The sequence below is a fragment of the Lygodium microphyllum genome, chromosome 11 (genome assembly GCF_053477565.2).
Source record: "Lygodium microphyllum isolate KBCC chromosome 11, Lygodium_microphyllum_v1.1.10, whole genome shotgun sequence".
Classification (NCBI taxonomy): domain Eukaryota; kingdom Viridiplantae; phylum Streptophyta; class Polypodiopsida; order Schizaeales; family Lygodiaceae; genus Lygodium; species Lygodium microphyllum.
The window spans coordinates 67,758,171-67,902,349 of NC_141145.1; positions in this window are offsets into that span (position 1 = coordinate 67,758,171).

The window sequence follows — 144,179 nt, forward strand, 5'->3', positions numbered from 1 at the left end:
TAATGAGGTGACTATATGAAAGATCTTGCAAATGGACCTATGGTGACTACAATGCACGATGATGTGTAGATTGGGTTTAACAATGCCATTCTTGTTAGCAGCTTTGGTAGCCTAACTCTTGGTCGTACGAAGTGTCCCTTCATCTTGTGTTTTCTTTGGATCCCTTTTACAAATGGGGCTTCAAATTTATTGGCCCATTTAAGCCTATTGTAACTTGTACTAGAAATAAGAATATCCTAAAAACAATAGATTATTTCACCAAGAAGGTCGAGCATGGCCTATCAAACAAGGACAATACAACTTAGCATTGTAGTTGTGGTCAAGCTTCTTCTAGAAGAATCCTCTGAAAGACTTCTTACCTTTGTGACTAGAAATCCTATATAGTCTAGTGTTTAGAGGTGATTATGGCATAACTTTATCATTGAATACTTAGGCTCTATAATTAGTGGTATTAATCATGAAACATGAGGCTATCATTAAAGAATCCCATTAGGGACTATCCTAATGCCATTTCTCTAATAGGGAGGCTATATGAAAGATCTTGCAAATGGACCTATGGTGACTACAAGGCATGAAGATCTGTAGATTGGGTTCCGCAATTGTGGTTGCAATTCATTTTACCTAGTGGATATATAAGGGCATCTTTTGCCTCACATAGTCAATGGTTTTCACCTTTGAATCCCATAGGGCTAAGCATGAATATGTTCTTCAATTTCTCATCATGAACTCCCTCTATATCGTCCTTCGATATTTCAACCAAGGTTGTCGCACTTGTGTTCTTGGAGGATAAACCTTGTATGAATTGGACCACCATTGAACTTGGTCGGCCGCGCCTACTTCGATGACTAATGTTGACACCAAGCTTAGCTAGCATTTTTTCTCTTTCAGGTGCCGATGAGCGAGGGCGTGCCTTGCGGCTGGTCGCTCCTGAAGAGTAGGTGATACCTTATGCTATCACTGGGTAGGGTATTGTCCCAGTGCAGGAGCAGCTAGGATAGGTAGGGTAAGCGGTGACTGTAGTGGCAGCAGGTGTAACTATGGCAGCTACCGTAATGGTAAGAGCAACTCCTACGGCAGGAGCAACCACTTCTTCAGAGGGTACGAGCAGTAGCTTTCCTCATGGAATTCTATCCCTTCTGACCTCTTCCCCATATCCAACAGGATCCGTAGGCTTGATCAGCTATAGTGCACCCTAAGCATCAAACACAAGGAACTTTAGACACAAAACTAGATAGTAAAAGGACCCGCTTATAGTAAATGAATAAATTTTTCTAGTTAGCAAGTAGGAATTTTAATATTCAAACTAGGTTTTTAATTTTACTACATAGAAATGAAGCTATAACTAGTAAAATGACTCTTACTTAGTAAATGTATGAATTTTTTCTAGTTACCATGTAGGAAGTTTTGGATATAAAATAATATTTTAATTTTACTAGATAAATATATACAAAGCCAAAAAAACAAAATAAGTATCTCTATAGCAAAGCAAACAAATACTTTTTTAGTCATAGAAAACAATAATGTTTATATAACCAAGCTAACAAATTAACACTTGTTGCAAGCATGTTATGCTAGTGTGTTGTCCCTCAACCTATGTTACCAACAAAGTATAGGAGAATTATTAGTCTAGCGTACGTCTCAGTCTCCTCTTGCATGTTTTTCATCCAGAACACACTAATTCATGTATAGGTAATGATGGAATAAGCTTTCATTGTAGCCATTGTTTGCACCGAACATACTTTTGCAATGCAGAGATGAGGATCGATAGAACTATAGTGTGATGTAGTAGGTAATATGGAGATTTTATTATGGAAACATTAGAAATATGCAAAACTATTGAGACACAAACTTGTCAATTCAATTCCTCATATCCATCTATTCATATTCTCATGTATGGTTTATGTTTGATATCTCAATAATCATACATTAATTGCATGCACTTTCATTTATCAAAATTGTTCATGCACATGGTATGTATTGCAAGAGAGAGATATTTTATACGAATTGACAAATGTATAACTTCAGTGATGAGAAGCTTGATCTTTGCAAGGCATAAAACTTTTAAATATTGCAAGACACACATATGCACATGATTTCAATCCTTCATTTCTTTGCATGTGGATGATTAAATATGCATGTGCATGTATGCTATCCTTCTTTAATGACACTTGAACATTTTCATACTTGTGCAAAACTTAAGATAACCTCATAAATGAGCCTATTCAATGCTATCAAATGTAATAGATTTACTAAATTAACTCACTTTGTCACACACACATAGAGATTTTTTAAGGATATACCATTACATAAGATTTGTGTTTGTGTGTAGCAGTGTGAAGGCAAACAGAAAAGGAAAACTTACTAATTTATGTAATGGTATATCCTTTAAAAATGTTTGTGTGTGTGTGTGGTGTTGTGTTGTGTTAACCAAAAACTTCTAAAGTAACGAGTGTGCATGTGCATGTGCTAGAGCATTGCCCCTTTTTGTGTTTGTTTCGGGTATTTAGAAAAGGTTAATGTCTTGCATATTTCTTCAACTACTATATCATTTAGAGAAGTGGCCCAAAACTATCACAATGGCAGTTAGATTGACCAATAATATTAGCTTTACAAGATAGGAGGTTTGGATTACATCCTTGCAAGATCTATCACAAGAGGTTGAAAACATTTTGGATTACTCACTATTCTAGCAACATAGATGAACCTTCTCTTCTAGGAAACTATCATAAGATGAGATAACACCTCATTATAAGTTGGCCAATCAAATCATGCGTATTGTTTTCACTACCCATACATACATGGAAATATACTTGCCATAGAATCCCATCAATTCATCTAATGTTCTTCCATAAATGTTGAGTTGGCACTTTTAGTTGCTTTATTGATTTTGTGTTGGTACTTAAACCTAGATAATCCTCATGCACTTATCTCTATTCAATCCTAATGTAAAATGGTTGTTTTTTGTTAATAATTGAAGATGTGACTTGATTATTAAAAAGATTAACTTGATTACATTGCTATCACTACAATGACTTTTAGATATAACTAAAAAGCTACATTACTCAAAAACATTATAGAAATTCCCTTTGGATATAAGAGAAAACTTTGTTGAATCAATAAATGTTTGTCATATTTTAGACATTCCAAGCTCCGTTTGCATGGAGCTTATAAATATTTGTTGATTGTGAAGCCTAAAGCATAAGAGCCAGTGTGCTAGCATGCCAAACACTTGTGAGCCTATGCTCCAAGTTGACACCTAGGCCATCTGAAACCTAATTGCCTTTCCACTTGTACCAAGGGGTCGCATGACAATCAAAATCACTATGCGATTGGCCATACCATCAAGAACCCATATGAATATCACTCCCCTCAAAATTATAGGAGGCAATTGCACTCTTCCACTTTAACCAAGAGTAGGTGCTTATCAATTACATCTGGTCCCCCTCCAATCAGTTCACTAACCTATATGCTAATTCACATGAAGGAACACCTACTCACTACAACCTTCCAAACTAAATTGGCAACAATCAAGTGAGTTAGAAACAAGGTAATATTATAAGATGAGACTCAAAATCCTTACCTTGGACTTTGGACCTACACTTCTAATGATCATTGAAGATACAAAGTGCAAGCATGTCAAAGTAAAGGTATAACAGTAAACATAGTCTTAGCACAAGAAAGGAGGGCAAGATGAGCATATAAGGAAGAAGAAAAAAGATGTGAAAAATAAAGAATGTTGATTAAAAGAGAAATCAAAGAAAAGAGCACACTCTCAATGTACATTATGCAAAAGGTCATCCAGGATGAGCTCATCAAGTATCTCCGTACCAAGCTTTCTGTGAGAAAGGAGAAGCTTGAAGAGAGGTGTACAAAGGGAGAAAGCATGCTCGATGAAGTTGTTGCCTTGCACTATGGTTCAATACATTTTTTAGATTTTCATGGTGCAAAGAGATGAGAAGGAGATCCAACTAAGGATCAATATCAATGATTACTATTGAGACATTGTTTATGTACATGTCATATGAGAAACACACCATTGAATAAGATAGTCCTAGTCCCATTTCCTAGTCATCAAGCTTAAGTGGCTCTTACAGTATCTCCATGGCTTGAAATAAGGTAGTTGCAATAGTTGTTGGTGATTCTCTCCATGGCTTGATATAAGCTAGCTACAACAATTGTTGGGTCCTATCTCATAAAGTCATACAATCGCTGTCTCAATGCTCCTTCCAACATGCACACCATTGCTATGAGATTCAGGTAATCCTTGCTTGCCAGGATCATGCCTTCTTCCTTTTAGCAACTTGCTTCCTACTCAAAAGTCTACAACGATAGGCATAATTTCTAGGAGATATTGTTTGTACGCATGATCAATTTTGCAAACAGAAACCGTTTAAAGTTACTAATAGTGTACTTACCACAATAAGAATGATGTACCACACGTCCATCACTTATGTACACTTGCATCTCCCCTGAGAATGCACTAAAAACACCTCAATAAATGTAAGGGAAGGAATAGATGAGTTTTTTCCAATGCATAGTCCTTAACAAGAAGTACCATTGATATGCCAACATGAAGGGTGCCCACACCAAACTCTCATAGATTGGTAGCCTTGAAAGCATTGGTGGCCTTGAAAGCATATTTGCAAACTTATAAAACCATTTTGAAAGAAAGATTTTAAAATTTAGAGATTATGTAAAAATTCAACTCCTTTCATTTTTCCACATTATGATGGCAAGTCCCCTCTTAAGCAACATTTGGATGTTGATGGATCTGTTTGGCCATTGCTAAAAAAGGACAAAAAGTCTGAAATTATGAGGAGTTACTTCTAGTACTGAATATAATATCTTCCACTAGCTTGATTTGCTACTGTTTAGGTTGATAGATAGAAATCGTGATGAAGCTTTGAAATGCTTTGGGAAAATTTTAGAGAAAACCTCTTCCCAAATGTAGTGACATCATTGTCTACAAAAGTCATACCTTTGTGGCTACACATATCTTTGTAATCATTTTTTTGTGGTTGCACATATCAAACCTACAAAAGGTTATTAGGAGGATAAACTCAAAGGGAGTTGAACTCCAAACACAGTGTGTGTGTCTACCGAGGAGTCTACCTGCACACCTCAAAAAAAATATTTGTAAAGAGAGATACATGTTTGCCTGTAAAATGCAATCATGCATCTCTCTCTCTCTCTCTCTCTCTCTCTCTCTCTCTCTCTCTCTCTCTCTCTCTCTCTCTCTCTCTCTCTCTCTCTCTCTCATGTACACTTTGAGTAAGAGCACGTGCCATTAAATTAACATACACATGTGGATAGCTCTCAACAATAAGCAATTATAAAATCATAGAAATGAAGATTTTGTGAAAAAAAGAGAAATCTAATCCTACAATAAAATAAAGATTTAGAAAAAGAAAATTCTCATTCTACCGTTAGACAAAAAACGTTATAGTTTCCCTCCTTTACAAGATAGGAGGTTTGGATAAGAGCCTTACAAGATAGGAGGTTTGGATAACATCCTTACAAGGTCTATCACAAGAGGTTGAAAACATTTTGGATTACTCACTATTCTAGCAACATAGATGAACCTTCTCTTTTAGGAAACTATCATAAGATGAGACAACACCTCATTATAAGTTGGCCAATCAAATCATGCATATTATTTTCACTACCCATACATACATGGAAATATACTTGCCATAGAATCCCATCAATTCATCTAATGTTCCTCCATAAATGATTTGGCACTTTTAGTTGCTTTATTGATTTTGTATTGGCACTTAAACCTAGGAAACCGTCATGCACTTATCTCTATTCTATCCTAATATGAAATGGTTCTTTTTTTGCAATAATTGAAGGTGTGACTTGATTATTAGAAAGATTAACTTGATTACATTGCTATCAGTACAATGACTTTTGGATATAACTAGAAAGCTACATTACTCAAAAACATTATAGAAATTCCCTTTGGATATAAGAGGCAAATTTGTTAAATAGAAACCTACACCATCTGAAACCTACACCATTTAAAACCTAATTGCCCTTCCACTTGCACCAAGGGGTCGCATGACAATCAAAGTCACAATGCAATTGGCCATACCATCAAGCACCCATATGAATGTAACTTTTCTCAAAATTATAAGAGGTAATTGCACTCTTCCACTTTAACCAAGAGCAGGTGCTCATCAATGACATTTAGTCCCCCTCCAATCAGTTCACCAACCTATATGCTAATGCACATGAAGGAACACCTACTCACTACAACCTTCCAAACTAAATTGGCAACAATGAAGTGAGTTAGCAACAATGTAATATTATAAGATGAGGCCCAAACTCCTTACCCTGGACTTTGGACCTACACTTCTAATGATAATTGAAGATACAAAGTGCAAGCATGTCAAAGTAGAGGTACAACACTAAACATAGTCTTAGCACAAGAAAGGTGGGCAAGATGAGCATAAAAGGAAGAAGAAAGGTGCATCTCTCTCTCTCTCTCTCTCTCTCTCATGTACACTTTGAGTAAGAGCATGTGCCTTTAAATATACATACACATGTGGATAGTTCTCAACAATAAGCAATTATAAAATCATAGAATGAAGACTTTGTGAAAAAAAATCCTACCATAAAATGAAGATAAAAATCTAATCCTACCATTAATCCAAATTATAGAAACTCACTTTGAATATAAGAGAAAACTTTGCTAAATCAGTAAATGTTTCTCATATTTTAAAAATTCCAAGCTTTGTTTACATGATGGAGCTTATAATTTTTTGTTGACTGTGAAGCCTGAAGCATAAGAGCTAGTCTGCTAGCATGCCAACCACTTGCGAGCTTATGCTCCAAGACGTCAACCACTTGCGAGCCTATGCAAAAAAACATTATAGTCTGCCTCCTTACTTTAATCGGTCACGTGATTAGGCATAGTGTGATTAGGCACTGGAGCCGACATTAAAAATTTAATCAGTCACCATCACCACTCCTTGATAGCTCGGGTACTATTTTGCAATAAATTTCAAGATTCTTCTTTAACTATATTTAAAATATAGTATGCCATAACAATAAAAATTTATAAAATCATAGAATGAAGATTTTGTGAAAAAAAGAAAAATCTAATCCTACCATAAAATGAAGATTTAGAAAAAGAAATAAGAAAATTCTCATCCTACCGTTGTCGTGTTGCTGCGCATTCGAGTCGTATACACCTCCATTTCTTTTGTTGTGCATTTGTGTTAAATTCTGCGTGTGATTCATTGTTTGTGTGACGCATTTTGATAATCCGCATCCAGTGTACATATTCCCTTAGTGCATGTGTATGATTTTGTTTGGATGCATGATGTGTGTGTATTAGAAAAATATGAAAAACTGATGCCAAAGGATCTTTGTCCTGATGCTATTTGTTCTAGCTCTATGTGCAATGATAGTCTTTAAGATCACCACATGCTATACATCTCGGTATGAAGGTCAAAAACCAGGAACTTCAGGGTTGAGGAAAAAGGTGACTGTTTACAAACAACCCAATGAAGTCACTTTTGTTTCTGCAGTCAAAGTTTGCTCCAACATGACAACCTTGGTGCAAGTGTTTTGAAGATATGCTACAAGAAGGACATTTAAAGGAGGCAGCAGAGTTGCTGCAAGATATGCCTCTTGCAAATAATCTTGTTGCTTGGATGCCAATGTTAAATTAATGCAAAAGGCATGGTGACATATTGCTAGCACAGCAATGCTTTGACAAAAATTATGCTCATGTCAGACCTTTATAAAAGTGCTGGAATGCGGGAAGAAGCTAATGAGATACAGAAGATGCAACAATGTTCCATGAGATCACATAAGAAGATAGGAGAAGCTTTTGTTGAAATTGACCACAGACTCTATGGTTTTGTGGCAGGAGACAAAAGTTGCATGGATTCTCGAGACATATACACAAAAATCAAGAGATTGGAGTCTCAGATAAATGAGGAAGGTCGCTTGCCTAATTTTGACATGTGAACAAGAAAAAGAAAAACTAAAAACAGAGGAGAAAAGGAAGGGGGAAAAAAAGACTAATTCTGGAGAGAATTCGAATAGCGGATGGAGGGAAGAGCAGACCGCCTGTGAGAGCCCATGGTCACGAGGATGAAGTGGAGTTCAACCGATGAAAGAGATAGTGCTGAAAATCGAGGATCATCCTATTAGATGGCACGAGTCGTCGTAGAGCAGCAGAGTTGATGAGATTTGCAGATGATGGGATGACAAGGAAGCTACATTTGATGCTCTGACGGAGAAAGATGCAGGATAGTAGAGAAATCGATGGTGCTATCTCCAATTTAACACACAAAACGGAGTCTTGGGAAGAAGCTTCAGGTCTTGAGGATTCAATCTTTGTATTGCTTTGGAAGTCTATATACAAATCATGTCTGAGGAGAGAGACAGTGAGAGATCATTGAATTCTTCCTCAGTTCTGCGCTTAAAGACGAGATAATGAAAATCATGGCCGCCCTGAAGCAGACCCGAGCCGACAAGCGAACTGCTGCAAGGTCTTTGTTGTTGTAGGAGACAACAATGACCACGTTGATCTGGGTGTAAAGTGCATGTAAGGATTCTGGAGGATGACAGAAAATTTTCCAACGATGAGAATGATGATGATCGTGAAGAAGGTGGGCAAAAGGCAACTGAGGTGACAGCCAGGCTTCACTTCAAAGTGCAGCAAGGAGGATGCGACTGCCATCCGTGGCGCCATCATCCTGGCTTCGAGAAAGAAAAAAATAAGCGTGGAGATTTTTAATAGAAACAGAGTCTATCCGTTCACGAGATCTTAAACAGAAATGAGCACAGAGTTCACCTAAAAATTTCGAGGAAATCTTCGACAGGTAGGGAGTTTATTCTTCCAAAGGATCTGCAATGAGAGGAGCACAGAGTTCACCTCTGCTCAACTCTCCATACGAGACATACAAAGAGCCTCACACAACGCTGAGGTGTAAAGTGAGATAAACCAGTCTATGAACAGTGTTAGACTGATTGTGAAGCATTAAGTTGAAATGTCCCGGTCAAGCAAAGAGAGATCTTACCTGAACCAGACCTGAAAGATGCAATTGCCTGCTGAATCTAAAATTTGCCAGAAGACTTTTGGAATAGCAGCTGCTTTACTAATGCAAGGTTGTGGCCCAAGACAAGGATTCGTCATCCAAACCAATGCCACGCACAACACTTAATCCACATGCGGCAGAGTTTGTTCTTAAGGGATTGAAGCTTTTAGATGGAAAGGCTTCTTCAGTAACCAGTTCATCTTCCTGATGATTTGACACCAGAATTTGAGTATCTATCTGAGACAATAGATGACAGATTAGAGTTTCAGCAGTTAATGCTGGAAGAGAATGCAGAAATAGACTCCATCAACCTACTTGTAAACGAGTTTTCAAGCTTTGGAGCGGAAAGTCTTGCTGATATCTATTTGGCAAATAATGGTGATCTTGCCCTCACCATTGAGATGTTCCTCCCACCACTGTGATGAAGAAAAATCAAGAAAGGGGTCTGTTGCTTTTCATTAAAATCTCTCTCACTTCTGGAACTTCTGAAATCCTCTGCTGGACAGGCAACTACCAAGTTACAGAATGTACATGCTGATGTGAAGAACATTTTTCTTCCTACTGCTAAAAAACTGCTTTGAGATCCCATAAATTACTGGTTTTCCATATTTGATAGAAACCTTTGAGAGCATCTGAAATCAGACGTGTTGTACAACAGATGGTTCTCTGCATTAAGGGACATGCTTGGCTGGAATATTATTCTGTTCAATGTAACTGTCATCATACACCTGAATGTAAACAGTTTATGAGATACTTCAGATTTTTCTGAATATGAACTTCATGTAACTCATTTGACAAGGAATTTAGTGAACTTTGGCATCAAAAATTCGATTTCTTCTTGTTAGTCTCTTCACTTGTTGCAACTTGAACTCCGTGTTCTGCAGCCCTTGCGTGAACTCTACGACACCGTTAGCCAAAAAACGAATTAGCTTCCCTCCTTTACATTTTGGGGTTCCCGCCTGTTTCTCCAACGTACCACTTCTTTTTCTTTTTGTTCTTTTCACAAGACGAGTTTGTACTTTGCGCTTTGAGCTAGCGCAAGGTGCAGGACAAGCAAAAGAAGCAATACTCTAGTTTTGTACTGTCCATCATCTCCACATCTCCATCATCGATCATCACTTGGTAATCTGTAGTCTCCAAGCTTAAGTTTGATCCAAGTTATGAAAGACGTATATCTCTCACTGTAATAATGATACAGCTCATGATAATCTTCTCTATCATGATAGTCATAATAACTAGTTGATCCTAAGAGGTTATACTAATGTTTCTGTTGTGTTGTAATCTCATTGGTGCAGTTGTAATTTCTCACAGTGTGATTAGGCACGGGAGTCAAGACATTATAAATTCAATCCGTCACCATTAGTACGGCCACTCCTTAATAGCTCAGGTACTATTTTACAAGAAACTTCAAGTTTCCTCTTTAACTGTTTTTAAAATATAGTATGGTTGTAAGAATGTCATGTCCTCATAAGCATAGCCGGGCATTGAGAAACTTATAGTCTCAGAAATTGAAGGCTATAACAAAAATATGGTGCATCTACTAACACATAATTAATGTACATTACAGAAAATGTATCAAAAGAAGTATTTATTGTTATCCTTCACAGCACAAGCATCTAATCGTGAGTCTGAACTTGCCCATAGTCATCTAGGATTAAGAGCAAGTTACCTGGACAATGTACCTGAGTCCAACATTTGCACTACATCATTTGATGTAGATTTCTCCAGGTTTGTTCTGAGGGAGCGACATACCAATCTTGGGATTGACTATTTTCACAATTGCATTCCGCACAACTGTTCCAATGGACCCTGCTTTAACAGGAAATGGATGCTTTGCAAATGCAGGTGTGAGATGGCTAGCATAGGCCTTACCTCAATCATCCCATAGCCCTGCACAATGTAATCACCCTCTATTGTTGTGTCATCACCCCTCTAACTTGAGGGTTGTAAACTTTGAGCATACTTGCTATCTCAAGTTGTATCTCTGAGCAGACTTTCTTGGAACAGCTTATCAATGTATGAATGACATATATAGATAAGCTTATCAATGTATAAATGATATATATAGATAAGCTAACTTGAAGGTTGTAAACTCTGAGAAGACTTGCTTGGAACAGCTTATCCATGTATGAATGATATATATAGATAAGCTGTGCAAGGCAAGCTCCAACTATGTCTACCAACAATATCTTCACTTGAATTTTCACATGAATCTAGGCTCTGGAACATTCAAGAGAAAGATCAGCACTGACAAGCAAGGTAGCTGGTAGAGTCTTATATAGATACCCCTCTTTTGCACATCATTATGATTACCTCAGCCCCATTCACACCCTACAAGCTAGGCAAGGCATGTATGAAGGATATGTTTCTTCACAAACAGCAGGGAAAGAGATCAAAATTGTTAATGTTAAGTACAAACCTGCCCAATGATTGCATGGGGGACTCTGGCCTTGAATTCATCTTCAAGATCTTTGCCAAGGGGAGCAAATCCTGACATGAGCATTCTGATGCTACATACTCTGTTCAACACATCCATTCCAGTGATGTGGATGCTACATTGCCACCACAGCAACCAGAGCTTCAGCAGAGTATCTCTATAGAAGACTAATGCCACCTGCAATAATCTGAAAACTGTGAGAGCTGGTTTGTCGATTTCTATTGCTAGCCAAGGGTTGTGTGATTCACCATGAGTCATTGAAAATGTTGGAGATGTGATTGATTGACAAACATTACATACTAGAAAATCGTACCTTTGATATTCTTGACAAACATTACATACTAGTGGAAGTCCTTGATTCTCAAAAATGTGACCTGTAAAGCCAAAAGCCAAGGCAGGAGACGTGCTTGCCATATCAGGCCCTAGTGGAGCTACCAAGTCCAACTTGCTTGAGCTTCTGGCTCGCATGATCAAGCCCGCTAGCCCCCCTGAGAGCATCATGGTGAACCGGCCGCAGCCCATGGTTGAATCCAACTCCTTCCGCTTATTGGATGAATCCAAATCTGGATTAGATAGTGCATTAGCTCTCAATGTGGTGGATATGCTACATTCCATGGATAAGACACAGTTAAGAACAATCATTATAACTATAGGCATAATACCAAGGGGAGAAGATCCTGACACGAGAATTCTGATGCTGTAGACTCTGATCAACACATCCATTGCAATGATGTGAATGCTACATTGCCACCACAGCAACCAGAGCCTCAGTAGATTATCTCTGGTAGAAGATAATGCCACCTGTAGTAATATGAAGATGGTGAGTATCTCTGCAAAAGACTAATGCCACCTGCAGTAATCTGAAAACTGTGAGAGCTGGTTTGTCCATTTCTATTGCTAGCCAAGGGTTGTATGATTCACCACGGGTCATTGAAAATGTTGGAGATGCAATTGATTGACAAACATTACATACTAGAAAATCGTACCTTTGATATTCTTGACAAACATTACATACTAGTGGAAATCCCTAATTCTCAAAAATGTGACCTGCAAAGCCAAAAGCAAAGGTAGTAGACATGCTTGCCATAGCAGGCCCTAGTGGAGCTACCAAGTCCAGCTTGCTTGAGCTTCTGGCTGGCATGATCAAGCCTGCTAGCCCCCCTGAGAGCATCATGGTGAACCGGGGGCAGCCCATGCTTGAATCCAGCTCTTTCCGCTTATTGGATGAACCCAAATCAGGATTAGATAGTGCATTAGCTCTCAATGTGGTGGATATGTTGCATTCCATGGCTAAGACACGGTTAAAAACAATCATTATAACTATAGGTGCAATACCAAGGGGAGCAGATCCTGGCATGAGCATTCTGATGCTGTAGACTCTGATCAACACATCCATTGCAGTGATGTGGATGCTACATTGCCACCACAGCAACCAGAGCCTCGGCAGAGTATCTTTGTAGTAGAAGACTAATGCCACATGTAGTAATCTAAAGACGGTGAGTATCTCTGCAGAAGACTAATGCCACCTGCAGTAATCTGAAAATTGTGAGAGTTGGTTTGTCCATTTCTATTGCTAGCCAAGGGTTATGTGATTCACCACGGGTCATTGAAAATGTTGGAGATGCAATTCATTGACAAACATTACATACTAGAAAATCGTACCTTTGATATTCTTGACAAACATTACATACTAGTGGAAGTCCTTGATTCTCAAAAATGTGACCTGCAAAGCCAAAAGCCAAGGCAAGAGACGTGCTTGCCATAGCAGGCCCTAGTGGAACTGCCAAGTCCAGCTTGCTTGAGCTTTTGGCTAGCATGATCAAGCCCGCTAGCCCCCCTGAGAGCATCATGGTGAATCGGCCGCATCCCATGGTTGAATCCAGCTCCTTTCGCTTATTGGATGAACCCAAATCTGGATTAGATAGTGCATTGGCTCTTAATGTGGTGGATATGCTGCATTCCATGGCTAAGACACAGTTAAGAACAATCATTATAACTATAGGCACAATACCTGCTCACTTGCGATAATTTGAACTTGCACTTCATCAAAGCCACTGGAGTAGAGGCGCTTGTCCATGATGTCCATCAACTTCCGTTGATCCATTTTCTGTGCTGCCCAGCTAGGTAAATGCCATGCCTCTTGCCATGCCATGTCAATGACTTATCAAGATACATAATCATACTGAGGCACACGACTGATGATAGTGTCAAAGACGTATTATGACACTGAAGCACACTACTCAATATGCTGCTTACCTGACAATACAACTCCCGAAGTTGTTCTCTTGCTAGAATCACCTATTCATTGGTTAGATATCCAATTCATTGTCATCCTTCATCCCAATTCGTTGTCAACCTAGAGTCAACTTAGCCACTAGAAGGTTTTGACATTTCCTGACATGGGAAAAAGAACTCTTTTCCCTTCATAATATAAGCATTCACCAATTCCACATAATATAAGCATTCACCAATTCCCAACATTGGCATTTTATTTTGGTTTATCCTTCATCCCAATCCATTCTTCCTCATGTCCTTATTAACCAAGATAATACTGTAGTCTGTCTTTTATTTTGAATTCTTTCTCATAACAAAACCATTTAATACAAATAACTGGCAACTTACAGTAGCTGCAAATGTGGTAATTGATTTCAGTCCAGCTGTATAAGCGTGCACTTCAAATAATGTTGAAAAATCATTGATATTTAGTCGAGCCATTACATCTAAGTAGAGCCATGATAACCAGTCCCCCAAAAAGCGGTATGCATAGGCAATTGCAAGAAGTAGGAATAGCCTGCTCTGCTGTGTCATGTAGTCAATCACTTGTTGAAAGCAACAAAAATCTCTCCCAATTAATTCTGTATGGATCATGTGTTTCGCATGGACTCAATAACATAGAGATTAAGAAAGGACCACTCAAACCATGAGTCTGCATTTAATATTACCTGTACTTCAGGCTGCCCTTTTTGAGATCCAAATTTGTGTCTCACTGCACTATATCTGACTGCTATAGTGACAGCCCTGTGGTACACCAGATGGTACATACTTCCCCTCTTTTGTTACTATTGCCAACATGCAAGATATGAGTAAGTCATGCATGACACAGCATAGTAATTACCTTACCTACATTGTGTATGCCATAGTCATGGCCATCTGTCAGTAGATGTGCATAGACGATTGCATGTGTTGACACCTTTCTCAAGCCTCCTGGCCACCACTGCCCAAAACAATTAAATAAAGAAGACGATATTCTAAGTTGCATATGTAGACGGCCAGTGCCTGCTGATAAAATAAAACAGAAATGCCTGACTCAATGAAAAACCTGATCTTAATTTGGTAGATGCTAGAGTAGGACTATGTATGGCAAACTCATCCATTGAAGGATCGAATGTTGTTGTAGTTTCCAACCCTTGCACGTTTGATCCATAGCCAAGTTTTTTCTGGGCATAGCATCCTAAGATGGATTGTCGGCATGCAAGTGGTAACCACTTCTTTTGCTGCTCATCAGTTGCTTGATGACTCTGTAGAGCCTACATCTGTTCTTGATGTTGGCCATTGCTTTTCTCCACCCTTAGAGTGCATATGTGCTCAACAAACAGAGCCGGGTTCCAACGGTTGGGAATTGAATTCACACCCAGATCCATCATGTCCTCATGCACAGGTAAATGAAAACAACTGCATTCATCCAATTTTCATCTAAATAGAGCAGCTGTTATCACACCATAACATCAGACTTCCTGTCGCATGCCCGGACACTGCACCATCCTCGAGATTGTTTCAAGACCCATATGAACAGCCACACTTCAGTAGGATGCTGAGCTATAGTCAAGGTATAGATCTCTTGCCAAGCAGCAGTAAACGGTCCTGTTAGGTAGCTAGAGATTCGGATAAAGTTCAGGATACGTTTCATTTTGTGTTCTCTCAGGCTGTTAGGCAACAATGCTGCGGGCTCAGGTGATGACGGCTGTCGTTAAATCTGGGCCCGCATGGTTACGCGGCAGCCGGTTCCATCCGTTAAAAATAAAAAGCCTAAGAAATCTCGTAACGCAACCCCACCGGGAATCCACCCTACATCCTGTGCCTGAGATCCTTGCGCTCTACCAACTAGCTTACACATGTGTTGATGAGAACATGCAGTATAATAATAACGATATAAGATAATACATAAAATGACCCCTAACAAGCACTAGGTCATCGGCACGTGGCTTGTCTGCGGGCCATCACCCGTAGAAGGCCGATAACGTGAGCTGGTGATGACGACTCAAGATGGTGGGGAGAATGCTCTTCTTCTCAATCCAGAATAATTGAAGGAGCTGAAGCAATTGCTGCCGCAGTAGATCTGGGATGAGTGGGCAAACATTGTTTGGTGCTTCCATGCTGCTACGCAAGACTCATGTGCTCAATTGCCTTCTTAACCTACTGAGGAACTTTCGATGGGTAGTTTGACAGTTCCTTTGGCAACTACAGGTGGTCCTACTTTGGCTGTGATCTACTTGGGCTTTCTGAGGTTCATTGCTATCGTTCTTTAGGTGGTGTTTGCGGCAATACAGGAGACCACGTTTCATTGGAGATCAGTCCGGAACTGATCTGTCTTGGAAGCCTTCGAATCGATCCAGCCCTATCCTTCCAACCTTGCTCCATTAATCAAAGACCTTTTTTGGACGAGTCTAAAGGGAAAGAATTGGCCAAGGAGGACACTACCCTTAGTGGTTTGGTATATATTGATCAATCAATCCAGATTGATTAAGAGCTAGAACCAGATTAGTCATACGCTATACATGCTTACTTGTAGATCCAAATTATCCAACCTTCATTGTGTGGTAAATACTAGTTTATCCTTGTTGGGTACGCAACATGGGTAACATAGGAGGAAAGGAGGACAAGTCTAAAGGGAAAGAATTGGCGAAGGAGGACACGACCCTTATTGGTTTAGTACATATTGATCAATCATTCTAGATTGGTTAGGAACTAGAACCATATTAGTCATACTCCCTACATGCTTACTTGCAGATAAAAATCTAACCTTTGTTGTGTGGTAAATACTAGTTTGTCGTAATTGAGGGGGTCTTTGACTAGTATTGAGTATGCAATATGGGTAACATAGGAGGAACAAGGACATGCTTGATTGCCATTGGAAAAAGGAATTAATGCTCATTAGAATTATTTGCAAAGAAAAAAATAATAGTACAATTCACTTACCACTTTTTTTACTTGATTAACCTTTTTACCATAAACGTTGAATATAAAAGGTTAGATCTCCTTAATGGTCAGCTTCCTTGTTAGGAGGAGTTGGATATAGAACAAAAGCCTAAAATTATCCCTCTTGCAAAAAAGAATACAAACTTCTGAGCTTGTGGACTCAGGTTCAATGTATGTAGAGTCTTTGAGTTGTCTTTTAGTCAATGGTTTAAGTTTTATTAGTATGTACATTAAGAATGGTTTTATTTATTTACAACATTTATTTACAACATGAGCTTTATGGATCCACCGGTCATTGTAAAAATCTAAGTTATATGTGAGCTCAACGAGTGTATCTAAGTTGGTCGTTTGAATCATAAGGACACATGAATAAGACATAAGATTGCTAAGTGGGGAGGGTATATAAAAAAGATTGGCCATGTGAAGCTCCTCTTCAGTGAGGATCTTATCCAACAATGAGTAATGAAGCAACTCTTTGGGTGTGTCCAATTTGTGGACTTCAAGAATGGGTTGCATAGCTATTGAATCCTGGTATGTTAGATCACTACTTAGCAAATTGATTGCACAATGCTGCTCAACCAAGGTAAAAAGGCAATTGCCTTTAGTGGCCATTTTGAGACGATGTTGATACCAATTCCATGTGAAGTGACTAGAGGAGGTACACAAGAATTTAAGTTCTTCGGCATTGGAGGGATTCTAAAGACTTGCAATTGTTGTGTGGATGGAAATGATGCATCACTTTTATAGCTCATTTTGGATAGTTCACATGAGAGTTTCTCCTAGATAAGAAATGCTCTTTCAGAATAGGTGTTCATGCTCTTCTCACTTGGGGTGCTACTAGGATGTGAGTGTGGTCAAAGGGAGGTTCACTAAGTTTGTGCATGGAGGATAGAGCAGCTCTTTGTAGCTCAACCATTGCAGGTTCTTCATGAGACATGTGATTGTTGGCTAGGCTTATGGTTTCTTGTGTCATGATGGATTGATTGGATGGAGGATTGATTGGCTAGGCTTATGGTTTCTTGTGTCATGATGTGATTGCATGGAGGATTGATGGATCTCTATATTTTGCTTGGCATGACAAACCATGATGAGCCTAGTGTTTTTTTTTGTACCAACGATCTATGCAACATCTAGCGCGATGGGATTTGTAGCTCAATGATGAGCTGGGTTTAGTACAGTTAGCCCGTAACTTTTCCTAATCCATAGCAATGATGTAGGTTTATTGTTATTGTGGTTCTTGAGTATATTGACTATATGTGGGAGTTGACTCAGGATGAGGTAGTGGATCCTAATGGCTCAACCACTTTGCTATTATTTGCTTGTGAAGCCTAAGGTATTTATATCCTTGATAATACCCTTGGTTACATAGGAGGGACTTGGGAACCTATTGGGGTATTTTTTGTGGTCTGTAACAATTAAAATAATGCTTACTATATATTTATCTAGAGTAGGCAATGGTCTTTAAGGTTTTTTCTCATGTGAGAAGTGGGTTGAGACTCTTTTTAGGATCTTGAAGTCTAAGCATTGGTGGTCACAGGCCATTAGTTTTGAGCTTACATGATTAGTAGCTTTGACATGAGAGACATTTTGGTTATGGGACACATTTGGTGAGGCAATTGTTTGGTAGTATTTGGCATGGTCCTTAAAGTAAGTCCCCTATGGCTAAAGATTGAGATGACTCTTGCACCTAGAAACCTTAAGTGTATGGGCTTGTCAGCATAATTGACACGGCACTCTATGATGAATTTAAATGAGCACCTCAATATGATTTTGATTCTTATTCCTTCTCTACTAGTTAGAACATGGAAGAGGATTGGAATGTTCTCTGTTTCCAATATCTATTATACATTACACTGGCCAACAGTGAATAAGATTGGCCTCCAAAAGGTTGTATCTTTGTGTTAGTGGGTTGTACCATTTGTTGGCCTTATTTTAGCCAATTATAGTACAAAAGGGTATTGCAATCAACACCTTCATTAATGAGTGCTTCCATAGTGATATTGTTGGTGATAGTCAACTAGATAAGGAGGTAAGTGTGTGGAACTATAATGTCGTCCTCCATTCCTAGGTTAATGATAGTGTTGTCAAATGTCGAAGTTCCTAGGAAAAAGAATATTTTTGGGTTGATGGGTGAGGTGTGCACATTGCTACATTTTTTCATACATGTTTTCTTAGTCACCACAATGGATAACACAAGAACATCAAGATCCTTCATGGGTGACCCCTACAAATAATGACCTAGAGAGTAGTAGTATCTAATATGCCTTTTATTAAAGTGACAATATCCAAGGTTTCTAACTCCATTGTCCCATTGATGATATGGACATGGTAGGGTCTAAGGGCTCGAAACATCAGCTTCTACTTGTGGACTTTCATTGAGTATAGTAGCATGAGGTCTCCTTTCTCAAATGATTGCTACTTAATGTGTTTATCAAACATGGCTTTTTATCAAGCTTCCTCAGTGAGCAAGGCATGACTTCCAAGTAATCATGTCTCATTCAATTGTTATAGTTCCATGAGGCATGCAATCCGAGCTTTTGAATATTCCTAGCATTTCTAAACTATGATACAAATACCTGGGATGAGGAACTAGACTAGCATAATTGTGTTGGTCTTGTAAATCAACTTGAAGGGTGTTTGGCCTATAATTGTTTTATAGGTTGTGCAATAAGCCCAAAGTGCAATCATGAGCTTATTATCCCAACATAATCTAGAATCTGAGACTTTTGTTTCAATACATTAACCAAGATTTTATTAGTTTCTTCTGCTTGGTTTTTGGCTTGGGGATAGTAGCAACTAGAATTTCAGTGGAAGACCATGATTGTGGACATAAGATGTTCACTAACTTCAATTAAGAAGTGAGTTCCTTGGTCACTAACAATCTTGATGGGAGACAATGACCCTCCATCTCATCTCTTATCACCAAGAAATCTCATCTCCTATTAGTTGACTAAATTAAAAAATTAAAGATCCCATTATATGAGCTTCCACCCCCCCCCCCCCCCTTAGGAGGTACAATTTCAAAATTGATCCTCCATGAGCAATTTTCCTTAGACTCAAATTTTCAAGTGGCCATGTGACACAATGACCCTCTTTCTCTTATACAAGGGAGATACTTCTTCTAACTTAGGGAGGTTTAGTTTTAAAAATTAAGCCTCTCAATATGTGACCATCCATCTCCTCTCCTACCACGAGGCTCAATTTCAAAATTGGACCTCCATGATGAGGCCTTCTTAGACATAATCTTTCATATGAGCATGTGAGACATTGATCCCCACCACCTCACTTATTAATTAGACCTCCCAATATATGACCCTCTAGTCCATCTTTTGTAAGGAGGCTCAATTTAAAAATCTTGAGCTCCATGTGGTGGCCTTCTTAGACTTAATGTTTCAAGTAACCATGTGAGACAATGACTCTTCACCTCATCTCTTATTAATGAGATACATTCTCTCCTATTAAGAGACTCAATACGAAAAGTGAGCCTCCTAGTATAAGAACCTCCACCTTCTCTCTCCTTAGGAGGTTCAATTTCAAAATTAATCCTCCTTAAGTGTTCAAGTGATTAAGTGAGATGATGACCCTCCATCTCATCTCCTATTAGTGAGGAATTACCTCTTCTATTTTAGGAGATTGAATTCAAATATTGAACCACTTATGAATATAGACCTATTTAGACAGGAATTTTTTAGTGATCATGTTAGAGAATGACCCTTTATCTCACTTTCTATGAACGAGACACCTCTTTACTTTAAGGAGACTCAATTTCAGAATTGAGCCTCCCAATATATGACCTCCATTAGGAGGATCAATTTTAAATCTGATCCTCCATCAGGAGGCCTTCTTAGACTCAAAGTTTCATGTGAGCATGTGAGACAATGAACCTCCTCTAACTCTTCTCTTGTTAAATCCTTCTCCCAATATATGACCCTCCAACTCCTCTAAAGAGGCTCAATTTCAAATACTTTGAACCTTCATGAGTAGGTCTCCTTAAATGTAAAGTTTCAAGTGACAATGTAAGACAATGACCCTCCACCTCATCTCCTTAGTGAGATGCCTTCTGTTCTAGCAGGAGACTCCATTTGAAAACTAAACATCCTAGTATATAACCCTTAGGGAGGCCTCCTTAAGTTCAATGTTTTATATGAGCATGTGAGAGGCCTTGCTAATCTAGATTGTCTGCTTAGGATATATGACTCTTTGCCTTTTCTTTTATTTTAGGAAGCTCAATTTTAAGATTGAGCCTCATAATATATGACTCTCCACCTCCTCTCTTATTAGGAGTCTCAATTTCAAAATTAAGCTTGCATGATGAGGCCTCCCTAGATAAAATGTTTGAAATGAGTCACCCACAATAGGGACAAGCTGCAAGAAATAGCTCACAATTGCGGTTCACTTTTAGAGTCTTTCCCTGCACTATTATATCATCCATTGGCTTCTAGTACTTCTCTTGCTCCTTGCCCAACACTTGAGTATTCATTCTAGCTTCTTTGACTTGCCTTCATTCCAAGTTGAAATGATCAACCATTGACTTATTATTGTAGACAAAAACCTATTCTTCACAATTTGGTACCATAGCAAAGTTTTGAGGATTTATGCTTTTTTCATACTTATCCACCACTAAATGTTTAATACTAGGATGATGTATGTATTCTTGGGAAGAATCTATGGATAAGTTAGATCTTGCTATGCTCCGTCATTGGACGATTTATTGCAATCATAAATAGTGAAAAAAAAAGCTTATGTATTGAATATTAAATAAATGTTTTTATGCTACTCAGGATTGCTCTTAGATAAAAATGTGTGCTCACAATTGGTCATGTTGAGTACGCCCTTGCTTAAGCTTTCATCTTTGATCTCAAGCTCCTTTACATTCATACTTGCTAGATGTCGCATTGGTTAGTGTTTTAGGCTTGGATATTTATGTCATGCATATGCTCTCGGACATATTACTTGCCATTATTGGGCTTTCAGAGCTTTTGATGTATATGCATTCATCTTGCCTTGCTCTCCAATATTCTGATCTACTTCTAGTGGGATTAATTTTAATTTTGTATAATAAAGCTTCACCTTTGGGGATTGTGGGATCTCTCTTTATGCTCATTGGTTTATGTACAACTTGTCCTTGTAGTAATTGATCATTGTGGGCCAATCTCTATTTTGCATTTGGGTTTCTAGTACTTCCTCATGTCAACAACATAGAGATTGTGTGTGCATCAATACATACTTCATTATGTACTAAGCTTCATTGTTCATGAGTGGTTAGTTGGTTGCAGTGTGGTATATCTCACAAATGTTTAGAGATCTATTATGTAGAGTTGGCTTATGTACATGGTTAGCTCATGGTTGATATGCATCTATATATGACACTTCTGGATTCTCTAATAGTATTTGGTACTTGGAGTTTTCATGCTCTTTCTTGGACATTGCTAGATGTACTATAAGTCATGTTGCTATCTGGACTTCCCTAGTAGTGGGAGCACTCTATTTTGGACTTTTGCCTTCATTTCTCTCATTATGTGCTACAATTTTTTTGGATTTATTGAGAGCAACTAGTACTTTTACTTTGTGGAAAAAATACATCAAGTTATTCTCTCCATGTTGATCTCATTTTTGGCTCAGCTTTGGAGTTGATTTACTATTATTATGGTAGCCCATTCTCTCTTATTATGGTATCCCATTCTCTCTTTTCTTTCCACTCATAATGGTAAGTGCTTTTAATGCATTTGGGGATAGTGTCATATTTAACATTGATAAGTTAGATGGCATAACTTCAACTATTGGAAGACCCAATTATGGTAGGTTTTGGTGCAAAAGAAGCAAGTTAGACAATGAAATGGAAAGGTGTAAAGCCTAAAAATATAGATGTTGACACTTGAGATGACCTTGATGAGCTATGCAAGTCCAATATCATTTTATCTTTGTCTAAGCATGTACACTTTAATGTCATTGAGACTAAGAGTGGTACATAGCAATTATGGGAGAAAATACACAATCTCTATGATAAGAAAGGCCCAACTACATAGTTACAATGGCTTAAGAAACTTGTTGACATTTGTATGAAGGAAGGCACACCTATGTATACTCATTTGAGTCCATTTCACTATATTTGTAGCCAACTCACTTTGTAGAAGATCATCTTTGATGATAACATAAAATCTATGTTTTTGCATATCACTCTTCAAGAGGGAATGCCTTTCATACTCCTATTAGTACTAAGGCTCGTAAGGATAGTTTTAAATGTTCAAATGTAAATGGAGCCTTTCTTATTGAGGAATTAATAGAAAAAAGGCTAATGCAGCTTGTATCTCTCACATGATCTTAAAGTTAGAGGCACGAATGATACCACAAGTAGTTATGAATGCCGTGGTAGAGACCCACAATAGAATAGGTCTAATTCTAGACCTTGTAGATAGGGTGATAGTGAATCCCACGACTCTAAGTAATCTCTTGCTTGTCATTATTGTGGACAATATAAACATATGCAACCATAGTGCCATAAGATGCACCATAAGATGTGCCAAGATAGGTGTGAGAAACACAAAGGAAAAACACAAGATAATTCTAAGACGTTTGATTATCAACACATTACAAAGTCCACTATCATGATTGAGAATATAAATACATTGGAGTATAGTTCACATTATTATATTTTGGCTACTTCTTCACTTCATGACATGTAGTTGATAGCTAGTTAATCTTCTTTCTCTCAATTCTATTACTTGATTCAGGTGCTTCTTTTCATGTGACTCCATACCGTAGTTGGTTCTACACGCATCGTATTATTTCTAATTTCACCATGTTTGTGATATTTTTGGCACTAATGATATATAGTTATAATTTTTCACAAGTACTTCCTTTGTTCTCCATGATGTATAGTATGTACCCACTTTGACCAAAAGCCTTATCTTTGTAGGATAGTCGAATGATGTTGGATATCATGTCTCTTTTGGTGAATTTGCATGGAGAATCACTCGTGGCAATCTCATTTTTGGTAGAGGTACCAAGATTGGTAGTCTTTATCATTTGCTTATGTCTAGCTCCACTCATCATGCTTTGGCTATTACCAACCTCCCTCATGTGTTTCTATGGAATTGTTGCCCTTGGTCATATGTCACTCAAAGGAATTAAAGTTTTGATTCTTATGATCATTTTTTATATGGCAGGTATGTGGAGAGTCAAGCTCATCTACCATTGTACTAATCTAGATCTTAGATGTTAGTAGCCATGTGTGTGTCACTAATAACTCAAGTAGACTAGACTTAACCATAGTTAGTGAGCTATGGCTAGTAAGTTAGACTTATCTTCATTCACACTAGTGTAGACAATTGAGTGTGTTACATAGATTGAAGAATAATGGAATAAGAAGAAAGTATAGTGCTCTTGGGAGTGTGCTCCATTCCTTGCTCTACATCTTCTCGCCTATGTTTTTATCATGGTATTAGAGCAAGCTTAGTCTGTTAAAACGAGAAAGGCAAGAGGCATGTGTGGTGGCTCTTGTAATCAACCATTAGAGATTTGTGGAAGGAAGATAAAAAGCATTGTTGAGTGGAAACTGAGGCATGTGAGTAGCAAAAACCACATGAAGCTCTGCAATGATTGCACCTTGCAAGGACCTACCAAGATAGTATGAAAACTAGCGTGAACTATTGTAGAAGGCCTATCATTTTTCATCATTATTTGATAGAGATTACTCTTCTCAACTCTAAGCATATTTCCCATGTGTATCAGATTGTATGTAGTCATACAAGCTGAACTCTCATAACTCTTGAACTGAATATTTTCATTGAAGCTCAGGGTACTGGTGGTGGCCAATGATGTTGGTATGGTGATATATGATCAATGTTTTGTCTATGGATGCTCATGAGCATTGAATACTCATGGTTGGCTAGTGTGATGCTTGTTTTGGCTAGCTATGGCCTATTTGAATGTTTTTATTCTTACTAGTACTTGAAGAATGTACGAGCATTCATACTCATATATCCATGCATCAACTCTCAGTGGTTATGGCACTTGCCTAAGATGTCGAGCTAGTTTTGGGCTAATAATGCCTCAATTGTAATGTAGAATGAACTACTACTATCTCATAGACTACTTGTTTGCCTATTGTTAAAAAGATTGTCTACATAAGGGCTATGTAGTAAATGAAGTCTACATGAGGATGTTATCACTCCTTGATATTATGTAGATGTCTAGAGATGTATAGCAGGCTACTTAGCTAAAATTCTACTGGTTACTACACAGACACTAGTATAATCACTCTAAACTAAAACTGCCATAATGGTAAGAAGTATATCTAGGTTATACAACTGAGATATTTGGATACTTTCTAATGTATTGATCGTTGCTCTATGACTGAAATGAGTTGGATTGAACTGAGTATAGAGTGTATAAATATTTCTTGAATGTTATGTAAGCATTGAGTCATTGAAAATACTATCTTTAGTTTGTTGGGAGTTAGGTATTGAGAGGTTGAATACTACAGTGAATACATAGAGCTAGGGCTATGGCAAATGCTGATAGGACTGACAATATCACTTAGATAATAGGTGAAAATTTTGATAACAACATTTATACTTGAAAATTTTGTATGGTGAATTTTTGAATGGAAAAGGCTATTGGGATTTGGTGACAAGTGAAGAAGCTGAACCTAAGATTCCAAAACACAATCCCTTGGTTTTCTAAACAATAGAGAGCACATTGTGCATGGCTTGAACATGATTGCAAAGTCTTGCAACACTAGCTTTCATTATGTATCTTTGATGCAAGGTCATGTAGATTATGAATTGCAAGTCATTAAAAGATGCTTGGGACATTTTGATGTGATACTATGACACTAATACTAGTGTATAAAAAATTGAGTTGAAGCAAAAGTTTAATACCTTGGATAGGAAAGGACAATCCATACATGATTATGCAATAGAGATAAAGACCATTGTTGACTAGCTAGCATTTGTTGGAGCTAAGGTTGATGACCAAGATTTGGTTGAAGTTACATTGAATGATCTCAAACCAAAGTATAAGTCATTTGATATATACTTATCAGTATGATAAAAAATGCCTGAGTTTAATGAGCTAGTTCCTTTAATTGTTCATGAAGATGTTAAATTGGGGCTAGCTACTAACTCGAGTAGCTCAAAAGGTAGAGATGAAATTTTTTATTTGAATCAATGAGGCCATGGAAGAGGGTTCTCTTGTGGTGGACCAGGATCTTAATAGAATGCATTTCAAAATATGAAAAATCAACAATGACAAAATGCTAGATGTTGTGGATACTTCCAAGCAAGGGGGAGATCCAACTCTAGAGGCAAAGGATCATGCCAATCACAGACTACATATGAAAATGCAAACAAGGATAAGGATTGTCACTATTATGGAAAGCATGTCCACATTACCAAGGAATGTTGGAAGAAGAAAGACAATCAAAAAGGCAAGTGGTAGGGTCATCATGCTTTGTCCAATCATAGTGAGGATGCTTCTATTAATAGGTTATTAACTATGACATATGTTCGGAACCATGTTTCTAAAGAGAATAAGTTAGATTATGTATGATATATTGAATTTCAGACATCCAATCATATGACACCTCATGGGGAATGGTTTAGTGACATGATTTTAGATAAGCATGGGTATGTTTGTATAGGAGATGATGTTGGAAACTGCAAGGAAGACGAGAGACGAAAGGAAGAGAGGAGAGAAGAGAGATATGAGACACCAGAAGTGGAACCCCAGAAGTGTGTCAACTGAGCACACATGATAGTAATATATAGAAGGGACCTGGGGTGCTATATATAGATAGACTATATATAGCTAACACTTGGGGCGCTATATATAGACAGACTATATATAGCTAACATCCCCCGCTCAAATAAAGGTCCCTTACTATGGATAAAAAACCCTTGGGGGCTCAAGGGAAAAACCCACAGCTCTATATAGGCCTACCGTTATATTAATATTCAAAATATAAAATCACAAAGTTGAACTTACAAGAGTCTATTCATAGGCATCAAAGGAGCTACATCACTCATTAATTACAACATCAACGGAGAAGGAGCTATATCACTCAGGAGCTACATCACTCTTGAATTACAACAGCCTATTCAGACCTATTCAGAAGCATCAAAAGAGCTTTATCACTCCTAAATATACAACATGTAAAATAAGGATAAGCGACATCATTGCAAAAGATAAAATCTCAAAGAAATTCCTTCAACTGAACTTGGGATGTAAGCAGTATATCTGTCACATCAAAACTTAAAGAAAAATGTTGCAGTGACATTAGAACAACACAAGGTCTATAGAGACAGTTCGCGATGCCGCTCTATAGACAACATAACACATGTAGGGCCCCATGAACAGAATATAAATAAAACAATTTGTCATCAGCTGGAATATAGACGCTCATCAGCTGGAAATAATATAAACAAAATAATGTGTCATCAGCTGCAATATAGACCCTCATCAGCTGGAAAGAATATAAACGAAACAATGTATCATCAACTAGACTATCATCAATGGAATAACGAACGAGGACGATCATCATGAAGCATGGCAATATCAACATCCAAAAGCAATGTTGATTGGTGTATCATTAGCTAGAATATAGATGCTTATCAATGGAATAACGAACGAGGACGATCATCATGAAGCATGGCAATATCAACATCCAAAAGTAATGTTTATTGGTGATCCACTGGACCCCACCCCAATCCCTCAAATTGTACGCATATGAGGGAAATATATTTCCAGAAGGATCAGATGGTTGCTCCTGTAGCATTTTCAGTGTCCTCTCCAAAACAATCAGGCTTGAGAATGTAGAGAAGCTGTTTCCAACAAAAATATTAGCTCGCAAGCAGATTTCATAATCAATGGCTGATTGAGCAATATAACAGTGCTTTTTGTAGACCTCCATAACACCCAATTTTTTCTTATCGAGTAGCATTAGACCACCTACCCAACCATCTAATGGGTTGTGATCTTCTAAGAGCACTTCAGCAACTGCGAGATATACTATGCAGGGTTTTTGCAGGTAAGGAATAGTGTTCACTCTTTCGATAATCTCCTGCTTGCTGCTGCAAATATTCGGTGCCATACCTTTTCGTTTTCTCGCTCTCTCTTCAGTTTTCTTGCAATGTATCATCCAATCCTTCTCTATCCGCATGTGCAGGGCAATATAACCAGAGAGAGCCAAATTTGTCACAAAGTTACCCGAACGGAGCATTGACTTCAAAAGCCCTACTCCTTCAATGGTCTCTCTAGATGCAGAAACGGCAGCTGTCCCCAAGCATCCTTCTAAAAAGTTAAAAGAAAATACGGATAATATTGGGGGCTCAACTTCAATTAATGTGTTATCTTCAAATGAATCATTCGATAACATGTCACTTGAAGAAAGGGCTGAATTTGAAAGGAAAAAAGAAGGACGCTTACTTTTTCAAGAGGATTGGCTAGACCAATTTAAATGGTTTGTTTATGATAGAGATGAAGTAAAAATGTTTTGTAAATTTTGTTTGAAATATCCTCATCCACATAGTGCATATTCAAAAGGGGGATCTATAAATTTTAAAATTAGCAACTTAAAATCCCATGTTCGCACATCATGTCATAAGTTTGCTATGCAAGCTATTTTACTCGAAGGAAAAGACTCAATTGAAAAGAGTGTTAAAAAAATAAGAGAAGTAAAAGATGAGGCATTACTTTCATTATTTAGAACGGCATATTTGATTGCAAAGCAAAATTTGCCATTTTCTGTGTTTCCTGACATGAAAAGCTTATTGCAAGATTGCCATGCACCATACACTACTAGTCTTTATAATGATGATAAGGCATGTGCTGAAATGATTTTTTGCATGGCATCGTCTCTTATGAAAAGTACAATAGAAAAGGTTTCAACTAGTCCACGGTTTGGTGTTTTAATTGATGAGTCAAATGATATCTGGTCACATGGACATATGGTTATTTATTTATCATATCTCGAGGCTGATTGTGTTCCTAAAACAAGCTTTTATGGTATCATATGTGTGCATGATGGCACTGCAAGATCTTTGTTTGAGGCTATTATTAAAGAGCTAAAGAAATGTAAGCTAGATTTATCTAGATTTGTTGCATTTGGGTCTGATGGATGTTCCACAATGGTAGGAAAGGAGATTGGTGTCCAGGCCTTATTGAAAAAACACGTTAATCCATTTTTAACATCAATTCATTGTGTTTCCCATCGTAGTGCCCTTGCAATATCTAGTGTAGCAAAAGAGATGCCTTATTGCAAAAAGCTAGAAAAACTTATTAATGCTATAGCTTTGCATTTTAATGTTAGCACGAAGAGATTAGAAGGGTTGCAAGCTATGCAACAAGATTTGGCATGTCCCATTCTTCGACGTTTAACAACACTAAGCCAAATGTTTCAAAAAGACTTTGTAGATGTCACCACTATAGATAGTCTTGTAAAGAACGAAATTGTATCCATAACACAATATTACATTGATTGTCCTCCTGTTGATGTGAATGCATTAACTATTGGAGTATATGGATATGATATCCTTCCAGACTATGGGCCTGAAAAAGGATATTTATATACATTAAGAGGTGCTTTGCATGGGAAGAAATTTTATGAGCATGATTTAAAACGTAAAATTAATGGAGACGACTTTAACAGGGCCTTAGAATTTCAAGTTGCTTTTGCCAATTTAGTGGTAAGCAACTTGAATTCTCAATTTCAAGAAAATTCTATACTTAATTGTTTAAAAATACTTGTGCCTGCACAACATCCAATACATGAGAAGGCCTTAAAAAACTATGGAACCCAATAGATAGATCAATTAACTTCATATTATGGTTTTCCTAAAAAGCTAAATATAGAAGAATTCCCTGCAATGATAGAAGTTGACGAGTTTAAGAAAGAATTTAGAAATTTTAAGCATCAAGCTTCTAGAGATTGGATACGATTCACATTGTTAGAAATAACTTCAACACTTGCTTGCAATAGTATGTGGAGGGATGCTTATCCGAATATTCTTACTCTTTGTCAAGTAGCTCTTGTCCAATGTTCGAGCATTGCTATTTGTGAGAGAGGTTTTAGTGCTCGAACTGTGATAAAGAGTAAGCTTCGTAATCGTTTGGAGATTAAGAGTTTAGATGCATTAATGAAAATCTTTATTGAAGGGCCTTCTAAGTTCACTGATATAGAGTTCATTGAGAGTATGGACTTATGGGCTGAAAAAACACATAGTCATTTATACACAGCACAAGGAATTTGTTCATTGATTTTGCAATAAATTTGCATATTCATAAGAGCAATTGATTTTTTATGGCCTATGATGATTTTGAAGTCACTATGCATTATTTGCACTTTTGTTGTTTTGATTCTTTTGACTCTTAATCATTTTCCTATGTTAAACTTATTTTTCCCTTGCTTGCTTCTATCTTTTGAATAAAAATCTTTCAATTTGTTTTTAGATCATGCTTGCTTTTATAAAATATACTTGAAATTTTTTGTTTATAATGTTGGTTGTATTTCATTATGTTCTCTTTTATGTTAGTTTTTTTTTTCTTTTTGTATCATGATTGCTTTTAATAAAATGTGTTTTGACTTTTTCTAAACTTTTTTATTTTTTGTTTTACTTAAGTTTTTTTTTATTTTTGTATCATGATTGCTTTTAATAAAATGTGTTTGACTTTTTCTAAACTTTTTTATTTTTTGTTTTGCTTATATTTTTTTATGTTATCTTTTATGCTAGTTTTTTTTTTCTTTTTGTTTATTCTATGCTTTTAATAGTTAACTTCTTTTCTTTTTGGGTTTCTATTTTTTTTTAACGTTCTCTTTATCTTTGTGCCTATAATGTGTATACTTCTCTGAGGCCATATGGCATAGACCCACTAAGAGACATAGAAACAACTTGCATACATTTGTTTTTATCTATTTAAATTTTAGATATGTAATGTAGATCAAGTTACTAATGATAATAAGGGTTTTCATTTCTAAGGTATAAGAGAAGTAATTGAACAAATTCCAAGGAAAACTTTGAGATAAAAACCCTTTCAAATAATAGAAAAAAATGATTATCCTTTCATTAAAGATTTAAAAAGGAATTTGACCGATTCAATTTGTAGAATCAAGGGAATTGGGCCGATTCGATTTAGAATGTAAAGGTTTTGTAAGGTTCAAATTTTATGAAACCGCCTTAGGTTAAGAGAAGAAGGATCTATGTTAGGCTCACAATTTTTTTTTTCCCGAACACTGCCCCGACGGTTGCGGCTGAGCCGCATAAATATCACTATGGCCCCCCCCCCCCCTCTTTGATCGACGTGGAAGAGGAAAGATGAAAATTCCTCTGTGCCCCCACGGCCCCACCCCTTGCATTTCATCTTCCAACACATACATCCAAGCGCCGGCTGAGCAGTTAATACCCACAGGGCCCTCTTCTTCTCCCTCGTACTCCTAAATGAATCTTTTTTTTAGGGTATTATTTCACGATGAGAAAAACTAGCATGTTGTTTTGAGCTATGAATTTGGCACACAATCTAAATATTTCCTACGTTTTCTCTATACTCAAGCCATATTGGCTTTCCTAGTTTTTCTCTATACTAAAGCTATAGCAACAATTATCAAGAGCTACATTTTGAAAATTTGGCAAAGAAGAAACAAGACACAATTGTAACTAACAATATAGCAACAATATTACTAATAATATTTTTGACCAATACTTTGGACAACGTAATAAGATTATAGATAATGCAATAAGACATTGTTTAGTAGAGAAGGATAGCTGTGGCTACCAAGTACAAGTGATAGGCTAATCCCCAAACCCAAAACTAAAACTACGAAGCTCAACCAACTCTAATACATAAACGCAGACAATATTAAGAGTGTGGGACACACATGCCACCAATCTATACTCTCAATAGAATATCTCTATTGTCTTTCAATATCTACACTACCACTCCCACAATCCTCCTCTTTGACCACATTGAATAATATTATGCCTCTTTATGTTGAGAATCAGCAATCACACTCAAACAGCCTCTTTGTATGAAGTCTCAGGGTCAAGGATATGCAAGCTAACTTATCCCATATGCACAATGGTGCCTACTGCAGTTTCCTACTTTCCTATAAAGCATTGTACTTGCTTCCTTTCTTAATGCAATGATAGTACTCTTTTCATTTCAGTAAAGTGTCAATGTCATTGTCCACATACACAAGATTGTGTTTATGAGTCCAAGTCTCAATCTTGGAACCTAATTCACTTGTGTAACAAACAGTGTCCTTTCCATCATGAGTCTACACTTATTTCTTCATCCTCCATAGCTTCCGGTTATTGCCATGCTCTAGATCCCGCATTTCTCACATGGTATCAGAGCACAGCTGAGCATGGCTTAGCATGTTTCAGGTCTTCTCTCTGCTCTCTCAGTCTCTCATAATCTCTATCCAGCTCAGCTCAAGTGTTTGACTTCATCTCCAACTCCATTTTCACTCTCTACCCCTTGGCAGCCATAGCCAACCTGCAACCTACCTCTATTGAAGGAGCTGGATCTCCACTTATAGGGCATATCTTCACTTGCTTCCTTCTGGGAAAGTGTTCCCCTGCTTCCAGAGCTTCTTCTTGTCACATCAATCCAGGACATTGGACCATCTGGAGCTCAGCATTGTGAAAATCCCCAATCTCTGCTCTGTGTCTGCCATAGCCACACAGGACCTACCTTGCTTGGAGCTTCCATAACTCTTCAACCAGGCCATTTCAGCCCATGATTTCTTCTGGAGAGTTGTTCCTCTACTCAAGGCGCTTCATCCTAGCACAACAAACAACCACATTGGCAAGCTACAACTCTGGCATTGCACAAATTCGACCTCGCTGTCCAGATCTGCGCCGATTCTGTTCGCGGCTCCTGCGTGCTGCATACTGACCATGATGTTGATGATCATGATAGGGCTTTTGTAGCCCATGAAATCAGCTTCCTAGGCATATAAAAAGTTTTGAAAATGATCCACTGTAGCTCCTGCAATCAGCAAAAAACCAGGCCCCTGTCTCAGAAACCCTAATTCCACCATAGCCAAAAGCTTCAAAATCTTGACATTTTTCACTGTTTCTCTCACTGAAGTTATCAACAGTGATTTAATCACTGAGCAATACTCTCTGAAGTTCGTTAAAGTACTGTCACTCAGATCTGAAGGCATCAGCATCAAATCAAGAAGGGGAAGATTACTTGGAGTTACTTGGAGTAAAAAGACTTTTGCAGATTTGGTATTCATTGACACTCAGTTAGTGCTTTTTAGCACTTGTGTCTCTCAATCAATTCTTCTGTTGCTCAAATCTAATAAAGTCTGAAGTTGATTTGCTACTGTTCCCGTAAATCTAACATGGGCAAAGACTCTCCAAATGCTCGATTCAAAGGAGTCGGATTCCACACTTGGCAAACCCGCATCAAGCTCATTCTGATGAAGAAGGGTCTCTGGGCCATCACAAATGGAAAAGAGAAGAAACCTCGGGATGCGGACCTTGCAACTACTTGGCAAAAGAATGATGACAGAGCTCAGGCCATTATCAAACTGGAGCTAGACGACAGTTATATCCATCATGTGGATAACTGTGAGACCTCACAGGATACATGGAAAAGACTTGACACCCTGTTCGGTGCACAATCTAAATCATCAAAGTATGGTCTCCTGATTGAATTCTTCAGGCTTGAAATGAAGTCCAGGACATCACTTGCCACACATCTCAATTACATGGAAGGACTCCTAACCCAACTTGCAAGAATAAACATTAAAATGGATGAAGATGTTTGCATCGGTGTTCTACTTAAGAGCTTACCTCCTGAATATAATAACATATCAACAACTTTAATCAACATGCCAAATCCTGAACTTGTTGATATCCAGGCATCACTATTAGAAGAAGAAAAGAAGCTAAAAACTAAATAAGAACCAAGTACCTCTAAAGATGAGCATGCATTATATGTTGGCAACAGGTACAAAGGCAAGAAGGATCAGCTCTTTTGTGACTTTTGCAAAAGGACCGGACACACCGAGAAGTTCTGCCACGCAAGAAAGAGATCTCAAAAGGCCTATCTAGTCGCAGTCAAAGAAGAAGAAGAAAATGGAGCAAAGGAAGATGAAGATGAAGATGAAGATCACCAGGATCGGAAGGACAAGACTCATCAGTCCTTGTACTCTCATAATTCTGATAGACTGTTTTAAAAGCCTTGTATTTTCCTTGCCCTAATGCTTCCTGCCATAAGCTTTGTAAACTCCTTATGTAACTTGGCATTACAGTCCCTGTACACTTTGTGAGGCCCCTGTTACAGCCTCTCGATGTCCACCATGTTTATGGTACCCACACTTAGCTTTTTTCTGCAACAGGCTCTGGTGTTTTGCCATGTCTGTGGTATGCCCACACTTTGCAGGTGGTTCTCATTACAGCCTCTACACACTTTGTGCCTTTCCTAGTTGTGATTGAGGAGGGGTGTTGAGAATCAGCAATCACACTCAAACAGCCTCTTTGTATGAAGTCTCAGGGTCAAGGATATGCAAGCTAACTTATCCCATATGCACAATGGTGCCTACTGTAGTTTCCTACTTTCCTATAAAGCATTGTACTTGCTTCCTTTCTTAATGCAATGATAGTACTCTTTTCATTTCAGTAAAGTGTCAATGTCATTGTCCACATACACAAGATTGTGTTTATGAGTCCAAGTCTCAATCTTGGAACCTAATTCACTTGTGTAACAAACAGTGTCCTTTCCATCATGAGTCTACACTTATTTCTTCATCCTCCATAGCTTCCGGTTATTGCCATGCTCTAGATCCCGCATTTCTCACATTTAGGCTACATAAATCCCAAGAAATCCTTTGGTAGATAGATGCTACATGACATGGAGAATATCTCTTCTTCACAATTTACCTTAAAATAAGGGTAAGCAGTAAGATGGAGTCCAATGTACATCATGGAATTGTTAATATGGGATATCTACATGGAATTGTTAATATGGAATTGTTAATATGTTACTAAGTATATCTACATGGAAATTTTCCACTGGTTAATGAAGTATACATGATAAAATTTGTAGAGTTGAAAAACAAAACTTCCCAAGATTGAGTTATGGAAATGTTTATGGCCAGTTGCACATGCAACCATGTTCTTATGTGGCAACATTCTGTCATCCCTCTTTGTGTTTACACCATTGATGGTAGGTAAAGAATATGTTCACCTTATTGTCTACATTACCTTAACCATGGATGGTAGTTCAATTCTGATCTTGCTTGCCAAGATGTTAATCATATTGTCTTCATTGTCACACATGTTTCTCATTCTTCCTTTTTCCCCATGGAAGGTTGCCTCTTTGGGTTTCATTTGATTAAATGCTACTCCATGTTGGTTGATGTTTGATATTCCACAAAAAATAGATAATTTTTTGTGTATACTTGGAGATTTTATTTCATTTATGATGTCATTCTGCTACAATATACATTATACTTGTTTATTCTACAAGTTAGTCATCACATAACTTGTCAATGACTTTGGAGAAATTTAGCTCAAATATGTGTTCTTTACAGAATATACAAGGATAAGGAAAATAGACACAAATGTATCTCATGCTATCATGGCTCATAAGGCCTACTAAAACTACAACAGTAGTAGTAGAAAGTTGGACATACATTGTCCATACAAAGATTCATGGAGTGAGCTTTCTAGGTACAGAAAGCAGGACATACATTGCCCAATGTTCGGAAGGATGTTGTAGCTGCTAGTTTGGATTAGAATGTGTAGTTGGGGAGATGAGACTTAACTAGTCCCAAAATGATTGGATGCATTAGCACTAAGGCAAGCAATAATCTACTTGTGGTGTGGGTACCCACTTTAAGACAAGTAGGACTTTTCTATCCTAGGATGTGGATGCAAAATGGAGGTTACTTTGCAAAATGTAGTGTGGATGCAAATAACTCTGCAAAATGGAGGCTTGGGGCATTAGACTATGGGCAAGATGCTTTTGCTGTGTTGATTGCATATTTTGAAATACCCTTAATTAGCTATGGGAAACATTGCCCTTCTATCTATATCATAAAGGAACCTAGTTTGACTTTGGCACATGGAAATTAGAGATCTAGGTATAGGAAGGAGAGATAAGGTGCAAACTTGGCAAAAGAAGAGGTATATCCCTACTCTAGAACCACAATGCTATGTGGAAAGTAGAGATCAATTGGCATTATGTGGAAAGTTTTTTGAATAAATGGAAATGGTGTTAGCAACTATTTTATGGTATTATGCCTTTCATTGATTATCCTTTTGATGAGGCATGATGTCCATTTGGAATTGGTATGTTTGAGAGAAAAAAACATACAAGTTAGTCTTTAAGAACTTATTCAATAAATTCACGTTTGATGTGGATGTAGAATGTTATTTGAAAGCCATCTTAGTATATACTCTAACTATAAAGAAAGCTATGTAGGATGTAAAAAGTGGTGAAAAACAATTATCATGCAATCACAATGTTATCTCCCACTCTTTTTGAACAAACCTTCTCTCAATTAATTATGAGCAACAATCAAGCATCTAAGTGTGCGAAATAGTAAAGCGTTAATAATCTTCTTGCCAATGTGGAAAATGGTGTCACATCTTTTGGTTGTGGTTGTTGTGGTTTTATAGAGATTTCTCGCTCAATGAATAGCTTGGCTCATTGGATAGAATTATTGAATTGATCATTGATCCTTTGCAAGGGAGTTGAGGGACATGGTCTTGTCCTTGCAAGCTAGACTTTATGTGGGCATATATCAGTCAACGCAACAAATACCCTATCTAAAAACAAGGAGTTGAAAATGCATTGCCAAGAAGATAGTTTGCAATACTATATCAAATCCTCCATCTCACAAGTGGCCCATCTAAGTATTAAGTCAAAAGTGGCATTTCTAAGTATTTCATATAAGTTACTTTTACAATGAAAACACTATTGAAAAGAAGAATGCACCAACAATCACAAAATGTTGTATCATTTCCAAGAAGATAGTTTGCAGTGTTGTATCAAACCCTCCATCTCACAACTATTGTTCCACGTACTTCATATAATTTGCTATCACAATGAAAAAAAATAGAGAACAACAATCCAAAATCAATCACAAAATGGGTAGTGTTAGTGAGGCTCTTTTCAATTTGTATCAGGTACAACATTTGCCTTAGAAGTTGCGTCTGAATCAAGGCGTGCTTGCATAGATACCCTCTTATGCTTTGGAGGAATTGGAAATGGTGTGACATCTTTGGGTTGTGGTTGTCGTGGTCTTTTGGAGAGCTGTCTCTCAATGAATGGCTTGGCACGTTGGATAGAATTACTAAATCCATCATTGATCCTTTGCAAGGGAGCTGAGGGATAGGGTATTTGTCCTTGCAAGCTAGACTTGATTTGTTTCAAGGAGGCAAGCAAATGACTACTCAAGCACTCAAGATGCATTGCTAATTCAGGATCTTTCTCTATCATAAAGAGAACATCTTTAGTATATGTTTTGATACTTCAAATATAAGAAATCAAGGTGTATTCTATTGTAACTATATTTTACCTGCTAAAGCTATTGCTTCACAAAACTTTTATTTGGCACCTTGCAATGCTTGGCCTGCAAATTGAGATAGATATGATATACATATATATCTAGAAAATAGCAAATACCATACATACGAAAGGTTTGATTGACTTACCATGTTCTTGTATGTCATTATAAGTGCCGGCTAGCGTATCTGCATCATTCTGTATAGGTGTAAGACTACTCTCAATAGTGTTGGTAGGTTGTTCCATATTCATACTTAGAGAAGATCCTATCTGATAAGAATTGATATTAGCATTGAATAAATGTATTCACAAAAGATGGCTCACAAAAATAAGTCCATGTACCTTCAAAATTCTTGTAATATATATCCATGCTCTTCGACACAATGGTGTCAAAATCAAAACCTGACAATATTAAGACCTTAATTTGATGTTTGCATATATTTCCTCGCATGGCCCAATCACAGTTGCAACATGCCCACTCACAATGTGCATTGTGTATTGTATACCAGAGCTTTGCATTGCTCATGCTCTTAACCTTTGCAAGACTATGATCATCTCCAATAAATTTGACAAATTGATTTGGAATGCCTCTTGCACGCATAAGAGATGACAATACAATCTTTTGAACATTGAAGTTTTGTCTAAAGCCTGCCTCTTTCATAGCCTCTAGACACCAATAATATGGATGGCAAAATGTGAGGAGCTTGTGGATTAGCCAATCTGCTCTACGGCCATGAATAGTGCGCCTTCCAATCAAGAATCGAGACTTCAGCAATCCATGGTAAGATTCAATCGATCCATTTGTATCTTGGTTGGCATGTGGAAGTATTCGTGTGGCTCTAACCCACATTCCTATAATATAAAATAACTTACAATATCAACATTCGTGTGAATTCAAGAATAGATGAATTTATAAATTAGAAAGCCTTACCTAGTTTGGGAACCCAATTTTCCTTGAAGTATGTGAGGAAGTTTTTCTCACTAGCATAAGTTTCGAAGAATTGATCAATAAGAGATGTAGCATCCTCCTTTCTTTTGGCCTCGCTACTCAATCCTCTACACTTCATGTTCATAATGTGACCAAGGTCTCTAAACATATTGGCCCGTACTTGATGATCTACAACTTTCTTTATCAAATTCTTCAACCAACATCTTCTAACATGCCATATACAAAGATATATAGGAGATCCAAAAATAGCCCTACAATTTAACCAATGATTCATTGAGTGAGATTCAATTGTACATTGAAAATAAGCATTACAAATATTCCCATGCAATTTTTAGTTAATATAGTGAGAAGCATGCATACTGTATGGCATTAATTTCCGCTTGTGCATCGTCTACCATCCACGCACTTGCCTCCCAAGAAGAATTAAAATCCAATATGTGATTTCGAAATGCTTTTAGCCAAGTGATCAAGCAGGTAGTGTCCATTGAGGAGGCAATGATCCATGCTATTGGCACCCCATTTCTATGTGCATCAAATACAAGTATAGAATATAGAGAGAACTGCATTCAAACATGCACCAAATCAAACATAAAATAGGAGGGTGAAAACAAAGATGCATTAAAAAAACACTCTAAAAATACCTTGTATTTGCAAATATACAAGTGAAAAAGATATAAACTTCTTACCTTGTATTTATTGGTACCGAATGTAGCATCCATAGCAAGTATACCATCCTTTCCATACTTATTAAGCATATGTAGCTGCCACTCTATTTGGATACCCAGGATGAAAGGTTGACCAATAGAAGCATTATACTACTGGTAGATGAAAGTTCTACAATTGTTCTCTAACACCCAATTATGCACACTGCATGCATCATCCTTATTGGACTTGAAGGTAAGGATTGATTCCATCTTTGATGCTATATTCAAAATATCCTGCATTGTCATAAATGCATCCCTTCCTAACTTTATATTCAAGTCTTGCATTGCATGTCTCTCCACCAATGCAATATGCTGTTGGAATACTTGTAGTGGGGTAAACCCACTATGAAGCAAGTTTTTGACCCATGTTCTTTTCTCTTCAGATAACCAAGGTGCAACAAGCAACCTTGAATCAGACAAACCTTCACAATGTATCCCATGGCAAATATGGCCTTCCCAATCCACATGATTATGCTCCACATAATTTATTCGAGCTATATTTGGCCATAAATAGAGTCTATACACATAGAGATGACATCTACAACCCAATAAATGTTTGCCACCTTTAGCATTTGGTCGCTTTTCATGAGCGGTCACTTGTGGTTTGCTACGCAAGTCTTTTGGTCCAAAAGCACACCAGAAACTAGGCATATGAAGCAAATGATATCTATGAGAATCAGTTTGTACATATGAATAATCAAGCCTCTAGAAGTCAACAAGAACATGACATTTGTATACATACCATATTTGCTCTATCCATGAGAATTCAGTGGGTTGTGCTAAGGTTCCTTGTTCCCGCCTCCGAGAAATTTGTCTCTTGAAGTTTGTGGGTGTGCTTTGTGAACTACTCTCCCTAGAAATGAAATCGCTCACCCGATCCCAGTAAATGTGTGCATATGCTTGAACATGGTATTGTCTTGTTTGATCTAATTTGATCATCCATGTTAGAGCCAATGCATTAAAAGGCCCCGAAGTTGGACATTGTATTTTAAAAGGTACATCCATATTTAGAAGTACTTTGAGAGCTGAACTGAAATGGAAGGAAAATGTATTGCAAAACACAATAGAGTCAATATCATTCCTTTTTTAAAAAAATTGTACATAAATTATAAATTCATTTTCAGTAATTGACCTATGTCTGTCCTGGTTTCGAGTCGACGGTTGTCTGTGAAGAGCAGAGCATCCTATTTTTTGAGAGGAGGTCATACGCAGCGAGGGCGCTGAAGGAGCCAGCAGCAACGGACCATCAAGATCCTTCCTCCCAGTGCTCCCCTCATCCACAAGATGAATCGCAACTGCAACAAGAAGCAGCCCAAGTCGAAGTAGTTGCTCACCATCAATAGGAACGTCTACTCCATGAACAAGAAGACGAACACGGTGCAGCAAATGCAGCAGCAACGCCGTGATCTGCGACTGCTTCTGCAAACTAAAGAAGATATCAAAGGCATTAAGCGAAGCTATCGAAGCCATGGAGAACAGCAAGTAGGCGGTTGCAGGACGGATCAACCTTGAGGGCCCTATGGGTGGTTCTGAACCGCTCTCTTCTCTGGCGACGACACTAGAAGAGGGTTTGCAAAAACTCAGTGCACCAGTCGCCAGCTTGTAGGACGGAGGGGAGGCCAGCTGGGGTGAGGGGGGGTCAGCTGGGGTGAGGGAGGTCAGCTAGTATTCTTTATCCTCAGCCGAGGTCGATGGCGTGGGCGCGGGGCTCACCCTCGAGGGACTCGAGGAGGGCGCCGTTGGCGGCGGCGTGGCCGAAGGTGGTCCAGGGGCTGGCATCCTGGAAGCAGAGGAGGATGCGGCGCATGGAGTCGAAGGTGACGTGGCAAGAGGCAGAGGAGGAGAGGGCGGCGAGGGTGCGGGGCCCGAAGGCGGCCACGCGGTAGAAGAGGGCCTGCAGGAAGGCCCAGGCGAGGCGCTGCTCGCAGTCGCCGTAGTGGGAGGCGGTCTCGTTAAGCACCCACAGCAGTTGCTTCACCCTCTCCATGTCCTTGCTCGCGATGGCCTCGTCCTCAGCCGATTTGAAGCAGCTGGAAGATGAAATGCGAGGGGTGGGGCCGTGGGGCCCAGCACAGAGGAAAGATGAAAACATTTTTTCATCTTTCCTCAGCGGGCCCTGAGCGGGCGCTGATCAGCAGGGCCCCCCTTCCACGTTGATCAAAGAGGGGGGCCCATACTGATATTTATCCTCAGCCGACGGCTGCATCAAGCGTGCCACAAGCGGCACAAAATATGCCCCCATGAACCCTATCATGCACATTGAGCTTATGGCCGTGAACAGCACATCCAGCTTTAATATCGGCACCTCCATCAGCGCCGCTATTGTGCAGCACAGCCATACCACGTTCACCGGCTGCTTGCTCCCGCTGCGCAGCCTCCTCCACGTCTTCCCATATGGGACCCCTCCATCAAATAAGTACTTTGGATCCTCAGCCTTTGTGATGTTGTAGAACCTCACTGTGATACCATGTTGGAAATTGCAAGGAAGACGAGAGACGAAAGGAAGAGAGGAGAGAAGAAAGATATGAGACACCAGAAGTGGAACCCCAGAAGTGTGTCAACTGAGCACATATAATAGGAATATATAGAAGGGACCTGGGGCGCTATATATAGACAGAATATATATAGCTAACAGATGACACTCAATATAGTATTGAGGATAAGGGTGTAGTTCGCTTGGTAATTCATGATGGTCAAAACAAAATTTTGCATGATGTATTACATGTGCCCTCTATTATGAAGAATCTATTGTCAGTTGACCAAATATGATAGAGAGAAAAACTTGAAGGTTGACTTTAATAAGCATGGCCATTTTAAAGAGGAATTTGGAAATGACTACAAATTGATTGCTTGAGGCAAAAGACATGGTCGAATGTTTACAGGCAGGATGCTACATTGCCTTAGTAGAAATCAGCCATGTTTGCAGATGGATAGAGCATTGTTAGAGACCCTGAAATCTGGCACAAGAGAATTGATCATGTGAATATTCAAAGGCTACAAATTGTATGCAAAGAAAGCAGCTAACCCAAGTTTGCATACATTGAGTTAGGTCATGTCTGTGATGCATGTCACTTCAACAAGCAAGATTAGTTTCTCTTGATAAAACATGCATAGAATAGCTCTAGGCCATTGTAGTTGATACATTCTAATGTATTGAGACCAGTCCATAATGCATCTCTTGGAGGATCCAAGTATTATGTATATACATTCTAACATATGGAGACCAGTCCATAATGCATCTCTTGGAGGATCCAAGTATTATGTGACATTTATAGATGATTTCAGTAGGTATACATGGGTGTATATCTTGAAGCATAAAGATGAGATGTTTGTGTTTTTAAGGACTTTGAGAAACAAGTTGAAAATGAATTTTATTGCCCTATCTCATTTTTTAGATCTAATAGTGGTGTGAATATGTATCTAATGAGTTTGATAGATACTTAGTAAAGAATGCCATTTGCAAGTATCTCACATGGAAACATGCTCCACAGCAGAATGGAGTGGCTCAAAAAAAGAATATGGTTCTTATGGAAATTTCTCGTTCAATGCTTAATGGGAAAAACATGCCATTGTACTATTGGGCTATGAGAACAATGTATGTGTTGAATTGAACTTTAATTGTAGGCATTTATGACATGACACCATACCCGAAGTTGTATGGGTATAGACCACACATCAACCACTTGAATGTTTTTGGCTGCATTGCATATGTACATATTATAGATGAGAAGAGAAGAAATTTGGATCCTAATGCACAAAAGTATGTGTTCATTGGTTATGATCAGAAGCGCAAGGAATACAAATTCTTTGATCCATCCACATGTGAAACTTTCATTAGCAAAGATATTATATTTGATGAACTAGCTTCATGATATACATCACCTGGTGATGTTCCTACCTATATGCCTTCAAATCATGTATCCACTATAACTCCACAATAGAATACTACTATGTGTGGGCCTGTAAGTGATGTGTCTCCCAATGTATCTCCTTGGACTAGTAGGTTACTACGTAGATATGCATCATCGACTAATAGCACTATGTCCATGAGGGGGAGAAATGATGTAGAAAGTAAGGGCAAAGAAAAATCTTATGATGATGCTCCTAGGATTTTGACATTTGGATATGTTTTTGTTGATAGCCTGGACAGTGAGCTTAGAAACTCGTTTGTGTATAATCCTAGTGTTAGGTAGAGTAGAGATGTACCACTCATGAAAGAGGGGAATCTAGTAGTGCATCACAGTTTGAGACACTCATAGAGAGTGAGATACCTAGTTGATAGACTTATATACAATGGATATTCTCTGAAGCATTATGCATATATGACTAAAGGGCCTGCTATATTCTGTGAAGCATTATGCATATATGACTAAAGTCATGGAACATAAAGAGCCTACTATATTTAGTGTATCTATCTTGGATAAGAGAACTAGTAAAAAGTAATGGATTAGGAAATGAATGCATTGACTAAAAATTAGACTTGGGAATTGGCTCAGGTAAGTTACTCATGAATATATGTGTGCATCACTTGGGTTCAAAATAAGGTCTTTTTAAGATACCATTTTTATATATTTTTTACATACAGAAGGGTGTAATATAAAGGGTTATTTACAAATTGAATAGAAAAGGGTTATGTTTTATTTAGGAAAAATTCATAGATAAGGATATTTAAAAATAGGCCTTGAACACACATGATGTAGATGATATACCTATAGTAACTTCCCTGAGGGAATTGGTTGCATGACTTCTTGCCTGATGGCAAGAAGTTTATTGGCTATAAATGGGTGTAGAAAGTAAAGTGCAAGTCTAATGGTAGCATTGAAAGCTATAAGGCCATGTTAGTGGCGAAAGGGTATGCACAATAGTATGGTCACTTGGAATATCAGGAGACTTTTAGCCTTATTGCTAATATGGCCACTATCAAAATGGTGATTGCTTTGGCTACAAAAAAGGGTTGGAAATTATAGCAAATGGATGTGAATAATGCATTCTTGAATGGTGACTTGGAAGAAGAAGTATTTGTGGATTAGTCTTAAGGGTATGTACACCCTAAGTATTTGCATTCGGTCTACGAGCTCAAAAAGGCTCTTTATGGGTTGAAACAAGCTCTAAAGAGCCTAGCATGCATGCATTAGCACCTACTTTCTTACAAAGTCTTAGATTTGCAATTGGCAAGTTTGATGACAGTCTCTTTACAAAAAATATAGAAGTTGATCTTGTGGTGCTAGTCATCTATGTAGATGACCTCATTATTATAGGTGATGAGAACATTGGAATACAGGATGTCATGTCAATGTTGAAAATTGAGTTTGACATAAACGACTTAGGCGAGTTGAAGGCATTGAAGTGGTAAACTCATCCATAAGACTTTAGTTAATGCAAAGATAGTATATACTGGAAATATTGAAGCAGTATAGCATGACAAATTGTAAACCATTGGATACTTCATTGTTGGGGATCTGAATACCAAGTTGGATGTGCTTGATAATAAAGAGAATATTCCTTGGAATATTTCCTAGCTATTAGGAAATATTCATAATATGGTTAAACACTAGAAACAGACACTATTTAGATGCCATGTGGGCTTGTTGCACTATTTTTTGGGGATTGAAGTCTCTGGAAAAAATTTCATGTCACAAAGGCATTATGCATGGGAGATCTTAAAAGCATTTGGCATGATCGAATGTAAGGAGATAGCTACACCTACGGAGGTCAATGTGAAGTTATCCATTGAGGATACATCAATACTAGAAGACAATAGGGAGGCACACTAGCTTTGTTGTTGTTTTCTAAGTAGGTTCTCAAACAAACCATGAGAAAGTCATTGGGAAGCTAGGATGTGGGTGCTTATATACTTGAAGGGAATTATTGAATATGGTATCACACAAAATTCCAAAAGAGCTCTTATAGGAAATTCTAACTCAAATTGGGTAGGTCACAGTGATTCCAAGAAATTAGTTTGTGGATATTGTTATTTTTTAGGTTCTAGAATCTTCTCTTAGATCAATAAGAAGCAACCAAATATGGCATTGTCTTCTACCAAAGTAGAGTACAAGGAAGCTTGCTTTGCTACGTATGAAGCAATGTGGTTAAGGAGGATCCTATGGCATATGGGAGTACAGGATGGAGATCCAATAGTACTAAGATGTGACAATCAGAGTTGCATCGCCATTGCCAAAAATCTAGTTTTTCATGCATGCATCAAACACATTAATATCTAGTATCACTATGTGTGATACTTGATCAGGGATGAGATAGTAGAGCTAGTTTGGAACACACGAGAATGGAGTATATAGCTTTACCAAAGCTCTTAGGAATGATGCCCTTGGAATTCATCTTCAAAGACTCAACATTGGGCAGAGAATATAGTTCACCATTGAGGGGTTGTCAAATCTGCTCAATGCCCCACCCTTGTAAAGGTGCCACCAATGATCTATGGTTCTTTAAGTTGTAAGGCCCCCATTATGTGAGGAGAAGCCATGTGTGTGAGCAAGAACATTGGGTGGTTCGTGACTTGTATATCAAATCAAGTCTATGTGACTAGATGGAAAAAAGGTGACCTTTGTGGATCTACCCTTTGGATTAGATATAGTAGTTATGCTAATAGTAACTTTAAGCACAATGCATTGAGTTGCAAGGTGTGGGAGTTATCAGGGACCCCTATTTTGGGATCCAAGGGTTGCGAAACTAGGTCTTAGGGGGCTTAGTGACCTCCTCGACAAGGATCCATGGGCAACATCCTTCGCTTCACCACAAATGGAATATTCCCTGGCGGACTAGGAAAGATTCATAAGATGGTCAGAAACTACACCAATTAGACACCATTTGGGCTTGTTGCACTATTATTTGGGGATTGAAGTTTGAGAAAAATCTTGATCTCTCAAAAGAAGTATGCATAGGAGATATTAAAAGCATTTGGCTTAATGGAGTGTAAGTAGAAAACTATACCTATGGAGGTCAATGTGAAGTTATCCATTGAGGATACATTAGTACTAGCAGACAACTGGGAGGCACATGAGATTGGTTGGTATCCTCACATCTGCTCATGTAACATGAGGCTAGATATTAGCTTTGTTGTTGGTTTTTTGAGCAGATTCTCAAACAAACCATGAGAAAGTCATTGGAAAGCTAGGATGTGGGTGCTCATATACTTGAAGGGATCTCTTGACTATGGTATTACAAACAATTCTAGAAGTGCTCTTATGGAGAACTATGACTCAGATTGGGAAGGTGATAGTGATTCCAGGAAATCATTTTTTGGATATTGTTTTTCTTTACGTTCAAGAATATTCTCTTGGATCAATAAGAAGTGACCAACTATGGCATTGTCTTCTACCAAAGCGGAGTACAAGGCAACTTGCTTTGCTACATGTGCAGTAGTTTGGTTAAAAAAGATCATATGATGGCATATGTGAGTACAAGATGAAGATCCAATAGTACTAAGATGTGACAATTAGAGTTGCATTACCATTGCCAAAAATCCAATTTTTCATGCACACATCAAACACGTTGAGATCCAATATCATTATGTGTATGACTTGATCAAGGGTGGGATAGTAGAGATGGTGATCTTTTGTCCAAGAGAAGAGAATGGAGTAGATATCTTCACCAAAGCTCTTAGAAAAGGATGTCTTTCAAATTAATCTTTAGAGATTGGATGTTGGGCCAAGAATGTCGTTCACTTGCAACAGGTGGACATTGAGGGGGGTATAGTGCCCCATCCTCATAAGGTGCCACCAATGATCCATGATTCTCTAGGTTTTAAGGCCCCCATTATAAGGAGATGCCATGTGTGAGAATGACACCATTGGGTTGGGTCCTCACTTGCATGTTAGATGAGGTCTATGTGATCAAATTGCAAACATGTGACCTTTGTGCCTTTACGTTAGATAGAGTAGTTATGATGTTAGCAACTCCAAGCACAATGCATCGAGTTCCAGGGTGTGAGAGCTATCATGGACCCTATTTTGGGGTCCGAGGGCTACAAAAATAGCCCCTTCCTAGGGGGTCTCAAGGGGACCAACGCCCCCCCAATGGGGGTTCAAGGGTAGCAGCCTCGGCCTAACGATAAAGGGATTATTCCCTGGCCGACTAGGAAAGGTTCATAATATGGCGAGACATGCTGACCATGCTACCTTCCTCCTGGGATATTAAAGGAAGACCCCTCTAAATCCATCATCAATCTATCACTTACCTAGTCAGAGTTCTTCTATCTACCCTTAAGCTCTTTGCTGATCATCTATCTAGATCACCATCTAAGCTTCATAGTCGAAGGACACGGGTGGACAGAGCCATCTTTGTATTGGTTTTCTTGAAATTAAAGAAATCTCTATTCTTCTCATAGTTTTCGTGTGTTCTCTACTCCTTCCTCAGATTTTCTATCCACAGTTTTGTACAATTTCCACACGATATGGTCTTCTCAATACCCATTATACATGGATTACACCTTCGAAGCTCACTATATATGGATCACACCTTTGGAGATTCCACTAAAGATGAAATTTTATAGAGATCACTTCCTCAAGCTTAGCTAGGATGGATATCCAACAATTAGGCTACTTGAGTATTCCATGTCTCATGCCATGCAAATTGCAATTTGCCACATATGAGTTTCATAACATTGCCTCTCAGTGGATACAAGGAGAGTGAGAAAATCTTTACATTTGAGGAACTCATGGAGACCAAGAAAGAAGAGTGTCTATATTTTTTTCACATAGAGATCAAGAATGTGAAGCATTACATAAGTCATTGCCCACTATACTATGAGATCCAAAGGAGGTTTCATTCTTTGTTTCATGAAGTACTTGTTGCCCACTTTTTAGATCATTGACTTTCCAAACCAATTGCTCTTCCTAGGCAAGCTCCACAAACAAATGGATACATTCTTGAGAGATGTCTAGCTCCAACCATCGATCTCACCACCTCCCTCACTAGTCAAGTGTCGCTAGCTTCTTCTTGACTTGGAGGGAAGAGGAAATCCCACAAATGGGAATGTAGTTTGCTCCAAATGAGTTTCTCAAACTAAGCATGTGCATTCCAATATGATTTTCATCCCTTGCCCCTTGATGGTGATCCTCTCATTGACTGTAGATCTAGGACATATATCAACTACCGTTCCACATTGTAACACAAAGAGGTCTCCATATTCCTCCTTGTATTCCATGAAATTATATTCTATGGGAAATTTTGTATCTCTCTTGCAAGAAATTTTGATTATTTATATTTTAAATTGTTTCATTTTATATGGTAGGATGAGATTTTATTGTATCACTTTGGTAGTACCATTAGGTCTTTAGTAGATACTTCATGTAAAACACACACACACACACACACACACACATACTCTCTCTCTCTCTCTCTCTCTCTCTCTCTCTCTCTCTCTCTCTCTCTCTCTCTCTCTCATGCCTTTAGTCTCTTGGTGCCTTTATTTTGAAATCTATATCTAATTAGAGACCACATCACTTGAGCCTCTTAGTGCCTTTATTTTGAAATCTATATCTAATTAGAGACCACATATAGATAAGGTTCAATATCTAAACTATGACATGAAATTCCATATCTTTAAAAACTTACTTTTTAGATTATTGAATATTGTAATTTCTTGTATATATCTCATTTCTCCAAACAAAGAATGTGAAAACTCACTAAGACTTGACTTTGGGAGCAAGAAAATGGATTTTAATGTTGCATTTTCAAAGTAATTAATGAAAATTCTTTCATAGAGTGCATCAAAATATAAGGAGATAGCTCTTAAATGTGTGAATCCACTCACTATCACTAAGTTTATTAAAAGGTACTCCTTTTCAACCGGCCCAATGAAATATTTCACTTTCTCAAAAATTTGTTTTGATTTCTATCCAAGTCCAATTCCCAAGTCATCTCAGTAAAGCTTTCCTATGGTATACCAAAAACTTCATGAATTCAAATTAAATAGTTGAGAGAGTTAATAAATACTAAATAGTTGTATGCTATAAGAATGTGTGGAATCCTAGATAGTCCATAAGTGAGCCAAAAGTTTTTGAGCAAAGAAAAGATTGGCCCTAAAAAAGTTATTGATATTGAATATATGCAACCCTCTCCTATCCTAGAATAAGGTTTAAGGAGATGCCATAATTTATCGTGATTTTTTTCTCTTGCTTTTGTGCACATTACTCTTGAATTCAATTTATCTTGTGGAGTAAGAGGAGGGTTGACATTGAAACTTACAAAATCATGGGCTATAGTGATTTCCAAGAGTTAATATGGCTATTGTTGCATACCTCTCAAATTTGAGGATGGAGGTTAATGTTAAGTAATGTGTATTTTAGTAATAAACATCCTTCTTTTTATTTGTGTTGCAAGAGTTGGTACATGGAAATTGCATGCCATTAGGGTCCACTACCACCACTTTGGGAGGAAGATATTATTTTGTAAAAATGAGGGGCATTGCATTGTTTCTTATGCCACTTCACATCACATTTGCATTATTGAGGAGATTTTCTAGTGTGTGTCAATGGGAATAATATTTTTTTGTTCCTAAAATTTTTATGTTCCACTTCATAAGTGGGTGTTGAAATAAAATTCTATCACTTTCCACCATAAGAGTGGATAGATTTGAACCAACCACCTTCATGTTGGAAGGTGTAGGCTAGCAATAATCACTAGAATATAATCCATTAACATCAACAATCAGAGGATGAATCTCATTGTGGAAGTAGCTATGGTCAACACAAATCATACAACTATCAAGTGAGACTCAATAGATAAGTTTGAAAAAGAGTGAGAGGGGTATATACTCAAATGTTTGAATCTAAAGGCATATTACTCAAACATTTGGTGATAGATACTCACTCAAATCTTTGAAGGTGGAGGCATATTACTGAAATATTAGTGCTACAAGAAGAGACCATCTCAAATCCATCCATTTACAAATGATGATCCAACTTTCACATTTAACAAAAATAGCTATCAAACCTAGTACATTATTGATCGTACCTTCTTTTTATCATTTTTATGACATTTTTTCTATTTGTTTGGACATTAAAGTCACCATTTCTACTTCCACTCTTCAATAGATGCCATTTTATGATTGCTTCCATTCTCCCATTTTTATGACATTATGTTTCACCACTTTTTGTGACAATTTTTTTGTCATTTTATATGCCCTCATTGCTACCATTCTTTATATTAAAGTTCCACTTATTATGATGTCTATTCTTTTTGAAAAAATGTGGTGAAAATGGAATCCTAAAAGTACCATTAAATAGTTACAAAATTAGACTTTTATCATGTTATTTTCACCTCTGACACTCTTTGGACAAGCTATACAATAATCACATAGAAATTCATTTTGTTACATGTGAAATAGTAAAAAAAACACTATGAGAAATAGTAATATATACTAAAGGAGAGTTAAGTATGGAAGTGAGATATGATTTATAATGGACAATCAATGCTTCATGCCAAATCAACAAATTAAAACAAATGTGATGATAATAAATTTCAAAATAGCCCAATGTATATTGTAAAAGAAATTGGTATACAAGATGAACAAGATGGTGCTTGATTTTAAGCTTGTTGTCCAATGTCATTACCTTATAGATGGTGCTAAATTTCAAGATATCTATTTGATATTGACACATGTAATGGTCAAGTCACTAATATGTACAAAGGGAAAGGGATGAAAAATACACACACACACACACACACACACACACCAACCAGCACAAAAACAAACCCATGATAAGATAGCATTAGCACAAAAAAAGAAAATAAAATAATAAATGTATCAAAGTTAACTAATATATCATAACCCCAATACTCAAATCTTTAATCCCAAACCCTAAATGCTATACTAGAAGCCCTAAAAAACCTAGACTACAAAACCTAAAAGTCCAAACCCTAGATCCTAAACCCCTAGAACCCAATCTCTAAATTACAAAAACTAACACACACAACCCAAATGTTCAATCCTACATCCTAAACACTAAAAACCGATTTCTAAATCACAAAGTAAAAACCCTCAACACCAAATCTCAAATCCAAAACCCAAAACCCTAAACCTTAGACTACAAATATAAATCCTACACCATCTAAATCGTAGACTCCAAGCCCTAAACTCTAAAACCTAGACCATAGACTCCAAACCCTAGAACCTAAACTCTAAATTCCAATTTGTCAACCATAGATTCTAAAACTTAAACCCAAATACTCAAATATTCAAATCCAAGTCCCAAACCCTAGACTACAAACCCTAATTAATCCTAAATCCCTAAACTCTAGACTATAGTACAGACCTGAAAGTCCAAACCTTAGTCCCAAGTCCATCAAAACCACATTGTAAAGCACAAATTCTTTACCCTAAATGGTTCGCATGTGCACTCTACCACAAGGTGCAACAAACTCTGTAGCCCATACGATGAATGCCATGCACAAAGTCTTAAGGGACTTTATTCCACAACTTACTCTTCCATTTCTTAATGATATACCTATCAAGGGATGTGAAGTCAATGAAAAGAATGAGGAGCTTGATGAAGATGGTTGCAGGACATTTGTATTTAACCATATTCATGATTGTGATAGGATTTTGACAAGGCTAGAAGAGGTACATCTCACCCTTTCTAGAGCTACGTGGATTTTTGGAGTAGAAGAAGTCCTAGTGGTTGGTCATCTATGTGGCCCCTATGGATGCAAACCTTCTCCAATCAAGGTAGATGCTATCAGCAGAATGCAAGAAAAATGCACAAATGTTTCAGAGGTGAGAAGATTTCTTGGCGCATGTGTATTCTATCTCATATGGATACCACATTTTGCTCATGTAGCCGAAAATCTTTTTTAACTACTAAGAAAATGCCAAAGATTCTCTTGGAATAAAGAGCATACTCTCCTGGGGGGGGAGGGGTGTCACTCATAAATATATGTATATATAACGTGAGTTCAAAATAAGGGGTTTTTAAAACACCATTTTGATACATTTTTTACATACAGAAGGGTGTCATATAAAGGGGTTACTTACAAATTTAATAGAAAGGGGTTGTGTTTATTCAATAAAAATTCAATGATTAGGATATTTATAAATAGGCCATGAACGCACGTTATATAGAGGATATATATATAGTGAACCCCCCGAGATACTCTCACTATGCGTAAATTAAAGAAGCTATTAATTTCAGTCTCCACTCTCAAAAGGGCTGACTAATCAAATTGTCAACCCATCATCCTTACTGTGGATACAAGTCCCATTGGGATAGGATGGGTTGTGTAATAACTCCGATTCCTAAATAAACGCATTCTTCATATGAATCTCCTCTTAAGAGGCCAAAAGGATAAAATAATGGCAAATTTTTTTATTATTCCCCTTTTCCCCCAACCGACTATCGTGTTGGAGGAGAGGGGAATAGCAAGGTTGAATAAGCTCCTTGCTGGAGCTTGTAGGGAGGTGAACCCATGCAGGATGCCGCGTGGGGGAGGGAGGTACCTCTCCCTCTCCTTATATAAACCTTGTAAGGGAGAGAGCTAGGAAGATTGGCACAAAGGAGGGCTAGAACGAGATGCTGCTATGGAGAGGGAGATTAAGGCCGCCAGCTCTACTGCTTCCGTGCCACTGCTTGAGGCAGCCGTCGCCTGAGGTAGAGGTCGCTCCAGCGCCGTCCACATTGCTGCCACCTGCAAGCCCTTAGTCAATTCCTCTCCCACCATGTCGGATCTCCAGGAAGTTCTCAGAAGCTTTAGAAGCTTCTTAGGAAGCGTCTAAAGCCCCTTAAGGAAGTCCCCCTTCTTGTGGGCTTCCTTAAAGGGCCTTCATGTGGTTTTAATAAAACCCCCCGGAATCCAAAGCCCTATTGTGGTTCTTACACCCCCCTGCCCCGGAATTTTTCCACCCATTCCCTTGCAAATTCCACCTAACCCCCTTTCAGTGAGGTTTCCACACAAGTCCTCAAATCCCTTCTCGTGGATTTTTCTTCCCCTAGTCTGTTTTAAGGCCTTTCATAGCATTCCCCTAAGGCTATTTAACCCAGGTTCCTTTTAAATCCTCCCCACACAATAGCCATTTTAGAAATTCTCGTGGATTTTTCCCCCTCACACGTCATCTTAAAGGCCCTTCCTACGGACTTTTATAAACCCTTTCCAAAGGGGTCTTTATAACCCGGATTTCTAAGCTACCTTTTCCTCCTTTTTGCATACCACAAAGCTATTTTCTTTTCCCCCTTTCCGTGTAGACAATTTGCACCCCTGAAGCTTCTACGTAAGGAAGGAAAAATTCATAAATTCAATTTCTAAGGTTTGATTCTGAAGGACGGTGGAATCACAAAGGGAGTTTCGCATGCAAAGGAGACGGCCAACATCATAAATCTGCGTCCAAGGTGGAAAGGCCGAATTCGCGATGGCTCCTAAGAAAGCACAAGGTGCAACCGCAGGAGGATGGTATCCTAACATCCATGTGGACATTTCACCACAAGTCCAGGTTCTTCTTTCTAAATTTGATTAACGTCGTAACATTTCAATTATGCATGGATCATTTGAGGAATTAGGATGCATGTTTTTTCGATTGAAAATACTTTGGCTAATAGCTCATAATTGAGGGATTCGGTCATTAGTATTTTTCAATAAAACGAACAAAATAAAGTGAGCATAAGATTTCTATGCATTTCTAGCAAGTGGTTTTTTATGCATTGCAAAGTAATGAAATTATATTAATTAATGTCCATTTTTACAAAACGGAATTATGATAGTACACTTCGATTAAGCATGGAAGGAATAAACCGCTTATCGCATTATTGAACATCTTTTTTCGAAATGATTCTTAAAGAAAGTTACTAGCAACTGTAGGAAATTACTAGGGCTGCATGAAGAAGATTTAACTCTAGGCAACTGGCCTAAAAACTTAAATCAATGAAAGGGTGTGTAAGTTCAACATACGACAAATTCATTCGGAAAAGAAAGTAGAAAAATGATGCTTGTTTAAACATAAAATCCTAAAGCTTAGTAGCATGAATCTTGTTGCATGTTATAGGATGATAAATTGGAATTATGCTATAACTTAACCTATGCTTTGACCTTAACCCGAAAAGGTAGGGTTTGTAGAATAACTTATACGTAGGTAATGAATCATGTGGTTACGAAAATGGTAGCGTAATTATCTTCAAGAATAGACAAGTTAAATTAGTTTAAACATAAACACCTAAAAGCGCGAGGTACTCGTTTAGGAAGGGTTAATTCAATGCAACATATCCCAAAGAGCTAACTAGGATTTAACACGTTGTGGACGTGAACTAGTCACTCGTATTGCCAAAGCTGAAACTCCTATACCCTAAAGACTTGCCCACATTCACAGAATGTAGGGACAGTAGGACATACTTGTGAGAAATGATATAGGGATTTTTGTCAAGATTGTGGGAGAGAAGGAAGGAGTCTCACTTGTAGCTTTCTTGCTTGCACAATGGGGAATACACACAAAGGTGGAGGCTGAAAACAGTTTTCCTCTTCTTAGTTTGTGTAAGCCAAAAGAACTCTCTTACAAAGAAATAGAAGAACCCTATATATGGGTCTCAAACCAAACTCAACTAACTAAGGTGGCATACTAACTGAGCCACGAACTAGAGTAGATAAGGATAGCTGTCATGTAGCTATTATTCATGGGCGGTGTACCAACCGCATCTGACTGACATGTCGGTGACATAAATGCACAACGGTCACCCTGGCATATCACGAGTGGAGCTCGATATCTCAACACTCCCCCTCGAGCTCAATCCCAATTCCTGCACACCAAGCAGGTCTCTGAACTTGTGCAGCTTCTCTGCGCCCAATGCCTTCGTGAATATGTCAGCTACCTGATCCTCTGTGCTGACATAAACTAGATCCATAAGACCTAGTAAAACCCTCTCTCGCACATAGTGATAATGCACTTCAATGTGCTTTGTTCTAGCATGATAGACTGGGTTATTTGCCAAGTGTATACTGCTCATGTTGTCACAATAAATGACAACTGGCCCATCTGTAGACTGATGCATATCATAAAGTAGCTTATGCAACCAAGCTACCTCACATGCAGCCATTGCTGCACCCCTGTACTCAGCCTCTGTGCTCGACAAGGCAACTGTAGGTTGTTTCTTGCTGCTCCAAGTGACTGCAGCACTCCCAAAAGAGAACACATATCCACTGGTAGATCGTCTATCAGAAATACTACCAACCCAATCAGTATCAGTGTATCCATGTAGCTGTATCTGAATCTCAGTCTCATAAAATAGTCCATACTGCAATGTGGACTTCACATACCTGAGTATGCGTCTAGCCGCATCCAAATGTGGTTTCCTTGGAGCCAGCATAAACTGACTTACCATTCCAACAGCATAGCTCAAATCTGGCCTGGTAATAGTCATATAAATCAAACTTCCTACTATGCGTCTGTACATAGTAGGGTCTTCTAGAAGCTCACCTGCATCTGTGCTCAGCTTCACATTCTGCTCCAAAGGAACTGAAATAGGCTTACAGCCTGTCATCCCATATTTGGATAGCATGTCCAATCCATACTGCCTCTGCAAGAGCTGTATCCCACTTGGTGATCTAATCACCTCAATGCCCAAGAAATAACGCAGCTCTCCCAAATCCTGCATCTCCAACTTCTGCTTCAATAGCATTTTCACATGAAGGATATCTTCATCACTCTCACCTTTCATAATCAAATCATCAACATAAATGACAAGTAGCATAATACCTTTCTTTGTTTTTCTCACATAAAGTGAGAAATCTGCCTTGGAAATCTGAAAGCCAATAGTGACAAGATACTGTCCTATCTTGCTCTAGGTGCTTGCTTCAAGCCATACAAGGCTTTCTTCAACCTGCAAACAAACTCAGGATGAACAGCATGCACATAACCTGGTGGCTGCTCCATATAGACCTCTTCTTGCAAATCACCATGCAAGAAGGCATTCTTTACATCCATCTGATGTAAAGACCATCCCTTTGATGTAGCCATAGCAATGACCACTCTTACAGTTACCATCCTTGCAACCGGACTGAATGTTTCTTCATAGTCAATACCATATATTTGTGCATACCCCTTGACTACTACACTTGCCTTGTATCTGTTCACAGAACCATCTGCATTGTGCTTCACCTTATAAACCCACTTACAACCAATTGCATTTTTACCTTTAGGCAAAGGTACCAATTCCCATGTAGCATTTGCTTCCAAGGCATCCATTTCTTCATCCATGGCTTTCTCCCATTTTTCTTTTCCCATGGCTTCCTCAAAAGAAGTGGGTTCTGGTTCCTGTATCACTTTAACCATATATGCATAGTAAATGGCTGTAAATCCATCATATTTCAGCCTATCCACAGGATACCTAGCTCTCGTAGACCTGCGCAAAGTAGGTTCACTCCCAGGTGCTCTCAAAACATCCCTGGTCTTCCTTACTCTAGGTGTAACAATAGAAGGAATACCCAACTCTTCATCAATGCCCTGTTCTGAGCCACTGGATTCACCATCCACATAAGAGTGACCTGCATTCACATCAAACATGGGCTGATCAACCTTCTCTTTTCCTTTTCGTGATACCTGCATACCACTATCTGCATTACTTTGAGAAGATTCTCCTGATCTCAATCTGCCTGTCCATGGCGAAGAATGTGAACCACTGCTAGAGGACGCTCCAGGTCCACTAATATTTTGTGATTGCTGCTGTGAATTCTGTGCAGCATTACCATTTTGTGCATCTACATCATCAATCACATTTACTGGTTTATACCAGCTACTCATCTCATCAAAAACAACATCTCTGCTCACTGTAAACTTACGAGTAGAAAGGTTATAGCATCTATACCCTTTTTGCTGCAGAGAATAACCAATAAAGATGCACTTCTCAGCTTTTGGATCCAACTTGGATCTCAACTCATCTGGCACATGTACATAGGCAATGCAACCAAAAATTTTAAAATGAGAAATATCTGGTTTCCTACCAGTATACCTCTCCTCTGGAGTCATTCCATGTATTGCTACAGTGGGAGTCCTGTTCATTATGTAGACTGCTGTAGCAACTGCTTCAGCCCAATAAAAATCTGGCAAGTCTTTTTCATTGAGCATGGCACGAGATACCTCTCCAATATGCCTGTTTTTCCTTTCTGCAATTCCATTTTGTTGTGGGGTATGACTGCATGAATATTGTTGCTTTATGCCATGCTCCTGCAGGAACCTTGCGAACTCATTTGAGAGGTACTCTCCCCCTCCATCTGACCTTAGGCATTTTATTTGCAGGCCTGTTTCTTTTTCAACCATAGCTTTAAGAGTTTTGAAATGCCCAAAAACTTCACTTTTCTTTTTCATAAAATACACCCAAACTTTTCTGCTATAGTCATCAATAAAACTGACAAAATAATGACAGCCTCCAAGGGATGCAGCTTTAGTAGTCCACACATCAGAGTGGATTAATTCCAATGGCTTCTTACTCTCTTGAACATGTCTAGGAAATGGTTTCCTTGCCTATTTTCCAAACTGACAGGCTTCACATACCTTATGCATTTCTGCAACCTTGAATTTGGGCAATCCTGCAACAATATTTTGGGCCTGCATTGATTTAAGTCGTTGTACATTAACATGACCAATGCGTTTATGCCAGATATCAATATCTGCAACTACACTAGTCCCATATGCAAACATTGTTGCACTCAATTCAGGCATGTCTGTATCCAATGTAAACATTCTGCCCTTCTTCTTTCCTTTTGCTATCAAGCGACCTTTATTTTTCATATCCTCAACAAAGCATCCATGAGGATTAAATCTGACCTGCAAGCCCTGCTCAACCATTTGACCAACAGAAACCAGATTCTTGGTGATATTGGGAACATGAAATACATTGGACAGGTATTTCTTTTTCCCATCCTGCATAGACAAAGGAATTTTTCCAATCTGCACAATAGGATGTGCAATATCATCACTAGTCTCCACAAATCCTGGTTTTTCCATTTTCCTTGCATCCTCCATCCATTCTGCATGACCTGTCATGTGGTTTGATGCACCTGAGTCAACATACCATACATCGTTGCTTTCTTTTGCACTTGTCACAGAATTGTTTATGTGCTGCACCATAAACAGATGCTCATTTCTGTCATCACCCTGTCTACTAGAAGATGCATAATTTCCTTGTTGCAGTTTTCCATTCATGATGTCATTCTGCTTTTTATAGCAGTCTTTAGCCATATGACCCATTTTACCACAATAGTAGCATTCAACATTACTGTTTGCATTTTGGCCTCTTTGCCATCCACCACGATCTCTTTGGCTCCCCCTGCCTCTAGAGTTACCACGTCCTCCTCCATAGGACTGGTTTTCTTGAGTTTGCTGCATATTCTGATTTCTACCACGGCCTCCAAATCGGCCTCCTCTACCTCTGCCTCTACCTCTTCCAGCATTTGAGTAGAAGACAGCTTCTTTTGAAGTTCCTCCTGAAGAAGATGCACCACCATTTCTTTGCTTCTCAGAAATTAGAAGAGCAATCAACTCCTCAAAATCAGGAAATCTTTCACAAACTGAAATGGATGTCCGAAACTGTGCATAATCCTTTCCTAGACCATTCAAGGTCACAGAAACTAAATCATCATCTTCCACTGACGACCCAATGGAAGCAAGTGCATCTGCAATCTTCTTCACCTTCATGTGGTAAGCATTGATGCTCATATTTTCTCTTTGCACATTATGCAACTCTTGCTTGAGCTGCATTTTCCTGGCTTGCGTATTTGTGCTATACATTTTTGACAAAGTATCCCATGCCTCCTTTGGCGTACTTGCATCCTGAATATGCACAATCATAGAGTCTAAAATGCTGATAGACAGCCAGTACATAACTTTCCTGGCTCTCTCATGCCATGCTTTAAATGCCTGCATTTGCTGTTGATTGGGAACATCAGGAAGAACTGGTTCTTCTTCATTTCCTGCAACAAATTCCCAATATCCTTTTCCCATAAGGAAATTCGTCATTCTAAACTTCCATGCTTGGAAGTTGTTCTTGTCAAGCTTTTCAGTGACAATCTGTGAAAGAGAATCAGATGCCATTACAGAACACTGCAAAAAATTCTGTCACTGCCAAAAACACAGCTTCACCCTCACAAGGGAAAATCTGCAAAACTGGCGAAAGTGGTATTTGACTACACAGTCACTTTCTAGTGACGATTTTGCATCAACAGGCAACAGGGATGATTCTGTAACTCCCAATGTCTCTGCGCACAAGCATATGATGCAATTTCTACAGTAACTTTTCACCGACCTGTAGAACAGTGGCTGCACAGCATAAAACTGGGCCTTTTCTTGAGTGCGTGCAGAAAACTTCCGCCTCCAAAACAGGCCCCGAAATGGCCTCAAATCAAAAAAACAAGGTCGCCAAGGGCTAAAGCCCTTGCCCGCAGCATATACTGCCCTCTTGCTTCACCGCGAAGGGCGTCTCAACCTGAGACAATGCACTTCTGCACTTTCCGGCTGTGCTACTGCAGAGATCTGCTCCCAAAACAGAAAATGAAAGCAACACTGCTCCTCTTACCAGAACACCCCGAGCTTGGCTTGCTTTCTTGAGCTCCTTACCACGAACAAGGCTCTGATACCATGTCAAGATTGTGGGAGAGAAGGAAGGAGTCTCACTTGTAGCTTTCTTGCTTGCACAATGGGGGAATACACACAAAGGTGGAGGCTGAAAACAGTTTTCCTCTTCTTAGTTTGTGTAAGCCAAAAGAACTCTCTTACAAAGAAATAGAAGAACCCTATATATGGGTCTCAAACCAAACTCAACTAACTAAGGTGGCATACTAACCGAGCCACGAACTAGAGTAGATAATGATAGCTGTCATGTAGCTATTATTCATGGGCGGTGTACCAACTGCATCCGCAACTGACACGTCGGTGACATAAATGCACAACGGTCACCCTGGCATATCACGAGTGGAGCTGGATATCTCAACAGTTTTACCCTAAGAATCTCTCGCTAAAAAGATGAAACTCAGTTTGTACTTGGAACCCTAGGACCGACAGTGTCGACCTAATGCAATCAGGAATGGATTGTTATATCTAATCATGATTTCATGACTCCATTCGATGGGTAAATAGTCCCATAGTTTGATGAAACACTTGTGCAACAAGTCGTAAAGTTGCACGATCTTGTGATTTGATCATAAGGGAATGGCCAATTCCTCGGAATGAGATTGGTAGATTCTTACACAAGTTTATCTTGCAAGAGGATGAATAATTATCCTGATATAGTACCTTTCTTGGGTAAAGTGACCAAGATACGGGGATTAGATATTTGCTTGGAAGCAAAGGACCAATTAGTAAATTGAAATAACATATTTACTACTAATAGCACTTAAGGTTTTGGTTAAGTTGGGTTATTAGGATACAACCCTAACCCAAGGATATAAGAGTTAAAAGATAAACCCTTGGGGATCTTGCCAAGTCACAATTGATCCCGGATCGAGTGTTGGATGCATTCGAAAAGAATGATTCACTCCTTAGCAGTTGGCCAAATAACGACCAATGGAACTGATTGTGCTTGTTACAGTATTAAGAGCACTGTTTTGCTTTGTTTGCTCAAAGAATTAAAGGATGAAAAGATATCTAAATGCTTCAGGTTGAAGGCCTAAAGGAAGAGGCAGCTTCAGTTACCCCCGACTGCCTACCTGACCCTAACCAAGGGGATTGTTAACCGTGCCGGGAAGGTGGACCGAACTCGGTGCGAGAAGTCCCTCCATTGAGTGCTACTTGGAGCAGGAGGATGCTTGGGTGCCAGAAGGGGCTCTGGCCGTAGATCCCTTGCCTTCCGAGCCCTGCACAAGAGGCCAACGTGACTCGGGATTGGATCTCGAGGCCCGCATACTAGTCTATGGGCGGAATCTTGGATTAGTAATCCCTATGGATTGCTAGACAGCCTTCGGATGGATTATGGATAAGCCTACGGGCTGGACTTGTTGTATTTCAAAGATAAATGTGATAATCTGTTGAAAAGGAACTTGGTTGAAATTGCTTTTCTATGTCAAGTGCTATGATTACGTGAAGGAACCAGTGCCTAATGGGCTAATTAAGGAAGCTGATTGATACATATCCAATTAAATGTGTTAGGTAATTAAATAACTAAAACAACCTGAGGAAAGTGTGGAGGATGTGGCCATGGGTCCCCATCCTACGGATGGGTGGTCCTAGTTGGCCGGGAACTTTTCTCAATCATGATGGATAGCGAGAAGATCGTTTCAAAGGATACGAACAGAAAAAGGGCACTGACCTAGAGTCTAAGTTATAATGATCCTGATTTACACTGTTTTAGGGGAACGGAGTGGGACTATGCCTTATGATAGAGAGGTTGAGCTTCGCATCCCTCTCATTTTCCATTCTCCTTGAACCAAGTGCAGTGTGAATCCGCTTCAGACCTGGCGTTTCTACGTAAAGTAGTTCGCTCGGATTCGACGCTAGTTACCATTAGGAAATGACCAATAGGGAAAACCCTAATTCAGGTCGGCGGTCCTAAGTGGGAACAGCCGGAATACTTCCGCTACATGGCAGACACAGAAAGTCCTAGATCGCAAACCACGTAACATTCCATGGGAGTGCTGTTGAGATATCGAGCTCCACTCGTGATACGCCAGGGTGACCGTTGTATATTTATGTCACCGACTTGTCAGTTGCAGATGCGGTTGGTACACCGCCCCTGAATAATAGCTACATGATAGCTATCCTTATCTACTCTAGTTCGTGGCTCAGTTAGTATGCCACCTTAGTTAGTTGAGTTTGGTTTGAGACCCATATATAGGGTTCTTCTATTTCTTTGTACTTGAGTTCTTTTGGCTTACACAACTAAGAAGAGAAAAACTGTTTTCAGCCTCCACCCTTGTGTGTCTTCCCCCATTGTGCAAGCAAGAAAGCTTCAAGCGAGACTCCTTCCTTCTCTCCCACAATCTTGACATGGTATCAGAGCCTTGTTCGTGGTAAGGAGCTCAAGAAAGCAAGCCAAGCTCGCGGTGGTCTGGTAAGAGGAGCAGTGTTGCTTTCATTTCCTGTTTTGGGAGCAGATCTCTGCAGGTAGCACAGCCGGAAATTGCAGGAGTGCATTGTCTCAGGTTGAGACGCCCTTCGCGGTGAAGCAAGAGGGCAGTATATGCTGCGAGAAAGGGCTTTAGCCCTTGGCGACCTTGTTTTTTTGATTTGAGGCCATTTCGGGGCCTGTTTTGCAGACGGAAGTTTTCTGCACGCACTCAAGAAAAGGCTCAGTTTTATGCTGTGCGACCACTGTTCTACAGGTCGGTGAAAAGTTACTGTAGAAATTGCATCATATGCTTGTGCGCAGAGACATTGGGAGTTTCAGAATCATCCTTGGTTCCTGTTTATGCAAAATCGTCACTAGGAAGTGACTGTGTGGTCAAATACCACTTTCGCCAGTTTTGCAGATTTGCCCTTGTGAGGGTGAAGCTGTGTTTTTTGCAGTGACAGAATTTCTTGCAGTGTTCTGTAATGGCGTCTGATTCTCTTTCACAGATTGTCACTGAAAAGCTTGACAAGAACAACTTCCAGGCATGGAAGTTTAGAATGACGAATTTCCTTATGGGAAAAGGATATTGGGAATTTGTTGCAGGAAATGAAGAAGAACCAGTTCTTCCTAATGTTCCCAATCAACAGCAAATGCAGGCATTCAAATCATGGCATGAGAGAGCCAGGAAAGTTATGTACTGGCTATCTATCAGTATTTCAGACTCTATGATTGTGCATATTCAAGATGCAAGTACGCCAAAGGAGGCATGGGATACTCTGTCAAAGATGTATAGCACAAATACACAAGCCAGGAAAATGCAGCTCAAGCAAGAGTTGCACAATGTGCAAAGAGAAAATATGAGCATCAATGACTACCACATGAAGGTGAAGAAGATTGCAGATGCACTTGCTTCCATTGGGTCGCCAGTGGAAGATGATGATTTAGTTTCCGTGACCTTGAATGGTCTAGGAAAGGATTATGCACAGTTTCGAACATCCATTTCCATTCGTGAAAGATTTCCTGACTTTGAGGAGTTGATTGCTCTTCTAATTTCTGAGGAGCAGAGAAATGGTGATGCATCTTCTTCAGGAGGAACTTCAAAAGAAGCTGTCTTCTACTCAAACGCTGGAAGAGGTAGAGGCAGAGGTAGAGGAGGCCGATTTGGAGGCCGTGGTAGAAATCAGAATATGCAGCAAACTCAAGAAAACCAGTTCTATGGAGGAGGACGTGGTAACTCTAGAGGCAGGGGGAGCCAAAGAGGTCGTGGTGGATGGCAAAGAGGTCAAAATGCAAACAGTAATGTTGAATGCTACTACTGTGGTAAAATGGGTCATATGGCTAAAGACTGCTATAAAAAGTAGAATGACATCATAAATGGAAAACTGCAACAAGGGAATTATGCATCTTCTAGTAGACAGGGTGATGACAGAAATGAGCATTTGTTCATGGTGCAGCACATGAACAATTCTGTGACAAGTGGAGAAGAAAGCAACGATGTATGGTATGTTGACTCAGGTGCATCAAACCATATGACAGGTCATGCAGAATGGATGGAGGATGCAAGGAAAATGGAAAAACCAGGATTTGTGGAGACTGGTGATGATACTGCACATCCTATTGTGCAGATTGGAAAAATTCCCTTGTCTATGCAGGATGGGAAAAAGAAATACCTGTCCGATGTATTTCATGTCCCGAATATCACCAAGAATCTGGTTTCAGTTGGTCAAATGGTTGAACAGGGCTTGCAAGTCAGATTTAATCCTCATGGATGCTTTGTTGAGGATATGAAAAATAAAGGTCGCTTGATAGCAAAAGGAAAGAAGAAGGGCAGAATGTTTACATTGGATGCAGACATGTCTGAATTGAGTGCAGCAATGTTTGCACATGGGACCGGTGTAGTTGCAGATATTGATATCTGGCATAAACGCATTGGTCATGTTAATGTACAGCGACTTAAATCAATGCAGGCCCAAAATATTGTTGCAGGATTGCCCAAATTCAAGGTTGCAGAAATGCATAAGGTATGTGAAGCCTGTCAGTTTGGAAAACAGGCAAGGAAACCATTTCCTAGACATGTTCAAGAGAGTGAGAAGCCATTGGAATTAATTCACTCTGATGTGTGGACAACTAAAGCTGCATCTCTTGGAGGCTGTCATTATTTTGTCAGTTTTATTGATGACTATAGCAGAAAAGTTTGGGTGTATTTTATGAAAAAGAAAAGTGAAGTTTTTGGGCATTTCAAAACTCTTAAAGCTATGGTTGAAAAAGAAACAGGCTTGCAGATAAAATGCCTAAGGTCAGATGGAGGGGGAGAGTACCTCTCAAATGAGTTTGCAAAGTTCTTGCAGGAGCATGGCATAAAGCAGCAATATTCATGCAGTTATACCCCACAACAAAATGGAATTGCAGAAAGGAAAAACAGGCATATTGGAGAGGTATCTCGTGCCATGCTCAATGAAAAAGACTTGCCAGATTTTTATTGGGCTGAAGCAGTTGCTACAGCAGTCTACATAATGAACAGGACTCCCACTGCAGCAATACATGGAATGACTCCAGAGGAGAGGTATACTGGTAGGAAACCAGATATTTCTCATTTGAAAATTTTTGGTTGCATTGCCTATGTACATGTGCCAGATGAGCTGAGATCCAAGTTGGATCCAAAAGCTGAGAAGTGCATCTTTATTGGTTACTCTCTGCAGCAAAAAGGGTATAGATGCTATAACCCTTCTACTCGTAAGTTTACAGTGAGCAGAGATGTTGTTTTTGATGAGATGAGTAGCTAGTATAAACCAGTAAATGTGATTGATGATGAAGATGCACAAAATGGTAATGCTACACAGAATTCACAGCAGCAGTCACAAAATATTAGTGGACCTGGAGCGTCCTCTAGCAGTGGTTCACATTCTTCGCCATGGACAGACAGATTGAGATCAGGAGAATCTTCTCAAAGCAATGCAGATAGTGGTATGCAGGTATCACGAAAAGGAAAAGAGAAGGTTGATCAGCCCATGTTTGATGTGAATGCAGGTCACTCTTATGTGGATGGTGAATCCAGTGGCTCAGAATAGAGCATTGATGATGAGTTGGGTATTCCTTCTATTGTTACACCTGGAGTAAGGAAGACCAGGGATGTTTTGAGAGCACCTGGGAGTGAACCTACTTTGCGCAGGTCTACAAGAGCTAGGTATCCTGTGGATAGGCTGAAATATGATGGATTTACAGCCATTCACTATGCATATATGGTCAAAGTGATACAGGAACCAGAACCCACATCTTTTGAGCAAGCCATGGGAAAAGAAAAATGGGAGAAAGCCATGGATGAAGAAATGGATGCCTTGGAAGCAAATGCTACATGGGAGTTAGTACCTTTGTCTAAAGGTAAGAATGCAATTGGCTGTAAGTGGGTTTATAAGGTGAAGCACAATGCTGATGGTTCTGTGAACAGATACAAGGCAAGATTAGTAGTCAAGGGGTATGCACAAACATATGGCATTGACTATGAAGAAACATTTAGTCCGGTTGCAAGGATGGCAACCGTAAGAGCAGTCATTGCTATGGCTGCATCAAAGGGATGGTCTTTACATCAGATGGATGTAAAGAATGCCTTCTTGCATGGTGATTTGCAAGAAGAGGTCTATATGGAGCAGCCACCAGGTTATGTGCATGCTGTTCATCCTGAGTTTGTTTGCAGGTTGAAGAAAGCCTTGTATGGCTTGAAGCAAGCACCTAGAGCATGGTCTGACAAGATAGGACAGTATCTTGTCACTATTGGCTTTCAGATTTCCAAGGCAGATTTCTCACTTTATGTGAGAAAAACAGAGAAAGGTATTATGCTGCTTGTCATTTATGTTGATGATTTGATTATCACAGGTGACAGTGATGAAGATATCCTTCATGTGAAAATGCTATTGAAGCAGAAGTTTGAGATGAAGGATTTGGGAGAGCTGCGTTATTTCTTGGGCATTGAGGTGATTAGATCACCAAGTGGGATACAGCTCTTGCAGAGGCAGTATGGATTGGACATGCTGTCCAAATATGGGATGACAGGCTGTAAGCCTATTTCAGTTCCTTTGGAGCAAAATGTGAAGCTGAGCACAGATGCAGGTGAGCTTCTAGAAGACCCTACTATGTACAGACGCATAGTAGGAAGTTTGATTTATATGACTATTACCAGGCCAGATTTGAGCTATGCTGTTGGATTGGTAAGTCAATTCATGCAGGCTCCAAGGAAACCACATTTGGATGCGGCTAGACGCATACTTAGGTATGTGAAGTCCACATTGCAGTATGGACTATTTTATGAGACTGGGGTTCAGATACAGTTGCATGGATACACTGATGCTGATTGGGCTGGTAGTATTTCTGATAGACGATCTACCAGTGGATATGTATTCTCTTTTGGGAGTGCTGCAGTCACTTGGAGCAGCAAGAAACAGCCTACAGTTGCCTTGTCGAGCACAGAGGCTGAGTACAGGGGTGCAGCAATGGCTGCATGTGAGGTAGCTTGGTTGCATAAGCTACTTTATGATATGCATCAGTCTACAGATGGGCCAGTTGTCATTTATTGTGACAACATGAGTAGTATACACTTGGCAAATAACCCAGTCTATCATGCTAGAACAAAGCACATTGAGGTGCATTATCACTATGTGCGAGAGAGGGTTTTACTAGGTCTTATTGATCTAGTTTATGTCAGCACAGAGGATCAGGTAGCTGACATATTCACGAAGGCATTGGGCGCAGAGAAGCTGCGCAAGTTCAGAGACTTGCTTGGTGTGCAGGAATTGGGATTGAGCTCGAGGGGGAGTGTTGAGATATCGAGCTCCACTCGTGATACGCCAGGGTGACCGTTGTATATTTATGTCACCGAGTTGTCAGTTGCAGATGCGGTTGGTACACCGCCCCTGAATAATAGCTACATGATAGCTATCCTTATCTACTCTAGTTCGTGGCTCAGTTAGTATGCCACCTTAGTTAGTTGAGTTTGGTTTGAGACCCATGTATAGGGTTCTTCTATTTCTTTGTACTTGAGTTCTTTTGGCTTACACAACTAAGAAGAGAAAAACTGTTTTCAGCCTCCACCCTTGTGTGTCTTCCCCCATTGTGTAAGCAAGAAAGCTTCAAGCGAGACTCCTTCCTTCTCTCCCACAATCTTGACAAGTGCCGGGCGGAGCTTTCTAGACATCCTTTCTGATGGACTGCTAAGACATGTCCTGAAGATAACAGGTGGACACGTTACAGGTTGTTGGCCAAGAGGATCTTGAAGGTAACATGTATGCATTTTGTTTTGGAGCAAAAGTTCTCAATGAACGTCAAAGAAGGTATGCATAAGTAAAAAAAGAATTGTAGGGAGTTGTAACAACATTAAAGTGTGATCATGAATTCTTTATAGGTGCTTCCGTAGTGGTAAAAACTGATTGTCTTCCACTCTTGGGCATGATTGCCAACTACTCTACACTTGACATTGCTATGCTAAGATGGATTGCATATATTAAGTCTCTCAACCCGAATTAAAGCATATTACAGGAAAGGTGAATCCAGTTGCTGACATGCTATCACGTGCAAGATATGACAATGAAGAAGAGTTGATGGAAGAAGATGAAGCTGAAGAATCTATACTTGCTAAATTTCCTTCCATGGCTGCTGAAAATACCTTTTTAGTTAGTGTATATACTGGTCCTAAGCTGAAAACAACAAGATGATCAACTAGAAGCTAGCATGCTCATTGCATTGCTCAAGTTCTAGTTCATTTCCTTGAAGAAGATTTGCTAAAGATCGGCCAATATTTGAGCACAATGAAGAAGAAGGAGACTTGGATTGATGAGGAATTCAAGCATATCAAGAGGAAAGCTTATAGATTTTTTCTTAAAGAAGGACATCTATGGAAGCACGCAAAGAAGAAGAAATGAGCGCTTATTCGATTTTTAGGTAACAAAGATTGCAACAACATGTAATGAAGGAATTTCATGAAAGCTTGTGGGCTGGCCATAGAGGAACATGGGGAACCTTTAGTAAAGTCAAAGAAAAATATTGGTGGCAAAACATGTATCGGGACATAGCACATTTTGTTGAAACCTGTTATGTGTGTCAAATGTATTCTATGGTCAAGCATCGAGATGGGTTACAACCGACTTATCCTTTGTCTATACATTATAGATAGCTTATTGATCTTGTAGCCATGCCTATAGGAATATGGAATATGCAGTATTTAGTGCTTGCAAGAGAGTATCTAACCAATCAAGTTGAAGGAAAATCCTTAACAACCAAATCCACTCAAGTTGTTTGTCATTTTTTGCTTGAAGAAGTGTTTTGCAGATATGGTTGTGTGGGTAAAGTAACTGCAAATAGAGGAGAGTTGGATACTGATGAGGCACACAACTTCTTTGCTCAATTGGGTATTAAGTTGGCTTTAACATCATCCTGTAACCCTGAAGGAAATGGAAAGAGTGAGAGAGGTCATCAACCTATTCTCAAAGCTCTAGCAAAGTCTTGTAGAGAAAAGATCAAAGAATGGCCTAAGATGCTACCTTTTGCATTATGGGCTGACCGGACTACTCACAGTTTAGTGACTGGCTATATGCCAGCTAAACTTATGGATGGACAACAACCAATTATGCCAATTGAAGAATCTATTCTCACATGGAGTCTTCTACCTTGGGAGGAAGGCATCAGTAGAGAAGAGTTGCCGACTTTGTACATATAGCAGCTAGAAAGAAGGCCTGAAGATATTCAAGCAGCTATTGAGAGGCTAAAGATAACAAGACTAAAGAACAAAAGAAATTTTGATAAGCGACATCGACATCGGCCAAGAGCAATCCAAGAAAATGACTGGGTGCTTGTCTATAACAGCAACCCTTGGTGCACAGATCGGATACCGTAAGCGCGCGTAGTGAGCGTTAGAAGGTTCCCAATAACAAAAGAACTCTACTTTTTGCACACAAATCAATGTAGAAAGCTTGCATGACATGAACAAGAGACCAATTGGGTGAAATCTCCCCCCATGCCTTGTGTGAGCGCTCCACAAAGCATGTATTTCATATATTAATCATCTTCAAGCTCAAATAATAGCCCAAATTACAAAATAGCACGCTTTTGGCTTTTGAGTTTGCTTTTGTGCCAAATAGACAATTAAAGCTAATGGGCACCCAAGAAGTCTGGCGTAGCCAAATACAATGTCCAAATACAAATATCTAATTCGTGCGCCCATGTGCATACAAAAATAATAAATAAATATCAAGCGCTTTGATAAATAAGCGAGACAAAATATAGGCGCCATGCCTAAGGCACGCGCCCATCAAAATATTGACGATAAATTTGAATACACGCTATCCTCCAATGCTTTCCACTGCCACCGCTACTATCTCTACACATCAACTGAAGCATTCACAATCGTTAGTAAAATAATACAATTAAACCGACAAAAGTGAATACCTAACAGTCTTTAGCTATATAAATAAATTGGTTAGAAATCAATCCTAACCTTAATTTATCACGAGTGCGCACTCTAAACTCATAAACGTTTATTAATTTAAATATGTATTTTGCGGAATCACCCGCTATGGAATCACCCATGTACACATAAAATTAACAAAACGCCCGAAAAGGATAGGCGTCCCCATCGACTTCTCACACAAAGAATCCACTTTGTGTATGAGCCCCGGTAATAAAATCTTATGGAATCCACCATGGCATGGAATCCACCGTGGAATATGCCTCCTGGCATCATATCCCCGGGGTGGGATAGCAATTGTCCTCAATTGCTATTAGCTCAATGTGGAGCTAACAGAGTAGGGAAAACATTTAAGTCTCTAGCGTGCATCCATTGGGCCTCTTCAACAGGATGAATATATCCATTGGTCATTTTTGTTGGCAAACTGCTAAGGAATGAATTCTTCCTTTCGAATGCATCCAGCACTCGATCTAGGATGCCTTACGACTTGGCAAGATCCCTATATCTTGGGTTAGGGCGTACCCTACTAAGCCGACTTGGTCAAACCTTAAGTTCCTAGATTATTTCAGTTTATCGGCTGGTCTTCTGCTTCTAAACAATTATCTTTACTCGAGAAAGATACTATATTAGGATGATTATTCATCCTCTTGCAAGATAACTTGCGTAAGGACCTGCTAACCTCATGGTGAGAATTGGCCATTCCCTTATGATCCAATCACAAGACCATACGATTCTGCACTTGTTGCGCAAGTGTCGCATCGAACTATGAGACTATTCTACTCATCAAATGGAGTCACGAAACAATCTATTTCTAATTACATTAGGCTGACGACGTCAGTCCTAGGGTTCCAAGTTCCATCTCGTAAGATTCTTAGGGGCAAACCCTAGATCACTTTCCAAATATGTTTCACTATCCCTACATTCGGTGAATGTGGGCAAGTATTTAAGGTATAGGAGTTTCAATTTTAGCAATACGTATGATTAGGTCACGTATTAATTCCTAGTGAATTTCTTGGAATTTAACTTATTCTAAACGAGTACTCCGGGGTTGAGGTGTTTAGGTTTGTGCCAATTTGTTTAACTCTTGAAGATAGTTACGTTAACATTTCATAAACATATGACTCGTTGTCTACGCGTAAATTGATTTTTCAACCTTAACTTATCGATTAAGGTCAGGCATAGGTTAGGTTAATTTCAACTAATCTTCCGATAACTTATGAACAAAATTCATGCTAAACAAGCAACCTTTTACTTGATAATTTAGGCAGCTGACAAACGGTAATTGCCTAGAGTTATGCATCGTAAGAATCATTTCATATCTTGCACTTTCCTAAAGATTCCTAGCACTTTCCATGATAATTCATTGCGAAGAGGATATGGGTTAATAATGCGATATGCAGTTTATGATTCCATGTTTAAACGAAGTACACTATTTTAATGGACATTAATCTAATTTTAATTCATTGCATAAAGCTATTTTCTAGAAATGCATATCAATCCTTTCTAAAGCATTTGAGATGAAAAATGCATCCTTATTTCCAACAATTATCCTTTGCACGATTGAGTTATAACAATACCAAATTAAAAAATGATGAAGGAAAACTTGGACTTGGGGTGAGATGTCCATGTGGATGCTGGGAGACGACCCTCCTGCAGCTACGCCTTGGGCTTTCTTAGGAGGCATTGCGAGTGTAGCCTTTCCGTCGTAGATGCTACTTTGCGAATTTCCTTCTTAAGTTCCACCATCCCTTACAAGTTTCTTTTGCTTCCCTTCGTAGAGACTCTTTGAAGGGATAGGTGTATGGAGGAGGGAAGAACCACGGAAGGGGGTCTAAAATCCGAAAAGGGGGTATTGTGAAAACCCTCCGCGAGTAGGGCTCATTTTTACACGGGAATAAGGGGCCTAATGGGGTCCCTTAGGAGGAATTTACGAAAAAAAAGCTATAAAATAAAAGCTTTTAAGGGGGTGGGAAAAGGGACTAAGGGGGGGTTCAAGGGGGTTCGAGGAGGGGAAAGAAGAAGGGGCTTAGGGAGCCCTTAGGGGGATTTTAAGGACACGGGGAGAAAAAAAGCCTTTATGTTAAAACCCTTTTATGGGGGAAAAGGCCCTAAGGGAGCCTTAGAGAGGAATTTTAAGGGGGGGGTTTTCAAGATGCCACAGGAAGGGGGCCTAAGGAGGGTTTTAAGATACGGGGGGGGGGGGGGGAGGGGGGGAGAATAAGACCTTTAAGGTATGATTTCTTTTGGGGGGGAAAGGGGGCTTATGAAGCCCCTTAGAAGCTTCCCCCCAAGAATCTTCTAAAGCTTCTGAGCCACGCGGGTTTGGGGGGGGGGGGACAATGTCGAGTCAGCGGCGTTCTGATGGCTAGGGCACGGATTGCGACGACGAAGGGTGACGCCATCCTGGCATTCAGCGGCAATCAGCGCCTCCTCTCCTTCTCTTCCCCTCACGGCCAGATTCTTCACTCCCTTGTTCCAGAGGCAGCGATAATCACCTCTCCCTTCCTCACAACTTCTCTGGCTCCTTCTCATCCTCTACCCATGCTCCCATAGCCACTAGCAGCCATGGTTTATATAGGGGGAGGGGATAGGATCCTCCCCCCCCCTGCGTGTGAGTGGGCATGCGCACAATCTTTGGCAAGCTCCAGCAAGGAGCTTGCCCACCATACTAATCCCCTCTTCCTCCAGCTCGACAGTCGGCTGGAGGAGAGGGAAAATAAAAAAAATTTACTTTTATCTAATAAAAAAATTATCCCTATGTCTTATAGAAGTAGTTCACACATGGGGAAAAAAAAATCAGAACGTTGTCCTGTTGCTGCGCATCCGAGTCGTATACACCTCCATTTCTTTTGTTGTGCATTTGTGTTAATTTCCGCGTGTGATTCATTGTTTGTGTGATGCATTTTAATAATCCGCATCCAATGTATATATTCCCTTAGTGCATGTGCATGATTTTGTTTGGATGCATGATGTGCGTGTATTAGAAAAATATGAAAAACTGATGCCAAAGGATCTTTGTCCTGCTGCTATTTGTTCTAGCTCTATGTGCAATGACAGTCTTAAAGATCACCACATGCTATACATCTCGGTATGAAGGTCAAAAACCAGGAACTTCAGGGTTGAGGAAAAAGGTTACTGTTTTCAAACAACCAAATGAAGTTACTTTTGTTTCTGCAGTCAAAGTTTGCTCCAACATGACAGCCTTGGTGCAAGTGTTTTGAAGATATGCTACAAGAGGGACATTTAAAGGAGGAAGCAGAGTTGCTGCAAGATATGCCTCTTGCAAATAATCTTGGTTGCTTGGATGTCAATGTTAAATTAATGCAAAAGGCATGGTGACATATTGCTAGCACAGCAATGCTTTGACAAAAATTATGCTCATGTCAGACTTTTATAAAAGTGCTGGAATGAGGAAGGTCGCTTGCCTAATTTTGACATGTGAACAAGAAAAAGAAAAACTAAAAATAGAGGAGAAAAGGAAGGGGAAAAGATACTAATTCGGGAGAGAATTTGAATGGATGGAGGGAATTTACATGGCCGGCTGTGCTTCCCCTGTTCCTTCCAACAGGAAACTTCTGAAACAAATTTAAAAAAAGCAGGTTCTGGACATTTGGTCAGCCTCAGAGTGCGTGATCTTGCGAAGGTTTAATAACTAGTTGCTCCTCAAGGAGCGGTCTCAGGGTGGAGAGCAACCTTAAACCTAATTAATCATCGTAATCATCATCATCAGCACGCAGCACCCACCGCCGCCCTGCAGTACCGGCAGCTGGAGCAGGCTATCATGACTTGGTCAATCTGGGATTATGATGTGAATCCAGACTATCACGACTTGGTTCATGGCGATTACGGTCATATTCACAGAATTGAGGGCAATCAGAGAGATTTTTACTGCTGCATTAGGCTATTAAGACTTTTGATTAGTCCGGGATTAAGTTCAGATTCAGAGAATTGAGGCCAATCAGAGACAGATTTCTTTCCGATCCAAGCAAATAATGAGATAGATCATCACCGGCGCAACTCACTATGCTGTTGATTGAACTGCCGTTGAGAATTAGCCATCACAAGACTTTTGAGAAGCTTAAGGGGTTGCAGGAGATTGTTCATGTATTGAGGCCAGGCAGCATCGCTGTCATCTGGGATCCTCCTGGGTTCTCTCAACACCTCCTACCACGTTATTTCAAGCACAGCAACTTCTCCAGCTTTGTGTGGCAGCTTAACACTTATGGATTTCACAAAGTGGATGGCATTGGCCTCATAGAGTCAGGGGAAGGAAAACCTATCAGGCTTTCCGGCTAATTTATGGATGGAACGGTCGTTTATGAGGAATAGGAGATGTGTGGCTGAGAGGAGAGATGAACGGAGGCCAAAGCTGGAAAAATAAACGGATGCTGCTACACTACCGACTGGAGAGTAAAACATATTGCAATTGGAGATTATCGATCACTCTACAGTGGGAACAATGTCATCATCATTTGACAATACCAGAAGCAATTGTCATCATCAATTGATAATACCAGAGGAAATCACAAAGCAGTGCAATCCGACTCATCATCGCCATGAAAGCAACATTTGTTGCTGATAAAAAGCTTGTTAACTGTGCGTGTAGAGGCTGAGACTCCAGTTAGTGCTGTGTCCATAAGGAAAATACCTCAATATGCCACTTCACGATATACTTAATGAGTTTCAGAAAGGACAGAGCCACATGGCAGCTGTAGTAAGAAAAATTCAAAGAATCTGATATCAATTGATGTGAATGCAAAGGCACTTCCATAAGGAGAGAATGGGCATCATGTTTCAGAATTAAAGATCACTGTAGATAAGCAACAAACTAAAAATAGTGTTTCAGATAGAGAGAGTTCAACCGACCAATCCACACCGAGAACAAATGCAACAGAGGCTTCAGATAGTCTGGAAGATGGCGAAATCATAGGGATCATCACTCTTAAGGATGTTATTGAAGAGCTACTTCAAGGAGACACTTGGCAGAGTGCTGGCTACTGGTCCTGGTTTATTCTAGAAATCCTGAAAAACATCACTGGACTGCTGTCATTTCTGGATGTGATTAAGAGCGTACTGCACTCTCCAGAGGTTTCTTAAAGGTCTTGCCATAGTTATGATAGAAGCTCACATGCACCATAGCTAAGGAGAAGATAAACCAGTCTTTTCTGAGATAAAAAGAAGGTAACCTATCAAGTGTATGGTTGTGTGGTATCTGCAGAGCACATGGTGTAGCCAAATGATCCTGAACAGGGTTTTGACAAAGCAAATTACTATGCTCATTCTGAACAATATCACTCTGAGTTTCATGTAACTCACTTGACAAGAAATATAATGTATTTTGGCATCAACAATTCAATTTTCTTCTTGTTAGTCTCTTCCATTGCTGTACCTTGAACCCTGTGTTCTGCAGCCCTTGCGTGAACTCTACGACATTTCTAGTGAACCCGACGTGAAAGTGCTACGTCATCAGCAAGATGGGAGACTCACAAGAAGAGATGACAGATGATAATGTCATGAAGAACCTGTTTCAGTCATTTACCATGTATATGCAGCAACAAGCTCATGCAAAACGAGACAGTGATGCTATGGATGCCTTGAAAGCTGTCCAACAGGAGATGAAGCAGTTTAATGGCCAGCAAGTGTCAACTTACCTGCATTTGTATGAAGAAAAGATGAAGTTTTTTAGGGTTTCTCAAGATGTTTGGAGCCGCTACTTCTTGCGGATCATGGTGCGCGCTCTTGAAGGTCGAATTGCAGAAATTCAAGAGGCACATGCAGGTTGGGCTGAATTTAAAAAGGCATTAAAAGATGAATGTTTCCTGGAGGATACAGGTCTTATGAATCGCAGGAATTTTTTAGCATGGGTTTCTATGCCTAATAAGGGACTTTCTGTTACCGCTCTTCTGCGAGAGTTTGAAAGCCGTTATGATCAGTTGGATGGGACTGAACAGCAAGCTTTGGAGATGCAGAAAGTGGAGTTATTTTTGCAAGCTGCAGATGCTGATTTACAGGAAAAGTTGGATGATCTTTTGGAAGATCAAGCTACTGATTCAGGTTTAAAGACTGAGTGGAGACATGTCATTGATGCTGTGAATGCTCTTGTTAAGAAGCAGCGCAGGAGAGTAAGATTGCATTGAAATACAGGATCAGTTCCTGAAAAATCCTTGGAGACTTCTTCTTCTACCCCTGCTGCAACTTCTTTGCCTAAGCCTACTCCTCCTGCTGTGAATCCACCAGTTCCTGCTGCTCCAGTGCCCTTATCTGTAGATGATGTTATTAAAGGCTTGGCGGATTTGACGATTGAAGCAGTCAAAGATGAAGTTGGTAAGTTAAAGGAGCAACTTATGTCAGTACCTGCTGTAGCACCTGTTCCAGTGACTGTTTTTCCAGCTAGTCAAAGAAAAGGGCGACGATGTATTTGGTGTGATAGTACAGAGCACCAACACTGCAGAGATTGTGATGCTTTTCAGGAAGCACGTAAGAAGAATGTAGTGTTCTGGGGACAAGATGGGAAGATATGGCTGACAGAGACTGGCGCTCCTCTTGACACGAACTTTGGTAAGGGAGGTATGAAGAAGCTTGTTGATGATATGGCTGCGCGATCAGCTTATGTGAGTGTTAGAGGAGATGCTTCAGCTTTTGGAGTCCAGCTTGAGCAGAAATCTGATGGAGACTCTGCTTTATGGTCTTCTGCCTTGGAGATAGCGAGAAGAGGGAAAGTTCAAACTTCTACTATGACTTGTGTGGGCTCTAGCATCCGAGGAGAAACAGGATGGGACTCTCCTGTTGACAGGTATTCTATTTTTGCTTATATGGCTAAAACACAGGGTTTAGATGCCATGGTTGAGGAAAAGAGAAGAAGAGATGAGGAGGGTCCTAGCTCCTCCAAAAAGACTAGAGGGGGTGACTTTGTTTCACCACCTGTTACAGCTCCACCTATGCCAAATTCTCCAGCTCAAACAGGTTCTGATCAACCAATGGGAGACAAGCAGAAAGAAAAGAGGCAACCAAGAAAAGAGCCAGGATTCAAGCTCTTGTCAGACCTTGATATGCAAACGGATATGAGTAAGATTTTTCATGAAAGAATTTTGAATAGTGAAGTCACTTTTACTGTTGGAGAGGCTCTTGGGATTGCTAGAAGAGAAATACAGGATCAGATGCAGGATCTTTTGCGGAGGAAACGACATGCGATGGAAGGACCTGCTTTACAGGGATTGTGGCATGGAGCTCTTGCGGAAGAGCATGATGATGCAGTGATGGTTGAGAATGCTTCTGTTAATCCGCAATCGGAGAAAATAGTGCAGCCTATGCAATATGAAGATGATGAGACCCCTATTCTCATTCCTCGCAGCCATTTTTCACGAAGTCATTGGGCTAGAGCAACCACTGAGACAGTGGTAAGGATTGGAGAGAAACAAATTCCCTTGATTGCTTTAGTTGATCATGGCTCTGAGATTAATCTTATTGCACGAGGTGTTTATGAGAGTGGCAAGTGGCCTATGGATGCAGAGCATGGCTGGCGCATGAGAGCCGCCAATAATACTTCTGGTGATATGTATGCTGCTTGTCCGAGTATCAGAATTTCTATTGGTAATGTTGAAGAGGATTATCATTGCTTTGTTCAAGATTCATGCTCTTATCCGATTATTCTTGGACAGCCTTTCATTACAGAAGCAAGAATGGAAACAAAAGTGATGGATGATGGGTCAGCTTATGCGCGGATACGCAGTAAAGATGGTATGCGAGCTGTTCAGTTTATGACTGTTGGGGTAAATCATCCGAGAAACAGGGACTCCTTGCGTGAGGCACCACTACCTGCGAAGGAGTTGGATTTTCATTAGGTACCGCTATCTTGCGAGACGCCAGTGGTACGGAGCAGAGAAAAGAGGAGATCTCACCTCCTGGCAGCCAGTCTTTCTCCAATAACTTTGTTGGGTTTACTTCAGATAGTTCAGTAAGTTATCAGAAAATTTCAGATTTGCCTAGAGCTGCCAGGCAGTACATTGGTCGTAAGGAGAAAGAGTTGAAGAATGCAGGTATTTTGCAAGCAGAAGAGCATGTGGATGGATTGTATGAAGGGATGTCTTATGCAGATACATTGTTTGAGATAAGAGCAATGCTGAAAACTGATGTATGCAAGGGTTCAAAGATCATACCTGTACAAACCTTGGATATGTTTCTGGAAATTTCTGGTTTTATGCTGCAAACAGAGTTAGAGGCTGAGAAAACTCAGCAAACTGAATTTATGGCTGATCTTGATCAGCTAATAGAATTGCAGAGGGCTGAATTCATTCAGCCAACAAAGTTGAATGTAGAAAAATTTCTGCATACAGAGTTTCAGGATGCATCTATGCAGTCCATAGAGCCGAGGGCTGAATTCATTCAGCCAACAGAGTTGAATGCAGAAAAATTTCTGCATACAGAGTTTCAGACTGCACCCATGCAGTCCATAGAGCTAAAGGCTGAAATTTTTCAGCCAATAGAGTTGAAAGATGCTGAAAATTTGCAGAAATTGCAGCAAAGGAAAGAGTGCTTGAATGATGCCAAGGTTGACACAAAATATAAAACAGTTGATAAGAAGGTTAAGCCGGTTGCAGGTCCGCTTCCTTCTGATAGTGATGAACATATTGAAAAAGCTATGAAGCAGCCTATGTTGAGGGATCCTGCAAATATTGGACATAAGTTTACAGCTGAAACTCTTGCAGAATTGAAGATTGGAAATGATGATTTTTTGCTTCCAGTGGAAAAAGAATGTTTTAGAGAGATGCTTGGACGTCATGGTAAGGCATTTGCTTTCTTTCCACATGAAATTGGCTGCATTAGTCCCGAATTGGTTGCACCTATGGTCATCTTCACTGTTCCTCATGTACCATGGAATATACGTCCTATACCTGTGCCTAAAGCACACTTGCCAAAACTGATAGAGTTGCTGAATGAGAAGATTAAAATGGGGATTTTGGAACCCTCTTCTGCACCCTATTCTAACAGGTGGTTTACTGTACCAAAGAAGAATGGAACTTTGAGATTTATTCAGGATATGCAGCCCGTGAACAAAGTGACAATCAGGAATGTGGGTACAGGTCCAGTTGTGGATGAATTTGCTGAGGCTTTTGCAGGACGAGCCATCTATTCTCTAGGAGACTTGTATTCAGGTTATGATCAGTTTCAGCTTGCCTTGGAAAGCAGGGATATTACTACTATGCGGACACCTATTGGTCTTGTGAGGATGTGTACCTTGCCTCAAGGTGCTACAAACTCAGTTGCTCATATGATGAATGCTATGCATAGAGTTCTTCGAGACTATATTCCGCAGTTTACCATGCCTTTTCTAGATGATGTGCCTATTAAGGGTTGTGCAGAAGAAGAAAAGAATGAAAGTCTTGATTTGTGTGGATGTAGACAGTTTGTGGCTGATCACTTGATTGCTTGTGAGCAAATTTTGACACGATTAGAGGAGGTAAATTTGACACTTTCAGGGCTGAAATCTGTCTTTGTTGTTAATGAAGTCATCATAGTTGGGCATATGGTTGGATATTATGGCAGAAAGCCTTCTCCTGCAAAGGTGGATGCCATAAACATGATTGCAGAGTATTGCTCGACTACTTCAGAGGTGCGGAGATTTGTGGGAGCTTGTGTATTTTACATGATTTGGATTCCTCATATTGCTCATATTGCAGATGTTCTCTATCAGCTGCTTCGAAAGGGGCAGAAATTTCATTGGGATGAGAAGCATTCAAAAGGCATGCGTAAGCTCAAGAAGCTGTTGCAATCAGCTCCTACTCTACGCAAGGCGGATTATCAGTGTGGACGGCCGATCATGTTGACAGTTGATACTAGCCCTATTGGCATAGGTTGGGCTGTGGGACAGGATGATGCTGATGGAAATAGGTATGCAATCCGCTTTGGAGCTAAAGTTCTTAATGAGCGACAAAGGAGATATCCGCAGATTAAAAGAGAATTGTGGGGAGTAGTCACTGCACTGAAGTGTGACAAAGGATATTTTATTGGAGCTTCAGTTATTGTGGAAACAGATTGTTTGCCTTTGCTTGGCATGATTACTAGTTGCTCGACTCCAGATATAGCGATGCTTCGGTGGATTGCCTATATCAAATCATTGAATCCAGAATTTCGACACATAGCAGGGAAAGATAATCCAGTTGCTGACATGCTTTCTAGAGCGAGATATGAGGATGAGGAGTCAATGCTTGCAGAAGATGATGAGACAGAGTTTGCTGCTTCTGTCCTTATTCATGATTGTCATGTATCTACTGTTGAAGCCTTTACTGAAGAACTTTATGTTGATGAATGGCTGCAAATTGGACAATATCTAAGTTCATTGACTCGAAGAGCTGATTGGACAGATGATGAATTCAAGAAAATCAGAAGGAAGGCTTATGGGTATTTCTTGAAGGATGGTTTTCTTTGGAAGCATCCAAGAAAGAGAGGAGGCTTGCCCTTGAGAGTAGTTTGTGATGTAACGATGCAAATACAGATTATGCGAGAGTTTCATGAGAGCTCATGGGCTGGACATAGAGGTGTGTGGGCTACCTATGAGAAAATCAAAGAAAGATACTGGTGGAAAGGGATGTATAAAGATGTTTCTCACTTTGTGGAGACTTGCAGGGACTGCCAGCTTTACTCTTTAGTGCGACATCGTGATGAGCTGCATCCGACTTATCCACTATGTATGCATTACAAGTGGGTGGTAGACTTGGTTACTTTGCCAGTGGGACTTTGGCAGATGAGATATCTTGTCTTGGCTAGGGAGGATCTTACAAACTATGTTGAAGGTAGACCGTTGTGGACGAAGACCACCACTACAGTATGTAAATTCTTGTTGGAAGAAATATTTTGCAGGTATGGATGTATAGGCAAGATTACAGCTGATCGTGGAGAGCTAGATGCTGATGAAGCTAGAGAATTCTTCTCACGGCTTGGGATTGAATTGGCTCTTACTACTGCCTATAATCTAGAGGGAAATGGCAAAAGTGAAAGAGGACATCCGCCAATAGTTAAAGCATTGGCAAAATCTTGTAGAGGTCGGATTGGAGATTGGCCGAGATTACTACCTTTTGCATTGTGGGCTGATCATTCTACACATAGTGTGACTACTGGATACATGCCTGCGGAGTTGATGTATGGGCAAAAACCTGTCATGCCTACTGAAATTTGTGCTCTCACTTGGAGTGTTCTTCCGTGGCATGAGAATTTATCAAGGGAAGAGCTGTTAGCCCTTCGGATTCGTTAACTAGAGAGAAGGACAGAAGATGTGCAGCTAGCCATTGACCGTTTGAAGGCAGCCCGTCTCAGAAATAAGGACAGGTTTGATTTAAGGCATCGCTTGAGGCCTAGAGCCATAAAAGAAGGAGATTGGGTTCTAGTCTATGACAGTAGTCTAGAAAATCAGCATAGTAGCATGAGAAAAATGGTTCAAAGATGGTTTGGACCGTATGAAGTGAAAAAGGTTTTTGACAATGGTACTTATGAGCTGGCTGAGTTAGATGGAACAACATTGAGGGTGCCTATTGCTGGAAAACGAGTCAAGATTTTCAAGAGAAGAGAAGATGAAGAATATGCACTTGAAGCATTGACAGAAGAAGAGCAGATAAGAGAAAGACAAGCAGAAGAGACAGAAGACATAGATGATGAAGTCGATGGAGAAAAAGGTCTACTAGAATCAGAAGATGGACTTGGCCTGTTTGTGGAGTTGAATGATCCTGGTTAGTTGGCACATCTGGAGGATGCGCAGGTTTAGAGGGGGTGGATGTCGTGTTGCTGCGCATCCGAGTCGTATACACCTCCATTTCTTTTGTTGTGCATTTGTGTTAATTTCCGCGTGTGATTCATTGTTTGTGTGATGCATTTTAATAATCCGCATCCAATGTATATATTCCCTTAGTGCATGCGCATGATTTTGTTTGGATGCATGATGTGCGTGTATTAGAAAAATATGAAAAACTGATGCCAAAGGATCTTTGTCCTGCTGCTATTTGTTCTAGCTCTATGTGCAATGACAGTCTTAAAGATCACCACATGCTATACATCTCGGTATGAAGGTCAAAAACCAGGAACTTCAGGGTTGAGGAAAAAGGTTACTGTTTTCAAACAACCAAATGAAGTTACTTTTGTTTCTGCAGTCAAAGTTTGCTCCAACATGACAGCCTTGGTGCAAGTGTTTTGAAGATATGCTACAAGAGGGACATTTAAAGGAGAAAGCAGAGTTGCTGCAAGATATGCCTCTTGCAAATAATCTTGGTTGCTTGGATGTCAATGTTAAATTAATGCAAAAGGCATGGTGACATATTGCTAGCACAGCAATGCTTTGACAAAAATTATGCTCATGTCAGACTTTTATAAAAGTGCTGGAATGAGGAAGGTCGCTTGCCTAATTTTGACATGTGAACAAGAAAAAGAAAAACTAAAAATAGAGGAGAAAAGGAAGGGGAAAAGAGACTAATTCAGGAGAGAATTCGAATGGATGGAGGGAATTTACATGGCCGGCTGTGCTTCCCCTGTTCCTTCCAAAAGGAAACTTCTGAAACAAATTTAAAAAAAGCAGGTTCTGGACATTTGGTCAGCCTCAGAGTGCGTGATCTTGCGAAGGTTTAATAACTAGTTGCTCCTCAAGGAGCGGTCTCAGGGTGGAGAGCAACCTTAAACCTAATTAATCATCATAATCATCATCATCAGCACGCAGCACCCACCGCCGCCCTGCAGTACCGGCAGCTAGAGCAGGCTATCACGACTTGGTCAATCTGGGATTATGATGTGAATCCAGACTATCACGACTTGGTTCATGGCGATTACGGTCAGATTCACAGAATTGAGGGCAATCAGAGAGATTTTTACTACTGTATTAGGCTATTAAGACTTTTGATTAGTCCGGGATTAAGTTCAGATTCAGAGAATTGAGGCCAATCAGAGACAGATTTCTTTCCGATCCAAGCAAATAATGAGATAGATCATCACCGGCGCAACTCACTATGCTGTTGATTGAACTACCGTTGAGAATTAGCCATCACAAGACTTTTGAGAAGCTTAAGGGGTTGCAGGAGATTGTTCATATATTGAGGCCAGGCAGCATCGCTGTCATCTGGGATCCTCCTGGGTTCGCTCAACACCTCCTACCACGTTATTTCAAGCACAGCAACTTCTCCAGCTTTGTGCGGCAGCTTAACACTTACGGATTTCACAAAGTGGATGGCATTGGCCTCATAGAGTCAGGGGAAGGAAAACCTATCAGGCTTTCCGGCTAATTTATGGATGGAACGGTCGTTTATGAGGAATAGGAGATGTGTGGCTGAGAGGAGAGATGAACGGAGGCCAAAGCTGGAAAAATAGACGGATGCTGCTACGCTGCCGACTGGAGAGTAAAACATATTGCAATTGGAGATTATCGATCACTCTACAGTGGGAACAATGTCATCATCATTTGACAATACCAGAAGCAATTGTCATCATCAATTGATAATACCAGAGGAAATCACAAAGCAGTGCAATCCGACTCATCATCGCCATGAAAGCAACAGTTGTTGCTGATAAAAAGCCTGTTAACTGTGCGTGTAGAGGCTGAGACTCCAGTTAGTGCTGTGTCCATAAGGAAAATACCTCAATATGCCACTTCACGATATACTTAATGAGTTTCAGAAAGGACAGAGCCACATGGCAGCTGTAGTAAGAAAAATTCAAAGAATCTGATATCAATTGATGTGAATGCAAAGGCACTTCCATAAGGAGAGAATGGGCATCATGTTTTAGAATTAAAGATCACTGTAGATAAGCAGCAAATTGAAAATAGTGTTTCAGATAGAGAGAGTTCAACTGACCAATCCACACCGAGAACAAATGCAACAGAGGCTTCAGATAGTTTGGAAGATGGCGAAATCATAGGGATCATCACTCTTAAGGATGTTATTGAAGAGCTACTTCAAGGAGACACTTGGCAAAGTGCTGGCTACTGGTCCTGGTTTATTCTGGAAATCCTGAAAAACATCACTGGACTGCTGTCATTTCTGGATGTGATTAAGAGCGTACTGCACTCTCCAGAGGTTTCTTAAAGGTCTTGCCATAGTTATGATAGAAGCTCACATGCACCATAGCTAAGGAGAAGATAAACCAGTCTTTTCTGAGATAAAAAGAAGGTAACCTATCAAGTGTATGGTTGTGTGGTATCTGCAGAGCACATGGTGTAGCCAAATGATCCTGAACAGGGTTTTGACAAAGCAAATTACTATGCTCATTCTGAACAATATCACTCTGAGTTTCATGTAACTCACTTGACAAGAAATATAATGTATTTTGGCATCAACAATTCAATTTTCTTCTTGTTAGTCTCTTCCATTGCTGTACCTTGAACCCTGTGTTCTGTAGCCCTTGGGTGAACTCTACGACAACGTTACACTTAATACCTTATGATGAAACAATATGTCCTAGATATTCAATTTCTTTTTGAAAGAATTCACTCTTTTCTGGATTAGCATACAATTGATTGTCTTTTAACAACTTGAAAACTAAAGATAGATGTTCATAATGCTCATTCTCATTTTTACTGAATACTAATATATCATCAAAGAATACTATAACACAATGTTGATATTTCAGAAATATGCGATTCATCATGTAACTAAATGTAGTTGGTGCATTAGTTAAACCAAAAGGCATCACTAGAAATTCATAGTGTCCAAATTGTGTTCTAAATGCAGTTTTGAATATATCAGATTTATCCAATTTTACTTGATGATAACCAGATTTAAGATCTATCTTACTGAATATGGCAGATCCTTGTAGTTTATCCATAAGATCATCTACCTAGGAATCAGATATCTATTCTTAACAGTAATTTTATTTAGGGCACGATAATCAATACATATGCGATAAGTATTATTTTTCTTCTTCTTTACTAATAAAACAGGTGCACCAAAATGGAGAACTACTAGGTCTAATTAATCCTCTGTTAAGTAATTCTTCTATTTGATTTTGAATTTCTTTTTATTCAATTTGGTTATGCCTATATGGTGCTTTACATGGTGGTTGTGTGCCAGGAATTAAATCTATTTTGTGATCTTCGAGATGTGATGATGGTAATCCAGGTGGTAAATCATCAACAAAACAATCTTGAAATTGAGCAAGAACTTGTGTATGCCTAGGATGCATTTGTTTTTCTTTAGCTTGAAGTTCATTCACCCATATTAAATAAGATTTGCTACTTTTACGTAATGCATGTTTAGCCTGAGTATGAGTAAGCAATGAAAAATTATTGGAGGCATGCATACCATGCAATGCGATTTGTTTTCCTTGAAAATAAATTTTAATTGAATGCGTAGAATAATCTATGTCGGGATTATACTGACGACGCCAAGGCATTCCTAAGATAATGTCACTAGAGTGCAAAGGTACAACTAGGAAATTTCTTAGTTCAGTATATTCACCAATTTTAATTTCTAAGTTATACACTTCTTGTGTTCCATTATATCTTGTTCCTAGGAATGCAGCTTTAATGCGATAATGTGTAGAAACAGTTTGTAAATTCAATTCTTTCACTAACTTTGTAGAAATAAAATCATGTGTGCTACCATCATCATGTAAAATAATATTTTCTTTACCATGCACAAAATATTTCATTGTCAACAAAGAATGTGGAGTTGGCATACCTGGCAAAGTATCCGAAGTAGTACCAATGTCATCATCATCTTTCGTAAAGTCAGGCATTTCTTCACGTTCTTCTTCTTCCATTGCTGCAATATAATTGATATGGACAGGTGGCTTTTTGGTTTGACAATTGGCTGCTAGATGTCTAGGTTGATGGCATTTGTAACAAACTATGGGTTTGGCTTTAGATACATTGTTGATAATGGCAGGAAGTTTAGGAATGTTGGGATTTAGCTGTGAGGATGGCTTAGGGTTTGGATTGGTGTTTGATGGCAAAGTAGGTGGTCGTGTCCAAGACTTACGGAATGAAGATGGAAGAAAACAACTTTGATTGAATCTTCAAAAATTTGAATTGAATTGTTTGGAACCATAGTTACCATTAGTTTGAAATTGTTGTGGTCTCTTGTCTCTTTCGCGAATCTTGTCTTTAGTGTCATGAGCCAAGGAAATTGCATCTTCAAGGGTTGTTGGCTTGAACATATTGACTTCGGCATAGTAATGTCCAAGTAGGCCAAACATAAACTTGCGTTTGTGAGTTGCTTCAGGTACATCTTCGAGCATTTGTAGGGCATTCCAAAAACGTTCAGTGTATTGGGAAATAGGTTCACAATCTTTTTACTATAGAAGATCCCATTGCTTTATGGCTTTTTCATGGAACTGAGGAGGAAGGAAATTCTGCAAAAACTTCTTTTGGAAACTCTCCCAGGTAGTGGGACAATCAATGCTCTTGCGGACCACAGTCCACCATAGAGATGCTTGATCGACTAAATGATTAGTGACACATTCAATTTTATCTTTCTCAGCATATGTTTCTTCATGGAAGTAATCATCAAACTCATTGATAAATGCAAGTACAGTCTTTCCATCTCGTGATCCATTGAAAGTACGAAATTTGAAATTTCTTTTACTTATCTTTGTTTCTTTGCAGATGGATTGGGCTTTGAGTGTCGCATCGATGGTACGTCATATAAGATCTTCGGGTTGCGGTCCATCTTTGTTGGTGGTAGATTATTGTAAATTGGCCAATTGAGCTTGCAAAGCTTGTCGGGCTCTTCGTTCTTCTTCGAGTTGCATCATAATCAAATCCAACTTTTGTTCCATCGTTGGTTCGGGTAAATCACCTTCAACCATTTTGTTCCGTCATCCTGTAAAATCCAAAAGACCTCACTCTCTCAAAATCTGATTAGCGGGATGAGCGTAGCTCAAAGTCGGGTATACAAGGCTTATATATTTTTGTTTGGCTTTTATGGTCTTTCTCTTTTGCGTTTGCGATATTCGTTTTCTTCATAGAAACTGCATATGACCTTCTCCGTTTGCTGAAACTGGTTTAGCAAGTCCGTGTGTGTGAACAGAGTCTACTAGAGAGAAATACCGTGACTCTGTGCTTCTGCGTATGAACAGTCTTTATGGGAGTGGTTGAAGTAAGTCTTTTATGACTTCTGTGACTTGCAGACTTGTAGAAGTAAGTAAGCCTGGTAGACTTGGGGAACTTAAGAGCTTAAGGCTCTCTGTGATCCGTCGTGGATTTTTAGAACATGAATATATCCTCGGTCGTTTTGACGTTGCCCAGAACGTCCTCTTGCTCCCGTTCATGAATTTCTTTAAGTAAGCTTTCTTAAAGCTTACTATTAAGCTTTTTAAACTTTTGAAATAAAGCTTTTAAGCTTTTAAGCTATGGAGGTTACTGTTTGAAGAAGACTTGTTGTAGGAGTTATCCACGTGGTCCTCCGCCTCCTCAAGCCGGTCCTTCGCGATCAGAGAGTGCAAAAGGGGGTTCTTGATTGCCAGGAACACACCGGTATCAACAGTTAGCAATGAAACTGATTGTAGAGCTCGATCGTTCCAGGATGTGGAAAAACTATCTGTTTTGAAGTCCCACGATTGGCACAAAATGATTCAAGTAAGGGTATCTCTAACCATGAATATAGTAATTAGTGGAGTAACTATGTGTAAACTTTGGGATATGATGACTTTTTTCTCAACTAATCATTTGATCTATGAATATTGTTTACATTCAGTTCGTACTTCCTACTAGCATATCCCATTGTGTATCCAAAGATGTACGTGATATCATTTACAAGATGGGAGAGCTTGTGAGGTGTGTATACATTGTATTTTTTCATTATATATATTTGAATTTCTACACAAAAATAAAAAATTCTCAAATACATCTTGACAGATACGTGGCTCGAAGGAAATTGATCCAAACACATTGCAAGATGCTCGAGTATTATCTATTGAGGTGGTTTGTTTGGTGGAGGAAAATTTTCCTCGATCCATTTTGACTACTCAATTACATTTACTCGTACATTTGATTGATGAGATCGCACTTTGTGGGGCAGTTCATGCAAGGTGGATGTTTTTTCTTGAGTGCTTCATGAAAACCTTGAAAGATTTTGTGAGGCAAAAAGCACGGCCTGAGGGAAGCATGGCTGAGGGTTGGTTAGTGCAATCATCCCTTGTTTATATCTCTGAATATCTTGTTGAAGTGGACCCCTCTCAACCATGACTATGGAAAGATGATGAAGACTTGAGGATGACCTCTATAATACCTTAAGGAAAAGGAATGAGTAAAGTGCTAACAAAAGAAGAACTTCGTAAGTTAAATAGTTTTTGTGTGCTCAATAGTGATATAATGAGCAAATGGGTGACACTATATAATGAAGCAAGGGCAAGAAGAAAAAGCGAAAGACAAGCATTTTGCACCAAATATGGACGTAATGTCTCATTTCCAAATCATCTAAATGCGCTCCCACGTCATATTGATATAAATTGGTTACATGAGGAAATGGAGAGAATGGAAAAAGAGGAGGAAATTAATATATCTCAAGAAGAGTGGGAATACGCACGAGGTTGCTTATCAAAGGTGAGATATACTATCAATTAATTTGTTTCTATAAGTTATATTTTATATAAATAATTGACATGTTTGATCTTTTATCTTTTACTACTAGTGCACATTATTCAATGCTATTTGGTGTGAGGGTAAACATCTTCGAACTTAATGTATAGATGAAAAGAGAAATACCCAAGATTTTGGTGTCCTTGCTCACTTCGAGGATGCCAATGATACCATGGAAGGTTATTGTGGCTTGATCCAAGGTATTCTGAAGCTTGACTTCAGACGATTCTTTATATATGTATTGGATGTGAAGTGGTTTAAAGAAGTGGTAACAAATGGTGAGCATTGCACAATCAGACGTCATCCAAGTGGTTTTGTAATCATTGACTCTACAAAATTTTACCAAAACAAGAATGACACATTAGTACTACCTCAACAATGCGAGCAGGTATATATGCAAAAGCTAATTTTTTAATATGTATACATGTGATACATATACACAATATAATAGTATTTAAGTTTCTTACTTTTGTTTTTCAAATACAGGTTGTGTATCATCCAATGGTAAACAATAACCGATGGTGGTATGTCATCCCTATATCTAATCGTTCAAAACCAATATGGTAATATTACCCACATGGAGATAGCAGATGACAATTCAACAATTAACGATGATGTACATGATGACACCATAATGGATGATATGCGTGATATAGTACAAGATGAACCTCGCGAGGATGTTCAAGGAAACGCAGAAGAAGACAATAATGTGATTGTTCGATGATATTGATGAAGTTATTGAGTAATATAGCAACACATCTGATAGTGTGATAGACTTATTTGTTTCGTTACCTCTTGGTAACATAGACCTAGAAGTAGATAGTTTAGCAAGGGTTGATCTCATTGAAGATGAGATGGATCATTCACTGTAACATACTTAATTTGCTTAATGATTCAATGTGTATTCTTAATTCTATAGTTTTTATCATGCGCACACGTGCATACTCAAGAATCAATAGTCAAGTTTAAAGCTAAATTGAATTTTCCATAATAAAAAGGAAGTATTTTTTATCATCTTCAAGTAGAGAAATTATGAGATACATATTGCAATGCTTGCTACTAATTGTATAATAAGGTTTCTGTCGCTTGCCGCTAATTACTTATATCAGGCTTGTCAACTGGAGGAACTGCCATTCATTAGAGAGCAATGCGAAAATAATTATTAACTCTGGTTTTTTTATTCAATGATTCAATGTGTATTCTTAATTCTATGGTTTTTATCATGTGCACACGTGCATACTCAAGAATCAATTTCAGGTGGTTAAATAATTATTGACTCTGGTTTTTTTATTATATTAAGTCCAATTTCGGGTGGTTAAATAATTGCGCGTCTGGAGGCGTATCTATATTGGCGTCTATTTACGCGGATATATAGATGCAAAATTCGTGTCTATTTACACGCTCTTTTACACGCACATATAGATGCAATGATAGACGCACTCGACTTTGCGCGTCTAACATGCGTGTCTATGCCTCGTTTCTGTTGTAGTGGGTTCTATGTAAAAAAAGAGATTTGTAAAATCGTGCGACGCGCGATCGCTGTTTTCAGGCAGTGAATAGCACTCCGAAAGTGTAAGATGAAAGAGTGATCTGGCAAGATTCTGGCTAGGTGTCCTAGTATTTAATCCCCCTTTCGGAGCCATTGGAAGCATCAGATTGGTAATCTAAGCAGCATAGAGGAATGTATTTTTCGTACACGTTTTTATCTATTAGAATTATATTTTCTCATAATGCAAAAAGAAACTGATAGGCTTCATCTCTGTTAGTATTATTCTATATTTTCTATTTTTGGGAGTATTCTTCTACATCTTCAATCTCTTCCAACCCCTTCTCTTCCATCTACTCCTCTCCTTGAATCTACCTACACCCTATTGTCTCTTATTTTCAAGAACTTGGCTTGAAACCTTCAACCCTTCTCTTATCTCTACCATCTTCGAAGTCTAAGCTCTTGAACGCCCATACATTCGTCTCTTGCCAAACCCTTGTGTGGTGACCTTCAACCCTACGCACTGTGACATCGTCACTCTCTTTCTCTCTCTTTTTGCAGTCTTCTCTCTCCTCTTTCTCTCTCTCTAGTTCTCTCTTTGACAAGTGGTATCTGTAACGTGTCCACTAGTATCATCCAGGACACGTCTTAGCAGTCCATCGAAAAGGATGTCTAGAAAGCTCTGCCCGGTACTCCCATGGAATGTTACGGGATTTGCGATCTAGGGCTTTCCGTATCTGCCATGTAGCGGAAGTATTCCGGCCGTTCCCACTTAGGATCGACCTAAATTAGGGTTTTCCTGATTGGTCATTTCCTAACAGCAACTAGCGTCGGATCCAAGTGAACTACTTTACGCACAAAACGGCAGGTCCAAAGTGGATTCACACAGCACTTGCTTCAAGGAGAATGGGAAACGAGAGGGATGCAAAGCTCAACCTCTCTGCCGTAAGGCATAGTCCCATTCCGTTCCCCTAAAATAGCGTAAATCGGGATAAGACATAACTCTAGGTCAACGCTTTTGTTGTTCGTGTCCTTTGACGATCATCCCACTGTTCTTCATGATTTGAGAAAAGTTCCCGGCCAACCGGAACCACCCAACCGTAGGACAGACCCATGGCCCATCCTCCGCACTTTCCTCAGGTTGTTTTAGTTATGTAATTATCTAACACAATAGTTGGACATGTAACAACCACCTTCTTTAATTAACCCATTAAGCATTGGTTCATTCACGTAATCTTATCACTTGACTGTAACGTGTCCGCCAGTATCATCCAGGACACGTCTTAGCAGCCCATTGAAAAGGATGTCTAGAAAACTCCACCCGGCACTCCCATGGAATGTTACGGGTTTTGCGATCTAGGTCTTCCCGCGTCTGCCACGTAGCGGAAGTATCCTGGCCGTTCCCACTTAGGATCGACCGGAATTTGGGTTTTCCTGATTTGGTCATTAGCTAACAGCAACTAGCGTCAGACCCGAGCGAACTACTTTACGCAGAACGCTAGGTCCGAAGCGGATTCACGCTGCACTTGGTTCAAGGAGAATGGGAAACGAGAGGGATGCAAGGCTCAACCTCTCTGCCATAAGGCATAGTCCCATTCCGTTCCCCTAAAACAGCGTAAATCGGGTAAGACGTAACTCAAGGTCATTGCTCTCCTTATTCGTTTTGATGATGACGATCATCCCGCTGTTCTTCGAGATTTTTGAGAAAAGTTCCCGGCTAACCGGGACCACCCAACCGTAGGACGAACCCATGGCCCATCCTCCGCGCTTTCCTCGGTTTGTTTTAGTTATGTAATTATCTAACACATTAATTTAACATATAACAATCAGCTTCATTAATTAAACTTGTTAAGCACTGGTTCCTTCACGTAATCTTATCACGTGACATAGAAAAACAATATCAAGCAAGTTCTTTTAACATTTCATCATTTTATCTTTGAAATACAAGGAGTTCCGCCCGTAGGCTTGTCCATAATCTACCCGAAGGCTATCCAGTGATTCCCAGGGATCACTATACCAAGCTTCCACCCGTAAACTAGTATGCGGGCTTCGAGATCCAATCTCGACTCACGTTAGCCTCTTGTGCAGGACTCGAAAGGTGAGGGATTTACGGCCAGAGCCCCCCCTGGCACCCAAGCGTCCTCCTGCTCCAAGTAGAGCTCAACGAAAAGACCTCTCACGGTGGGTTCGGTCCACGTTCCCAGCGCGGTCAACAACCCCCTTGGTTAGGGTCAGGCAGACAGTCGGGGGTAACTGAAGCTGCCTCTCCCTTCAGGCCTTCAACCTGAAGCATTAGATATCATTTCATCCTTTAGTTCTTTGAGAAAACAATGCAAACAGTGCTTTCTAAACTGTTACAAGCACAATCAATTCCAGTGGTTGTTTATTTGGCCAACTGTTAAGGAGTGAATCCTTCTCTCCGAATGCATCCAGCATTCGATCCGGGATCAATTGCGACTTGGCAAGATCCCCAAGGGTTTGTTTGTTCACCCTTTTGTGGTTAGGGCCATACCCTGTTAACCCAACTTAACCAATACCTTAGGTTTTATTAACAGTAAATCCTGGCGACCATGTCGCTTTAATTTATTGATTGATCATTTGCTTCCAACCAAATACCTAACTTCCCTTTTTCTTGGGAATTTTTCCCCAAGAAAGGTGATGTAACCGGATGACTACTCATCCTCTTGCAAGTTAAACTTGCGCAAGAACTTGCCAACCTAATTCCAAGAAATGGCAAAACTCTCTTGTGAACAAACCACAAGTCTATGCGACGTTGCAACTTATTGCACAAGTGTCGCATATATTCCATGGGATCATTTCATCCATTGAACGGCGTTTTCTGGTCACAGAATTATCTCCAGATGAGAAGCAGGGTTTAGGGTGTCTTCTTACCCAACCCATTCTTAATTACAATAGACCGACAACGTTTGGTCCTAGGGGTTCCAACTCAATTCGAGTTTCATCATTTGAACGAGTGATCCTTAGGGTAGAAACCCTAGATCGTTTCTTGCAGGCCCGTCCAATTGTCCCTACATTCTGTGAATGTGGGTAGGACCTTTGGGTATGAGGGTTTCGACTTGGCAACAAGTGCGAACTAGGTCAAGTCCTTAACGTGCTAAACACTAGTTAGCACTTGGAGTATTTATTGTATCGATTGAACCATCCTATGCGAATACTTTGCGGTTTAAGTGATTTAGGTATTCGAGTTTACTTGTCTTGCGATAAGGACGAACCATTCCTAGAGATGTTTACTTGATCTAAAAGGGGAAAACTAATTGCATTTTGTCACAATTTACGTAAGCACATGATTCATTGCTTCTACGTACGACTAGATTCACAATCCCTAACTTTTCTTGTTAAGGCCAAAAGGCATGTTAAATTTTGGCATAACTTCCTTTGATCCTACTAGGACTTGCATTCACGAATCATGCTCACAATTCTTTTTCTAAGCTTTTTAAGATTTCATGCTTAATGAACTATGCAACCTTCCCCTAACTACATCTCTTGATGAATGAAATTCTTACGTACGATGAAAGTGCAACATGCAATCCTTTCCTAACTACACGTAGTTAAATGAGATTCATGCCAATTGAAGCTATAGTTAACCTATTTAATGCAACCCTTAGAATTATTTCCATGTTTTGGTATTTCCTACGGGTGATAACGACTTCCTTAATGAATCATTACCAAGAAGATTTGTCTAAAAATGTGACATGCCATTAATCTTTCCATGCCTAGTAAAAGGTGTACCTCAATAATTTCAACCTTGTAATGAGGCAACAATTGTCCTAGGCTCGTCACTTTTGAATGCACAAAAGGAAACTTACTGGTAAGGTCCTAAAAATGCATAGACACCTTATGTTATTTTCATTCATTCCATTGAACGTACCAATGACTAATTTTCATATCTTGAGCTAATTCTAGTAAATGTTCAATAGCCAATTCATTTTCCAATTGCATTTAACTTGACTAGTTCAATTTGAACATGCATGAGTGCTTTCTAATCCATGAAGTTATCGTGATTAATTCAATACTTTTGTGTGGAATCCAAATAGATAAAACCTGGACTTGTGGACTCCGAGAAATATCCACGTAAATACTAGGAGAAGATCCTCCCGCAGGCGCGGCTTGGGACTTCTTGGGGCCATCATGACATAATTACGGACTTTCGGGTTGCCTTTGCCCTTACGCGATCGGTGAATTTGCTCGCCTTGGTACGCAGCCTCAAGATCTTGCCCTTTTCTCCCTGGTACACAGGAGATCCCTTTCGAAGTGTGGATCCTTGAGAATACCAGCTTGCGGAATTTGGCCTTATGGAAGGCCTTGCGGGGTTGGAGCTTGGTTTGTGGAAATGGGGCTCCTACAAAGTTCTTGGAAATGGGGATTTTATGAATGGAGTTTCAACAATTGAGGCCTTACGAGGATGTTCGCGGAAAGGGCTCTTGCGAATGGGCCTTGCAAGAATGGAGGCTTTAGAGTTCTTCTTCTCCTTCCCTAAAATCCTAGGACCGGCCTTGTGGGTGATTGGTGGGAAGGGCCTTTATAGGCTTCCTCTCTTCCTCTTAAAAATCCCGGCCTAGGGATGATTGGTGGGAAGGGGTTTTGTAGCCTCCTCTTCTTCAAAGTCTCGGGATGGACTTATTGGGTGATTGGTGGGAAGGGGGACTTAGGAAAGCCCCCTTAGAAGCTTCCTAAAGAAGCTTCTATGAAGCTTCTACTACGACCAGAGGACCACGTGGATGAGAGGGGGTAATAATTATGATGGAAAAAAAAGAAATGCTGGGATGACTGTCGGCGTTGTAGGCGGGAGCCTTTGGCTTTACGGCGGCGATGACTCGCGGTGTCCTCCAGACTTGCAGCACGACTACACAGTATTGACGTCAAGTCCTCCTCTATGGCGACGACAGCATTCAGGGTCTCACGTAGCCTCCCTCTCCTCTCTCATGACTATTGTCTCACGTAGCCTCCCTCTCCTCTCTCATGACTATTCTCCTGCAGCCTTACGTAGCCCTCTCTCCTCTATGATGGCAGTTCGGTGACTCAGGCGTAGTCCTCCCTTCAAGCATCAATGGAGCCCCTCCTGTCCCTCTTCGTCCTCCTTAGTTTAAATAGGGGAGGGGAGGGAGATGCTTCCCCTCCAACGTGTTGCGAGGCGTGGCCACAACACCCTGCGGGCTCCCACCGGGGAGCTTTCGCATAGTTTCTATTCCTCCCTCTCCAGCACGACTGTCAGCTGGGGGGAAATAAGGAAAAAAAAATTGCATTTATCGTCAAGAATTTTTTTTTAAAAATGCCTTAATATTATCCCCCTTTCCTATAAGGGGTAGTTCACACGAGGAAGGAGATTTAGAACTTTACATTCTCTCCCCCTTAGAGGAATCGAGATGTCCTCATCTCGAGATAAACTGGGGATATTGATGGTTGAGAGTGCCTTCATCTACCTAAGTGGCATCCTCCTCGAGATAATCTTTCCACTAGACGAGGCATTCCCTCAAGGTTTTGGATCTCAGTTGCCTCTCCCTAACATCTAAGATCCTGTCAGGCCGGTAGCTCAAGGACTCCTTGGCTAGGCATTACAATTTGTTGGTCATCAAGTACATGGTTAGGGTTAGGTATATACTTCTTCAATAGACTGATATGGAATGCATTATGAACCCTTAGGTTCTCAGGGAGTTGCAATCTATTTGCATTAGGTCTTAAGCACTTGAGGATTTTGTATGGTCCACAATACCTTGGACTTAGCTTCTTGCAATCTCCTAAGGATAGAGAACTCTTCTTTGGGCATACGTGAATGAAGACCATGTCTCCTTCCTCAAATATTCTATCTTGACACTTCAAATCCGCGTATGCCTTCTGTCTATCCTTTGCAGCTTGGATGTCCCGAGAAAGGAAAATCATGAGCTTCGCACAATATCTTCTGCTTAAGTGGCTGGCTTGCCAGTATACATGCTCTCATTCTATAGTAGACATGTCCATTATTGACAGAGAATTCATGACCTTTGGCCTGTAGCTTTTGTTTCTGGTCCTTGATAGAGATTTCCCTTAGCATCTTTTGATAGGCTGGATCATGGCATTCTTCTTCTCTAGCTAGCTCAAGTATTGGGTTGTTTGGCATGGAGACCTTTGTAGCTAGAGATCTAGCTATTGATGGATTTTGCAAGATTAAGGAATACCTTGCAACTGAGTGCATCGGCAACTACATTCTCCTTTCCCGGTCGGTATTTGATTTCAAGGTCATACTCTTCCGGCACTTCAATCCACTGACATTGCCTCATGTTGAGCTTATTCTAGGTAAAGTTCCAATTGAGACATTATGATCAGTCACTAGTGTAAACTTGTTACCCAGCAGGTAGTGTCTCCAAAGCTTGACAACTAAAAGTTCAAGATCATGGGTAGCATAATTCTTCTCATGGCTCTTCAATTTCTTGAGGATTATGCTATAGGATGACTTTCCTACATGAGCACACATCCTAAAGCAAGCATGCTAGTATCAGTTACTACCTCAAACTCCTTATAGTGGTCTAGAAGTTTTAGGATCGGTACTGATACCAAACTTTGCTTCAACCTATCAAAGCTAGTTTGTTTGGTAGTTGACCATGCAATGGACGTTTGCTTGTATTTCTTTGACAGTTGTTGGTACTTGGCCGTCCTAGAACATTCTAACTTAGGCCGGCTCCACTGAGATTCCTTCTACTGATATGATGAATCCCAGATAACCAATCTGATGTTTGAGGAATGCACATTTCGTCATCTTAGCATACAGCTTGTGCGACCTCCTTGACTCAAGGAAAATCCGAAGTTGGGGTTCATGATCTCCTTCCTGTTTGGAATAGACTAGAGTGTCATCAAAGAAGACGAGCACGAAGTTATGAAGATATGGTCTAAAAATATCCTGCATTAACCTATTGAAGGTGGCCGGTGCATTCGTAAGCCCTAATGACATAACTAGAACTCAAAGTGTCCATATCTAGTGTTGAAGTTCGTCTTTGGGATATCTTCTTCCTTGATTCTTATCTGATAGTAACTAGACCTAAGATAATCTTGGAGAAGTTCTTGGCACCCTGAAGACTATCAAGAAGCTCATCTATTCTAGGAATATGATATTTGTTCTTGATTGTTGATTGATTCAACCTACTGTAATCAATACATAGTCGAAGTGTTCCATCTTTCTTTTTCTGGAACAGTACTGGTGCTTCCCAAGGTGAACTGCTAGGACGGATGTAGCCCAGATCTAGCAATTGCTTGAGTTGTTCCTTCAGCTCAATTGCTTCCGATATAGACATTCTATAGGGTCTCTTCGCAATTTGGCGCAGCTCCTATTACTAGCTTGATCTCATGATCTACTTCTCTTTGAAGCGGGAGTTCTGTTAACTCTTCAAGAACTACGTCCGCGTATTCCTTTAGCCAAGTGACCAAATCACTTTACTTCTTTATCAATTTTCACAGTCAAGACAATCGTTGATTTCAAAAAAAGTTTTATTCCATTCATATCAGCATAGCCCTTACAATTTTTTTTTTCTTGGGGCGATGGAACAAGTTAATACGTAATTCGAGGAGAATAAGATGTTGTTGTATTCAGCTCTATAGGAACTGAGTAGGTAGTACGGATTGGGGTCATCGATTTTCAGGAATTGATAGTTCATTGGAAGATTAGGGTATCTTTTCCTTTGATATCCATTCTTCTCATGACGTCCCAAAACCTTGATTCGGTCGGTAGGGATTCTTTGAATCACTTCCCCATACACATACTTATTCTGGTTAACCCTTCGACCCCCGACCTGTAGGGTTGCGTTTGCGTGAGCCTCAACAAAGACGAACAGCTTCACGATCTTCAAATCCTCCATCCACTTGATTCTCTTCAAGTTAATTTGAAGGTACGCAGGTCGATAGGCAGTTATGTAATAGATCCCTGAAACACCCATCTATCTTTGTTCCATGTACACAGGCGGTGGCTTGTAAATGCGGTCTAGGATGTTCATCATCTCAACCCTTTGTCGATAATTCGTGGAATGCATCGCGGTCATAAACATGACTCGGAAGACTAAGAACATGTTCCATGCTTCATAATTTTGCAAGACAGCATTGAAAGTAAGGAAATGTTTGGGACAGTAACATTTGCTTTACTTCTTCTTATTAAAATTTCCTAAAAACAAGTCCTTTGTTGGTTTGCTCTGATACCAACTGTAACGTGTCCGCTAGTATCATCCAGGACACGTCTTAGCAGTCCATTGAAAAGGATGTCTAGAAAACTCCACCCGGCACTCCCATGGAATGTTACGGGTTTTGCGATCTAGGTCTTCCCGTGTCTGCCACGTAGCGGAAGTATCCTGGCCGTTCCCACTTAGGATCGACCGGAATTTGGGTTTTCCTGATTTGGTCATTAGCTAACAGCAACTAGCGTCAGACCCGAGCGAACTACTTTACGCAGAACGCCAGGTCCGAAGCGGATTCACACTGCACTTGGTTCAAGGAGAATGGGAAACGAGAGGGATGCAAGGCTCAACCTCTCTGCCATAAGGCATAGTCCCATTCCGTTCCCCTAAAACAGTGTAAATCGGGTAAGACGTAACTCAAGGTCATTGCTCTCGTTATTCGTTTTGATGATGACGATCATCCCGCTGTTCTTCGAGATTTTTGAGAAAAGTTCCCGGCTAATCGGGACCACCCAACCGTAGGACGAACCCATGGCCCATCCTCCGCACTTTCCTCGGTTTGTTTTAGTTATGTAATTATCTAACACATTAATTTCACATATAACAATCAGCTTTATTAATTAAACCTGTTAAGCACTGGTTCCTTCACGTAATCTTATCACGTGACATAGAAAAACAATATCAAGCAAGTTCTTTTAACATTTCATCATTTTATCTTTGAAATACAAGGAGTTCCGCCCGTAGGCTTGTCCATAATCTGCCCGAAGGCTATCCAGTGATTCCCATGGATCACTATACCAAGCTTCCTACCGTAAACTAGTATCCGGGCTTCGAGATCCAATCTCGACTCACGTTAGCCTCTTGTGCAGGACCCGGAAGGCAAGGGATTTACGGCCAGAGCCCCCCCTGGCACCCAAGCGTCCTCCTGCTCCAAGTAGAGCTCAACGAAAAGACCTCTCACGGTGGGTTCGGTCCACGTTCCCAGCGCGGTCAACAACCCCCTTGGTTAGGGTCAGGCAGACAGTCGGGGGTAACTGAAGCTGCCTCTCCCTTCAGGCCTTCAACCTGAAGCATTAGATATCATTTCATCCTTTAGTTCTTTGAGAAAACAATGCAAACAGTGCTTTCTAAACTGTTACAAGCACAATCAATTCCAGTGGTCGTTTATTTGGCCAACTGTTAAGGAGTGAATCCTTCTCTCCCAATGCATCCAGCATTCGATCCGGGATCAATTGCGACTTGGCAAGATCCCCAAGGGTTTGTTTGTTCACCCTTTTGTGGTTAGGGCCATACCCTGTTAACCCAACTTAACCAATACCTTAGGTTTTATTAACAGTAAATCCTGGCGACCATGTCGCTTTAATTTATTGATTGATCATTTGCTTCCAACCAAATACCTAACTTCCCTTTTTCTTGGGAATTTTTCCCCAAGAAGGGTGATGTAACCGGATGACCACTCATCCTCTTGCAAGTTAAACTTCCGCAAGAACTTGCCAACCTAATTCCAAGAAATGGCAAAACTCTCTTGTGAACAAACCACAAGTCTATGCGACGTTGCAACTTATTGCACAAGTGTCGCATATATTCCATGGGATCATTTCATCCATTGAACGGCGTTTTCTGGTCACAGAATTATCTCCAGATGAGAAGCAGGGTTTAGGGTGTCTTCTTACCCAACCCATTCTTAATTACACGAGATCGACAACGTTTGGTCCTAGGGGTTCCAACTCAATTCGAGTTTCATCATTTGAATGAGTGATCCTTAGGGTAGAAACCCTAGATCGTTTCTTGCAAGCCCGTCCAATTGTCCCTACATTCCGTGAATGTGGGTAGGACCTTTGGGTATGAGGGTTTCGACTTGGCAACAAGTGCGAACTAGGTCAAGTCCTTAACGTGCTAAACACTAGTTAGCACTTGGAGTATTTATTGTATCGATTGAACCATCCTATGTGAATACTTTGCGGTTTAAGTGATTTAGGTATTCGAGTTTACTTGTCTTGCGATAAGGACGAACCATTCCTAGAGATGTTTACTTGATCTAAAAGGGGAAAACTAATTGCATTTTGTCACAATTTACGTAAGCACATGATTCATTGCTTCTACGTACGACTAGATTCACAATCCCTAACTTTTCTTGTTAAGGCCAAAAGGCATGTTAAATTTTGGCATAACTTCCTTTGATCCTACTAGGACTTGCATTCACGAATCATGCTCACAATTCTTTTTCTAAGCTTTTTAAGATTTCATGCTTAATGAACTATGCAACCTTCCCCTAACTACATCTCTTGATGAATGAAATTCTTACGTACGATGAAAGTGCAACATGCAATCCTTTCCTAACTACACGTAGTTAAATGAGATTCATGCCAATTGAAGCTAGAGTTAACCTATTTAATGCAACCCTTAGAATTATTTCCTTGCTTTGCTATTTCCTACGGGTGATAACGACTTCCTTAATGAATCATTACCAAGAAGATTTGTCTAAAAATGTGACATGCCATTAATCTTTCCATGCCTAGTAAAAGGTGTACCTCAATAATTTCAACCTTGTAATGAGGCAACAGTTGTCCTAGGCTCGTCACTTTTGAATGCACAAAAGGAAACTTACTGGTAAGGTCCTAAAAATGCATAGACACCTTATGTTATTTTCATTCATTCCATTGAACGTACCAATGACTAATTTTCATATCTTGAGCTAATTCTAGTAAATGTTCAATAGCCAATTCATTTTCCAATTGCATTTAACTTGACTAGTTCAATTTGAACATGCATGAGTGCTTTCTAATCCATGAAGTTATCGTGATTAATTCAATACTTTTGTGTGGAATCCAAATAGATAAAACCTGGACTTGTGGACTCCGAGAAATATCCACGTAAATACTAGGAGAAGATCCTCCCGCAGGCGCGGCTTGCGACTTCTTGGGGCCATCATGACATAATTACGGACTTTCGGGTTGCCTTTGCCCTTACGCGATCGGTGAATTTGCTCGCCTTGGTACGCAGCCTCAAGATCTTGCCCTTTTCTCCCTGGTACACAGGAGATCCCTTTCGAAGTGTGGATCCTTGAGAATACCAGCTTGCGGAATTTGGCCTTATGGAAGGCCTTGCGGGGTTGGAGCTTGGTTTGTGGAAATGGGGCTCCTACAAAGTTCTTGGAAATGGGGATTTTATGAATGGAGTTTCAACAATTGAGGCCTTACGAGGATGTTCGCGGAAAGGGCTCTTGCGAATGGGCCTTGCAAGAATGGAGGCTTTAGAGTTCTTCTTCTCCTTCCCTAAAATCCTAGGACCGGCCTTGTGGGTGATTGGTGGGAAGGGCCTTTATAGGCTTCCTCTCTTCCTCTTAAAAATCCCGGCCTAGGGATGATTGGTGGGAAGGGGTTTTGTAGCCTCCTCTTCTTCAAAGTCTCGGGATGGACTTATTGGGTGATTGGTGGGAAGGGGGACTTAGGAAAGCCCCCTTAGAAGCTTCCTAAAGAAGCTTCTATGAAGCTTCTACTACGACCAGAGGACCACGTGGATGAGAGGGGGTAATAATTATGATGGAAAAAAAAGAAATGCTGGGATGACTGTCGGCGTTGTAGGTCGGAGCCTTTGGCTTTACGGCGGCGATGACTCGCGGTGTCCTCCAGACTTGCAGCACGACTACACAGTATTGACGTCAAGTCCTCCTCCTCTATGGCGACGACAGCATTCAGGGTCTCACGTAGCCTCCCTCTCCTCTCTCATGACTATTGTCTCATGTAGCCTCCCTCTCCTCTCTCATGACTATTCTCCTGCAGCCTTACGTAGCCCTCTCTCCTCTATGATGGCAGTTCGGTGGCTCAGGCGTAGTCCTCCCTTCAAGCATCAATGGAGCCCCTCCTGTCCCTCTTCGTCCTCCTCAGTTTAAATAGAGGAGGGGAGGGAGATGCTTCCCCTCCAACGTGTCGCGAGGCGTGGCCACAATACCCTGCGGGCTCCCACCGAGGAGCTTTCGCATAGTTTCTATTCCTCCCCCTCCAGCACGACTGTCAGTTGGGGGGAAATAAGGAAAAAAAATTGCATTTATCGTCAAGAAAATTTTTAAAAAAATGCCTTAATATTATCCCCCTTTCCTATAAGGGGTAGTTCACACAAGGAAGGAGATTTAGAACTTTACATTGACATAGAAAAACAATATCAAACAAGTTCTTTATTAATAGGTCATCATATTTAACTTTGAAATACAAGAGTTCCGCCCGTACGCTTATGCACAATCCGCCCGAAGGCTATCCAGCAATCCATAGGGATCACTATTCCAAGTTTCCACCCGACAACTAGTATGCGGGCCTCGAGATCCAATCTCGAGTCACGTTGGCCTCTTGTGCAAGACCCGAAAGGCGAGGGATTTACAGCCAGAGCCCCCCCTGGCACCCAAGCGTCCTCTTGCTCCAAGTAGCGCTCAACGGAGAGACCTCTCGCGGCGGGTTTGGTCCACATTCCCGGCATGGTAAACAACCTCCTTGGTTAGGGTCAGGCAGGCAGTCGGGGGTAACTGAAGCTGCCTCTCACCTCAGGCCTTCAACCTGAAGTATAGATATACTTATTTATTTTGTAATTCATTGGTTAAACAAGTCAAACAGTGCTCTAAAATCTCTAGCAAGCACAAACATTTCCATTGATTGATTTTGTTGTTGGCAAACTGCTAAGGAATGATTCCTTCCTTTCGAATGTATCGAGCACTCAATTTGGGGTGTCTTGCAACTTGGCAAGATCCCATATATTCTAGGTTAGGGCGTACCATATTAACCCAACTTGGTCAAACCTTAAAGTTCATTGGATACTTCATTTTCTGGTTTTTAATCTCCACTTAATCTTCCTCACTCAGAAGGATATCAAAGTATAGATCCTCTTGCAAGATATCTTGCATAAGGATCCGCCAACCTTGTTGCGAGAATTTGGCCTTTCTTCTTGTGATTCAATCACAAGACCATATGACTCCGTACTTGCTGCGCAAGTCCCGCATCGTACTATGCGATAGTGGAGTCACGAAACAATCCGTTTCAGTTTCTTTAAGCTGAAGTTGTTAGACCTAGGGTTTCCTAGCTTCATTCTTGTAAGAATCTCAGGGACAAACCCTAGTTCCTTTTTCGATTAAAATTTACTAAACCTACATTTAGGGAATGTGGACAAGTATTTAAGGTATAGACATTTCCTTGGAATTTTAACTCATTCCCAACGAATATTTCGCAGCATAGGTATTTTTAAGTTTAATTTGGTTAATTCTAGAAGGTAATTTTGAGATTACTTCTGTATGGTTTGTTATCTACGGTCAATTGACTTTTCGATCCTATACTTTATCGATTTGAGGTTAGGTTAAATCCAACTAATCTTCCCTTTTCTTTGCAAACAAACTCATGCTAAATAAGCAAACTTTTCCTTGCTAAGTTAAGCAGTTACCAACGATAATTTCCTAGAGTTTATGCATCGTAAGAATCCTTTCATGATTTGCATTTTTCATGCATAAAGCTATTTGAAAAATTATGTTTATGCATTATTTATTTTGCATGTTCCATTAAACTAAATTCCTTCGTTCTAAACAACTAGGACAAAAATATATCCTATCCCTAACAATTCATCTTGCATGATTGAATTACGATGATATAAAATTAAGAAGGAAAAAACCTGGGTTTGGGGTGAGATATCCACATGGATACCGGGAGATGACCCTCCCGTAGCTACTCCTTGGACTTTCTTAGGAGGCATCGCAATTGTAGTCCTTCGAATGTGGAAGCAGCTTTACACTCTTTTTTGGAATTCCAACGTTGCTCCCTTGCGCGTCAATACTCTTCTTCTCTTTTTCGAGTAAGAAAAAAAAACCAAGTCCCAAGGGTATTTTGGAAAGGCAAGGGACAGTTAAGGGTTTAACCACGAGGAGGGGGTATTAAGACCTTTAAGGTCTTAGTTCTTTTGGGAGGGAAAGGCTTACAAAGCCCAAGGAAAAGGCCCTATGGGGTTTTACACACCGGGGGGGGGGGGAGTAACAAGCCCAAAAGAAAGGGGCTTAAGGGTTAAATACGGGGAAGGAAAGGTTTAAATTACAGGGTTCCAACACCCATGGGATGAGGGGGCTTAAAACACGGGGGGGGAGGTGTGTGTGGTTCCAAAGGCATAAGAAGGGGGCCTTCGGAGATTTTTGGACACGGGAGTGAAAGGTATAGGAAGGGGGATCTTGGAGGGATTTTAGGACACCGAGGGGGGGGGGAAGGCCTTAGGGGTTTTAAAACCTAGGGGGGAAAGATGAAGGGCAACACAAGGGGGTGGAAGGCCCTTAAGAAGATAAAACCGGGGGGGGGGAGAAATAAATGGGGACATGAGGGGGGTGAAAGGGGGCTTAATTAGCCCCCTTAAGAAGCTTCTATGCTTCAACGTGGCAGGGGGGCGTTTCAACGCCGCATTGGCAACGAGCAGGCGGCGCTGCGAACCAGGGTCGACGGCTAGGCGGCAGCGCTCTCAGCGATATTCCTCGTCCGCCTCTTCCTCCTCACTGTAGCTCCTCCGTAAGGCGAGTCTGGGCAGCGTCGTCTTCCACACCCCCTTCATGGAGGCATTAACCCCTCTCTGAAATAGGGGAGGGAGGGGAATCCTCCCCTCCTTATGTGTCAATGTGCATTGCGGTGGAGCTCCACCAAGGAGTTTAGTCCTCCATTCTATTTCCCTCCCCTTACAGCACGACAGTCGGTTTTGGGGAGGGAAAATTAAAAAAATTTGCATTATTCCATTTGATATATTACATTCTCTCCCCCTAGAGGAATCGATATGTCCTCATCTCGAGATAAACCAGGGATATTGATGGTTGAGTGTGCCTACATCTACCCAAGTGGCATCCTCTTCGGGATAGTCTTTCCACTGGACGAGGCATTCTCTCAAGGTTCTGGATCTTAATTGTCTCTCCCTAACATCTAAGATCCTGTCAGGCCTTAGTTCAAGGACCCCTTGACTAGGCATTACAATTTGTTGATCATCAAGTACATGGTTAGGATTAGGTACATACTTTTTCAATAGGCTGATATGGAATACATTATGAACTTTTAGGTTCTCAATGAGTTGCAATTTATAAGCATTAGGTCCTAGGCTTTTGAGGATTTTGTATGGCCCATAATACCTTGGACTTAGCTTCTTGCAATCTCCTAAGGATAGAGAACTCTTTTTAGGGCGTATGCGAATGAAGACCATGTCTCCTTCTTTGAAGACCCTTTCTTGACGCTTCAAATCCGCGTATGCCTTTTGTCTATCCTTAGCCGCTTTTATGTCTTGTCTTATTGATTTAATTTGGTCATCTGAATGCTCTGCTGGTAAGAAGCATTGTATGCAAATTCTACCAAAGGCAAGTATTGAATCCACCTCTTCAAATCTCGACAGCAGTATTATGCCCTAAGCATATCCTCAATGACTTGATTTACTCGCTTTGTTTGGCCATCCGTTTGGGGATGGTAGGCGGTACTAAAACAGAGTTGAGTCCCAATAGCTTCAAAGATAGATTTCCAGAAGTGTGATGTGAAAAGAGAATCACGATCACTAATGATTCTTCTGGGTTAACCATGTAGCTTGAATATCTCCTTGATAAACAATCTTGCAATGTCTGAGGCTTTATAGTTTGTCTTTACTGGAATAAGGTGTGCAACCTTAGTAAGCATGTCAATCACAACCATGATGGACTTGTATCCTCCCTAGACTTGGGGTAGGCCTACAACAAAATCCATACTGATGAATTCCCATTTCATTTGGGGAATGTCAAGTGGTCGCAGTTTCGCTAGCATCATGACATGTTCAACTTTGATACGTTGGCAAGACAAACACTCAGTGACATATTTGAGAACGTCACCTTTGAGCCTCTCCCAATGGTAGCTCTTCCTAACTGCATTAAGAGTCTTAGCATAGCTAGGATGTCTTGCGAAAGGAGAATCATGAGTTTCCCACAATATCTTCTGCTTAAGTGACTTGCTTGCTGGTATACACAGCCTTGTTCTGTAGTAGACAAGTCCACTATCAATGGAAAATTCATGATACTTAGCCTGCAACTTTTGGTTCTGCTCCTTGATAGAGATCTCCTTTAGCATTGTTTGGTAGGCCAAATCATGGCATGCTTCCTCTCTAGCTAACTCAAGTATAGGGTTGTTTGGCATAGATACTTTTGTAGCTAGAGATCTGGCCGTTGATGGATTTTGCAAGATTAGGGAATTTAGGAATGCCTTGCGACTAAGTGCATCGGCAACTACATTCTCTTTCCTTGGTCCGTACTTGATTTCAAAGTCATATTCCTCCAACACTTCAATCCATCGACGTTGCCTCATGTTGAGCTCGTTCTGGGTAAAGATCCATTTGAGACTCTTATGGTCGGTTACTAGAGTAAACTTGTTACCCAACAGGTAATGTCTCCAAAGCTTTAGAGCATGGATGATAGCTAGTAATTCGAGATCATGCATAGCATAGTTCTTTTCATGACTCTTCAATTTCCTTGAAGAGTATGCTACTGGATGACCTTCCTGCATAAGTACACACCCAAAGGCAAGAATGGTAGCATCAGTTACTACCTCGAACTCCTTATTGAGGTCTGGAAGTTTTAGAATAGGTGCTGATACCAAACTTTGCTTCAATCTGTCGAAGCTATTTTGTTCGTGCATTGACCATGTAATGGAAGTTTGCTTCTTCAGTAAGTCCGTCAGAGGTGTTGCAATTAAAGCATAGTTTTTTATGAAGACCCTATACCATCTTGTCAATCCAAGAAAGCTACGTATCTCTTTGACGGATACTGGTATTGGCCACTCAAGCACATCTCTGACCTTGGCTGGGTCCACTGATATTCCTTCTGATGATACTATGAATCCCAGGTATTCAATCTGAGACTTGAAGAATGCACACTTCTTCATTTTAGCATATAGCTTATGTGACCTCATTGTCTCAAGGACAATCCGAAGTTGGGGTTCACGATCTTCTTTCTTTTTAGAATAGACTAAAGTGTCATCAAAGAAGACAAGCACGAAATCATCAAGATATGGCCTAAAGATATCCTGCATTAACCTATTTGAAGATGTCAAGTGCATTCGTAAGCCCGAATGACATAACTAGGAACTCAAAGTGCCTATATCTTGTATTGAAGGCCGTCTTTGGGATATCTTCTTCCTTGATCCTTATCTGATAGTAACCTGACCTGAGATCAATCTTGGAGAAGATCTTCGCACCCTGGAGACGATCAAGAAGCTCATCTATTCTAGGAATAGGATACTTGTTCTTGACTGTCGATTGATTCAACCTTCGGTAATCAATACATAGTCGAAGTGTCCCATCCTTCTTTTTCTCAAATAGTACTGGAGATCCCCACAGTGAATTGCTAGGCCGGATGTAGCCCTGATCTAGTAGTTGCTTGAGTTGTTCCTTAAGCTCAATTGCTTCTGGTATGGACATTCTATAAGGTCTCTTTGCAATTGGCGCAGCTCCTGGTACTAACCTAATTTCATGATCCACTTCTCTTTGAGGCAGAAGTTCAGTCAACTCTTCAGGGAATATGTCCGCGTATTCCTTTAGCCAAGAAGGTCCTTCATGAGACTCTTGCTTCTGATCTAACTTGTTGAGTTTGATCAAGTAAATAGGTAATCCTTTTCTGACTCCTTTTATGATCCGAGATACTTTGGCCAATTGGATTCTCGGCACTCCAGCCTCACTTTGAGTTGTCACTAATTCCCTTTCAGAGTTTCGAAAGGAAACTTGACCCTTTCCACAGTGAATGTGGGCGTCGTTAGGCTTAAGCCAATCCATTCCGAGTAGACACTCATGGATACCTAAATTCATGACTCTGAATTTGACCGAAGTCTTCTTTCCTCCCAGAAAGAATTCTACCTTAGCAGTTTGCCTGGTACAAGTAACCTCACGACCATTTGCCAATTCCAGAAGCAGGGTAGGTGCTTCTACTGTGGTTATTCCTAATCTTTTTGCACATGCTGGTGAGATAAAGGAATGTGTACTTCCACAATCAATCAAGGTCTTGAAACCTTTACCTTGATAGTCTGACGGTGTCTGAATCACCGAGAACTAGTGATTCGGCCCTTTCTTGTGTAAAGCGGCATGGACTGTCGCTCTTTCGAATTCTGCTTCCATGGTCGGATCTTCCTCTTCTTCTTCTTCGCACATTTGCCTATTGGCAATGCAGGCGGTTCTTCCTCTTCCTCGGGTAGTGGCTCCTTGACCACAGCGTGTTCCTTAGAAAGGCACTTGGCGATGTCCTCCACCAAGCTTGGGACATTGCCTCTTGAAGTGATCGAGTTCGTTGCAGTGGAAACAACGGAAATTTCGGCCATTAGTAGGAACAAAGTTGTTGACATTATTTGTCCTTGCTTTCTTTCTTTGTCCCTGATTATGACCTTGAACTCTCTTAATTTGAGGTTTGAATGCTCCTCTGTTCGGGTCATTGTAAGACCAAGCTTTGTTACCCCTTGGTCTAGACTGTACCTCCTAAATTATAGGTGCCGCTCGAATGGGTGCATCCTGAAGATCTGATGGATGCATAGATTCGAGATAGGTATTTACTGGTGGATTTAAACCCGCACAAAATTTGGACACCTGCTGTATCATGTCCATCTGTGGCACATACTTTAAAAGTGAGACGAATTTAGAGTAATATGCGTCAAGAGTGAGTCCTGGCTATTTTAGCTTTTAAAACTCATTCATCTTCTGAGTGCGATATGCAAGTGGCAAGTATCTTCCCTGCATGGCTTTCTTCAGCTTCTCCCAGGTAACGGATCCCTCTGTGATCCCTTGATCCCTGCACCATTGCTTCCACCAAAGTCTGGCTTCGCCGGTGAGCTTTAACTTGGCGAGCATAGCCTAATTGGCGGGTGTAGTACCGGCTACTTTGAAGTAATCCTCCATGGATTTAATCCAAATTTCAGCATCAGCTTGGATAAATCTGCCTCTCCCGTAAAACTCGGGTGGCTTAATCTGCTTGAGAAGGAACTTCTTCTCCTGGAGTACATCAGTACTTGATGTAGGCGGTGAATTAGGAACCTGTACCTGGGGTTGTGCCTGAATAAAGGTTTTCTTAACGTTATTATACGATAATCGTCGTTAACTTATATTACATCTTCAATTCCGTTATCATGTAACCAATGTAGCTACTTAACTTTTTATCAACTCTTATGCACAATCAGACATAAAAAGAAGTCTTTATTTGTATTTATATGGGCATGGCCCTTTTAAATACAATGTTTCATGCGATGATAAGCCAATTGTTACATTTAGTTTAGGGAGAACAACATTGTATTACATTTATCTACACGGACTGTATAATAATAAGGTTTCGGGTCATGGATCTTTAGGAATCGGTAAGTCATTGGAAGTTCAGGATATCCTTTCCATTGGAATCCATACTTCTCATGGTGGCCCAAGACTTTAATCCTATCGGCCGGGATTATACGGGTTACTTCCTCATATACATATGAGTTCATCTCAACCCTCCGACCTCGAATATGTAAAGTCAAATTTACGTGAGCTTCCACAAAAACGAACAGCTTCACAACTTTTAGGTCTTCCAACCACTTGATCCTCTTTAGGTTGGTCTGTAAATAAGCAAACCGGTGGGCGGCTATATAGTAGAATCCTGAAGCACCCGTCCATCTTCGTTCCATGTACAAAGGTGATGGATTATAGATCTGCTCCAGGATGTTCATCATCCCAATCCTTTGTCTATAAAGCGGAGAATGCATTGCAGTCATAAACATGACTCGAAATACCAAGAAATTATTCAACGCTTCGTAATTCTGCAAGACAACATTGAAGGTAAGGAAATGTTTGGATATCAACATTTGCTTTACTTCATCTTATTATAATTTCATAAAAACAATTCCGTTGTTGGTCGGCTCTGATACCAACTGTAACGTGTCCACTAGTATCATCCAGGACACGTCTTAGCAGTCCATCAAAAAGGATGCCTAGAAAGCTCCGTTCGGCACTCCCATGGAATGTTATGGGATTTGCGTTCTAGGGATTTCCGTGTCTGCCATGTAGCGGAAGTATTCCGGCCGTTCCCACTTAGGATCGACCTGAATTAGGGTTTTCCTGATTGGTCATTTCCTAACAGCAACTAGCGTCGGATCCAAGCGAACTACTTTACGTAGAAACGCCAGGTCCGAAGCAGATTCACGTAGCACTTGGTTCAAGGAGAATGGGAAACGAGAGGGATGCAAAGCTCAACCTCTCTGCCATAAGTCATAGTCCCATTCCATTCTCCTAAAAAAACGTAAATTGGGATAAGACATAACTCTAGGTCAACGCTTTTGTTGTTCGTGTCCTTTGATGATCATCCCACTGTTCTTCGTGATTTGAGAAAAGTTTCCGGCCAACTGGGACCACCCAACCGTAGGACAGACCTATGGCCCATCCTCCGCACTTTCCTCATGTTGTTTTACTTATATAATTATCTAACACAATAGTTGGACATGTAACAGCCAGCTTCTTTAATTAACCCGTTAAGCACTCGTTCATTCACGTAATCTTATCACTTGACATAGAAAAACAATATCAAACAAGTTCTTTATTAATAGGTCATCATATTTAACTTTGAAATACAAGAGTTCCGCCCGTACACTTATCCACAATCCACCCGAAGGCCGCCTGAAGGCTATCCAGCAATCCACAGGGATCACTATTCCAAGTTTCTGCCCGACAACTAGTATACGGGCCTCAAGATCTGATCTCGAGTCATGTTAGCCTCTTGTGCAGGGCCCAGAAGGCAAGGGATTTACGGGGCCAGAGCCCCCCTGGCACCCAAGCATCCTCCTGCTCCAAGTAGCACTCAACGGAGAGACCTCTCACGGTGGGTTTGGTCCAGTTCCCGGCGCGGTCAACAACCCCCTTGGTTAGGGTCAGGCATGCAGTCGGGGGTAACTGAAGCTACCTCTCCCTTCAGGCCTTCAACCTGAAGTATATATACTTATTTATTTTGTAATTCATTGGTTAAACAAGTCAAACAGTGCTCTAAAATCTCTAGCAAACACAAACATTTCCATTGATCGATTTTGTTGTTGGCAAACTGCTAAGGAATGATTCCTTCCTTTCGAATGTATCGAGCACTCGATTCGGGGTGTCTTGCAACTTGGCAAGATCCCATATATTCTGGGTTAGGGTGTACCATATTAACCCAACTTGGTCAAACCTTAAAGTTCATTGGATACTTCAGTTTCTGGTTTTTAATCTCCAATTAGTCTTCCTCACTCAGAAGGGTATCAAAGAATACATCCTCTTGCAAGATATCTTGCGTAAGGATCTACTAACCTTTTTGCGAGAATTTGGCCTTTCTTCTTGTGATTCAATCACAAGACCATATGACTCCGTAGTTGCTGCGCAAGTCCCGCATTGTACTATGTGATAGTGGAGTCACGAAACAATCCGTTTCAGTTTCTCTAAGCTGAAGTTGTTAGACCTAGGGTTTCCTAGCTTCATTCTTGTAAGAATCTCAGGGACAAACCCTAGTTCCTTTTTCGATTACAATTTACTAAATCTACATTCAGGGAATGTGGACAAGTATTTAAGGTATAGAAGTTTCCTTGGAATTTTAACTCATTCCCAACGAATATTTTGCAGCATAGGTATTTTTAAGTTTAATTTGGTTACTCTAGAAGGTAATTTCGAGGTTACTTCCGTATGGTTTGTTATCTACGGTCAATTGACTTTTCGATCCTATACTTTATCGATTTGAAGTTAGGTTAAATCCAACTAATCTTCCCTTTTCTTTGCAAACAAACTCATGCTAAATAATCAACCTTTTCCTTGCTAAGTTAAGCAGTTACCAACGATAATTTCCTAGAGTTTATGCATCGTAAGAATCCTTTCATGATTTTCGTTTTCCATACATAAAGCTATTTGAAAAATTACGTTTATGCATTATTTATTTTGCATGTTCCATTAAACTTAATTCCTTCGTTGTGAACAACTAGGACAAAAATATATCATATCCCTAACAATTCATCTTGCATGATTGAACTACGACGATATAAAATTAAGAAGGAAAAAACCTGGGTTTGGGGTGAGATATCCACATGGATACCGGGAGATGACCCTCTTGCAGCTACTCCTTGGACTTTCTTAGGAGGCATCGCAATTGTAGTCCTTCGAACGTGGAAGCAGCTTTACACTCTTTTTCGGAATTCCAACGTTGCTCCCTTGCGCGTCAATACTCTTCTTCTCTTTTTCAAGTAAGAAAAAAAAACCAAGTCCCAAGGGTATTTTGGAAAGGCAAGGAACAGTTAAGGGTTTAACCACGAGGAGGGGGTAATAAGACCTTTAAGGTCTTAGTTCTTTTGGGAGGGAAAGGCTTACAAAGCCCAAGGAAAAGGCCCTATGGGGTTTTACACATGGGAGGGGGGGGGGGGAAGTAACAAGCCCAAAAGAAAGGGGCTTAAGGGTTAAATATGGGGGAGGAAAGGTTTAAATTACGGGGTTCCAACACCCATGGGATGAGGGGGCTTAACACACGGGGGGGTGTGTGTGTGGTTCCAAAGGCATAAGAAGGGGGACTTGGGAGATTTTTGGACACGGGAGTGAAAGGTATAGGAAGGGGGATCTTGGAGGGATTTTACGACACGGGGGGGGGGGGGGGGGGGGGGGGGGGAAGGCCTTAGGGGTTTTAGAACCCAGGGGGAAAGATGAAGGGCAACACAAGGGGGTGAAAGGCCCTTAAGAAGATAAAACTGGGGGGGGGGGGGGGGAAGGAAATAAATGGGGATATGAGGGGGGTGAAAGGGGGCTTAATTAGTCCCCTTAAGAAGCTTCTATGCTTCAACATGGCAGGGGGGGTGTTTCAACGCCGCGTTGGCAATGGGCAGGTGGCGCTGTGAACCGGGGTTGACGGCTGTAGGCGGCGGCGCTCTCAGCGATATTCCTCCTCGTCCACCTCTTCCTCCTCACTTCAGTTCCTCTGTACGGTGAGTCTGGGCAGCGTCGTCTTCCATACCCCCTTCATGGAGGCAGCAACCCCTCTCTTAAATAGGGGAGGGAGGGGAATCCTCCCCCTCCTTATGTGTCAATGTGCAGGGCGGTGGAAGGCGCCGAGCTCCACCAAGGAGCTTAGTCCTCCATTCTATTTCCCTCCCCTTACAGCACAACAGTCGGTTTTGGGGAGGGAAAATATTTTTTTTTTGCATTATTCCATTTGATATATTACAGTATCAGAGCATTGGTATTTGATCCATTTTTCCTTCTATTTTCAGTCCTATTTTTCCTCCATCAAAATCAATTTCAGACAAGTGTTGTATATAAGACAGTGACTAGTGGAGTGTTGCAGACCATCCACAGTTAGTAAGAGACTACACCTAGAGATCTCCAAGGTCAGATATGGCGGAGGATGGCTAAAGTGGCACGTCTTCATCAAATCTCATGCAAAACTCGAGGTAACTAGGATAAAGGAGAGTTAACCGATCTTAGTTTGGGAACAAACTATGGTTACTTTGAAAAGAGTAAATCCTCTTTCCCCTTTCTTAGAGTTTCCTGTAGATTTCATGGAAGTTCATTAGCAAGATGTGCTCATATCTCTCAAGTCCCTGATCTTATTGGCCAATCACCATCTGGAACAGTTTCCTTGCTTCAATACCTATAGGATGATTACCTATTTTCTCAAGATTGGCTTAGCAATGGAGCTAGGAACAGCCTTGAAAATTGCGGCACAATTTTCAGGCTGATTCCAGCCTGTTTCCTGCATTAGATGTTTTGTCTCCAGCCCTTGGCACTCTCTCTGATCATTGGCAAGTGTAAATCATCAATGATCTTTGAAGATTGAACTCTATTCAAGAACTTTCAACCCTACTATATACCCTAGATGAATAGTCCATGGCAGCCATGAAAGCGTCAGTCAAAGCTTCCATTTCTCATGAATTTCTTGAAGATTCTTCATCAATCTAGCCTGTGGTATCAAGGCAGTAAGGATTCTTTAACAAATTGCAAAGATTTCAGCCCATGGAGGACATTAGAGCTCATATTGATGGTTTATTTTGGGGCTTTTCTTCAAGAGGCTTGAATCTTTGGTATTCAAGTGTTCAAGCAAGCTTGCGACATTGATTCTTCACGGATTTGAGCATATTGGAGCTCATATGGACTGATTTAGTGGATATTTCAAACTTCATGGTAGATTTATGATAGATTTTGAAGAATTCCTCCATCATTGGGATTGGAGTTAACATCTATCATCTTTTTCAAGCTTAATCAAGGTATTTCTCTCACTTAATCTTTGAAATCTCTCAATAATCCACTTGCTAATGCTTTTCCAATTGTTGATGAGAGATTATTAATCAATTAATTCTCTGAATTGATCAATAGATCAAATATTAGTGTTATTTCCCATTAATTTCAACCTATTCCATTGAATTTTAGTATCGATTCAATCATAACCTCATCATAGATATCATTTTCCAAGTTTGATGCATAACCTTGACTTGTTTTGGTTGAATTCTTTTGCCCAAGATAAAATATTGTAAAAGGGTAAGTACTAAAGCAATCAGTGAGTCACTGAATTGGATTGGTAAGACCCTTTCCCTATCCAAATTTTCCAGATTTCATTCAATTGCATCTCATGAAAAGGGCTGAATGAATATTCCAGCAATGCATTTCATACTGGTTGATTAGAATACAATGCCATTGCCATGTTGATATACACATCGGGGGAAAAGGTGAATGCTGGGGGAGATAATGGGATGAAAGAGAGGTGACCCTCCCTCACTATCAAAGATCCCGAAGGGGTGCTACCAACCGACTCGGGGGAAACTTTGCCCACCTCTCCGTGATTCAGAGCCTGTGTAGGGAGCTTGTCATGCCATTTTATCCCTCACAGAGGTACACCAAGTGGAAAATTGAAGATTGAAGAGTTTCCAAAGGCTCAAGTATCTTCAAGATCAAAACAAGGTAAAATAGGGATTCTACAAGGCACTACAAGGCATTTATAGGTTGTTACAAGTACACCCTTCATTATTGAAGTACAGATGCAGGTACTACAGGGTACCATAGGTCCTACTTAGCCTTCTACAGGGTTTGGTAACCATTTGGGGTTACTATTTTACCTTACAGGGTCAAAACATGGCATTTTCAGGTCAAAATAAGGTGTAGACCTGGACAGTTCAGACTCAGAGATTGAGTTGCATAATTTTCTATCCTAAATTTGTTATAGCGTGCTATAGCTCATCTTAAAGAGGGAATTCTTGACTTTGATTTGAACTAAAACAATTTGAAATCAGAGTTCCCTAGCAAAAGTTATAGCCATTTTTCTGACAAGGGTACTATAGGACTACACTATTATGGCAAGGCATAAGGATAAAAATAAGGTCTAGGATGATTATGCTTAGCAAATCAGAGATTCCATGTTGGATAATGTACCTCAAGAGAGACCTGAAGAGCCTCAACAACAAGGGAAAATTAGTATACTCAATGATACCTTGTGTGTACGTGAGCAAAGGCATAGAGAACATCATGAGGCCCTACTATTAAGAATGGAGTAAATGGTTTTGTCTACTGATCAAATGAAGTCTTCCATTGAGAAGTTAGTAGATTCAATGACTCAAACAAAGGCTTCCATTGATAAGTTGGTAGAATATAGTTCTCAAATTATGGATGCAGATGCAAATGGAATCTAAAGAAGCCAAGGAGAAAGCCTATTCAAACAGTGAGCCTTCAGTCCCACTTGAGCCACCTAACCAAAATGGTCATGGTCATGGAATTATTGGACAAAGAGACATTCCAAATAGCCAATATGAATTAGGTGAGACTTCACAAATGCATGATGACTATTTGGGCAGTTTGAATGGAGCCAACTCTCAAGATTTTGGGCAGAATACTCAACTTCTTAGGGGTCCTTTACCAGCAGGAAGATTGCATAGTGGTTCTCAGCCACCTATTGGGAGATTTCCATCTCAATTTGGGGGTTCAATGCATGGTACTCATGATCAATGTTTTTTGGGACAGCAACCATTCCATGAAAGAGAGCTAAAGGATAAGATCATTTTAGCCAAGTTTAATGGTCAGTCATCTTCACCATCTGACTTAGAGGAGTGGACCTCTAAGATGGAATCTTACTTTGACATATTCCCCAAAACTGATGACATGAAGATTCATTTTTCTTCTTTGCATTTGGAGGGATTTTCCCATACTTGGTGGATGTATATAAAAAGGGAAAAAATACTTGTAGAGAATTGGGAAGCTTTCAAGGCACTTATGGCTGAATTATTTGTCTCCCCTCTTGAAAAAGAGAAATTGGCACGGAGATGGTATGGTTTGGAACAAAAAGGCCTAAGTGTAAGAGAGTAGACTAACCAATTTCTTAGCCTAACCATGTATGTAGAAAGCATTAGTGATGAGGTTAAGCTCCACAAGTACATGTATGGTTTAGAGCCATCTTTATCAGCTGATGTCATGGCACAAAACTTCTCTCTTTAAGGCTATTGAGCTTGTTGCAGAGCACTATGGAAAAAAATATAGAAGAGAATCTTCATTTCAGCTTGGTTTTGGACAGTCAAGGACTGTTTTTAAACACATGCAAGTTGGTAACACTTATGGCAGCACTCATGTGCTAAATGGGAGTTTAAGGGTGCCAACTTATCCACCATTCAATGCTTCTAGACCTCAAAGTAACTTTAGGACAACAAACAGTCTCAGAGTTGACTTCAAACAAGGGGACAACAAGCTTAAATCCATTTCAACCAATATGAATCCTAAGTCTATTCCTATGGATCTTTATAAAGAAAGAAAGGAGAAAGGCTTATGTTTCAAGTGTGGGGAAAAGTATACACCTAATCATGCATCAAAGTGTAAATATAAAAATCTCAAACCCAAGCTTCAAAGTATGTTAGTCTTTGAGGAACTTGAAGATGAGATGGACGAAGCTAATGCAATTAAACTCAATGCTGAAAATGAAGATCTTGAGGAAGAAGATGGGCAAGAGTATTTCTATGATCCAACCGACTCTTTTCCTTTTGATCCAGGTGGGACTTGTAAGGAGCCACTTGCTGCCACTAGTTGTTCTATTTCCATGGATGCTTGGACAGGATCTAAGAGCCCTAATACAATCCATATGAAGGCTAACATTCATGGAAAGGCAATGTTCATTCTGATAGATAGTAACAGTACCCATAGTTTTGTGAATAAGTCCATCATGGAAAAGATGAATTGTATTCCCATAGATTTACAGTAGCCCATTAGAGTTCAAGTGGCCAATGGTGAAGAAGAAATTAACACATAGATATGCCCACAAGTTTATTTATAGTTGGCTGAAAATTTTGAAGCAAAAGTACTTTGGCAATGGGGCCTATAGACATCGTACTCGGTTGTGATTGGTTGATGACATTAGGCATGATTACTATGGATTTCTTACAGTTGTATATGGAGTTTATCTTCAATGGATAGCTCATCCATTTATAGGGAATTCCTAGTAGATCAGATTTTTAGCTTATTACCATTCAACAACTCAAAGGGAGTGTGGGCAGGAGTAGAAACATGATAGCAAGTAAGAGGAAAAACTGCTAGGATATAAGTTGCAGTCTACTATTGAGACAGTTAGGGATGCCTTGGAAGATCTTATAGGAAGATTTAACCAATGCATATGTAGATTTTCTTAATGCATCTGAAGAGGTTTACGAAGCCCATATTTTACTTGATGCAGGGACTCATAGGGAGATTGATGAAGTGTTGGAATACACATGATTTGTATGATATAATTATCATTTTTGAGACAGCTCATGAGTTTGAGGATATACCTTTAGAGGATGTTAGATGTAATGCTTCATAGCTTGCAAACTATTTCAGATGCTTTGTCAAAGGCCTTGATAGGCAATTCAAAGATACTTCAAGATATGGACTACACTGTTTTTGACAATGGTCAGCATATGTTGGATGCACGTAAGGTTCAACTTATGTTTGATATAGTACACAATTATTAGTATAATCATATTTCCATATGCTGGACTTTGAAAGAGTAGGCATGTTGATATGTCTTTGTTGATGGGTGCGTTGATAACCTATATATGGACATTCAATAGCCTCTAGTATATAATGCACACCTAAGGCCTGATGACCTTGGAGTGGATGCTTTGTATGGTATTAGAGTTGTGCAAAGGCTACTCATATTGGTCTATGATCTAGGGGGTGCTGTCTTATGTGGATGATGAGCAACAAGCTGACGCTATGGATGTTTGACCTGGGTGGTGCATTGGTGGCACATACTAGAGGATGTGCTAGTTTAGAGGGGATTGATGTCATGCTATGGCATGGACAGAGTGTGAAAAATCCTCGTGTGCAACATTATTTGACTTTCTTAATGAGCTAGTGATTGAATGAAATCTTAGTCATTATTATTAGTATCCATAGTATAGATAGGTCCAAAATACATTATTTTTAGACAAGTTTAGCCTATTTTGATATTTTGGATATTATTTCTTGTAAATATCCTAAAAAGGTGAAGAAAACTTTTAGAAAGGGTGACATGCAAAAAGCAAGTTACTTTTAAACTAGTTTTGAGAGATCTCATGCAAAAAGAAGGGTTTTGGAAATCACACAGTGCATGATTATAGTTTTCAGGCAGCAAACAACACTCCGAACAAGGAGAAGAAAAATGAGCAATCTAGAAGAGTTTTAAACGTGTGTAATGTAGTTTTACCCCCCTTTCGGAGCCAATGGAAGCATCAAATTTGTGATCTGAGAAGCAGAGAAAAAGCTAATGTTCGGTGCACATTTTTGGTCTACCAAGGAGAGCTCCAAGAGATCTAATGCTTGGAGATTGCTTTTGAATAGTCCCAGACAAGGATTTTGTTTATCTTTTCAGGTCCTATCAATACATAGTTCTTTGATATTTGTCTTTATCTTTTGTACCTTTTATCTATTCATTTTCTTCTCTTTTATCTCATATTCTCTACTTCCTTCTCTTTCTGATCTTGGAGGTGGATATGACCTTTTAACTAAAACCCCTTTGATAGCATGTTTATACATTGTGGTACTTTGATATTAGTCCTTTATCATGTTGTAGACTTAGTTATTTTGTGTGGAAGAAGAAGAAGATTTCCTCTGGAGCATCTTGATGCGATTCAATTTGAAGGCTCTATTACAAGGGTTCTCTTTATCACAATTCATTCCAGAGTGGCGATGTTAGCAAACATCCATTTTTTAGCAATGTCCATGTAATCCATAAGGGACCTCAGTATATAAATTAAAACAAACGTGTTTGCCATTTGGATCAATGCTCTAAAATGACTAAGGGTCATGTCATATTCATTTAGGGACAAATGTGTGCAATAAAGTTGTTAATTGAGGTGGAAATTATCCAATGCCCAACACATAGGATGGAGACTTAGGTGGTATAAGTATTCCTACTTGTGGGGACCTACTCAATGTTATGTTAATACAACTTGGTGTGGTTCTCAACGATACAAAATATTCCAAGGACATGAGAGTTCTTCTCATGCACCATTGCTATACCAACCAAGTAAGGAAGATAACTATACCCAGGACACTTTTGAATGTCAATGCAACTTCAATGCCATGGGAAGGAAGAAGTTAGAGCATGATTGCCCACAATGCTGTGAAAAGTGTTCCAAAAAACTGTTCACTACCTAGGAGAGATATACTTTCTTTTAATTATATCTCCATTACAAAAAAAATGCAAGTACTAACCAAAAGTAGAACCCTATGTGATGAATTATTGGAAATGTGGAGAAATTTAAAAAAAGTTTGATAAAGGATAATGCAATTGGTACTTCACAAATAAATGAGTTATGGGATGGCACAAAGTGCAAGACTATAAAAGATTTCTAGGATCCAAAATCACAGCATGTAGCTTGAAATTTGCATTGATTTTCTTGCTCAGTTTACATCCTTCTTCTGCTACACATCTCTTCCAGATTGGTTGCTTATCATTGGCATACTTAGTAGCAAGATTAGAGCCATGATCTTCATTCCCTACTAGAAACACTAAAACACAGCAAGGCAGCCACAATAGCCATAGACCTGGAAGCTCAAATTTCTTCAATCTTTAGATCTTCTTGACCTCCAAGGCTTCTCTACCATCATTTTGAATCTTAATGGACTCCAAGATTAAAGACATTGTAAGGATTTTTGCTTAGTCAAGATCTTGGAGCTCTTATTGAAGGTCTACTTTCGGACTTTTCTTCAAAAGGCTTGAATCTTTGATATTCAAGTGTTCAAGCAAGCCTGGAGCATTGATTCTTCATTGACTTGATCATATTGGAGCTTATATGGGCTGATTTTATGGATCTTTCAAGCTTTATGATGGATTCACAATGGATTATGGACTTGGATAAATTACTCATGAATATATGTGTGCATCAGGTGGGTTCAAAAAATGGTATTTTTAAAATAATATTTTTATATATTTTTGACATACAAAAGGGTGTGATATGAAGGGATTATTTATAGATTGAATAGAAAAGGTTTATGTTCCATTCATAAAAAATTCACAGATAAGGATAATTATAAATAGGCTTTGAATACACATGATATAGAGGATACACTTATAGTAACCTCCCCGAGAATATAGAGGATTTTTCCATTATTTGGATTGGAGCTAACATTAACCATCTTCTTCAAGCTTAATCAAGGTATTCTACTTGCTTAATCTTTGAAATCTCTCAATAATCCACTTGCTTAAGTTTTTCCACTTGCTGATGAGAGATCATTGGTCAATTAATTCTTTGAATTGATCAATAGATCAAAGATTAGTGCTCTTTCTATTGATCAGAACCTATTACATTGAATTTTAGCATTCATTAGATCTTATTCCATCGTAGATATCATTTACAAAGTTTTGATGTATAACCTTGACTTGATTGGTTGATTTCTTTTACCCAAGCTTGAAATATTGTAAAAGAGTAAGTACTAGCAATTACTGAGTCACTGAATTGTATTTGTAAGACCCTCTTCCTATCCAATTTTTCAAAATTTCCATCCTATTGCATTTCATGAAAAGGGGTTGAATGGATATTTTAGAAATGTATCTCATGCTGATTGATTAGAGTAGTATGCTACTGCCATGTTGATATACCCACTGAAAAAAAAGGTGGATGTCAGGGGAGATAGTGGGACAAAAGAGAGGTGACCCTCCCTATTGAAGATTGGAAAGGGGTGCAACCAAACCCAGGGGAGACTTTGCCCACCTCCAAGTAATTAAGAGCTTGCCTAGGGATCATGTCGTAACTTTTTTTCCTCACATAGGTACAACAAGTGGAGAATTGAAGATTGAAGTGCCTTTGAAGACTCAAGTACCTTCAAGAGCAAAACAGGATAAAACTGAGACTTAACATGACACTACAGGGTATTTACAAGTCCTTACGGGTAGTAAATTCATTTGCTAAAGTATAGGTGCAAGTACTATAGGGTGCCATAGGTCTGTTTCAGCCTTCTATAGTGCTTGGTAGCTATTTAGAACCACCATTTTACCCTTACAAATGGAAACATGGCATTTACAGGTTGAAACAAGGTGCAAGCCTAGATAGTTCAGACTCAAAGATTGAATCACAAATTTTTGTCCTAAACCTATTATGATGTATTATAGCTCATATTAAGGAGGGCATCATTGGATTCGATTTTAATTAAAAAAATTGGGAATCAGAGCTTCCTAGCTCAAGTTATAGCTAGTTTTTTGATAGGGAGTACTGCAAGACTACACTATTATGGCAGGGCATAAAGGCAAAAATAAGGCCTAGGATGAGTATTCATGGAAAATCAAAGATTTTATACTAGATAATATTCCCCAAGGGAGCCTTGAAGTGATCAAATGAATGGAGAAATTAGTGCACTTAACAATACCATGTGTGAACATGAAAATAGGCATGCCCAATGTCATATGGAGCTATTATCAAGAGTGGAGCAAATGGTATTATCTACTAGTCAAACGAAGTCTTCCATTGAGAAGTTAGTGGATTTAACTACCCAAAAAAAGGCTTCCATTGGCATGTTAGTAGAATCTAATGCTCAAATAATGGCTCAATTCTCACAATGGATGCAAATGAAAATGGGATCCAAAGAAGCAAAGGAGAAAGCTTATTCAAACAGTGAACCCTCAGTCCCACTTTAGTCAACTAACCAAAATGGTCAAGGTCATAGAATCATTGGATGAAGGGGTATCCCAAATAGCAAATATGAAGTAGGTGAGACTTCACAGAGACATGATGACTTCTTGGGCAGTTTGAATGGTGTCAATTCCCAAGCTTTGGGGCTAAATACCAAACTTCCTAGAGGTTCTCTACCAATGGGAAGGTTTCATAGTGGTTCTCAGCCATCTATTGGGAGAGTTTCATCTCATTTTGGGGGTTCAATGCCTAATACTCATGACCAGCCTGTTTTGGGATAGCAACCCTTCTATGCAAGAGAGCTGGAAGAGAAGATAGCAACCCTTCTATGAAAGACTGCTTTTAGGCTTAATCAAGGGCTCTATCATTTCCTAGTGATGCCATTCGGGCTTACAAATGCTCTAGCTACCTTGTAGAGTTTGATAAAAAAGATTTTATAGGCTTTCATTTTTCAAAATTTCTTGGTCTTCTTTGATGACAGTTTGATTTACAATAAGACCATTTAGGACCATCTATCATACATGAGGAAGGTTTTTGATATATTGAGACATCATAGACTCTTTGCTAAAGGAGAAGAAATGCTCTTTCATGTGCAATCTAAAGTTGAATAATTGGGGACATACTGTCAATGAAAAAGGGATCCAGGTTGATCCCAAGAAGGTCCAATGTATTAAAGATTGGCCAACACGTACTACCACTGCTTCACTTAGAGGATTTCTTAGTTTATGATTATTTTATCATCGCTTCATCAAGCATTATGTGACTATTGTACCTCATTTTATTGATAGGTTGAATAAGGAAGCTTTCTTTTGGGATGCTCTTGCAGATAGTAGCGTCAACAAGTTAAAGAGCCAGATGATTTGCCCATTCCTACAAGAAAATGGCCACACATTACCATGGACTTCATCACTAGCTTGCCTACTACCAAAAATGGATGGAATAGTATATATGTGGTGGTGGATAGACTCACCAAGGTAGCCCATTTCATTCCAACCAAGACCCAATTTACTGCTTCTCAAGTGGCCAGTCAATTCATGGAGCAAATTTTTAGACTACATGAATTACCACAAATGATTGTTCATGATAGAGATTCAAAGTTCACGAGTAACTTTTGGCAGGCAGTATTTACATTCATGGATACTAAATTGGCTCCCTCTATGGCTTATCATCCATAGAGTGATGGAGAGACAGAATGTGTAAATAAGTGGTTGGAGACTTATCTTCGCCATTTCTATTATGATGTCCAAAAATGGATTCTTGGGGGTTACAATTGGCTGAGTTTGCCTACAATAACTCCACTCATGCTAGCATTGGATTTTTGCCCTTTGGGGCTACGCATGGCCATAAGGTGCCCTTACCCATAGTCATCTTTAATGAAAGGATCAATCCTCATGTGGGAAAGAAGAATTGGAAAGAATGTAGACCCTTCTTCAACGGTGTAAGATGAATGTTAGGAAAGCTCAAGACCAAATAAATATGTATGCAGATGAGAAGAGGCGATCTTTAGAGTTACAAGAAAGAGAATTGGTTTTATTGAAGGAGAATTCATAACATATTCCATGTTAGTTAGCTTAAGCCTTTCTATGGTGATCATGCTGATACAATTGATGAGTTGCCATCTATTGATGAAGAAGGTCTTATTCACTACATCCCAAAGACTGTCATAGATAAGCATGAGAAGAAGCTTCAATCTTGTTCTATCATTGAGTATTTGATCAAATGGAGAGGTCTACTACCCGAGGAAGCTTCTTGGAGTCCCGATTCCATATTAGATGAGCTTCCTTTCTTAAGGGACACATTGGTGGCTGAAGCTTACTAACTATGGAGCTAGTTATGGTGCAACAATAGACTATTTTAGAACAATTTTTATTCTACCTAATTTTCAAAATCATGCCACCTACATAGGGTTAAAGTAATCTTTAACTATTTGTACTATCTCCATGGATTCTTGGATAGGATCAAAGAGTCTTAATAGTCTTCGACTTCAAGGCAAGATTCATGGGAAAGATGCATTTATCTTGTAGATAGTGGTAGAGCACACAGTTGCATAAATACAATAGTCTTGGATAGGTTAAAATGTTTTGCCACTGATTTATAGCAACCACTAAGGGTGCAAGTTGCAAATGGGAGTGAAGAAATTAGTACTCAAATATGCCCAATTGTACATTTTCAGCTTATTGAAAATTGTGGGCAAAATGTAGACTTAATTGCACTTGACATGGGGCAAATAATAGACATTGTGTTGAGCTGTGATTGGTTGAAGACTTTCGACACTATTTGTATGGATTTATCTTTGCTATATATGCATATTTTTAATGTTGCATAGCTTGTTCACTTGTAGGGAATCCAAAATAGTAGTGAATTTGAGCTCATTACAGCCAAACAACTTATGAAAGAGTTCAAAAAAAGCACTCAGAGTTTTATATTGTAGTTAAATAAGGAAAATACAGATGAGTCCAACAATGTGCAAGATAATTCAACTTTAAAGGCTCTTCTTGACTAGTACAGTGATTTGTTTCAGCTACCTAAAGCACTACCTTCCAAGAGAGCAGTTGAACATCCCATTGATTTGGAACCACACTCAAAGCTGGTGAATAATCCTCCTTATAGGCTGTCCAAATGTGAAAGACAAGAAGTGGTCAACCAGGTCAAGGATCTATTGGATATGGGTTTCATAGAGCCCAACTCATCTCCTTATGCATCACTTGTCTTTGTGGTAAAAAAGAAAGATGGCTCATTTAGAATGTGAATAGACTATAGAGATTTGAATAAGATCACTATGAAGAACATATACCCTATCCTCAAGGTGGATGACTTGTTAGATGAGCTGAAAGGGGCTAAATATTTCACAAAGATTGATTTGAGATCTTGTTATCATCATATACGCATGCGTGAAGGGGATGAGATTAAGATAGCATTCATGACTGATCATGGGCTTTATCACTTCTTACTTATGCCCTTTGCTTTGACAAATGAAACTGCCACTTTTCAAAGCCTAATGAATAAAATACTTCAGCCATTTTATTCAAATTTGTGTTGGTTTTTTTTAATGACATTCTCATCTACAACAACTACTCATTGGAAGCTCATCTATTGCACATGAGGTAGGTATTCGATGCACTTAGACAGCATAGACTCTTTGCTAAGGAGTCAAAATGTTCCTTCATGCAGACTACTGAGGTAAAGTATTTGGGCCACATTGTCAATGAGATAATCATTAGAGATGATCCAAAGAAATGCAATGTGTCAGAGATTGGCCTACACTTGCAAATTCCACCTCTTTGACAGGATTGTTGGGTGTCTCTTCATTCTACTGCAAATTTACTCGACATTACTTCACTATTATAACTCCTCTTATTGATAGGATGAAGAAAGACACATTTTTCTGGAATGCCATTGTATATAGAATCTTTAATTAGCTGAAAGGTTTGGTTACTTCAACCCTTGCTTTGCCCTAATTTCTCCAAGGAATTTCCCATTTAGTGTGATGCCAATGGGCGAGGTATTGGTGCAGTATTACTATAAAAACATGGGGTAATAGCTTTTAAAAGTTGGGAACTTATTGAAAATGAGATAGTAATGAATGTTTATGATTGGGAAATGCTATCTATTCTTCATGCCATGAAGAAGTGGCACCATTACTTGTATGGCAGTAGGTTTAGAGTCAAGAGTGAACATAGGGTCCTCAAATATTTATTATCTCAGTCCAACCTTACTCCTAAAAAATGTAGATGGGTGGCCACCTTGCAAATTTGTGACTTTGACATTACCCATACTCGTGGGAAAGACAATGTAGTGGTGGCTGATTCCTTGTCTAGAATGTGAGTATATAAAGTCTCAGTCATCATGGAATTGCATAGTGATTGGATACATGAGCTTTAGGAGGCTTACCTATTGGATGCTAATTTTAGTAAAAATATATTTTAGAAACTACAACAAGGTCAATGTACAGAAAAATATCCATTTTAGCTAAAAAATAGGCTTTTACGGCTTAATGGGAGGATTGCTATCCCTCACACTTCCCCATTTAAGCAAAAGATCATGCAAGAAATGCATTTAGCACCTACAGTAGCTCGTCATTTGGGAGTGTTCAAAACCTATGACAAAATTACCAATAGTTTTCATTGGAAGTGCCTTTGAAGAGATGTTAAAGAAATTGTCTAGAGCTAGTGCCTTGTAAGCAAAACCAGGACAACACATTAAAGCTAGGTGGGTTGCTATAGCCATTGCCTATTCGCGAGGGCAAGTGGACTCATATAACCACCATAGATTTTATTACAGGTATGCCTCTCACCAAGAAAGGGTGAAACAGTATCTATGTGGTGGTGGATAGGCTCACAAAGGCAACTCATTTTATCCCCACTAAAGCCTAATTTATTGCATCACAAGTAGCCAACCAGTTTATGGAACATATATTCAAATTGCATGGTTTACCTCAGGTCATTATGCATGATCGGGATAAAAACTTTATGAGAAATTTTTCGCTAGAAGTATTCAGTTCTATGGGCACTAAGTTGGCTCCCTCTACAGCTTATCACCTCCAAATTGATGGTCAAACAAAGAGGGTCAAAAAATGGCTGGAAACTTATTTGAGACACTTTTGTCATGATTTTCAACATGCTTGGGATGCATGGTTACATTTGTCTGAGTTTGCCTATAATAACTCCACCCATGCTAGCATTGGAGTTTCACCTTTCGAGGCTTTATATGGTTATAAGGTTCCTCTCCGAGGTCATCTTCAATGACAAGATCAATCCTCAAAGCAAGGAAGAATTGGATAGGTTGCAGGCCCTACTTCAGCGATGTAAGCTGAACTTCAAGAGAGCTCAAGATCAAATGAAGCTTCATGCTAATGAAAAAAGATGGGGCATTGAGTTTCAATAAGGGGATTTGTCTTTGTTGAAAGTACCTAAGTCTAGGTATGCCACTCTTAAGGATGGCTCGAACAACAAGCTAGCTCGTAGGTTCTATGAGCCCTACCAGATTATCAAGCGGATGGGTGACTTGGCATATCAATTGGAATTGTCCCCTTCCACCAAGATTCACAATGTTTTTCATGTGAGTAAACTCAAACCTTTCATTGGATCATAAGTGGATTACTTAGAAGAGCTCCCTCCTATGAATGAAGAGGGTATCATTCAATTAATTCCAAAGCTAGTCATAGGTCAAAGGAAAAATAAGCTACACTCAAGATAAATAATGGGATACTTGATCAAGTGGCAAGAATTGCCCCTTAAAGAGGCCTCTTGGTGACTAGCTTTAATCATGGAAGAGTTCCCTCATCTTATGGATGCTAACTCAGCTGAAATGTAGTCAATAGGTCTGTCCAAGTTTAGACTGCTTGCAAATAGCTCTCTATTTTCAACCAAATTTGATTTTGAATTATGGACAACATTCAGTGACACACATGGGCTGAAAGTACTCAAAGTAAGATCTGTTTCTATGGTGTCAAGCACCCCAATTGGAGTTACCTATCAAAAGTTATTGCAGATTTACTACATCAAGGTCCTATAGTAGATAACATGTTGTCTACTATCTATAGCACTCAATTCCTCATTGAATATGGGTCAAAATTGGATTTTTCTTATTCCCCAATCATGCCCATACATCATATTGTATCCATGACCCAACATACATACATAACCCCCACATGATTTATTGAATAACCCCTTGTAATCATGCAATAGAGTAGTACTCTCGACTGCCCAGCCCTATTTTGTAATAAGTACCCATTTTTTTTGTGAGGGAAAAAACCTTTGGGTGGGGATAGAATGTAAGAGATGGGGAATACAAGAATAAATTAATGGAGGAAAATACTTACTACACTAGAGGGTATATATGATGTAAGGGACTTGACATATTTTTCTCGTGAGATTATAATAACAAGTCTCCTTCATCTTCTTTCTCTCTCTCCAACTTTCATTGCTTTCTTCCTTCCTTTTCTATCTTTCTCTCTCTTCTGCTTCTCTTATTCTTTTGCAACCTTCATTCTCCTCTTTCTCTCTCCCTAGTCCTCTCCTTGACAAATCATAAGTCAGATGGATGCATTGAGCACTATAAGGTAGGACTGGTTGCCAAAGGGTATGCATAGGCTCATGGTATTGATTATGAGGAGACCTTTGCTCCAGTGGCTAAAATGGCCACTATAGTTACTAACATAGTAGTGGCTACATTAAAAGGTTAGATGATGCATCAAATAGATGTTAAGAATGTCTTCTTGTAGGGGGAGTTGCAAGAAGAAGTTTATGTCGAATAGCCACCTCATTATATGAAATCATCCAAATTATGTATGTAGGACTTGTAAGGCCTGGTATAGGTTGAAGTGAGAACCTAGGGCATGGCATGTGAGGATTACAGAATACCTTATTAGCATTGGATTTTGCAAAGAACATGTTGATTACTCACTCTATGTATATGAGAGTGATGCAAGCATTGTGGTCATTACTATGTTTGTGGCTGATTTGATCATTGTGGGTGATGCTGAGATAGAGATTGACAATGTGAAGAGTCTTCTCAAGATTGAATTTAAGATGATGGATATAGGCGAGCTGGACTATTCGTATGTAGAGATAATTAGGACTTTAGAGGGTATATCGTTATCATAGAGACATTATGCGTTCGGATATAAAGAAGTATATATGATTGATTGGAAGTTCATCTCTATACCTATGGGTGTTAAGGCTAAGTTTAGTGCACATGAGGGTGACTTGATTGAGGATGTCACTATATATTGGAGCATTGTGGGTAACCTTATCTATTTGAGGATCACTATGCCAGACATGAACTACACAATTGGTTTGGAGAGTCAATTTATCATGCAGCTTTGTTAGAAGCCACATTTGGATGCAATGTAGGGCACATTTTGCTATGTTAAGTCCACATTGGACTATTTCTTATACAATGGTACATGTATACCATTGGATTTACATGATTACGTAGATGTAGATTGAGCTAGTACTATTTCACATAGGAGATCTAGTTGTGGTTTTATGATTTTCTTTGGGAGTGTTGCTATTACTTAGATGAGCAAAGAAATAGCTCATAATTGCCTTGTCTAGTATAAATGGAGAGTATAGAGGTGTTGCAATTGCAGCATGTGAGGTAGCTTGGTTAAGCAAGCTACATGGTGATTTGGGGATGCATGTGGATAACAAGGTTATCATCTTCTTTGATAACCTTAGATGCATTCAATTGGCTAAGAACTGCGTATATCATGCATGGACTAAAAATATAGAGATCCAATACCATTTCATTTAGGAGCAGGTTCTAGCAGGTAATATTGACTTGGTTTATGTCAACACCACAAAGGATTAAGTTGCTAACATTTTCACCAAGGCCTTGGGAGTTGAGAAAATTCAATGCTTTAGGACTATTCTTAGAGTTCAAAGCTCATGCTAAGCTTGAGGGAAAGTATTGAGATGTCAAGCTCTACATTAGCTGGCATTCATTATGTGCCCTAGTAATTTTGCATAATATTATTCACTAGCATATTAGGTGATCCACATGAGGATATGCCACTAATTCTATAGCTATACTACACCTCACATAGACTAGTCCTTGGTAATGGCACATTCATTGTGCCACCTCTTCTTTCCTAGTAGATTCATGCTTAGTGATTGTGTTGTCGTGCCCCTATGCAAACATAGTATAAAGTGCATCATTATGTGGCTTTCTTATGAATCTAGAGAGTCGATTCTATCTTAGTCATTAGTGTTAGTGTCCATAGTATGGATAGGTCCAAAATATGAGCTTTTTGGACAAATTTAGCATATTTTTAATATTTTGAATAATATTCCTCATAAATATCCTAACAAGGTGTAGAAAACTTTTAAAAAGAGTGACATGCAAAAAGAAAAATGATTTTCAACCAATGTTGAGAGATCTCATACAAAAATAAAGGTTTTCAAAATCACACACAATGCACGATCATAGTTTCAAGCAACAAACAACACGCCTCACAGGGAGAAGAAAAAGGAGCAATATCAGAGAATTTCTACTAAGCATCCAGGGGTTTGAAGCCAACGAAACCATCAAATTGTTAGTTTGAGTAGCAAAGAAGAAGCTAGTGTTTGGTGTGGGTTTTTGGTCTATTAGGGAGCTCCAAGAGATCTAATGGTTGGTGATTACTTCTGAGTAGTACTAGAGAAAGGTTTTTTTAATCTTGTCAAGTTCTATCAATACGTAGTGCTTTGAATTATTGAGCTTTGTCTTTATCTTGTGTACCTCTTGCATGTTCTTTTTCTTCTCTTCTGTCTGCTATTCTCTACTTCCTTTAAACTGTGATACTTGGTGGAAACAACCTTGTGACTAAAACCCCTTTGACATTGGTGAAGCCAACGTGAAATATCTCTAGAAGGAAAGGTAGGATGGGAGAATCTTCAAGCAAATTTTTTTGTGATGTTTTGGAGCAGTTAGTGCAAAATATGAATATGCTTATGCATGTACAACAACAATGATAGGTGATGTAGGCTTTTGCTCAAACAAAACTTGTTGTGATGAATGCTCTATAGGCACTAGAGTGTGAAATGAAGATTTTTAATGTTAGGAATATATATGTATATTTGCATACCTATGCTCAAAAGATGGAATTCTTCGGGGTGACTCAACTTGCATGGAGTTAGTATTTTATACGGGTCACTATACATGAATTGAAAGCCCACATTACTTAATTATACATGCAAGATGCTAACTGGGTAGCTTTCAACAAGACACTTAGGGAAGAATTTTGCATTGCCCATTTGATTACCCGCAAGAATTTCCAAGAGTGGGTTCTAAACCCTAATATGGATCTTGTGGATATAGAGTTATTAAGAGAATGTGAAAGTTGGTTTAAGCAGTTAGATCTTGCAGAACAAAAAGCTCTTGTAAGTCCAAAAATTGAATTATTTCTACAAGCAACAAATCCTGAGCTTGAAGAGAAGCTTGATGATTTGTTAGAGGATCAAATTATAGAGACACAAGGTTTAAAAAAGAGTGGACACATGTTAAGGGAGGCTGTTATTACTGCATTGATGAAAAAACATAGAAGAAGAGAAAGTTACATGTATCTAGCTTGCCCAATGTTATGGGAAAAACAGTTGATGTATCTTGTAAGCCACCCACTTTTGTGGCTAACCCTATGACTGCATCTATTGCTATTCCCACTATTAGGTAATATTTATTAAAGGCATGTGGCATCTTCAATTGAAGGTTGCAAAATTGGATGATAAAGGACAAGAGGAAAGGGGACGGGTAGTAACCCCTAAACTAAGGGAAAAATGTATGTGGTGTGATAGTTTATAGCATGAAAGGCTATTAGGAGGCCTTATCATGCCAACTCATCTTTTGGAAGGATGGCAAGATTCATGCACACAAATGGGATCGCCTCTTGCTTTGAATTTTGGAAAGGGAGGTATGCAAAAGTTGTTGGAAGACTTGGCTGTTTGAAATGCTTATGCGGTTATACATGTTGTTACTTTTGGTCTAAAATTGGATAGAATGCTTGGCTAGCCTAAGAGGCTACAATATGGACACATGCTTTGCATGTAGCTAGAAAGAGGAAAGTTAATGATAGTGAAATGTCCCATGCAGGGCAAGGAATTTGTGATATAGCTTGCTCTAGGAATCACTAGTAGATGCATATTCATTAGTGGATGCATACTCAACAAAAATAGCAAAACATGGATGTACGTGTGGAAGAGAATGAGAAGAGAGATGAAGATAATATAGGGATATCTAAGAGACTAAGACAAGAAGAAGTATGGATCTGCATAAAGCTTCAAATTAGCCACCTCTCGATCATATTACAAAAGAGGTTGGGTAGGAGTAGAAACATGATAGCAAGCAAGAGGGCAAACTACTGGGATATAAGTTGTAGTCTAATATTGAGATAGTGAGGAATGCCTTGGAAATTTTTATAGGAAGATTCTGCCAATGCATACGTAGATTTTCTTAATGCATCTGAAGAGCTTTATAAAGCTCATATTTTACTTGATGCAGGGAGTCATAGGGAGATTAATGAAGTGTTGAATACACATGATTTACATGATATAATTATCATTTCTGAGATACCTCATGAGCTCAAGGATATGCCTTTAGAGGATGTTAGATGTAATGCTCCACAGCTTGCAAACTATTTCAGATGCTTTGTCAAAGGCCTTGATAGGCAATTCAAAGATACTTCAAGATATGGACTACTTCATTGTTTTTGGCGATGGTCAGCATATGTTGGATGCACATAAGGTTCAACTTATGTTTGATATAGTACACAATTATTAGTATAATCAGATTTCCATATGCTGGACTTTGAAAGAGTAGGCATGTTGATATGTCTTTGTTGATGGGTGCGTTGATAACCTGTATATGGACATTCAATAGCCTCTAGTATATAATGCACACCTAAGGCCTGATGACCCTGGAGTGGATGCTTTGTATGGTATTAGAGTTGTGCAAAGGCTACTCATATTGGTCTATGATCTAGGGGGTGCTGTCTTATGTGCATGATGAGCAACAAGCTGACGCTATGGATGTTTGACCTGGGTGGTGCATTGGTGGCACATACTAGAGGATGTGCTAGTTTAGAGGGGATTGATGTCATGCTATGGCATGGACAAAGTGTGAAAAATCCTCGTGTGCAACATTATTCGACTTTCTTAATGAGCTAGTAATTGAATGAAATCTTAGTCATTATTATTAGTATCCATAGTATAGATAGGTCCAAAATACATGATTTTTAGACAAGTTTAGCCTATTTTGATATTTTGGACATTATTTCTTCTAAATATCCTAAAGAGGTATAGAAAACTTTTAGAAAGGGTGACATGCAAAAAACAAGTTGCTTTTTAACCAGTTTTGAGAGATCTCATGCAGTTAAAAAACAAGTTGCTTTTTAACCAGTTTTGAGAGATCTCATGCAAAAATAAAGGTTTTTGAAATTGCACAGTGCACGATTATAGTTTTCAAGCAGCAAACAACACTCCAAACAAGGAGAAGAAAAAGGAGCAATCTAGAACAATTGTGAACATGTGTATTGTGGTTTTAACCTACTTTCGGAGCCAATGGCAGCATCAAATTTTCGATTTGAGAAGCAAAGAGGAAGCTAATGTTTAGTGCACATTTTTCGTCTACCAAGGAGAGCTCCAATAGATCTAATGCTTGGAGATTGCTTTCGAGTAGTCCCAGACAAGGATTTTGTTTATCTTTTAAGGTTCTATCAATACACCATGCTTTGATTCATTGATATTTGTCTTTATCTTTTGTACCTCTTATGTATTCTTTTTTGTCTGTTCTATCTCATTTTCTCTACTTCCTTCTCTCTCAAATCCTAGAAGTGGATACGACCTTTTGACTAAAACCCCTCCGATAGCATTTGCATACATTGTGGTACTTTGATATTAGTTATTTATAATGTTCTAGACTTAGTTATTTTGTGTGGAAGAAGAAAATTTCAGCCCTATCTCTTTGTGTTCTGAGGTATGCATTGCTTTTGTTTGTGTGCTCTTTGGTGCTTCACCTCTCTCTCCTCTTATCTAATTTCATCTATATAATTTTTTTTTGTAAAAATGGTATTTAAAAAATCCCACATGTTGAACTCATGTGATACATATATATATTTATGAGTAACCCCCCTAAGCTCATGAGACTCCTCTTGAGTTTTGTCTTATCAAATATCATCTTCTTGATTCTCATCCTTTGAGGCCTCATCCCATGTGTAGCTTATGTAAAGGAAGCCTACTTTGGACCCCATACATTGTGTTCACTCATTTTTTGCTCACTATTGGTTGGTGCCTCACTATTTGATCCAACTTATTGCAAATGTTCTTTGTGGCTTTCTTTGGGTTAAATCTTAAGCGACCCTTCAACATTATTGAGATGCTTTCCATATGTTCTCATTATTATTTTTATGCTTAATTTAGTAACAAGTGTATGAGCTTTGTGATGCTGTATAGACACATTTTCTCTCTTTCCCACCCCAGCTTATTTATAACATGGTATGACAGCTTTTAGATCTTAAATCTTAGCATGGAAAGGATTGGAGCTCAATTATTGTATTTTGCTTCATCATTGTTTCATGTGTTTCTATGTTTTGTATTTTGTATTTTTCTCTTTCATGTTCATGCATACTATTGACTATCAATATTTACATTTTTTGGTCCTTTGAACCTCTCTTTTTTCAATGACAACTTCACATCTTGTGTTGATATCTTCTAGATGCATTATTCTACAAAATATATATGCTCATAGCATTGTATTGAAATACTTTGTGTGGATAGGGGGACTCTCCAATATGCCTTTTAAAGTGATAATTTTTGTATTTGAATATTCATTTTACCTTTTTTGGTTTCGATGAGACCTATGAGAGTAGTGCATGCCTATCCATTAGTCAATCATGATTGATCTGGTGGTAGCATCCTTCTAACATCAAGCTTCTAGCTATTCCTTGCCATCGTGCTTGTTGCATCTCTAGCATTGGTGTCAGGACCAAAAATGGGCCCAACATTGGCTCTAAGGCTCTAGCTGAGCTCTACACACACCAAACAACCCACATGGCCACACAACCAAGAGTATTTGGATGTTATGAAGTGATCTATTTAGATACTACATTTGTAGATGAGTGTCAACGGTTTGCCTCACAGTGAGGAGCATCTAGATGCTACATATTGATCTATCTAAATACTACATTTGTAAACATGAGTGTTAACAGTTTTCACATCCCAAGTGCAAGCACAAGGATCTTCCCATACATAGGTTACTACCTCACCTTGATTTACACATATAGAGGGTATCCCTCTAGTTAAATGTTGTGCCCCCTATACACCCCAAGGATTGGCCCCATGATGTGTCATCTCACACATAAACAACAAAAAAACATTGTCTACTCTTTTGATGTTGCATGATCCAAGAGATATATATTTTTCCTCACAAAACTATCCCCCAAGATAATCGATCTAGCCTATAATAAGGGAAGCCTCTTTCGCTCAATTGTAGGTCAATAATGTGAAAGACATGTGTTAAGCATCCAGGAGTTGATAATTGATACCATGTTTAATACACATGCAATTTTGAATGTCCTAGCATGCTCAAATATTTTTCAAATTAGAACTAACCATGTGTTGTGTGAATATATTATTTTCATGACTTTCCCTAACATAGTGTTATGATGAGGAGATAGAACTAGGCTATCCCATTCTTCTATTCCTATATGTATTCAATGAAACCTAAATGCTACACTTCAATGCACAATCATTCATTCTTTTTTGTGCAAAAACTTGGCATTTCAGTCCTCTTGTGACATTTATTCATTATGTGGCATATTCTTTATGTTATACACAATCACTTGTTTACAAACACGGATCTAGAGCTAGTTAGCTATGGTGGACACAAATCAAACACGCAATACATGATAAGAACGAGAGATTGTAGCTCAAGTGAATTAGGTTCCAAGATAGATTAGCTTGGACTCATAAAGGCAGTCTTGAGTAACTCAAATTGATAGCTCCATCACATTGAAATGAGTGTCGAGTACATGCTCATATAGCTTTTGGATAGTACCACTTTTGTTCTTTGTGCTTATGGGATTTTGGACATCTCTCACAGAGCTTCTAGAGCATACATATTTTCTCATAAAGCCACTTATGGGCAAGTCTCTATCCAGCCTCTATGGGCATACATTCAGCCTCTATGGGGATTCATGTTAAGTATCATTTAATATTCTCAACACCCCCCCTCAAATGATGAGTCTCTACCCTTGCTAGCTTTTGCCCCCCCTGCATGTGAACATGGACTAGGAGATTGGTTGTTTGGTAGCCTAGTTAAGCTAAGGGTTGAACATTTACATATTCGTAGGTTTTGTTACATCCACTATGGAAAGCAGATCCACTCAGGGAATTTGAGATCCTCTATGGGACATTTTTTCAAAACATTTTGTTGGTTTGTAGCAGCGGAAAGTATGCTTCTTTGGCATTCTTCACATTTCTTCTTTGTCTTTTTCATGCTCCTTGGCTTCTATTGTGCTCCTTATCTCTTTGTTGATGCATGGTACTTCTTGTTTTTGCTTTGTGCTTTTACAAATGAAGACATTGATGGGTAAATGGCCTTGTCTTAGGATTTCTTTGACATACATGGCATTGATCATTTGCAGATGGTGTAGAAAAATCAATTTTTAAGTGCGGGAAGGTCTTACCAATTGGCTTCTTGCTCTAATCTCAATTATAAAATGCTTCAAAGAAATTGAGAAATCACACAGTGCTAGTGTCAAAAGACACTTCATGGCAAATATAAAGAAATTGTAGATCACCTCAATGTCAATAAGGTTTGGAGAGGGTGTGTAATGTACCTACCTATTGGCTACTGCCTATTGGCTATCCAAGCACATTTTAGTGGTCCATCGAGAAACGATTCTAAGCGTTGCCACCCAGCACTCCCATGGAATACTTCGGGGTTTGTCGCCTAGGGTTTCCCGAGTCTGCCTCGCAATGGAACGTCCATGAGTGAACCCACTAGGATTGATTTGAAGTTTTTGTTGTGCTAGTAGACAAGGTCTCCTGACAGTATCCTAGCGTTGGGTTTTGGACATCCTACTTTACGCAGAGATACCCAATCCAAAGTAGATCCATACCACACTTGGTTCAAAGAGAATGGCAAATGAGAGGGATGCGCCAGCCAACCTCTCTGGCTGTAGGGGCATAGTCCCATTTGAGTCCCATAAAACGGCATGAATCAGGTTTTAGCTTAACAATACCTAAAGTCGAACGACGATAAGTCCTTGTGAGAAGTCTCCCAGTTCTCTGGGGCCACCCTGTCAGAGCCATGAGGGATTCCACCCACCTGCTTCCCTTGATAGCTTTAGTTTTCTAATTAGGTCCTACCACATTTATGTGTGACATTTAAAATGAGCTTCATTAATTAAGTCTTTTAGGGAACAGGGTTTTTTTGCGTAATTTACAGCATCGACACAAAAACAAAACAAGTGGACCTTTTAATAAACAAACAAGTTCCTTTACTTATCTTCAAGTTAATCTTTGTCTCCTGCCCGTACAGGAGAATTATGTATCCCTTCTGTCCAACAGAAGTACTCGGTCCAAATTACATGGCACCAAAATTTCCATCCTTTATCTAGAATAGGATCTTCCAAGGCCCTAGATGTTAGGCTCACTCCAGGGTCTACAATTATTCCATTTCAGTCTAGGCAAGGGGTGTCCAGAGCTCCACTGGCCTGAAGCATACGTGAAAGAATCAGTACCTAACAGGTTAATTAAAGAAGCTGATTATTACATGTCCCCTTAATGTGTTAGGTAATTAAATAACTAAATCAGACCGAGAAAAGTGCAGAGGACGGGCCATAAGTCCATCCTATGGATGGGTGGTCCCAGTTGGCCGCGAACTTTTCTCAAATCACGATGGACAGCAAGAATATCTTCAAAGAACACGAACAACAAAAGCGTTGACCTAGAGTTATGATTGATCCCGATTTACGTTGTTTTAGGGGAATGGAATGGGACTATGCCTTATGGCAGAGAGGTTGAGCTTTGCATTCCTCTCATTTCCCATTCTCCTTGAACCAAGTGCAGCGTGAATCCACTTCAGACCTAGCATTTTTGCATAAAGTAGTTCGCTTGGGTCCGACGCTAGTTGCCATTAGGAAATGACCAATAAGGAAAACCTGTAACGTGTCCACTAGTATCATCCAGGACACGTCTTAGCAGTCCATCGGAAAGGATGTCTAGAAAGCTCCGCCTGGCACTCCCATGGAATGTTACGGGATTTGCGATCTAGGGCTTTCCGCGTCTGCCACGTAGCGAAAGTATTCTGGCTGTTCCCACTTAGGATCGACCTGAATTATGGTTTTCCTGATTGGTCATCTCCTAACAGCAACTAGCGTCGGATCCAAGCCAACTATATTATGCAAAAACGCCAGGTCCGAAGTGGATTCACGTAGCACTTGGTTCAAGGAGAATGGGAAACGAGAGGGATGCAAAGCTCAACCTCTCTGCCATAAGGCATAGTCCCATTCCGTTCCCCTAAAATAGCGTAAATCGGGATAAGACATAACTCTAGGTCAACGCTTTTGTTGTTCATGTCCTTTGACGATCATCCTGCTGTTCTTCGTGATTTGAGAAAAGTTTCCGGCCAATCGGGACCACCCAACCGTAGGACAGACCCATGGCCCATCCTCCGCACTTTCCTCAGGTTGTTTTAGTTATGTAATTATCTAACACAATAGTTGGACATGTAACAACCTGCTTCTTTAATTAACCCGTTAAGCACTGGTTCATTCACGTAATCTTATCACTTGACATAGAAAAACAATATCAAACAAGTTCTTTATTAATAGGTCATCATATTTAACTTTGAAATACAAGAGTTCCGCCTGTAGGCTTATCCACAATTCACCCGAAGGCTATCCAGCAATACATAGGGATCACTATTCCAAGTTTTCGCCCGACAACTAGTATGCGGGCCTTGAGATCCAATCTCGAGTCACGTTAGCCTCTTGTGTAGGACCCGAAAGGCAAGGGATTTACGGCTAGAGCCCCCCCTAGCACCCAAGCATCCTCCTGCTCCAAGTAGCGCTCAACGGAGAGACCTCTCACAGTGGGTTTGGTCCACGTTCCCGGCACGGTCAACAACCCCCTTGGTTAAGGTCAGGCAGGCAGTCGGGGGTAACTGAAGCTGCCTCTCACCTCAGGCCTTCAACCTGAAGTATAGATACTTATTTATTTTGTAATTCATTGGTCAAACAAGTCAAACAGTGCTCTAAAACCTCTAACAAGCACAAACATTTCCATTGATCGATTTTGTTGTTGGCAAACTGCTAAGGAATGATTCCTTCCTTTCGAATGTATCGAGCACTCGATTCGGGGTGTCTTGCAACTTGGCAAGATCCCATATATTCTGGGTTAGGGCATACCATATTAACCCAACTTGGTCAAACCTTAAAGTTCATTGGATACTTCAGTTTCTAGTTTTTAATCTCCAATTAATCTTCCTCACTCAGAAGGATATCAAAGTATACATCCTCTTGCAAGATATCTTGCGTAAGGATCCGCCAACCTTGTTGCGAGAATTCGGCCTTTCTTCTTGTGATTCAATCACAATACCATATGACTCCGTATTTGGTGCGTAAGTCCTGCATCGTACTATGCGATAGTGGAGTCACAAAACAATCCGTTTCAGTTTCATTAGTAAGAATCTCAGGGACAAACCCTAGTTCCTTTTTCGATTACAATTTACTAAACCTACATTCAGGGAATGTGGGCAAGTATTTAAGGTATAGACATTTCCTTGGAATTTTAACTCATTCCCAATGAATATTTCGTAGCATAGGTATTTTTAAGTTTAATTTGGTTAACTCTAGAAGGTAATTTCGAGATAACTTCCGTATGGTTTGTTATCTACGGTGAATTAACTTTTCGATCCTATACTTTATCGATTTGAGATTAGGTTAAATCAAACTAATCTTCCCTTTTCTTTGCAAACAAACTCATGCTAAATAAGCAACCTTTTCCTTGCTAAGTTAAGCAGTTAGCAACGATAATTTCCTAGAGTTTATGCATTGTAAGAATCCTTTCATGATTTTCATTTTCCATGCATAAAGCTATTTGAAAAATTATGTTTATGCATTATTTATTTTGCATGTTCCGTTTAACTAAATTCCTTCATTGTGAACAACTAGGACAAAAATATATCCTATCCCTAACAATTCATCTCGCATGATTGAATTACGACGATATAAAATTAGGAAGGAAATACCTGGGTTTGGGGTGAGATATCCACATGGATACCGGGAGATGACCCTCCCGTAGCTACTCCTTGGACATTCTTAGGAGGCATCGCAATTGTAGTCCTTCAAACGTGGAAGCAGCTTTACACTGTTTTTCGGAATTCCACCGTCACTCCCTTGTGCGTCAATACTCTTCTTCTCTTTTTCAAGTAAGAAAAAAAAACCAAGTCCCAAGGGTATTTTGGAAAGGCAAGGAACAGTTAAGGGTTTAACCACGAGGAGGGGGTATTAAGACCTTTAAGGTCTTAGTTCTTTTGGGAGGGAAAGGCTTACAAAGCCCAAGGAAAGGGCCCTATGGGGTTTTACACACGTGGGGGGGAAAGTAACAAGCCCAAAAGAAAGGGGCTTAAGGGTTAAATACGGGGGAGGAAAGGTTTAAATTACGGGGTTCCAATACCCATGGGATGAGGGGGCTTAAAACCCCGAGGGTGTGTGTGTGGTTCCAAAGGCATAAGAAGGGGGCCTTGGGAGATTTTTTGGACACGGGAGTGAAAGGTATAGGAAGGGGGATCTTGGAGGGATTTTAGGACATGGGGGGGGGGAAGGCCTTAGGGGTTTTAAAACCCAGGGGGAAAGATGAAGGGCAACACAAGGGGGTGAAAGGCCCTTAAGAAGATAAAACTAGGGGGGGAGAAATAAATGGGGACACGAGGGGGGTGAAAGGTGGCTTAATTAGCCCCCTTAAGAAGCTTCTATGCTTCAACGTGGCAGGGGGAGCGTTTCAACGCCGCGTTGGCACAGGCAGGCGGTGCTGTGAACCGGGGTTGACGGCTGTAGGCCGCGGCGCTCTCAGCAATATTCCTCCTTGTCTGCCTCTTCCTCCTCACTTCAGCTCCTCCGTACGGTGAGTCTGGGCAGCGTCGTCTTCTACACCCCCTTCATGGAGGCAGCAACCCCTCTCTTAAACAAGGGAGGGAGGGGAATCCTCCCCCTCCTTATGTGTCAATGTGCATGGCGGTGGAAGGTGCCGAGCTCCACCAAGGAGCTTAGTCCTCCATTCTATTTCCCTCCCCTTACAGCACGACAGTCGGTTTTGGGGAGGGAAAATTAAAAAAAAATTGCATTATTCCATTTGATATATTACATTCTCTCCCCCTTAGAGGAATCGAGATGTCCTCATCTCGAGATAAACCAGGGATATTGATGGTTGAATGTGCCTACATCTACCCAAGTGGCATCCTCTTCGGGATAGTCTTTCCATTAGACGAGGCATTCTCTCAAGGTTCTAGATCTTAATTGTCTCTCCCTAACATCTAAGATCCTATCAGGCCTTAGTTCAAGGACCCCTTGACTAGGCATTACAATTTGTTGATCGTCAAGTACATGGTTAGGATTATGTACATACCTTTTCAATAGGCTGATATGGAATACATTATGAACTTTTAGGTCCTCAGGGAGTTGCAATTTATAAGAATTAGGTCCTAGGCTTTTGAGGATTTTGTATGGCCCAAAATACCTTGGACTTAGCTTCTTGCAATCTCCTAAGGATAGAGAACTCTTTTTAGGGCGTACGTGAATGAAGACCATGTCTCCTTCTTCGAAAACTCTTTCTTGACGCTTCAAATCCGCGTATGCTTTCTATCTATCCTTGGCCGCTTGTATGTCCTGTCTTATTGACTTTATTTGGTCATCCATCTCTTCCAACATTAGCCTTGAAGCTTCAACCCTTAGGGTTGAATCAGAAAATTTTAGGGGACTTCGACAATCATGACCATACAATGCTTGGAAAGGGGTCATCTGAATACTTTGCTGGTAAGAAGCATTGTATGCAAATTCTACCAAAGGCAAGTATTGAATCCACCTCTTCGGATCCCGACAGTAGTATGTCCTAAGCATATCCTCGATGACTTGATTTACTCGCTCCGTTTGGCCATCTGTTTGGGGATGGTAGGTGGTGCTAAAACAGAGTTGAGTCCCAATAGCTTCAAAGATAGCTCTCCAGAAGTGTGATGTGAAAAGAGAATCACGATCACTAATGATTCTTCTGGGTAAACCATGTAGCTTGAATATCTCCTTGATAAACAATCTTGCAATGTCTGAGGCTTTATAGTTTGTCTTTACTGGAATAAGGTGTGCAACCTTAGTAAGCATGTCAACCACAACCATGATGGAGTTGTATCCTCCTTGGACTTGGGGTAGGGCTACAACAAAATCCATACTAATGAATTCCCATTTCATTTGGGGAATGTCAAGCGGTTGCAGTTTCCCTGGCATCATGACATGTTCGGCTTTGATACGTTGGCAAGACAAACACTCAGTGACATATTTGAGAACGTCACCTTTGAGCCTCTCCCAATGGTAGCTCTTCCTAACTGCATTAAGAGTCTTAGCATAGCCAGGATGTCCTGCGAAAGTAGAATCATGAGCTTCCCACAATATCTTCTGCTTAAGTGACTTGCTTGCTGGTATACACAGCCTTGTTCTGTAGTAGACAAGTCCATTATTAATGGAAATTTCCTGATACTTAACTTGCAACTTTTGGTTCTTCTCCTTGATAGAGATCTCCTTTAGCATTTTTTGGTAGTCCAAATCATGGCATGCTTCCTCTCTAGCTAACTCAAGTATAGGGTTGTTTGGCATAGGTACTTTTGTAGCTAGAAGTCTGGCCGTTGATGGATTCTGCAAGATCAGGGAATTTAGGAATGCCTTGCGACTAAGTGCATCGGCAACTACATTCTCTTTCCCTGGTCGGTACTTGATTTCAAAGTCATATTCCTCTAACACTTAAATCCATCGACGTTGCCTCATGTTGAGCTCATTCTGGGTAAAGATCCATTTGAGACTCTTATGGTCGGTTACTAGAGTAAACTTGTTACCCAACAAGTAGTGTCTCCAAAGCTTTAGAGCATGGATGACAGCTAGTAATTCTAGATCATGCGTAGCATAGTTCTCTTCATGACTCTTCAATTTCCTTGAAGAGTATGCTACTGGATGACCTTCCTGCATAAGTACACACCCCAAGGCAAGAATGCTAGCATCAGCTACTACCTCGAACTCCTTATTGAGGTCTGGAAGTTTTAGAATAGGTGCTGATACCAAAATTTGCTTCAATCTCTTGAAGCTATTTTGTTCATGCATTGACCATGTAATGGAAGTTTGCTTCTTCAGTAAGTCTGTCAGAGGTGTTGCAATTAAAGCATAGTTTTTTATGAAGACCCTATACCATCCTATCCATCCAAGAAAGCTACGTATCTCTTTGACGGATACTGGTATTGGCCACTCAAGCACATCTCTAACCTTGGCTGGGTCCACTGATATTTCTTCTGCTGATACTATGAATCCCAGGTATTCAATCTGACACTTGAAGAATGCACACTTCTTCATTTTAGCATACAGCTTATGTGACCTCATTGTCTCAAGGACAATTGAAAGTTGGCGTTCATGATCTTCTTCCTTTTTAGAATAGACTAAAGTGTCATCGAAGAAGACAAGCATGAAATCATCAAGATATGGCCTAAAGATATCCTGCATTAACCTATTGAAGGTGGCAGGTGCATTCGTAAGCCTGAATGACATAACTAGGAACTCAAAGTGCCCATATCTTGTATTGAAGGCCGTCTTTGGGATATCTTCTTCCTTGATCCTTATCTAATAGTAACCTGACCTGAGATCAATCTTGGAGAAGATATTCGCACCCTAGAGACGATCAAGAAGCTCATCTATTCTAGGAATATGATACTTGTTCTTGACTGTCGATTGATTCAACCCTCGGTAATCAATACATAGTTGAAGTGTCGTTCCTTCAGCTCAATTGCTTCTGGTATGGACATTCTATAAGGTCTCTTTGCAATTGGCACAGCTCCTGGTACTAACCTAGTTTCATGATCCACTTTTTTTTGAGGCGGAAGTTTAGTCAACTCTTCAGGGAATATGTTCGCGTATTCCTTTAGCCAAGAAGGTCCTTCATGAGACTCTTGCTTCTGATCTAATTTGTTGAGTTTGATCAAGTAAACAGGTAATCCTTTTCTGACTCCTTTTATGATTTGGCCAATTGGATTCTCGGCACTCCAGCCTCACCTTGAGTTGTGACTAATTCCCTTTCAGAGTTTCGAAAGGAAACTTGACGCTTTTCATAGTGAATGTGGGCATCGTTAGGCTTAAGCCAATACATTCCGAGTAGACACTCATGGATACCTAAATTCATGACTCTGAATTTGACTGAAGTCTTCTTTCCTCCCAGAAAGAATTCCACCTTAGCAGTTTGCCTGGTACAAGTAATCTCATGACCATTTGCCAATTCCACAAGTAGGGTAGGTGCTTCTACCATGGTTATTCCTAATCTTTTTGCACATGCTAGTGAGATAAAGGAATGTGTACTGCCACAATCAATCAAAGTCTTGAAACCTTTAACTTGATAGTCCGACGGTGTCTAAATCACCGAGAACTGGTGATTCGGCCCTTTCTTGTGTGAAGTGGCATGGACTGTCGCTCTTTCGAATTCTGCTTCCATGGTCGGATCTTCCTCTTCTTCTTCTTCGCACATTTGCCTATTGGCAATGCAGGCGGTTCTTCCTCTTCCTCGGGTAGCGGCTCCTTGACCATGCTCTGTTCCTTGGAAAGGCGCTTGGCGATGTCCTCCACCAAGCTTGGGACATTGCCTCTTGAAGTGACCGAGTTCGTTGCAGTGGAAACAACGAAGGTTTCGGCCATTAGTAGGAACAAAGTTGTTGACATTATTCTTCCTTGCTTTCTTTCTTTGTCCCTGATTATGACCTTGAACTCTCTTAATTTGAGGTCTGAATGCTCCTCTGTTCGGGTCATTGTAAGACCAAGCTTTGTTACCCTTGATCTAGACTGTACCTCCTGAATTATAGGCGCTGCTCGAATGAGTGCATCCTGAAGATCTGATGGATGCATAGATTTGAGATGG